The following is a 126,882-nucleotide window of genomic DNA, read 5'->3' as shown; positions in this document are numbered from 1 at the left end:
AATATGCCTCAGCTTCTAGCTATCTCAGTATATGCTAAGGAAATATACCTTTCCACACTATACTAATCCATTTACCTTACATACCCCCTTTCATCTCTGCCTATTCAGTCACACCCATCTTTAAAGACATAGATTGAAATCTACATTCTTCTTAAAAAGACAAATACTGTACAACCCCACTTATATGAGGGATCTGAAGTAGTCAAATTCACAGATTCAGAAAGTAAAATGGTGGTTACCAGGAACTAGGAGGAAGGGAAAAATGGGGAGTTGTTTAATAATTATAGGAGTTTCTGTTTTGCATGACAAAACAGTCCTAGAGATCTGTTACACAGTAATGTGAATATACTTTTTTTTCTTTTTTTAAGATTTTATTTATTTATTTGACACAGAGAGAGACAGCTAGAGAGGGAACACAAGCAGGGGGAGTGGGAGAGGGAGAAGCAGGCTCCTGGTTGAGCAGGGAGCCCAATGCAGGGCTCGATGCCAGGACCCTGGGATCATGACCTGAGCCGAAGGCAGATGCCCAATGACTGAGCCACCCAGGTGCCCCAGTAATGTGAATATACTTAACACTATTAAGTATATTTTAAGTGTATTGACCATACACTTAAAAATGGTTAAGATAGCAAATTATATGTTATTTTTTACAATTCCAGACTTCAACTTATATTACAAAGCTGTAGTGATCAAAACAGTATGGTACTGGCACAAAAATAGACACATAGATTAATAGAACAGAATAGAAAACCCAGAAATGAGCCCACAACTATATGGTCAATGAATCTTCCACAAAGCAGGAATGGCTATCCAATGGGGAAAAAGACAGTCTCTTCAGCAAATGGTGTTGGAAAAACTGGATAGCTACATGCAAAAGAATTAAACTGGACCACTTTCTTACATCAAACACAAAAATAAATTCAAAATGGATTAAAGACTTAAATGTGAGACCTGAAACCATAAAAATCCTAGAAGAGAACACAGACAGTAACCTCTTTGACATCAGCCATAGCAACTTCTTTCTAGATATGTTTCCAAGGCACAGGAAAGAAAAGCAAAAATAAACATTGGGACTTCATCAAAATAAAAACCTTCTGCACAGCAAAGGAAACAGTCAACAAAACTAAAAGTCAACCTACAGAATGGGAGAAGATATTTGTAAATGACATATCTGATAAAGGGTTAGTTAGTATCCAAAATAACTAAAGAACTTATAAAAACCCAAAAATGAATAATCTGATTAAAAATGGACAGAAGACATGAATATTTATCCAAAGAAGACACATAGATGGTCAACAGACACCTAAGAAGATGCCCAACATCACTGATCATCGGGGAAATGCAAATCAAAACTACAATGAGATCTGGGAGCCTGGGTGGCTCAGTTGGTTAAGCGACTGCCTTCGGCTCAGGTCATGATCCTGGAGTCCCGGGATCGAGTCCCACATCGGGCTCCCTGCTCGGCGGGGAGTCTGCTTCTCCCTCTGACCTTCCCCCCTCTCATGCTCTCTCTCTCTCTAATTAAAAAAAAAAAATCTTAAAAAAAAAAACTACAATGAGATCACTTCACACCTGTCAGAGTGGCTAAAATCAACAACACAAGAAACAACAGGTGCTGGCAAGGATGTGGAGAAAGGGGAACCCTCTTGAACTGTTCATGGGAATGCAGACTGGTACAGCCACTCTGGAAATCAGTATGGAGGTTCCTCAAAAAGTTAAAAATAGAACTACTCTATGATCCAGCAATTGCACTACTAGGTATTTACCCAAAGAATAAAAAAATACAGAATTTAAGAAACCAAACAGATGATCATAGGGGAAGAGAGGAAAAAATAAAACACGACAAAATCAGAGAGGGAGACAAACCATAAGAGCCTCTTAACCATAGGAAACAAAGTGAGGGTTGCTGGAGGGGAGGAGGGTGGGGAGATGGGGTAACTGGGTGATGGACATTAAGGAGGGTACGTGATGTAATGAGCACTGGGTGTTATATAAGTCTGAGGAGTCACTGACCTCTACCTCTGAAACCAACAATACATTATATGTTAACTTAAAAAATAAATATAATTAATTTAAAAGTAAAAAAAAAAAGAATACAAAAATACTAATTCAAAGGGATACACGTACTCTGATGTTTATAGCAGCATTATCTAAAATGGCCAAATTAGGGAAACAGCCCAAGTGTCCATTGACTGATGAATGAATAAAGATGTGGGACTGATGAATGAATAAAGATATATATATCTATATATCTATATATCTCCCACATCTTTATTCATTCATATATATATATATATATATATATATATATATATATCTCCCACATCTTTATTCATTCATCCTTCCATTATATATTCCATTATATATATATATATATATATATATATATTCCATTATATATAATATATATATTCCATTATATATATATAAAATGGCAAGATGTGGTGTGTATATGTATGTGTATATATACACATACATACATATATACACACACACATATACATATAATGGAATATTACTCAGCCATAAAAAAGAATGAAATCTTGTCATTTGCAATGACATGGATGGAGCTAGAGAGTATTATGCTAAGCAAAATAAGTCAGAGAAAGACAAATACCATATGACTTTACTCATATGTGGAATCTAAGCAACAAAATAAATGAACATGGGGGAGGAAAGAGAGAGGCAAACCATAAAACAGAATCTTAACTATAAAGAACAAGTGAGGGTTGCTGGAGGGAAGGTGGGTGGAGAGATGGGTTAAATGGATGATGGGGATTAAGAGGACACTTGTGATGAACACGGGGTGTTATATATAAGTGATGAATCACTAAATCCTGCACCTGAAACTAATATTACACTGTATATTAACTAACTGGAATTTAAGAAAAAACTTTAAAAAAAGAAAAAAATAAATTTTTAAAATTCTACCTTCTTCTGAAATCCTTTGTTAGCCATCTCTGCCTGAAATGACCCTGTCCTTTTCCCCAAAATTATTGTCTGTCCTGTTACTTGTTGTTTAGTCATGTATCTACTTGTAATAACTACATTCATCTGAAACTGTATTTTTAATATAACAAGTTTTTATACGTCCGAGCCTTTATGAGACAATGACAATGAAATTATTTTAAAATCAGTGTCTGCATCTTACGTTATATCCTCTCTGTGCCCAATAAGCACCTGCTGTTTTAACTCAACTGAGTCACAGCAGGACCCACAAGATTTGGAGAACCAAGGTTGAATCAGGATTCAACATAAAGAATAGTGTGAGAAACAGGTAAGAGTAAAAATCATCGGAGAAGGCATTACTAGCAGTCAAGGACAATAAGTAGATGGTGGCCACTTCCATTTGCTCATCCTTTTATTCAATAAAAGATTATTGAGTTCCTATGTGGAAGACACCATATTTGCTCTGTAAGATACAGGCTGATAAAATCTCTGCCCTTAGGAATTTATAATCCAGCAGTTTCTGATTCCTTCTCCCAAGAAAAGCTGGGGGAGGAATACCAGCCATGTTGGCCCTGGATCTCAGGGCTGAAAGCCAGATGTAGCAGAAACCCAAGGAGCACAGAAACACATGCAAGGGAAACAAAGAGAAAAATGAGATGTACATTGGTCATCAGGTACAAGAATAGAGTACAAATGCCAGTATATGAGACAAAGACAAAGGTAAAGTAAATGTAGTAATGGGGTAAGAATTAAGGACCAAGGCTAGACTAGGATAAAAATTAGAAGGACTTTGGCCATTGTCAGAAACAGGATACCCAGATTTCTCTCTTAATGCATGCATTTCCGATTATAGTAGGTGGGTTCCCAAGGGTTAAAGGCCCAGGGTCAGGCAAAGTGGACAAACACAGTAAATCTACAAGCAATCAAATTAAAAATATTAAGTGCCATAGGCACACGCCAACTATTATAAGATGGTGCAAGAGGCCATATAATAACATAGCAGTTAGCACAACTCTTGATGTCAGAGTACCTTGGTTCAAATCACCACTATGCCAGTTATTTGCTATGTAATGTTGGGCAAGATAAGGATATGCCTCAGTTTTCTCATCTGCAAAATAGGAACGGTAATTATACCTGCTTTACAGGTGGTGTTACAAGGATGAAAGGAGTTAATTCATGTAAAAGGTTGAAGAGAGTGCCTAGCACATAGTAAGCCATCTAAAAGTGTTACCTATTATGAGTTAAAAGCATGAATGATCCCTTCCAGATGTAAGGGCCAGAGAAGACTTTGTATAAGAACTGGCATTTGAATTCACTCTTGAATGATAGGTACAACTGGAATGCATGGGAAGGGAGCTCAGGGGCGGGTCAAAGTGGCCCAAACTGTGTTTAGAGAAGAGAGAGAGGAAGAGAGAGAGAGAAAGGGAAGGAAGGAGAAAAAGAGAGAGAATGGTTGAAATATAGGGCATACGTCAGAGAATAATAGGAGATAGAACTGGAAAGGTGATTTTCAGCCAGGTAAGATGAATGCCAGGCAAAGCAGTCCAAAGCTTATTAAGAACGCAATGCAGAATCACTGTGGGATTCTGAACAGGGGAGGGGTAGAGTAAGAGCAATGACATGAATTTGGAAGCCCTTGACTGCATGGGCTGTGAAGAGACTAAAAGCCACGTGCCCAGGCAAGAAGTACAAGTGCCCAGGAAAGGTATGAAGGGTCGGAGAAGAGTTAGATACAAAAGGCATCGTTCAAGCCCCGCAAAATGTACAGCTGTAGGAAAGTATCTAGAAAAGAGAAATAAATCCCATCTATAAAACACACAATCTACTAACATACCAATCACATGTGGTATGCATGTTCCACAGTGACAACAGAGAATTGGAATCCCTGTTCACAACATTTTTTTTATCTATGTGGATTGTTCATTTCTATGCATATTCCTTAAGAAAGAATTCAAATTTCTCCAAAATATTACCTCAACCTGGATCCTCAAGCTTATCTCTCTCCAGCCTCAAAAGCACACTACAGCCAAATTGCATGGTATTCCTAACCAGTAAACAAAACAAAACAAAACAAAACAAAACAAAACAAAACAAAAAAACACATTGTAAATCACAAAGCACCATGAAAATCTTAGGATTTATTTATTATTTTCATGTCTTTTGTTTTCTTCATTTTAGCCTTTGCTCACCCAGTTTTCTCCCCCTGGAAGAGTCTTTTTATTTCCAACTACCAAATTCCTATCTAACTTTGAGGCCCAGCTGAAACACTGCTTTCCTCATGAAGCCGTCCTCTGTCTCTCCAGCAGGAAATGATCTCCCTCTTGTCTGTTCTCTCAGCACTTGATATATTACTCTTGTATCACTATGATTTCATGCAAAATGCAATATATGCTATTTGTGAACATGTCATAACTATGTCATTACTAATCAATTTTTTTTTAGAGAGAGAGTATGTGTGAGAGCGGGGGCAGAGTGGGGTAGAGGGAGAGAGAGAACCTTAAGCAGGCTCCATGCTGAGCATGGAGCCCAACATGGGGCTCGATCTCACGACCCTGAGATCATGACCTGAGCCGAAATCAAGAGTCGGAGACTTTACCCACTGAGCCACCCAGGCGCACCCATTACTAATCAATTTTTAAAAATTGTAACAGTGCTTGAGATTTTACAAACATGTCTCATCTATATATGTACAGAATAAACCAATCCTTTTAACCACTTGTTATAAAAAAAAAAAACAGGAAAATTATTATTATTCTCATTCTTTCCTGTTGATGAAAGAATAAATGAATAACCAAAGGTCACACCACACCAAGGCTTGAGCCCAGACCCAGGGAATTTGCTACCACGTGTTCTCTCACCCACTAAGCTGCTCTTATACCCTCCCTCCAGGAACCCTTGCCCCCCCCAGGCTGTGCTCATGATTGCCAGCACCACACCAATGAGTAGGATCTCCACTGTGGGCCATCCTCAAAGGCAGAGGCTCCGTCATCTTTACTTTTTTAGTTTCCAGGTAATCATTACTCCACCTGCCATGGCAGATATTTCTGCTTTCCCAATACTCTCAGCCTCCAGCCCATTCGTTACAGAGCTCCCAGCAGCCAGGACCATCTGATCAGAGCTGCATTCAAAATGAAGCCCCCTATTTCCTGGATACAGGAAACATGGAGGAATCATGTTGTCCATCTCAGAAGAGCAGACTGGATCAGACTGCACCAACCACTACTGATGTTATACAGTTTTCTTAGTACAATGCTCAGCAATACAATAGATATCCTGCCCCACGTCCATCCAGGGCAGGAAGGACGAAAGAGGAGTCCTCAGAATTTTACATGAATTTATAATATTCTGTGACTTTCACTTAAGCATCTTGCTTTCCCCATCACTCAGTTATAATAGATAGTTTTTCATTTTTCATTTGCTAGCTTCGGAGCTAGACCAAAAGGGACAATCTAGCAAAAGGGGAAAATGATTGAGTGGTACAAGGCGCTAATTCATGAAGTATAACGTTTCTCTCTGCCAAATCCTTTCCCTTGTCAAATTTTTGCCAGAATCAATAGGTTATTTTTGGAATTGTTAAACATAGTACTGAATCAAGCAAATTATGCTACAAATAATATCTCAAGTACTATTCAGAGAAAGAAAATAATAGATGATTAAATGCCTCTAAGCAGTCTTCCTAGGATAATGTTTGCTAATGAATTATATGACGTGTATATTTAGGAAACAATTTTTCCCTTCAGAGGAATGCTCCTTTATTGATTCAGGAAAAAATCCAAATGATGCCCCCACAAATAGTCAAGTTCTTGGTTTTCAAGTAAGTGTTTTCATTTAAATAACAAAGGTACAAGGAGAATAATATTCAATAATCTAATTTCATATTTTGAGGACCTTCCTCACTGATTTTCTTAGATCTTTATGGAAATCCAATGCTTCATTGCATCTTTATTTTAATCTTTATTGCTTTTTAATAACAATAATGCATGTTACCATAAAAATTCAAATATTTCAGAAAAGCATTACAGAGAAAGCGAAGAATCCTGCAATTACTCAGAATTGTTACACTTCTAAAGTCTCTAACTATAGTTCCAAATTTTCTCAATCTGTAACCCTCTCCTGACCTCTCGAGATCAGCCCAGTTCCTCCTTGCATGTTATATATAGCCCTTCCCTCTCCAGTTCATGTGCAAACATCCCCCATAATTAAAAAAAATATATCCTTTCATGCTTCAGTATCTTTTAGCCTTACAATTGTCTCTCACTTCTTTCTCATCTGAACATCACAAGAGTAAGTTTTATTCATTTCTCAGATCACTATGATCTGGTTTCTTTCCCTTCTAGTCAACTAAAGCCATGAGGTTCTAATGTCCAGGTATAATAAACACATTTTTTATCTCAGAAATCCCCTCTCCAACTTCAACACTGCTAATCTCTCCCTCCTTAAAATACGTATCTCATTGGTTTGATTACATTTCTCTGTCCTGATTCTCTTTCTGCTTCTCTGGTAATGCTTATTTGACCTGCTTTATTTTTCCATCTTCCTCTGCTTGTCATTCTAATGGTGATGCTTTGTCTTTGGTCCATTTTCCTTCTGGCTCTACATGAGTTGTCTCATCTGAGTTATCTAATTGATCTTAAGGTTTTTACAACTACCTATTACAGACCGCTAACTCCCAAATCTTATTCATCTCCAGCCCCTCACAGTATCTTCAGGTTCCATACTCATGTATGTACCCGTGTTTCCCAAAGGCACCTTTAAATTGACATTGTCCAGAGTGGATTCCTCATTGCCTCCCCCTTTTACCAATGCAAGAGACCCCCACCTGCTGTTATCCATGTGTCAGCTGTTGACACCATCATCCACCTGCTCACCCAAGCAAGACCCTGGGCAGTCATTTCTTACTTTTTCTTCATTTTCCTTACAGACTTAACCATCCAAACATATTTTGAGTCTGTTCCCTTTTCTCTAATTTAGGCTCTATCTTTCTTTTATACCATTTCACAATACTAATCTAGATCCCAGTCTTGGCCCCTCAGGTACATTCCATACAGCTTTCAATATAAATTTTAGAAAATTAAAATCTGATCCTATTACTTCCTAGACTAAATGACCAATGATTCCCCTCAGGTTTCAGATAAAAATCCAAGCTCTTTAGTATTGCATTAAGGTCTTTTATAACATGGCTTCTATAACTTTTCTACTACCATCTCACAATTTATGATCCAACAACACTAAACTACTTATGATTGCCTGCATACATTATGCCCTTGTCTTTATGTATGCTATTCCCTCTTGTTTTTCTGTTTATACTCACTTGCCTTTTAATTCTTACTCATTCATTTCTTTCTTTAGGAGAACAAAAATAAAAGCTAGCGTTTACTGTTTCTGAGGCTCAAAGGACATGCAGACTGGTTTTCTGTTCTGAGTAATAGTCAATTCAACTTCTACAGAGCAACCTCCTGCTGGGACAGAGGAGAACTAAGAAAGGTAGACAAAATATTTTTAAAGATTTGATTGATGGCATATGAGAGATTCCAAAACAGTGAGAGTTTAAGGGACAAATATCCAAGAAAGAAGGGAAGTATGGAAACGCAAGCTCAGTTTTCCCCTCAATGCATTTTCTGGCAGGAATATAAGTTAGTACAGCCACTTTAGAAAACCATTTGGGAGTATCTACTAAAGCTGAACTGCTCATACCCTATAGCCAAGCAATTCTACCCTTAGGTACCTGCCTCACAGAAATGTGGAGTAAAAGCCATGTAGAAGAATGTGCATAGCAACATTTTCCATGATAGCTCCAAACTGGAAACTGATATTTCCACCAAATATTAGAATGAATGATTTACATTATACTTATACAATGGAATGCTATACAGCACTGAAAATTAATGAACAATTTTTGTTATACACAGCAACATGAATGCATTTTCTAAACATACTTTGTATGAAAATGTCACATACAAGAGGACATACTATAAGAGTTCATCTATATGAAGTACAAAAATAGATAAAACAAATGCATGATGTTAGAAATCCAGATAGTGGTTTTCTTTGTGGAGAAAGATTGGACCCTGGTAATATTCTAATACTTGATCTGATTAGTACTTACCTGGGGGTATTCACTGTATAATCATTTGTCCAGGTGTACATTTGTAATTCATGCAAAGTTTGGTGTATATGTTATACTTCAATAAAACAAAATGCCTTTTAAAAAAAGGAAAATAGGACACCTGTATCTAAATTGAAAATAGTATTATGTACAATTGAAAAGGGGATAGAAATATAAAGCTATGTTTTAGAGAAGCAATTTTGAGAAATTGTGTATCTCACCGTTAAAGCCTATTACCAATAAATTACTGGAGAACTATCAACCACAGGTAAGTATCCAAGACATACATATTATTTACTGCCACAAAGAACTCATGCAGAAATTTTATTCAGACACAATAAGAATACTTCTCTTTCCATAAAATATGCTTCATTTTTCAAAGAAAGCCAAAATCAAAAATAGTTCTCAATTTTTTTCCAGCTGACATCACCTGGGAGTTGCAATTCAATTTCATTTGTTTTAGTGTCTGGTGAATGGTTTGGACTGAGGCTGCTAGAAGGCTTTTCCTGGATTTTGTAATAGCTAACTCTGTCTCTTTACAAAATGCTTCACTGTGTATGAGTACTTAGAAGACATTCCAGGTTTTTCACCTTCATGTTCTGATCCAGAGAGGGACTACATAGAGAATTCTGTGCTTTTCAAAGTGCCAGAAAATATTTCAACAGCTTCCAAGTCTTGGAGGTCAGGAAAGAGTTATACTGAAAGACTTTTGTTTTTAAAAAATAGGAACCAGATCAATTATCAATGTTAGATCAGTGCATTGAGATGGTAAAAACTGGTGTGCAAATGAGCCACTTTCAGCTGGTGGTCCAGCAGGAATAGCAGAAGGGATAGGAGTTGAGAAGATGTAGAATTAGGCACCCACTTTCTGGCTACCTGTTGCCTCCACCCGGAGTTCGACAGTGCAGCTGACAGTTGCTCTCATTTCTGACCACCATGCTTCCTCACACCCAGGTACCACACGGGTTCCTTGGGCAGCCATGGCAGGGTGGCCTCAGCCAGTGGCAACAAGCAGAGAGCCCATAGGTGCTTCCCCTCCCAGAAAGGAGCAAGCTTCCCACTCTCTCAGTTCCTACAATCAAAATCAACATACTTATTGATAAATCCATAGATATATTCTCCCTGATTTCACAGATATTTAAGCCTAGGTGAGAACTTAGATATTTTTAAAGTCCTTTACTCTATAATTCTGGCAAATGGGCCCTTGCTTTGTCCCCCAGACATAAGTCTACTTCAATAAACTACTCAGATCCATGGTTCCTATAAAATTGTGGTTTACTCTGGCTTACTCTTGTCAGTGTCCCTCCAGAAACTCCCAGAACCAACATCTAGACCTTATCTTTTTTCAGGTGTTACTGAAACATTTCCTTGAAATGAACTGCTTTCTGGCTACCTATCTGCCTGACCACCTAGAATTCAAATGAATTGTACATTTTCCACTATTGTGTTTCATCTATCAGTTCAGAATTGTTTGTCATCCTGGATTGGACCCCCACTCCCACTTATATATCAAATGCTTTCTGTCACAGAGACTATGATCAGGAAGAGAAGACTTAGCCTAAGCTCTGGTAATTCCATCTAATGTTTCTGTGATGGACAGACATTAAGATGGCCCCAAATTAGCCCTGTCTTCTGGTATTCATAACTTTGTGTAAGTCCCTCCCTTCAGTGTGAGTGGAAACTGTGACTTGCTTTCAACCAGCAGTATTCAACAAAGGAGATGCTCTGTCATGTCTATGATTTTATTACCTAAGATTGTAACTTCCATCTTGCTAGCAGACTCTCTCCATTGACTCTCTCCCTTGCTAGCTTTGATGAAGCAAGCTTCCATAAGGAGAGACCCACATAGCTAGGAACAAAGGGTAGCCTCCAGCAAATAGTCAACTAGAAATTGGAACTTTCAGTCCAACAGCCCACAAGGAACTTAATCCTGGCAACCAACAATCATGTGAATTTGGAAGAGGCTCCTTCCTCAGTCCAGCCTCAGATGAGACCCCATCCCTGACCAACAATCTTGATTGCAGTCTTGTGAGAGAACCTGAACCAAAAAACCCAGCTAAGCCATGCCTAGACTCCTGAGTCAAAGAAACCATGAGACAATAAATGTATGTTTTTTGAAGTCACTAAGTTTGTAGTAATCTGTTACATGGCAATAGATCATTAATACACTTTCCAATATCTACTTCACTCCCAAAAGGTCACTGAAATTAAGTGGGTTAGTCCCAGAGCAGTCCCAAATTATCATATTTTTAGTAATAAGCCCCAACTTGATAGGTTTTTAAATGTGAGAAAAGAGCAACATATTTATAGAGATCAATTTTAATGCTATTAAATTCTGCCATTTTTGAGTGTCTGAGGCGAGCTGATGAACAGTTAGTGAACTTCTAAACATTTCTTTTATTCCAATTGGCAAAGACTTGTACATTTTCATATCCTGTGGCAGACAATATTTTCCAAAGATGGCTGCAACAATATCTTCCATCCTATGTGCTCTCATGCAATGTGACCTCACCACTCCTCCATCAAAGGTAGAGTCTAGTTCCCTCCTCTTGGGTCAGACTTTGTGGCATGTTTGTAATCAATAAAATGCAGAAGTGAGGCTTCAGGATTTTTGAGGCTAGGTCAGTAAAGACCATGCAGCTTCTGCCTGTTCTCTTTGCAGTTTTCCTTCACGGCACTTCCTTTCAGCTTGTTCCTTCCCAGAACCCAGCTACCATGTTGTGAGAAGCCAAAGACAAATGAAGGGGCCATGACGAGGAGCTCCAAATGACAGGGTCAGCTGAGCTTAGCCTTTAAGTCCAGCACCAGAACCATGAGTGAAGAATCTTCTCATGGTTACCCAGCATTTTGGACCACCCCAGCCATGTGAGTCTTCCCAGATGAATTCCCAGACATTGTGGAGCAGAGACAAACTGTGATGGTCAGTTTTATATGTCAAACTTGGCTAGGCTATAGTACCCAGTTATTCAGTCAAACAGAAATTGAGGTGTTGCTATGAAGGTAATTTTGTAGTCATGATTAACATCTACAATCAGTTGGCTTTATGTAAAAGACATTATCCGGGGTAATCTGGGTTAGCCTGATCCAATCAGTTGAAAGGCTTTAAGAACAGAACTGATTCCCTGAGGAAGAAGAAATCCCACCTGTGGATGGCAGTAGCAGCCCCTGTCCAAGATTTTCAAGCTTGCCCTTCTTGAGAGCCTGCCCTGCAGATTTCAGACTAGCCTAATTAGCCCCCACAATGATGTAAGCCAATTCTTTGCAATAAGTTTCTTAATACACATATATCCTGCTCGTGCTGTTTCTCTAGTGGAGTTCTGATACATAAACCATCTGGTTATGCCCTTTTATTATGCCCTGTCTTAATTCTTTACCCATAGGAAACATAGCTTAATAAAATGGTTGCCTTTTTACACCACTAAGATTTAATTATTTTTTATGCAGCAATAGACAACCAGAACTCTTCCTGTTACTTAACCAACTTCTATAGAATTCCCTAAATCACAAGAAAAGGCTGATTGTATGTACCTTGCAGCTCTCTCATGTTAGGCAAAATATAGAGAAAGTAGACTACTGTTCTTGAATCTGAACACATTATTGTTCATTATATCATTGCGATTGAAATTTAAAAGACATCTTTCTATCTTTAGTCAAGACTATATTAAAAATATACAAGACAGGGTGCCTGGGTGGCTCAGTTGGTTAAGCAACTGCCTTCGGCTCAGGTCATGATCCTGGAGTCCTGGGATCGAGTCCCACATCGGGCTCCCTGCTCAGCGGGGGGTCTGCTTCTCCCTCTGACCTTCTTCCCTCTCGTGCTCTCTGTCTCTCATTCTCTCTCTCTCAAATAAATAAATAAAATCTTTAAAAAAATAAAAAATAAAAAATAAAAATAAAAATATACAAGACAAAAACTATTCTTAGAGAAAGCAACTAAATTTGTAACCTGGATTTTGCCTTGTTGTATCAATGTGCCAGTCACATAAATAATAATGATATAACATTGATAGTGATGAACAGTATTTCTTTAACTGTAGCTCTACCTTGTTTTACAGAACGATTCGTAAAACCTTCCCTTCCTTATCCCCAACTTTTCTGAGAATGCCTTAAATCTTTCAATCAAATGAGCATAAACATGTTTTTTTTTTCTACTTCCACCCGGTGCCCACCAGATTTCCCCACGCATTAGCACCTTTCGAGGGTGGTGCCCCAGCACACAGCCAGCACCTGCTGTCCATGGTGCTGATTTCTGTGCCAGCAGCACTGCCTCCTAATGACACAAAGCACCGCCTCATGCCACTGATGAATTCATTGAGCCCATATACAAAGCGAGAGACTCACACTTGGATTTTGCCAGGTGCTGCCATGAAAGGTTGTGAGTGTTCCCATGGTGTTAGGGGCAGGGTGTGGCTGAAACTTCAAGTGTTACCAATGTATCAGTGCCCTAAATGTATTAAAGTTTCATATTCTCTGTACCCACCTTATTCATCCCTCCATTTTTTGTACCATGCTCTTTTTTAACGGGCACCAATGCAATGCTGCTTACTCTCTTGACATAGAAATCACCAAGTTTTTTTGTGAAAATGGATTTTTCCATTTTTATCTTTGGCCCTCAGTTTCCTAGAGATAAATTGATAAGCATCACACTGAAAAGCAAATTTCAAAAGCAGAGAGCATGGTGTACTCAAAATTGATCCTCATTTCTGATTACCAAGCTTGCTTGTTAATTCTCTTTCCTCTTAGAATAAGCTCATTCTAAAAAAAATATTTTTTTAGAACTTCTTTCAAACAGACCTTGAGTGAACCTGCCCTAATGTGTTTAATTCTAAGGTAAATAGCACTCAGGTTTTAGCTGGAAATGCCTGTGATATCACATTTCTTTAAGAATTTAGTTTAGTTGAAGGAAAGTTACGTGAGTTCTTTTTTCATTTTGACAACTGAAAAACCCAGAACCCCAATTTTAATTAAAACATCTTATTTGGGTGTGTTGGCTTATTTGAATTTACTGATTCTAATCTTGCGAAGAGTATAGTAGTTAAGGGATGGGCTTTGGAACAAGACTCTCTGAGTTCATCCCCACTCTGTCAATTACTGGCAGTGAGACCTTGGAAAAGTTACTTAATCACTGTCCGTGCCTCAGTGTTCCTAGCTATAAGATGAAGATATTGATAGTGCATACTCCACAGGATTTTAGTGGAAATTAGTTCACATTAATAACCAGCACTGGCAAAAATGGTGATTGACATATAGTAAGCACTATATATAGATTTGTTAATATTATTTTTTATTTATTTAAATTCAATTTAAGGGGCGCCTGGGTGGCTCAGTCGTTAAGCGTCTGCCTTCGGCTCAGGTCATGATCCCAGGGTCCTGGGATCGAGCCCCACATCAGGCTCCCTGCTCCGCGGGAGGCCTGCTTCTCCCTCTCCCACTCCCCCTGCTTGTGTTCCCTCTTCTCGCGGTCTCTCTCTCTGTCAAATAAATAAATAAAATCTTTAAAATAAATAAATAAATAAATAAATTCAATTTAATTAATACAGACTGTAGTATTAGTTTCAGAGGTAGAATTTAGTGATTCATCAGTTGCATACAACACCAACTGCTCATTACTTCAAGTGTCCTCCTTAATGTCCACTGCCCAATTACCCCTGTTAATATTATTAAACAATTGCTTAGCTGCTGTAACTTTACCAATCACCCAGGCAAAGGGCTTCTCATTTAGTGACATTAGATGAGTAAGAATTGATGTGGTCTGGGAATGTGCCAAGGATTTTACTTATTTTAACACTTCTGTGCATTCTGCACAAAGGGAAGTGAGACACATAGAGGAAATTGTGCAAATGTTTGTACTTATTTGTAGTAAGACATTAAACTCTAGTACATGTCACAATTAAAAGAGTGTTTTGCTTGGGAGACAGTTTACAAGCAAATGTGTTTTACTGGCATATAAACATCTTTACTCTGTAAGTATAGACATGCATTTTCACCAGCAGCTGGCATAGTCATATGATGCTAATACATTAGATATATATGTAGCCAACATGTGAGCTCCTATGTGTCAGGCTATATTACTTAATTATAGTCCATTGACATAAATGTCAGAATGATCCCTATTTTGACCAAGAGGAATACCTCCAACAAAGACAATCTCTATTCACTGCTAATTTGTGTATTTTCCTTATCTATTAGTTAAAAATACTGAGTTAATGAATTTAATGAATTAACAAAACAAAACAAAAAAGGTATAAATGAAAACTTGGATTCTCGCACGCACACACGCGCACACACACACACACAAATATGTACACAAATATTCATAGAAGCTTTATTTCTAATAGCCAAAAACTGGAAACAACCAAATTCTCTTTCAGTGACTGAAAAGGTAAACACACTATGGTACATCCAAATCATTAAACACGACTCAGCAATAAAAAGGAATGAACTATTGATACACGCAACAACTTGGATGACTCTCAAGAGAATTGTGCTGAGTGAAAAAGTCAATCTCAAAAAAGATTATATATGATATGATTCCAATAATTATATAAATCTCTTGAAATGAGAAAATTCTAGAAATGGAGAATGGATTAGTAGTTTAGGAAGGAATTTAAGTGGATGTAGCTATAAAATGGTAGCACAAGGAATCTCTGAGATGAAACTGCTTTGTCTCTTGGCTGTGCTGGTTTCAGACGAATCTACACAGAGGATAAAATTGCATAAAACTAAGTACACACATATACAAAGGAGTGCATGTAAAGCTGACAGCAAAATATGAATAAGATTGATGTATATTATCAGTAGCAATCTCCTGCTTGCGATATTGCATTTTAGTTACATAAGGTGTTACCATTAGGAGCAACAGGGTCAAAGGCATATAGGATCTCTATTACTTCTTTTTTTTTTTTGGATCTCTATTACTTCTTACAATTACATGTGAATCTATAATTATTTCAGAATAAAAGTTTTACAAAAAAAGAAGAAACACTTAAGAACTTTCATAAGGTATTATAAATACCAATTTTTTTAAAGATTTATTTTTTTAAAGATTTTATTCATTTATTCGTCAGATAGAGAGAGAGAACAAGCAAGGGAGCAAGGGGAGTGGCAGGCAGAGGGAGAAGCAGGCTCCCCACCGAGCAAGGAGCCCGATGTGGAACTTGATCCCAGGACCCAGGGATCATGACCTAAGCCAAAGGCAGATGTACGTAACCGACTGAGCCACCCAGGTGTCCCTATCTATTTATTTTAGAGAGAGGGAGAGTGCGAGCATGCTCCCACATGAGTGGGGGAAGGGACAGAGAGAGGGGGAGACAAGCAGACTTTCCCTGAGTGGAGAGCCTGATGCAGGGCTTGATCCCAGGACCCTGAGATCATGACCTGAGCCAAAACCCAGAGTTGGACACTTAAATTACTGAGCCATGCAGGTGCCCTTAAAATACCAATTTAAAAATGAAAAATCTAAATCTAAAAGTAATATGATTTCATTACCAGAAATTTACAATATCTGTTATTTTTAAAGGAGCAATTACATGATTCTGCTTCAATAAATATTTATTGACAGCCTACTGAGTTCCAGGCACAATAGCAGGCATTTCAGAAAAGAAAATATTATTTGACCTCCAGGGATACTCTTGTGGTAGGTACTACAGTTCCTATTTTACAATGAAGAAACAGACAGAGTAATGTTAAGGAACTTGCCCAAAGCCCCACATTGAGTATACAGCAGGTCTGGCACTTGCGCCCAGCCCAGGGCTTTTCCTAGCACTATATCAGATCAGCCTCTGTCATACAGGAATGTCCTAACACTACAAAACAACAGCTATTTAGAATAAATTTAGCAACTTGCATGGTGCATTTTGTCTTTAGGGTTTTTTCACAAGAAAGAAGTAACTAACCTCTTGTTGCTACAATCCCTAAATTTTTTTAATTTACTTAAATTTAATTAATTAACATATAGTGTATTATTAGTTTCAAAGGTAGAGTTCAGTGATTCATCAGTCTTATATAACACCCAGTGCTCATTACATCACGTCCTTCCTTAATGTCCATCACCCAGTTACCCCATCTCCCTTCCAGCAACCCTCAGTTTGTTTCCTATGCTAATCCCTAAATTTTACTTTATTTTTCTTTTGTCCTCAGCCACAAGAAAAACCTGATCACTCCCCCATCCACATCTACAAAGAGCATCCTGGTTCTTTCCCTACACTCATTCCATAAAAATACCAAACCTGACTCAACCACTAAATCCTCTTTGCCCACCCCAGCTACTGAGCTGCTGAAGATAGGAAAACAATAATAGTTTTCTTCAAGGAAAGAGGAAGATGATCCCTCAGGGAGCTTTATAGGCCAATCTATTTATATCTCAAGTCTGGATCTGATTTCCTGGGTCTAAAATTGCAACTTATGTATCATATTCTTTCAATGTTTGCTACATACCACTTCAAGTTTTTTTCCTTAAATTTGCCATTTTTCTCACAATGCAGCAGCATGTATTGTTTAATATTCATATTTTCCCAAGATATTGCTTCCTAGTAAAAAAAAGAAAGGAATCCATTATCTGAATTTTTTTCAAGGTTGCCCTTGAAATATATTTTATTTTGCTGAACCAGAATATAATTTCTATAATTAGCTTCTGTTTATATATCAATCAACCCCAGGAAATATATAGACCTTTCCAGAGGCAGTTTCAAAGCAGCACAGAGGTACAAGCATTATCATTATTCCCAGCCTTCCCCACCTCAATAAGATTCCCTCGGTCTACCAGTTACTCAAACCAGAAACCTGGGAGTCATTCTGGACACTTCTTTTTCCTTCATCCCCACAGTCCATTTATTAATGACATTTGTCCATTCTGTCTGTAATACATGCTGGTTCTTTCCCCTTCTGCCCATTTGCATCATCAAACCCAAAGGAAAGTCTAACGCCATCATTGTCAAGGGGACAAAGTATTAAGTCTCTTAACCGATCTTCTTCCTTCCTCTTACCTCCCTTCAGTCCATTCTCCACATGAGGCCTGAAAGCTTATGTCACTCATCTAAAACTGCTCAAAGACTTCCCACGTCACTTACAATAAAATCCAATGCCCTGAACATGACTGAGGTTTGAGGCTGATCTCAGCTTCTCAAACTCAGCCCAATGTATGGCCGACCACTCTCCTCTTATTTCTTCAGCTACAACCACATCAGCTTCCTCTAGGTTCCTCAAACAAGCCGCGTTCTTCCTCACCAGGCTCTTACCAGTGTTGTTTCCTTGTCCTGGCACAGCCTTTCCCCTTTCTTCTCTCAAAACTGGTCTTTGAGTTTTGGTCCTTCAAGTCTCTGCTCAAATGTCACTTTCCCAGAGCGTCTTTTGTCACCAGCAAACTTAAAAATGGTTTGCCATCAGCCCCTCGGTTCTTCCTCACAGCATCCTATTATTTTTCCTTAAAGACCTTTCACAATCTGAAACTATATTCTTATTTGTGTTTATATTTTCTCTCCTATTATATACATTATAATAAGGCAAAGAATGTTTCTGATTTGATCACTTTATAACCATGCCTATCACACTGTAGGCCTTCATAAAAATTGTTGAATGAATCAAAGTACAAATGAAGAAATTGAGGCTCAAACATATACAATATTTGCTCAAAGTAGGAGTTAATAATCTTCTAAGCCAGAAATAGAACCATAATTCCCTCTGTTTTCACCCAGTACTTGAGCCACTGTATTATACTTTTCTTTCTTTTTTTTTTAGGGGGGGAGGGGCAGAAGGAGAAGGAGAGATAGAATCTTAAGCGGGCCCCACGCCCAGCAAAGTCCAACATCGGACTCGATCTCACGACCCTGAGATCATGACCAGAGCCGAAATCAAGAGCCTGACACTTAACTGACTGAGCCACCGAGACACCTCTATCATACTTTTCTTAAAGGAGTATAAAGTATTGTGGTTTTTCATGGTATGGAAGTATAGAAACTAAAGACATTCAGAATTCAAAACCCAAACTCCAAAGCTGCTGCATTCCATAACTAATATGAACCATATACCATCACTACTACTGATTCAGCTCTTTTGAATGTAACTATTAATTCTTAATCAGTAATTGTTTACAGTTATTTTCAAATTGCAAAAGACCCAGAGAACAGTTGCCGCTTCAATGTATCTTTCACTGTTGTGTAACATCAATACGATGCCTTATTTTACTGTTAAATTCAAAATAATGAATGTTCTAAATGAGGAGTTAATATGAGCAACTTTTATCATAATATCATAAATATTTTTTCTGATCATTCTGTGTACTGTTTCATTTGTACTTAGTAGGCTTCTGGTTATCTTTGTATTTAAATTTGAGCAACTCTGAAAAGGAATGAATTTTATATGCTTCAAAAAAATGTCAAAGATTCTGTGCTAAATTGGTTTGAATTGAAGTTTTTCAATTTTATATCACCTATTAATCACAGACTATACAACTTGGAAAAACTAAAAGCCATAATGTTTGCAAGTCATAAAAATGTCTAATGAGCATTTGAATATGACAGACTTATTTGATTTACAATTTTATAAAATTTCTTGAAAACTGTTCTCTCTACTTTATCATATTGTCTATGGAGAACACTTCCACTTAATTCTGGCTATTTTTACGGTCTCTAGATGTGTATCTATCATTGTTATAATCATTGTTTTACAGTGATGCATAAGTGATCTCTAGTAATAGTTATATATATATACTTTTGTTCTCCTCTATTCTTATATATTTGATTCATCTTCTTCATTAGATCATAACCCTCTTGTGATGGAAATCACATCTACAGCTATTTCTTTTGACACTTTTCACAAAGCCTCACCAAACACTATGCCCACTGAAGCTACTTAATAAACATTAGCTCATTGCCTGAAGGAAGCAATTGACAACTCAGTCATAAAGAATTCACAGCAGTGCATAAATTTATCAATTTAATTTTTATGTTCCTGTGAGAGGTGATGTACCAAAATATTTTCTAATCTTAGGTGAGATCCTCTTGGCAATCAGACAAGAAAAGGGAAAAAAATGTCACATATTTGTGGCTGGCTAATTTCGTGATAACAGGCTTTTCAGTATGTAAAAATTAAACTGCATGAATGAAAGTGGAAAAGGATGTGTCTGTTGGTGTGGGTTTCTTTAATTTGCTCCTTAACTTATTACCCAGATTTGGAATATTTGATGTCAACTTGGGAGACATATATTAATAATCATACTCCATAAGAGGAGAAAAACATTTCCTCAAATAATACAAAAATGCAAAACAGCATTTGTCTGAAGACGAATGGGTTTTGAATCTGGATATTCCTGGGTTCAGATCTTGGATCTGCCACTTACTCGTTATGTGACCTTGCATAGGTCACTTACCCTCAGAGACCTGACTACCTCAACTGCAAAATAGGAATAAAAAAAACTACCATGGAGCATTCTTATGAGGATTAAATGAGTTAGAACCTGTACAATGTCAAGTGCTGCTAGCATGAGCAAATGCCTACCTCATGTTTTTCTTAAATGTTCTTCCATAAGATCTCCCCTTTTGTTACAAATAATGGGTGCTGGCAAGGGAGCTGGTGAGATGAAGAAATATGTAAATCTTTTAGATGATCAGATAGTCGCTGCAACAGGTAGCAATCCTCCCCACACCAATTTCTCCTCTCCTGCCACTCCACCTCCTCACTACAAGCAAGGTTCATTAGCAACAGCAGTATCCTCAAAAAATCAAACTGTAGGGCGCCTGGGTGGCTCAGTTGGTTAAGCAACTGCCTTTGGCTCAGGTCATGATCCTGGAGTCCCGGGATCGAGTCCCGCATCGGGCTCCCTGCTTGGCAGGGAGTCTGCTTCTCCCTCTGACCCTCCTCCCTCTCATGCTCTCTGTCTCTCATTCTCTCTCAAATAAATAAATAAAATCTTAAAAAAAAAAAAAATCAAACCGTAGAGTGCCCTGCACAACATTTATCTGCCTCGTTTTCCTCTTTCCCCATAATACTTTCATTCTCAAATGGAAAATAAGGTTATGACATCTGAGAACTGCCCACCAAAATCTTCAATAACTATTAGAGACTTGTCAGTCACAAATCTGGTCAACACAGCCCACCAGTCTCTCCCCAGTCCAGTCCAGTCCTCACACAGGTCACCAGAACTCTTACCTTACAGTTTAGCTTTGGTGCTGTCTTTCCATGCTGAAGAACATTCTGGCACTCCCCATTTCCTAAAGTTGAACTACTTACTATGGTTCTCATGGCCTTCCATAATTAAAACCCACCTGCCTATCTACTCTTTTCTCTCAATACATCTTGTCATGAGATCAAGGAGTTGTTGGTAAGTCCCAAACACATCCTAAACCACATGCCTTAATTATTACTGTTCTTTCCACCTGATATGCCCACTTTCCACTTATAACTATTAAAATCTTATCCTTTCTGTAAAATACAATGAACATAGCTTACCTTCTTTAGTTTAACCTATCTTAAACTCTCTCATCCCTTCTTCCTTATCTAAACACCTTCTCACCATTCAACTTCCAAATGTGGGAACTATTCCCTCTTTGAAGCCCTCTACAACCTCCCCACCTCCCTAACCTCAGGTAGAACTGATTACCTGACACATATTCCCCCCAGGGTCTCTCTCTATCACACTGCTGGTCTTACTTATTCATGTTTCCCCCCTTAGACTCTAGGTCCCTCTGAAATCCCTGATCAAAATAACATCAAGGTTGGAAACTGCTGCTCTAGATAGGAAAATAGACTAAAATTACTCATGTTTGCTATATGCCCTATGAAAATCCTACCTTCAGGTTACAACTATTAGTTTTTCAAAAGGCTGCCCATCATAAATACTGAATAGAAAAAAAATCTTAAATATCTTCATCAAAATAGGAGATTGAGGCTAGGAAGAATATAGACAAGCAGGGCAGAAGGCAAGAAAGAGGCCACACACATTTGGAAAAGATTAAAGCTAATACATACTGCACTCAGCAAACTTTTTTGAGTATAGACTATATTCAAAGCTCTGTGCAAAAAGTTATTTTAAGAGCCTAGAGATTATGATGATGTCAGATTTGAGAGACTTTTTTTTTTAAATAAAGGCAGACTGCCACATCCAGCACCTCATCTGGATGTGTCTGGAGTTTTGGAAGCTTCACTACCGTACCTTCCCCTACAAGTGGACCTTGAGAGCTTTTTCAGAGGTTCTAGCAAGGAGGCACAGCTACTCCTATACCCTCCACTGGAGAACAGTCCTCTTTCGGGGAAGGTTGTCCTCTTTGACCGATTGTGCAGCTTTGGGAAGGATGCACACAGAGCAGTGATGGAGGAAGGGGACAACCACCTAGCCAGTCAGATGGGCCAAATCAACCCTGGTGATCGATGGAGTGACAGACATCACAGCCAGACTGCTCTCACACCAGAGAGACAATTTTTGTGGGGTTTTTTGTTTTGTTTTGTTTTGTTTTTGTTATTTTTGTGTTTTGGGTTTTTTTTTTTTTTTTGAGAGAGAGAGAGAGTGAGAGCGTGACAGGGGGCAGGAGGGAGAGGCAGAGGGAGAGAAAGAATTTTAAGCAGGCTCCACACCCAGCATAGAGCCCCGTGCAGGGCTCCATCTCACGCCCTGAGATCATGACCTGAGCCAAAATCAAGAGTCTGGCGCTTAACTGACTGAGCCACCCAGGTGCCCCCTGAGAGATATTTTTAAACCTAAAATCAATAGGAATTGGTGACTGAATATGAAGTGCAGGGTATGTGAGAGGGAGTAGTCAGAGATGATGACTCAGAAAGCAGGAGGAGGAGAACAGTGGAGTCATTAACCGAGATAAAGGAACAGAGAGGAAAAAGAAAAACATGGCATGGGATGGAGTATGTTGACAGGAGAAGCGGTGTTCCAGACGCCACAGTGGATAGATGGGCAATCAGTAAGATAAGAGCCAGGCAGGGTGAGGCTGGCCTCGATAGAGATGATATGGCGGTGAGAGTCTGGGAGAGACGGCAGGCCAGGCATCCTTGCCTTCTGGCTAATAATCCTGACTCACAAGGAGAAGAGTCAGAAATTTACCACATGGCCTGGAGGGACATAGTAATGATGGAATAGGACAATGCAATGCCAAAGAGTCTGGTTGCAACACTCCAAATGGTACTCTGATGTCACAGTGCAGTAGCGTCCTCCTAAAAACACTTTCCTAGATGCTTTCTCCTGGATGAACTCTCACTGTGGTTCAACTTCATGGAATCACTGCTTGGAGCTTAGGGTATAATCAAAGGCATTGGGTTTTCACCAAATTGTGCCCTGCAAAGCCCTAAGGACTTCGTGGAGGTGCTACAGGGTCCAAAGAACACTGAAGGGATTGAGTTCTGAGTCCCAACCTTAATTCAATCAGTGAGATTCCCTCTGAATTTCTTTTACATGTTGGGCTTCTCAAAAACAGGGCCCTACTAAAAAGAATTTCACTGTTAAGAAAAACTTTTTTTAAAAAAAGGAAAAAGACTTAGAATTCACTTAAGTGTCTCAATCAATAATGAAGTGTAACTTAAGTAATTGCTATATATCATAAAGTAATGTGGTTTATAAATTCTCCATAAATTACAGTGGATTTTAAAGTATCCCATTAATAATGTCACTCTCACGAACACTTCCACCTGCGTTCTTGAGCAAGAGAAAAAAATAATGATATTACTAGTGTGGTAGGAATTCCACAAAATCCAGCTACGCTCATGGGAATGTGTTATTGATATGAAAGTTATCCTTTGTAAGTGTTGATGGAAATAAATGTTGACAACTGGTGATCTCCGTGATAGCCAAAGTCCTTAATACTTGTAGAATGTTCAATTCACCCACTCTCAATCCAGAACAAGGGGAGAACAGATGGCTCACTGAAGGCTCAGAGTGGGGTCCTTTCTAAGGGCCACAAGTCAGACCTGTGGACACCCTTATACAAAGGAGGTTCATGTAAAGGTTTCATAGTGATAATGAGTCAAACAAGGCTAAAACCTATCCAGAAAAGCCAAACCAGAGCAAGAGCATCACATCACATTCTCCCTCTCCCCTCTGCTGCTCCGCCTGCTTGTGCTCTCTCTCTGTCAAATAAATAAATAAAATCTTAAAAAAAAAAAAAAAAAACTATGCCTCAACTTACATAAGAATTCATGGAAAGCTTTGAATAAGCATGAATAAGAGAGAAATACATTTTATAAGATTTGATTGACAGTCTGATTTCACTGTACCCTCAGCCACAACCGTCTGTGAAAATCACAAAATATTTACTGGTTGTGTTTTCACATGTACTATCTCAGCCCATCTTCTAGGCATGATGAAATATGCAAAGTAAATAAAGACTTGAAGCAGGCAACAATCTAGGGGGGGAAAAAAAGGATGCCTGGCCACTGGGAGTTGAAACTGAACTTTGCTGATAAGACACAAATTTAAAAATCAGAAGCAGCATCTTTGGGGAGCAAGTCATTGCATACAATATAAAGAGAGTTCCCTGGCAGTGCAACTGTAAGAGGGCATAATGCAGTGATAAAGCAAAGATGGAGCGGGCAGACAGTTTCAACCACAGGCAGTAACCATAGGAGAGAAGTTCTCGAGAGTACTAAAGAGATAGAACTGGACACAACAGATAGACCAACACTCATTTAATTCCAGGTTTAGAGTAGAGGTTTATTAAGCCTGTTGGTAAGATTCAATGTAGAGATACCAGGACCTGCCTGTCACTTCAAGAAACTCTTGTTCCTCTCTGTCATATCTCCTTCATTCATATGCCTGACAATAAAAATATTATAACTTAATGCTATCATTAATAATGTATAGAATATTTATTACCAGGCATTATGTTAAGCTTCTAAAAGAAATCATTTCATTTAACCCTCATAATAAACCAACTAGTGTCATTAGGAATGATGGTGCCAATGGGTATCTTTAACTCATTCTCTCTTTCTCTCTATCAGCCAATCTCCATGTTTGATAGGAAAGTTCACTTTTTTGAAATGTCCTAGGCAAACTCACGGTATAGTCCCTTTCCAATCAGCTTGCCAGCACAAGCCACTTCTAAAAAGAAATTCTGAAACTATCTCTAATTATTACCCCCACAGATGAGAAATTAAGACTGAGAAGTTCAGTGATATGCCCAAGGTCACACAACCAGGGTTCAAATCCAGGTGCTCTGACCACAGAGCACACACTCCTGGTCTCTATATGCCTTGCTGGCCTATACAATCAGGCCAGTAGCCCCATTTGTTAGGCTAAAAGCTTCACATGTATAACCTGCAGATTTTACACTTTATATTAATTGCTTCTGCTAATTAAACCTTCTATTATGTGTATCTGCTAAGGCCCTTTAAAGCTACAATATATAAGCACTCTCAGTTGAACCTGGGAGTGGGAGTTGGTTGTAAAGATGCACAAGGAACTGAAAGACCCAGAAAGGTCTTTCAGTAGCCATTTGGTTTGCCCTCATGAACCTGGTAAGTCATTCATCCCCACTCAGACAACAGGCATCCCCTGAAATGCAGTCATAAGCTGTTACTCATTCTTGTGACTCAGCTTCCCTTTGTTTCAGCACCTGTTCAATTGTGTTCTCCCTCCACCAGTGCTACTGTTCTTGCTGTGTCTCATTTTAAAAATTCCCAAAAAAGGGAGGATCCAATCTGGTTGGTAGGTCATGATCCAAAATGGAACCCCCTTATGGTATGTTACAAAACACTTGAGGAAAGCCTCTGATGTGAAAGAGATAAAACAAACAGATGGAGGAAAGCAAATTGGAAAAAAGTATGCAGGGAGAAGAAAACCTCAAAGGTATCACTATAGTCACAGAGATAAAGAAAAAAAAAATACATCCATGAACCAATAGGGTGATTTTTTAAAAAGGCTATTTGGAAATAAAAGAGTCCTTGAAAAAAAATTTCAAGATGATAGTAGAGTTAGAGTGAATAAGCCAACAGTGGAAATAAAATGAAATACTAAAAAAACATTCAATTAATTCAAAAGAAGGCAGAAAAATATGAAAAATAACCAATGATTAAATGGGATAAATAGAAAGCAAGTGGTATAATGGTCAATTAAACCCAACCAGAAAGATAAGTACATTCAATGAAAATGGTCTAAACACTCCAATTAAAAGGCAAAGATTATCAACCTGTATTGGGGGAAAAAAGACCCAAACATCTGCTATGTACAAGAAGCCACTTTAAATGTAAAAACAGGTTATAAGTAAAAGGATGAAAAAGATGGATGATGAAACCCTGCCAAGAATACAAGAAAATACTTTGGTATAATTGAAATGGTTCATATATTGATTAAATATACATTGTCAAAATTGACTAAACTGTACATTTGAATGGGTGTGCTTTGTTGTCTATAAATTATATCACCATAAAGTTGATGTTTAAAAATTTAAAAATGATTGTAGAAACTAAAAACACAACAGAAATCCTGAATAAATAATAAGGAAATCCCTCAGAAAGTAGAAAAATAACAGAAGTGGTCTATAGTAGAAAAATGATAGGAAAATCAGAGAATCAATTCACGAGATCCAACTTTATTTTAATAGGTGTGTTCCAGAAGAAAATGCAGAAAGAGGAAATAAAAATCAACTTCAAAAAATGTTAACTGAACTGAAGGATGTGAGTTTCCAGACTGAATGCCCAACACAAGGCTGAAAATAGACCCACATTAAGGTGCATTCTTGTAAAATTTCAGGCCACTAGGAAGAAGAGCAAATATAAAAAATCTTTCAGAGACAACAGGTCTTACACACAAACCATCAAAAATAATGATGGCATTTCGGCTTCTCATTAACAACAGCAGAAGCTACTAAACAACAGAGCAATGCCTTTAAAATTGCACAGGAAAATGGCTTGCCTCCTAGAATTTTGTATCCAACAAACTATCACTCCAAACTATATAATTAAGTCTGAAGGTGGAATAAATACATTTTAGAATACGCAAGTCTCAAAAACTTTGCCGCCCATCCTTTCTTTCTCAGGAAGCTACTGAAGGATGTTATCCAATAAAATGGGGGAGCAGATGAAGAAAACAACTCAGAAGTGAAGAACCAGAGGCTCCCACACAGGAAGAGAGAGATGAAGGAAATCACAGGATAAGATCCTAGGACAGCCGGGCAGCAGGGCTTGAAAGCAAGTCTTGAAAGCCACTTCCTAATTTTAAGTGGGTTAGAAGTTCCTGGGGAAGTTATTTCCAAAAGATGAAACTGACAGAATATCTGATGTGTTAATAGGAGATTTAGACAATTGGGTGAGAATTTGGGCTTAAATTTGTGATAAACACATTAAAAGACTGATCATCAACAAAGAAGATAATTATCAATTCCAGGAAAAACCCAATGCTGTCTATGAAAAATAATTACAGTATACTACGTTACTCAAGTGTAACCAGCATTTGCATAGTTAGAGTTATTTAAATGCAGAATATAGATCCAATGAAATTTTTTAGTACTATAAAACTTTACTGAGAGAATGGGAGAATGGATGGATGGATGGGAAGTGTGTGTGTGTGTGTGTCTCTGTGTGTGTGTCTCTGTGTGTGTGTGTGTGTGTGTGTGTGTGTGTGTGAGAGTGATTGGGATGGGCAAGGAGGGGAGGGAAAGAGAGCTAAATCTTCACCTTCCATAGTCGGAAAAGGGGTGGATAACATCTAAAACTGAAAAATTAAGAAGTAGCAATCCATTAAAGTTATTGGTGCTTTTCATAATGAGCCTTATAGAACTATTAGACTCTCCACACAATCTCAATGTAGTACTTCAATATAAGAAAATTTTTATTTTAAAAAACATGGAAAAGCCTAAAAGTATTTTTTAACAAAGTTAAAGCAAACTGGGAGAGCGGTAGGTGAAAAGATTTACAGAAGTGGAAATCACATTGATTCTCCCTGAATCCTTCCTCATTTCTCTGGCTGAGTGGACGCATCACATAAAAATATGACTAGCAGTAGTAAAGGGAGGCCCTCACATAACTTGTTATATTATTTGTGAGATTGACATAGTCTTTTCTCTAAAGAGCTCTGCTGCTGTACTGAGAATATTAAGCATGGAACATTTTAACACTACGAAATTAAAAACAAGGGAAGAGTATGGAAAGAGAAATAAGAATGAGAGATTACAAAGAGCAAATGAAATCAAATCTTCATTAGAAGATAATTAAGACCAAGCCCCTGAATTTCTGTAGCTTCCCCAGGACATTAATGATAGAAATTGGTAGAGTTATTAGTTTTCTCATGAACCATTCCCATAATAGGTCACTATCCCCACTTCTATCTTTTGTTGTCCTGAAAACACTCAAATATGCTTTGACCATCTGAAATGATCAAAAACTAATTTACACCACTTTATTTTACTAAGATTGCCTGAGCCTAGTTTGGGGAAATATATTATCAGAACTGCCTGTGGTTTAATCTCTCTGTTACTGCTGCTTTGCTCTGCCCTTTGGAAGGCCAAATAATAAATTAAAATAGTCTGTCCTGGCTCAGTCCTACATTCCTGGAACTTTTCTTTCTGATTTGGCCTCTACTGGACATTCGGTCATAAACTTGGGAAAAACGGGGAGTACCTGGTTATAACATTAACTCTTTGGGCTCTAAGTTTGTCTACTACTGAACAGAACTGGCTAAAAATCATTAGCCAGAGTCAAGAACATGTCCTCCTTCTCATTATGAGCTGGTCTGTTGATCTCCTGCTTTAGGACTCCCTTTGAGAATTTAAAAAATAGAAAAAAATTTTAAAGTAGGGCTTGAAAAAGAAAATAGTGTTAATTAATTTTATCCTGACTTTAAAATACAAGAACAAAAAGAGTTTAATCAAAGAGGACCTGACAATAATTCCCTTTTATTGCCCACTTTTTCCATGTTAACCACCATGTTATATAATATTATTTCTCATCATCAATATAATTCTTTATAATAGCTATTATATCTGCAAATTACAGGTTGAGCACACCAAGGCTTTAAGCAACACAGTCTTCCCTAGAGCACCTGATGGGCCACAGAAGCAGTGTGATCAGCTGGAATCCCATCTTCCCATATTTATGATCTTCCACTGTAAGGTGTGTCCTGGTCACAAAATTATACCTATCCCAAAGTTGTTGCAAGGATTAAATAAATAAAAAATAACAATATGACTAAAGCTCTGAGACCAGTGCCCTAAACACAGTGTTTAATACATGTTAGCTCTTAATGCAATTATTAATGTCATTAAAGATTTAATAAGATAGTAACATTACCTTCCTTTTCTTTTTCTTTCCTCTTGCCCCTTGGCCAAAAGGAAGTAAGAAATGCAATATGCCTTTAAGTAGAAAGGGGTAGGTGGCTTCATGACTTAAATAGACTTAAGTCAATGCTCTTCCTCCAGGAGGTCTTCTCTGTTGATCTGTACACAGGTCCTATAGGACAGAGCCTGTTCTGAAAGTCATAATCTGGCTCTTTAACCAGAGTTAGTACCCAGTACAAAACCTATCGTCCCGTCTAGTTTAGTCCTTCGGTCAGACCGCTATTGAAGGAGTCATACGGCTTCCTGTGAGTTCCAGGGCCACCGTCATAAATAAAGTGATGCTTATTGCTCATTCCCTTCTCTCACCCACGGAGAGTAGTGGCGAGCCCAAGATGAAGTTTGCATGGATTTCTAACACCCTTCGATTAGCTAACTCATAGCACTGTTCTACTTGGATAAAACAGCCACCCTACTTCTAGAAGCTGTAGCTATCGACTGCGTTAGTGCAATTACTCCCATCAAGAGCCTCTCCTAACTTTGCCTCAACCCTCAACCAATCACGCTTCATGCACTTACCTCACACTTTTCCCTAAGGGCTCCCTCCCATGTTGCTACATATTCGTAACATTCATATAAATCTCTTCCCTTCATCCTCTCCCAACAAACACCAGCCAGTTACAGGTGAGTTGTCTTTGTTCTCCTCACATGAGCCTGGGTGTTTAATTAAATCTTAACTGCTTTTCTCAGTCAATCCCTTACGTCCCACCTCCAGGCTGTTGGTAGATTCACAGCGGCTGTAAGGCTGCTCATCTCCACCTCCTTCTCCTTCTCACCTCTTTAGACCTCTCTTGGAGTTTCTTCTAACAATAATGTGAGAAGTGAGTTCTTCGGTCTCCTCCTCAAGTGTCTGCCCATAGGAAAGATTGAAAAAAAAAAAAGGCTCAGAATCTGAGAAACAACATTTCGTTAGTTACTACTCTACGCAAATACTTGCCTTAATCCTGACAACGCATAAATGAATATAGATATAATTCTTCTGTTATTAGAAAGGAGCATTACAATAGTGCCTCTCATAAGACCCATATGTGTGTACAATCGTTCGTCCATATGTGAATCCATCTAATACAAATACCTTACTTGCCTGCCATGTGCTAATCACTGTGGTAATGCCAGAGAGACAAAAGGGAATCAGATGGAAACTGGATCAGAGGAGGGAGGGCCAGACTAGGACCAAGGAAGCCAGTTAAGACAATAGCGCAATGGGGTAGGAGTTCAGGCAAATAATGATAAGTTCCCAAAAGAACCCAAACAGGGGCAATGGAGTTAGGAAGCAGGACAGAGACACAAGATACAAGGAGGGTGTATCAGAAGGATCGCGGGCACTTTTTTTTCTTTTCTTTTTTTTATTAACATATAATGTATTATTTGTTTCAGAGGTACAGGTCTGTGATTCATCAGTCTTACACAATTCGCAGCGCTCACCATAGCACATACCCTCCCCAGTGTCCATCACCCAGCCACCCCAACCCTCCCACCCCCTCCACTCCAGCAACCCTCAGTTTGTTTCCTGAGAGGATGTGGGTATTTTGTGTGTGTGTGAAGAACGAGGGGGAAAAGAAACAAAAGTCTAGGATGCCTTCAAGATTTCTGGATGAGACTGGGTGCATGATGTTCTCATTCCCTGTGAGAGAGCTAGGAAAAATCAATTTGGAGGGAAATAATGGGTGCAGTTTTGGACACTAAGATACCTGTGGCATATCAAGGTGCAGATAACTAAGTATTTAGACTAAAGCTAGAAATATAAGTTTGTTGGATTAAATACTTGCGACAAAGTAGAATTTCGTGCTCAATGTCCTCAGTGGGTATCAAAAGCTGTTTAATGAGAATATTAGGAAGAAAGGCTTGCAAGACAAAATTATCTTCATTTCAAGATACACTAAAACATTTCCTTAGGAACATAAACCATATTATATTGGCCTGTCACAGAACTGCTTTCACTAAATTGAATCTTAATCTGATGCCATTGTCTAAATGGAAGGTGTTTATAAGACACAGACCTTGGGAACTCATGAGTTTATCTTCTGGAATGATGACATTGAGGATCTGATTCATGTCCTTTGCAGGCCTCCTCACCCACCTCTGAGACAAACTCTTGTTCCACCCAGTTCCACCAAGAGAAACTCTTGTTCCACAGTATTTACCATGATATGCAGCAATGGCAGGATTTCTAAACAATTGGTACCTTCTAGGCATTTTGGATTGCATAACCATGATGAGATTTCAGCCTCTTCTCATTGGTTTCTCAAAAGCTTAAGACTAAATTTGGGACTTAAAGCATATTTAACCTCCTTCCTCCTGGGTGATATTTTTTCTCCCTTATTTTTATTTGTTCCTTCTGTCTTATACTGATTTTTGTGCTACTCAGTTGGATTTTCTTATATCTTTATTAGCAGTTTTAAATCATTCCTGAGACAAGATATATTTTTTAGAAAGTATTTATTCATTCATTTCCCTTTAGAGTTCATGAATTCTCATAGATGGAAGTCACAGAAGAGAATGAGACGTCCAGAGAGCACACAAAAAGAAGAGAAAAATGGATTAGTCACATTTTAGGGTGGAAACAAGAGGAGGAATTGGCAAAGGAGACTGGAAAGAAATCATGAAATGACTCTGAGAGAACTGTGCCAGAAAATCCAGAGAAGGAAAACCAACTGCAGAGAGTCAAAAGCTGCAGAGAGATGAACTATAATGAAGTCTGAAAACAGTCCATTGGATTGGATAATTAGATGATGGCCAGAAATGGCAATTTCACTGACTTGGTGGAATCAGTTGCCTGACTCCCAAAGAATGAGTCAAAGCAGAAAATAAGGACAATCCTCCAGTTATGGAATGAATAAGACACAGAAATAAAGGGCACAGCTATAAGGAATATAGATGATGATATTGTAACTGCGTTGTGTAGTGACAGATGGTAGCTACACTTGCCATGACCATAGCACAATGAATAGAGATGTTGAACACTATGTTGCACACCTGAAACTGATGTGACATTGCATGTCAACTATACATACTCAAATTTTAAAAAATTTTTTAAAGATAATTCTCATGAGGCATTTGACTCAGAAGGGAATAGGAGATATTAAGAGACAGCTAGAGGTTGACTTGTGACCAGGGATGAAGTCGTTTTCTATATAGAAAATATTTGGGCATATTAAGACTGCAAGGAAGAACTGAATTAAGGGAATAGGAAAGTATGGGAAAGAGCAATACAAAGCAGTGGGCCAGGTTTGGGTGACTGAAGTTTATGGGCAAAGATGACGTTAAAGATTTCAGGGTCCAGCAGGTAGCCATGAAGGTAATTGGAATACAGGACATTCAAGAAGATTTAAGTCTAAGTATTGAATTTATCATCCATGTAGATACTAAAATCACCCAGGATCATGGCATGACTTGAAAGACTGTGATCCAGTTGCCAAACCCTCAACAAATTTGGAATGACCTCAACTGGATGACAGCCAGAACAAGCTAGATGGTAGCATGGACAGAAGGCAGTGTCCAAAATGGAAGGGTTTTGCTTAAAGGTAAAAAAGACATGGTGTGCCAGGGGTAAAGGCAATACTGGGAATAGTCCAATGCTGCCTTGGAACCCATGGGCTCTGGACAATGGGAGGCAGTTTTAAGCAGTCTCCTGTGAGACCTCTGTAGGCAAGGCATTGGAAGAGAGATCCAGAGAAGGGACTTCTGGTAGGGCAAGAAGGTAGGAGATGAACTGCCACTCTGTTTATTGTTTGAGAAAGACTAAAGATGAAGGTTAGAAGAAAATCACATCCACCCCTTCCCCATTTCCTTGAAAAAGTGGAGATGACTATAACACACACATGCCTCCAAATGATTACCTACATGCCTGTTTAAGGATGTCCAGTGTGGAAAGCAGATCTGAAATGTTGAAGAAATTGAAGCTTCTCTTAACACAAAACAGTAGGTAGCAGTGGCCATAATGTTTACCATGATGTGACCCATTCCATGAAACTTCTATTTATGTGGAAGAGGAAGGAGGGAGAAGAGTAAATAAGATTACCACATCACCAGTGAGTGTCTAATTTGTTGGGGGGTGGGGGGCAGTGGGGAAAACAATGCTTTTAAGGCATTAATAAATTAACAGCTCTAATTAGAGACACAGGGCACCCAATCGTTTCCCTTTAGAACTCACAGGGAATGAACTGTTCTTGAGCTCTACTATCATCCTGGGGGAAGAAACCCTGAACTTGTTTGTATCCTTTCATAAATCAAAGGATATCATATATACTTGACTGTCTTGCTTATAACTTTTGTTTTAAAAAATTAGTTTCTTTCATGTGTACAGCTAAAGAAAATACCTATTAGTAGCTACAGTCACTTTGATGCTCTAATAATTCTCAGTGAGAATTTTTAAGTGAAATTAGAAGTCCATTAATGTTTCACATGGAGTTCAAACTCTTGGGCTTGGGAAGGGGGGATCCAAGTAATCAGATTTTTTCTGTAAAGATCATTTTGTATTGCATGTTATCACACTTAAATCTTACAGAGTTTTGACTTAGAGCTTTGAACACTGCACAATCCGGGGAGCAGCCAGATTGACACAATAAATCTTAATGTTTCTAAATTAAAAAGTCAGTAGCTATTTGCCGACTAAATTTTCAATCTGCTACATCAATTCTTGCATAAAAACTATACCCTCTGGACTTCTCCATTTTTATAGCTCTCTTCCTCATAATGAATAATGTATGTTTGATACAGTATCAAGCTCTGCCCTTTTTGCTTCAATTTTTTACATTTATGTAATTTTCTAAGTATATAATTTTCTATAAAGCTAAAAAAGGACTGTTGCAGTGGTTATTTCCATCAGATTAAATGTGCATTATAAAAATAATTATAATATTAAAAATATTGCTGTCTTCCTTTCACCAAAACAACCCACATCCAATTTAGAATCTGGAGCAGCCAAACTATTCTAATATTGCTATCTTACACATTTGATTTAAAATAGTTATGTTTTAGCCATCATTATCATCTGATTTTTGAAACTATAAGCATCTATTGAATACCCGGTTCAAAGTAGAAGCAACCATTTAAAATGAACTTGCTTCAGGTAGATATTCCTGAAAGTTAAAAAGTGAAAGCTATTGTTCATTGACATTTTCTGCTACCAAAGTGCAGCACTTCAAAACAGAAAACCAAACCATAGAAATAGCACAGTTTACAGAAGAAATTGGACATAAAAGTTTTTATTGTATTTAAATAAGCTTTTTCAGATCCACCATCTCTCCCCTGACCAGCCAGTGACTCATACCACCATCACCCCACCCAGCACCTTATCTCAACTTCCTTTTAGATTGGCAGTAAAATGGCTTATTGCATCGCTATGGTGCTAAAAATAAGAATCCACACTCCAAGAATGCTTTTACAATTCTTCCTCATTTTTCTAATACTTTCATGGGAATTTTTATAATTATTTAACCCATACCATTTAACTTAGAATGAATGTGAACTAGAGTTCTAATATCCTTCCTTCTTTCCCTCCTTACATCCTTTCCTTCTTTCCTTTCTTCTTTCTTTCCAAATATAAGCCAATTACTCTAACACTTTGTATTAAATAATACATTCTCAGGGAGCCTGGGTGGCAACAGTTGGTTAAGCAGCCAGCTCTTGGTTTCAGCTCAGGTCATGATCTCACAGTTGTGAGATCGAGCCCGGCCTGAGGCTCTGTGCTCAGCACGGAGCCTGCTCAAGTTTCTCTCCCTCGGCCCCTCCTCCCACCTCTCTAAAATAAATAAATAAATCTTTAAAAATAATAATACACTCTTTCCCCATTGATTTTAATGGCAACTTTACCATATACTAAATGCTGGCATTAATAATCGTTTACACTTTCATAGTGCTTATGACTTATTCTAAGTACTTTACACATATTGCCCTTATAGCAACTCTATGTAGTATGGACTAGTTTATCCCCGTTTGGTGGATATGAAATATGAAATATGGAAGGTTTAAGAATTTGCCCAAGGTCACACACTACAGTGCTGTCTTCTGCTGCGTACACCTTGTCCTGAACTCTGTTCTGTCCCATTATCAATCCCTCAGCTGGTAACACACTTATATTTACTGTAGCTTTACAGTACATTGTGACATCTAGGGAATATACCCTTCATTATTCCTTTTCTGTTTTCTTGCTGTTCTCAGTCAATCTTTAACATAAATTTCATCATTACCTTGAGAAGTTAAAAAATATACTTTGAACGGAACTGTAAGAAATTTACAAATTTGAGGGAGAACTGATAGCTTTAGAACTGTATCATTCCATCCAGGAACATGCGAAGACTCCTCATTTACCTGGATCTTCTTTTTATGCCCTGCAATAAAATGTTATGGTTTTCTTCATGTAAGTTTCATATACTTATTGCTAAATTTATTCACAGGCATTATATTTTTTCCATAGTTTTTCATGATATTCCCCATCTCTTTCAAGTAAAACATCAGTCAGAAAGTTCCTGATTCATGCATATTTCTCCCATCTTACTGAACTCTTATTCGTTTCTAAAAGATTTTCAGTTAACTCAGTTGGATTTTGAGACAGTTATCTTCTGAAGAGAAAAATAATTGTGCCCATTTCTTTCCACTTCTTTTGTTTTCCTGTTGCATTACTTTGATTACGACCTCCAGAACAATATTAAATAAGGTGTACGGTAAGGCAGAAAGTATTAGTTGCCCCCAGTATCTATTCTCTTCATCATCCACAGGAAACCCTAATTTTTACATGAACACATGACTACTCAGAATAAAGGCTACGGTTTCCAGCATTCCTTGCAACAAAGTGTGGCCATGGAACCAATTACGAGTCAATGTCAGCAGAATTATCATGTGGCAACATCCATGAGCATTCTTTAAAAACAGCAAATACCACATTTGTCTCCTTTCTTCTTTACTCATTGTCCTTTTCTCCATCCTCTGCCTTAAATACAAATATGCTATCTGGAACTTGAGTTGTATTCTTAAAATATGAGAATGAAGACCACACCCTAGAAGTGATAGAATAAATCCGGGGACCCAAAGAGGCCATGGAGCATACCCACTTTGCCATCCTTAACTGCCCCCTCCCCTGCTCGGACACACTCTCTCTCTCTTTCTGTCTCTCTGTCTCTCTCTCAAATAAATAAATAAAATCTTTTAAAAAATAATAGAAATACTATTTGTGTTTCACTGCTTAGTATGGTACTTACCATTGGGTTCTTATGTATATTGTTTCTCAATTTTACAAAGTTTCCTTCTAACTCTAATTTATGAAGATTTTAAAATCAGAAATGACTATTACTTTTATCAAATGACTCTTCAGCATTTATTTGGATCAGTACTGTTCAACAGAACTTTCCACAATGATGGAAATGTTCCCTTCTGTGATAATTCCACAGCCCCTAGCCATATGTGGCTACTGAGCACTTAAAATGTGGCTAGTGGGAATGAGGAACCAAATATTTAAAATAATATAATTTCAGTTATTCAAATTTCAATTGGAGTAGTTATATGTGGCTAATGCATACCATGTTGGACAGAGCAAAGCCAGATGATCATATAGATATTCTCTTTTAATTAATATAAGATACTGAAATAATAGGTATAGTAATACTAAACCATCCCTTATTTCTGGAACAAAATCTACTTGGTAATGCTAGATTTGACTTGCTAATATATTATTAATGTAATAATATGGAGAAAACTGCATTCACTAGGATTCCTAGGGAAAGCACTATATTTGTTCAGAAGAAATGCTTCATAAGTCTCTTGGGGTGGCACATAAGACCTTGAGGGAATGTGCAAATAACAAGGATAATAGAATTTGCTCTCCATAATGAAAGGGTATGGAATTTTGATTCCCAAACAGAAAAACTGAGAGGGACAGAGTGGAGCCTGACAGGCTGAGTATTGCATGAGGGAAGAAGGAAAGAAAAATAAAACTAGTGACACTATAGAAAAGGAACTGGGAAGAAGAGAAATTTCAGGTAGAAATTTTTCTGCAAGATTCTATATACCATGCGATATAATTCCTGCTTTGGTCTCCACAAATTTTCAGTAAAGGCCATAAAGATCATTAATGTTGTGAGGTGTGTGTGTGTTTTATTTATTGGATGACTTCACAGATACTCTATTTCTCTGCCCTTCCAGACATGTGGTAGGATTTAATTTCCTCGACCTCTTAAAATTACTTGTGACTTGCATTGACCAATAAATGTGAGTGGAAGTAACATGGGTCATTTCTAGACAGAAGCTTTTAGTGCCTATACATGGTTTTCCACATTCCCTTTTCTCTGCCATGGCTATTGGTCGTGTTCCAGAAAATGGAATGTCTGGCATGTATGACCTCGAATGAGGACTATATTCAGCATTCATTCTACCTGTGGTAGACATGGTGTGAATGGGAAACAGATCTCTGTTGTCTTAGACCACTAAAATTTTTACATTGTTACTGCAACATAACCCAGTCTATCCTAACCAATGGAAACTGATAGTATGGAGTGGAGTGTTGCTGTATTAAAAACAACAACTGGGGCACCTGGGTGGCTCAGTCGTTAAGCGTCTGCCTTCAGCTCAGGTCATGATCCCAGGGTGCTGGGATTGAGCCCCGCGTCAGTCTCCCTGCTCAGCAGGGAGCTGGCTTCTCCCTCTCCCACTCCCTCTGCTTGTATTCCCTCTCTTGTTGTCCTTCTCGTTTTGGCAGCAAATGGTCAGACTCTTCAGACCTGACCCCTCCATATCTGACCACTTAAAAAAGGCAACTACTGGGGCCCCTGGGTGGCTCAGTCGTTAAGCATCTGCCTTCACCTCAGGTCATGATCCCAGGGTCCTGGGATTGAGCCCCACGTCGGGCTCCCTGCTCAGTGGGAAGCCTACTTCTCCCTCTCCCACTCCCCCTGCTTGTGTTCCCTCTCTCGCTGTCTCTCTGTCAAATAAATAAATAAAATATTTAAAAAAAACCAACAACAACACTAAAATATTTGGCACTGGATTAAGGAATGGGAGATAGATGGTGAAGAAAACACTATTATAGCATGAAAACATGAAAATCTATTTTATACAGTGAGAAATCACTTGATGCAAAGTAAAGAAAACAAAGACATATAGCAAATATGAGAATTATGTCCAGAAAAGAATTGTGGTTATACTTGTACATGAAGCTGACTGAAATCAAATAGGTAAGAAGTCATCAATGTTTCTGAGGGATTTGTACTGCAAAAGTACCACCAACCTAGACTAAAAACAGTTATGGCTGTTCTAAACTTAAGACAACCATAGGTCTCAGTCTTCTATGGAACAGAAAGTGGGCCAATAAAGCTGCTTGCCCCAATCAAGGACATAGTCCTTGATGCACACTTCAGATATAATGAAAGGGAATAAGAGAAGAATCTCTTAGAGGTGGAAGCTAGGAACAATGACAAAGAATGGATGGTCAAGCGAGCCAACTCAGGGCTAGCTCAAGGAAAAATCCCTACATCCATAAAAGGGGCACTTTCCTGTTACCCAATCCCTGTATATATTGAATGTATGAGGGGCAGGTAACATTTTAGTACAGAAGTCTCCGGAAGCTACATCCAGGCTTGACACAGTCTATTAGGCACTATCTCTTCTTGACGAAGAGATTATCACACATTACCCAGAGATCCTGAACTTTGACACCGGTTTTGTCAGGCTACTGAAATTTTGAGTAGTCTCCCTTGGGTAGGAAAAAAATGGACTTTGAATGTAGAAAGGAGAGTAAACCAAATAATTGGCGACCAGAAAGGGGTTCTCTAGTAATCGTTAGGACTATTTGCAAATATTGCATCTCTTTCTACTTCCAAGATGAAGGTAGGATTGTTCTTACTCGGCTTGTAAAAGTTAGATGCAGACATGTGACTTGCCTTAGTCAATGATATCTAAGTAGAAATTATATATATACAATCTCTTATATATAAAATATATTTTTTTAAAATAAAAATATATATAAAAAATCTCTTACAATGCATTAAGAGCCAGAATATGATTCCCCATGTTTCCTCCCTCTGCTAGCAGTCACTAAATAATTTCCAAATGGTCGACACTCTGAAAGCCTGTATGCTTGTGTGAAGAAGTCCCCAGCTGACCCTCAGTAGAGGAAGCAAGAAATAAGCTTTCATTTTATTTATTATTTATTTATTTATTTATTTATTTATTTATTTATTTTTAAAGATTTTATTTATTTATTTGACAGAGAGAGACACAAAGAGAGAGGGAACACAAGCAGGGGGGAGTGGGAGAGGGAGAAGCAGGCTCCCCACTGAGCAGGGAGCCCAATGCAGGGCTCGATCCCAGGACCCTGGGATCATGACCTGAGCCGAAGGCAGACGCTTAATGACTGAGCCACCCAGGCATCCCAAGCTTTCATTTTTTTAAACCACTATGAATTTGAGTTATTTGTTACCACAGCAAAACCTGTGTATCCTGACAGATATAATGTGATTGGGTTTTCTGAGTAAACCAGAGAAGGGGGTGAGTTCTGTACTCAATGATGCAGGACCAAATGGAGCCATCCTGTGGAGACAAGGAGACAGGTGTCTTCTGGACTTTATTCAGGATGTAGGCACCTATATTCATGTATATTCATTGTTTTCTTTTTGTGCTATGATTTTTCAGTTTTTGTATTAGTTATGCTGCCTTAAAAATGGGTAGACAAATTTTATGGGTTTTTTTTTCCCCCTATGATTTGGAATAGTGAGAGGAACAAAGGAATTATCTGTCCCTTAATTATTCTTTTAAGTTCACCTATAAAACCCTTATGATCAAAAGTATTTCACTTGTAGGTGAAAGATAGATACCCAAATTAAACTAGCTTTAGCAAAGAAGGAGAAGAAAAAGAAAAAAAAAAAGAAATTTATTACTTTACATGTAAGAAATACAGCAGTGGTAGCACCAGGGACTCAAGCAATGTTGGGATCTTTCTCTTTTCTTTTTCTTTCTTTCTTTTTCTTTTCTTTTCTTTTCTTTTCTTTTCTTTTTTCTTTTCCTTCCTTCCTTCCTTCCTTCCTTCCTTCCTTCCTTTCCTTTTCCTTCATTGCCCTATCTGTATCTGAGTTTTATATCTGTATGGGGGGCCCACATGTCTTAGTCTCCATCTCTCAGTCAGAGAGTTTCTGACCATGTGTCTGTCCTTTGTCACCATGTCCCTGCCCACATCCCTTTCTCTTCCTCTCCCTCTCTCTCGTCTCTCATTGTAGATGGGCTTAATTTGTGTGGGAAGGGGTAGTTGTGACCCTTCCCAGTTATAGATCCACATGATCCCCGTTAGCAATCCAGAAGAGAACTTTTTCCACAGATGCAAATACAAAATTATAGGAAAGAACTCCAATTAACTCTATTTGGGTCACATGCCCCACTTCGAATCAATATATACAAAGATACTTGCAAATATGGTTCAACATGATGGATTAGTTTCTGTGGCCAGAAATCAGTGTACTGTGATTTCCCACTATCATAGTATCATATAATGGAGGTGGGGGAGGATTCATCCCCAAAAGAAGGAGTCGTACTGACCAATATAGGAAAAAAAGAGAGAGAAAGATACAGGCAGAGACATAGTTGTTTGGTAAATAAACTCCGTAGATATCTGCTCCCAAAAATATGGGCTTAGCTCTGGAGCGGAATAAATCTTTGGCAATGTTTTTCAATTCCTTCCACAATCATCAGTCTGCCCAGGTTTTCTTAACTGTGCTTGAGTCAATTTTGATAATTTATATATTTTTTAAAAATGTAGATTTTCAACTTTATTGGCAAAAAGTTGAACAGGCTTTTCCTTATAATGTCCATCAAAATGTAAGCTAATGGCATAATGCCAAGAGCAAATCTGTAAAAGCTATTCTCTGGAGGACTAAAACAAAAGTATTTCAGGCTGCAGCTCTCTCTTGGTTTGGCTTAATCCAGGACTAAAATTGAGTGTCTAGAGAATGGATGGACTGCATATCCTTCAGGCAATTCTCCATATATATTACTTTTCACAATTGAGCTTTTGATAGGTACTGGGCAGCAGAGATTTCTAGGTTATAACCTCTGACAAGAACTTGGAGCGCAAATTATTTTACAATGCTCAATTTCATAAGTTTCATTGGTCAGTCAAAATGGAGAGAGTTGACAGTCTCGTATGAAAGTTGAGACATCTAAATAGGATATATGTCTGAAGAGAAAACACAGTGTCGGTCCACAGAATAAGTACTTATGGATAGGGCCAAGCTTTTCTCGGAACAAAACTGCTGAACAAAACACAAGACAGAATGACAAATAACATTCTGTGAGAGCTGAGAGAAGCTACCATGCTGCTGTCAGAGGTACAGATAAAGCCGGTGGAAAAGTGTCATTCGGGTTTCATCAAGAAAGTTGTAGTGGAGATGGGCTTTGTGAGACGAGAAGGACTTCAGTAGGCAGAAGGGACGCAGATGAGCAAGAGAGAACTTCATGAGCATGTCTGTGAAATACATTTCTTTATAGAGTTTAGGGAATAGCTGAAGGGACAAAACAAAGGTTGGATGAAAAGAGGAACCAAACTATTGTCCAGCCACTGTAGTGTAAGGAAGTCCAAGCCAAACACTGAATGATGTGGCGAGCGGCCTGAGGTACAAAAGGCCCGACAGGTCCCAGCCCCCGTGGAGCTTCCAGTGGGATTCCGCTACACAAATGACCCTAACTACAGTCCCATGAAGCAGAAGAAGAGTACAGCTAAGCCCTGACTGAATTCAAACCAACCCTGAGAAATATTATAATGCTGTCGTTTTAAGCCACTGCATCTGGGTGGGGCCTGTCCCACTAGGGATGTACTCAGGTCTGGAACTGCTTGCTTAGCCTTGTGCTACCCTTATACTAATGGGAGCGAAGTAATGGGCCGCAGCCTGACTTTCAACCATCCTTCACAAAGGATATGAATTTTTTTCTTCTTTCAGAAGAAGAACCTCATAAGTGGGGGTATGGAAGAGAAGAAGTTAATCCAGTGCCAATGTTGTTAACTATACTGTGCCTATTAACATTCACCTTGTATGCAATTTCTTCCATTTTCCCTACATTATAAAATGCTTTCCTTCATTATGATTTCAATGATGCTTGGAATTACTAGATGTTCTAAATCCAAGGTTCTACATTTTTCCCATTAAGATGTACATGATGGCTGACATCTACATGAGTGAACCCTTACATGGGCTGATCTCATGGGCTCCGAAAGCCCACTGCACTAGCTGTACAAGGCTCTTGCCTTCGTTCTTTAGTGCAGCCCAGTTTGGAGGTGTTGACTTTGTGAATATTTGTGAAAATCTAGAATGCAATTTAAAAATATCATGTAGGGCACCTGGGTGGCTCAGTCAGCTAAGCCTCCGACTCTTGATTTCGGCTCAGGTCATGATCTCAGGGTTCTGAGATGGAGCCCTGTGTCGGGCTCCACTTTCAGAGGGGAGTCTGCTTGAGATTTTCTCTCTCCTTCTGCCCTTCCCCCCACTCGCACTCTCTCTTTCTCTCTCTCAAATAAATAAATCTTTAAAAAATAATAATAAAAAAATATGGGAAGTTTGTTGGAATAATTTGTTCCTTGATTCAACTTTACCAGACAATAGGAGAAAAAATACCCTAATTCTTTTTTTTCAAATTTTATTTTATTATGTTATATTAGTCACCATACATTACATCATTATTTTTTGCTGTAGTGTTCCATGATTCATTGTTTGTGCATAACACCCAGTGCTCCATGCAGAACGTGCCCTCTTTAATACCCATCACCAGGCTAACCCATCCCCCCACCCCCCTCCCCTCTAAAACCCTGTTTGTTTCTCAGAGTCCACAGTCTCTCATGGTTCGTCTCTCCCTCCGAAAAATACCTTAATTCTTTACTTAACTCCATTCCCCTCTGCATAAACTGCCCTTCCTTCTTTCACCTCTAGATAATTTAGCTTTTGATAGCTACTTGCTCTCTCAAATTCTCTCTCAAAAGGCAGCATCAATTTTCTTTCAACTGATTTTGATAGCCTTTTAAATGTCCTTCTTGAATGAAGACTGCATTTTATCAAATTACTTCTTTCTATGTCTCTCTGGCTCTGGCTCTGAGGACAGGTCCAGTTACCAACTTTACTCTTCCAGTTCCAGAATCAGTACACAGCAAATAGCAGGCACTTTGTAATTCTTGGCAGAACTAAAATTAAATATGAAAACTAAAAATGTTACCTGTCTCAGAAACTGTAAGCAAGGGACTCATGGGTGGCTCAGTCGGTTAAGCATCTGCCTTCGGCTCAGGTCATGATCTCAGGGTCCTGAGATCGAGTCCCGCATAGGGCTCCCTGCTCAGTAGGGAGCCTGCTTCTCCCTCTGCCTTCTGCTCCCCCTGCCTATACTCTCTCTCTGACAAATAAATAAAATCTTAAAAAAAAAAAAAAGATTTAGGGCGTCTGGGTGGCTCAGTTGGTTAAGTGACTGCCTTTGGCTCAGGTCATGATCCTGGAGTCCTGGGATCAAGTCCCACATCAGGCTCTCTGCTCAGCAGGGGGTCTGCTTCTCCCTCTGACCCTCTTCCCTCTCATGTTCTCTGTCTCTCATTCTCTCTCTCTCAAATAAATAAAATCTTTAAAAAAAAAAAAGATTTAAAAAAACAAAAAAAGAAACTGTAAGCAAACTTAAGTGGAAGAAAATATTCTCATGATTAATTTTCACAGGACCTTTTAAAGAAAGAAATGAACTGTGAATATAATTAATTATAAATTAATTGTAAAAGCAATGGTGGAGAATAATAGAAAAATGAGAACCAGAAACAGTTCAAATAAAAATGTAAGAATCCTGGGCGCCTGGGTGGCTCAGTTGGTTAAGCGACTGCCTTCAGCTCAGGTCATGATCCTGGAGTCCCGGGATCGAGTCCCGCATCGGGTTCCCTGCTCAGCAGGGAGTCTGCTTCTCCCTCTCCTGCTCCCCCCTCTTGTGCTCTCTCTCTCAAATAAATAAATAAAATCTTAAAAAAAAAAAAAGTAAGAATCGTGATTAATTCTCAAACATAATTAATAATGCAGTGACCAATGGATTGCTTTTTTTAGCTTTCTAATATCCTCTATTCTTTCTAGAACTTGAAATCTAGTTTGTAATTTGACCCGAGAAGCAAATACTATATTCCAGGTCAGTATATTATCTATTAGGGGATCCTTCATCACTAATTTCAAGGCAAGGTCTTAAGTGGCAAGAAAATGGAGAAAAGGAAAACAAAATAACTGACCAGTTAGGACTTTCCTCCTTTTATCTATCCTTACAGCCACAGAGGAAATAGAGATAAATCAGAGATTGGAGACAAACAACGATTATAAAATTCCAGTTAGTATCTTCAGCTAACTCGGGAGCTATCATAGTCACTGAAACAAAAATGGATGTTAATGAAAAGAATAATCCATGGAATTTCTGAAAGGGAGTACCTCTACCAGTAATCCCAAAGCCTGCCTGACCATAGCACCCAAATTAGTAGCCATATTTCCAGAAAGACGCACCAGTGGTAAAGCAGAACTGCAGTGTTAGACTAAGCTGAGATCTGACATGGATTTTGTCATCCATCTTTTTAATGGCCCTTATTAAAGTATAATTTACATATGATAAACTACACTTATTTTAAGTAGACCATTAAAAGAGTTTGACAATTGATAACTACCACAATTTGTAATCATCATCACTATCCAGATATAGAACATTTCCTCACCCACAAATGTTCAGTGGCTCTTTGCAGTCAATCCCCCCTCATTCCTGGATCTAGGAAACCATTTACCTGCTCTCTCTCCCAGTAGTTTAGTTTTATATTTTCTAGAATGTCAAGTAAATAGAATCACACAGTACGTACGCTTCTTTGGCTTCTTTGCTGCACATATTTTTGAGAGTCTTCCATGTTGTTGTGTGTTCTTTTCTCTTTATTATTGAGCAATATTCCACTGTATGGCTATACCAGAGTTTGTTTATTCACTCACTTACTGATGGACTCTTGAGATGTTTTCAGTTTTGTGCTATTGTGAATAAATTTGCTATGAATTTCTTGAGCAAGGCTTTGTGTTGACATATATTTCTATTTATCTTAGGTAAATACCTATGCATGGAATTATTTTTTTTCCTATGCATGGAATTATTAAATAATATGATAACTCTATGCTTAAACTGCAAAACTATTTTCCAAAGTGTGTGTACCATTTGACACTCCTTCCAGCAATGTATGAGTTACAGATGCTTCACATCTTTGTGGAGCATCTTCAACACTTGATATTGTTAATCTTCCTCATTTTTTTTTTAGGCATTCTAGGGGGTGAGTAGTCGTATATCACTGTAGTTTTAGTTTGCATTTTCCTGATGACTAATAATCCTGAGCATCTTCTTGTGTTTCTTATTGACCATTTGTATATCTTTTTTTTTTTTTTTTTTTTGCCAATTATCTGTTCAAATCCTTTGCTCATTTTATTATTGGACTGTTTGTCTTCCTATTTTTGAGTTGTAAGAGTTTTTTATATGTTCTGGATTCAGGTACCTCTTTCATAAATATTGAAAAAAATTTCTCCCAGTCTATGGTATGCCTTTCATTTCTTCAGTGGTTTCTTTCAAACAATAAAAGGTTTTAATTTGGGTGAAGTCCAATTTATCTTTTTAAAAAGAATTTACGGTTTGTACTATCAAAGAAACTATTGCCTACTCCAAGGTCATACAGATTGTCTCCTATACTTTCTCTGAGTTTTATAGTTTTGGCTTTTACATTTAAGGCTGTGATCCATTTCAAGACAATCTTTTTTTTTTTTTTTTAAGGTTTTATTTATTTGTCAGAGAGAGAGAGAGCACAAGCAAGGGGAGTGGCAGAGTGAGAGGGAGAAGCAGGCTCCCCACTGAGCAGGGAGCCCAATGCGGGACTTGATCTCAGGACCCAAAGGTAGACGCTTAACCGACTGAGCCACCCAGGAGTCCGCAAGATAATCTTCGTATATAATGCAAAGTACATGCTGAGATTCATTTTATTCCTGTGGATGTCCTGTTATTTCAACACCACTTGTTGAAAACATTAGCAACGGACCCACTGAATTACCTTGAAGTCATAATCAAAAATCAGTTTCTATTCAATTTGTGTGTATATTATAATTATATATCTATATAATTACACAATTATATATGTCTGTCTAATTATATATTACTATATAATTATATATTTCTATATAATTATAATTAATTTGTGTACATATATCCAGACTCTCTATTCTATTCTATTGACTATTATTATGCTAATATTCATTATCTTAAGTTCTGTAACTTTATAGCATCTTGAAATTAGTGTAAGTTTTTAATGTGATTCTTATTTTTCAAGATTGTATTCAATATGCTAGATTTTCTGCATTCCATAGAAATTTGATAATAAGTTTGCCAATATCTACAAAAGAAAGGCTACAGTAATTTTGATTGGGATTAAAACTGAATCAATAGAACAATTTGGGAAATTTTGAAATTTTAATAGCTCTGATTCCTCCAATCCATGAACCTGATATACATCCCCATTTGTTCAGATCTTCTTTAATTTTTCTTACCAATAAATGGTAATGTTCTAGGTGCAAATATTAAATAAATTTTGTTAAATTTATTTTTACATACTTTATTTTTGTGCTATGTACATAGTATTTGTTTTTTTTTTCCCAATTGTTCATTGCTCATATAAAAAATTCAATAGAGTTTTGTATATTGAATTTGTATCATGCCATCTGGCTAAATTCACATATTCTAGTAGCTTTTTTGCAGATTCATTAGGATTTTTAAAATATACTATCACAGGGGTGCCTGGGTGGCTCATTCGTTAAGCGTCTGCCTTCGGCTCAGGTCATGATCCCAGGGCCCCGCATGGGGCTCCCTGCTCAGCAGGAAACTTCTTCCTCTCCCACTCCCCCTGCTTGTGTTCCCTCTCTCGCTGTCTCTCTCTCTTTCAAATAAATAAATAAAATCTTTAAAAATATATATATATATACTATCATATCTTCAGCAAATAGAAAGTTTTGCTTCTTTTTCTCCAATCTATATACCTGTTATTTGTTTTTCTTGCCTGTTGCAACAGTGACGATCTCCAGGAAAATGGTGAATAAGGTGGTAAAAGCCTACTCCCAATCTTAGAGGGAAGGCATCTAGTCTTTCACTGGTAAACATGATGTTAGTGGCAGGTTTTTCAGTCTCCCTTTATCAGGATGAAGAAGTGTTCTAGTTCGAGTTTCCCCAGGATTTTTAAAAATAATTAAGTGTTGAATTTTATAAGTACTTCTACTGTACCTATGGCAATAATAACCTCATTTTCTACCCTTATTATTCTTTTAATATGGTGAATTACATTAATTGATTGTTGAAGGCTAAACCAATCCTGCATGTCTGGGATAAATCTACTTTGGTCATGAGGTGTTTTATTATTTATATATTGCTGGGTTGGATTTGCTAACATTTTGTTACGAATTGTTCTGTCTGTGTTCCTGAGGGATTTGGGCCTTTAATTTCATTATCTTTTGATACCTTTGTTTTCAGGGGAATTCTGGCCTCATAAAATGACATGGGAAGCCTCCCTTTCTCTTCTATTTTCTGGAAGCTTTTATGTATGACTGGTATTATTCTTTCTTAAATTTTTGGTAGAATTCACTAGGAAGTCCATCTGAGACTAGAGTTTTCTTTGTGGGAAGGCTTTTAATTATAAATTCAAATTGTTTAAAAAATACAATGCTACTCAGATTTTATCTTCCTTTTATTATTTGTGACTTCCACTTGTCTGTTTTTGTTCATTTCCATTTTAGTAATGCATTTCTGTCACTTAAGTCTATTTTATCTGGTGCACCTCTGTCAGAACTTGTGTAGGATATATACTTAGGCATGAAACTGGAGGCTTTATTTATCCTAGTGTATCTTTATTTTCTTTTACATGAATCTCTGCTTTTATTGTACTTTTATACTTTATTTTCTTTGGTTTCTTTGGTTTTATTGCATTTATTTTTTCTAACTGTATGCTTTCCTTCTTGATTTTCAACCTTTTTCTTTAAAAAGCATTTATTACTATAAATTTCCCTCTAAATGCCTTTCTTGCCCATCCCTCAAGTTTTATTCATTAGTATTTTCATTACCATTGAGTTCTAAGTCTATTTAATCATCATTATTTCTTTTTGACTTAGAGTTACTTAGAAGTCCTCACCGCTTTCTATTCCCTGTGTAACACGCAGCTGTTGCGTTTGAAATATAAAGGAAGAAGACTGAGATTGTAAATACTTTGTAAACATACCCATTTGTACTTGAATAGTAGGGTTTTAAAAAGGGCACTGATATCCCGCCAAACTAAAGGTATAATAAAATGACCTTTTTCTAAAAAAAAAAAAAAGAAAGAAATACATATTTTTAAATGTTTAAATGCATTACGTTTGCTTTTTTTACATTGTTGTTATTGATTTTATACTAGATTGCGTTGTTGACAGGAAATATGAGTTGTATGATACCTGCCTTTGTAATTTGTTGAGGCTTGCTTTATGGCCTAGCCCATAATCAGGTTGGTTGGTTTGTTCCTTATGTTCTCAAGAAGAATATGCATTCTTTAATCATTGGTTCTAAAAATCAACAGTTTTCTCTGTATCTATTAATCAAGGCTGCTAAATGTGTGATTCAAGTCTTCCATATATTCATTAAACTTTTGGTCTACAATTCAAATATTGCATTTGTCCACTTCTTGTGTTATTACATCAATTTGGCTCTCTATATTTTGAGTCTTTATAAATTTGATACTGTATTTTATATATTTTAGTGAGTTCTGTAAAGTTAGAATTTCCCGTTGAAATAAGCCTTTTATCATTACTGTGTGACTCTATCTTTAACACTAATTTTTGTCTTATATTCTACTTTAATATTAACACAAACTCCAACATTTTTTGGCCAGTATACCTTTTTATATTATTTTATTTTAAAAAATAGAAAATTTTATTCTTTTACTTTCAACCTTTCTTAGTCTTTACGTTCTAGGTGCATCTCTTATAAACATGCAAATGGGTTTTGCATGTTTATATCTAACAGTATCTGTCTTTCAGCTGATGAGTCCAGATTTTCTATAAATCTATAAAATCTATAAATCTATAAATTGTTACCTGGACTTGTTTCTGTCATCCTGCTTGTGCTTTTTCCTTTGTTGTATTTTTGTATGTTTCTTTATTCTTTCTTCAGGCAAATTATTGGTTTACTTTCATTTTTAAGAAATATTAGGGTAAAAAATATATAACACAAATTTGACTCTTAAATCACTTTTAAGTGTACAATTCAGTGGCATTAATTACATTCACAGTGTTGTGCAACCACCACCACTATCTATTTCCAGAACTTTTTCATCACTTGAAACAGAAACTCTGTAACTGTTAGCAATAACTCCCTCACTCCTCCTTTGCTCTAGCCCCTGGTAACCTTAATCTATTTTCTGTGTCTATGAATTTGCCTATTCTTGACATTTCACATAAGTGGAATCATACCATCTTCGTCCTTCTGTGTCTGGTTCATTTCACTCAGCAAAAAGTCTTCCAGGTTCATCCATGCTACAGCATGAGCAGAACTACATTCTTTTTCATGGCTTAATAATATTCCAATGTATATATATATATATATATATATATATATATATATATATATACACACACACTGTGTTTTATTTATCCATTCATTGGTTTATGAACATTTGGGTTGTTTCCACCATCTGGCTATTCTGAATAATGTTGCAATGAGCCTAGGTGTACAAATAACTATTTGAGTCCCTGCTTTTAATTATTTGGGCTATATGCCTAGGAATGGGATTGCAGTTTGCTTTCTTATTTGGTTGTTTCCTTCTACTGATTAAAGATTACGGACTCCGTATCTACTCTTTATTGATTAACTTTTAAGCAATATTTTGCATTCATAATAACTAACCAAGTCTACAGTCAGTATTTTAACCCCCTCCAAATAACACAAGGAATTTAGAAACTTAACTCATAGCCTCCTTCCTGACTTACATAGATTTATTGTCCAGAATTAGTTTCTGTGTTCTTTTTAACCCCACAAAGTATTTATTATTATTATAATTATTATTACTGGTATGCTGAGATGATACAAATTAAATAACAACCACTGAAAGAGTATAAATAGAGTACATAACTTAAAAAACAGGAGATTAAAAAAGTGAAATCTTGATGTAAATCTTTCAATGTAAAAATATTCTGATTTTTTTAAGTTAGCCACTACATAAAGATAAAGAAATAAAAATGCAAAATTCTCAAAAAAACCCACACAAACTGTCAGTACTGTGCAGAGCAAACAAAGTACCAGGGTAACAAATGTCAGCTCAAGTTTAAAATCTATGATGTAAGTTGACGTTGCCATAATGTCTAACTCTGGTTTGTTCATACCTGTGTACTGATAAAAAATGATGTATCATTGACCTTGACTATACTAATCAGTTTCTGAACTATGCCAACTGAAGTACCCTAAATTCTTTCCTCGATGCTTTACTTGTGGCTCAGCAGACCAATATGGCTCAACCATTTCACTGGTCAGCACTGGTCCTCAAGTGCCTAACACACACCAGCCCAGTTCCAGTCACTGGGGACACAGCATTGAACATACAGACAAAAATGAATGCTGTCATATTTGAACAGACATCTCCAAAGAGACATACAAATAGCCAATAAGCACATGAAAAAATGCTCAATATACTAATCATTAGGGAAATGCAAATCAAAACCACAAAATACCACCTCACACTCATCAGGATGGCTATAATTTAAAAAAAAAAAAAAAGAAAATAACAAGTGTTGATAAGAATGTAGAGAAATGGGAACCCCTGTGCACTGTAAGTAGGAATGTAAAATTGTGCAACCACTGTGGAATACAGTATGGTGGTTCCTCAAAAATTAAAAATAGAACTACCATAAAAAAAATAGAACTACCATATGATCCACCAACTCCACTTTTGGGTACATCCTCAAGAGAAATGAAATCAGAGTCTTGAAGAGATATGTGTGCACCCATGTTTATAGCAGCATTATTTAAATTAGCAACATGTAGCTAGATGAGTGGATAAGCAAAATGTGATATATACATACATTGGATTATTATTCAGCCTTCAAAAGGAATGAAATTCTGACACATGCTACAACACAGATAAAACTTTAGGACATTATGCTAAGTGAAATAAGCCAGTCACAAAAAGAAACAAAGACTATATGACTCTCCTCGTAAGAGGTCCTTAAAGTGGTCAAAATCATAGAGACAGAAAATCTGGTGGTTGCCAGGGACTGGGAGAAGGGGCAGAATGGGGAGTTAGTGTTTAATGGGCATAGAGTTTCAATTTTACAGGATGAAGAAGATGGAGATGGATGGTAGTGATGGTTGCACAACAATATGAATGTTCTTAATACCATTGAACAGTACACTTAAAAATGGTTAAGAAAACGATAGAGTTAAGATAATAAATTTTATGTGTATTTTTTACCACAATAAAAAAATTGAAAAAAAATAATTCCTTGAAGGAGTTTACATATGGTCAGAAAGAAAGGAAATGAATAAATAAAACATGTACTAGGCCAAATGGTGAAAGTGTTCTAGAGGAAAGCAAAACAGGGGAAGAAGACAGGGAATGCTAGGGAAAGGGGCTGGGGGTGGTTGCAGCGGTCAGGGAAGACTTTACCCAAGGAGGTGATGTTTGAGCAAACACCTCCCCTAGCTCTGCACTCCCCTTATTAGAGAAGAATTCCTGCGAAGAGGGGGGCCTCTAAGCCAGGACTATATTTCCCAGCCCTCCCGCATCTTGACGTAGCCGCATAAGTGATTCTCTCCAATGGAATTTGAGCAGACAGGTTTTCTCTTACCTCTATGCCAGGGTTTTTATGAATCTGAGATGGCTCTTCCACTGGCCCACCCCTTTTCTGCCAATGGAAGCAGAAGACTCTGAGGCTTCAAACAGTGCTGCCCAAGAGAAATATAATGTGAACTATATATGTTATTTTTAATTTTCCAATAGCCATAATAATACATGTTTTAAAAAATGGGTGAATTCATTTTAATGATGCATTTTGAACCCAATATTTCCAAAAATTATTTCAACATATATCCAAGATAAAAAATAATGAGATACTCTATATTCTCTTTTTTTTTTTTTTTTCAAAATCCAGTATGTTTTACACTTACGGCGCTATTAGCCATTTTTCAAGTCCTCAGTAGCCACACGCAGCACCACATTGGACAGCGGAAGTCTAGAATATGGTGAAGCCATAAGATGTCTCCATATGGGGGACAGCCACCCATCAACCAGGAATACCCACATCGTATCATTACATGAGAGAAAAATAAACTTCCTTTGTGTTCACCTTCCAAAGGTTTGAGATTCATTGGTTACAGAAACGGATTCCTTGAAGTGGTACAGAAAATAAAAAACTAAAATATTAGAGCATTGGCTTAGCAGTCAAGTAAGAGGTACCACAAAAGAGACATTAGAAGCTGGAAATCAGAGACTCATGTCATATGCTTATAAAACTACCAACTGAGTGCTTGTAAGACAGACCAGGAACACAGTGACCCTGTAGCATTATAATAATTTAAAACAACAAGAATGCCAACAACGCTGTAGTAGTCTGCCTAGGCTGCCATAACAAAATACCACAGACAGGGTGGCTCACACAACAGAGATTGATTTTCTCACAGTTCTGGAGGCTGGAAGTCCAAGATCAACCCTAGTCGGGTTGGTTTCTGGTAAGAACTTGCTCCTTGGCTTTCAGAGCTGCCTTTTTTGTGTCCTCACAAGGTCTTCTCTCTATGCGTGTGTACTCCTGGTGTCTCTTCCTCTTCTTATAAGGACCCTAGTCCTACTGGATTGGGTTCCCACCATTATTATCTCATTTTACCTTAATTACCTCCTTACAGCCCCTATCTCCAAATACTGTCACATTGAGGGTTAGGGCTTCCACATATGAATTTGGAGAGACACAATTCAGTTTATCAATGATGCTACATGCTCCTCTCTGCACTGAACAGAGTGCAAGTAAGAAATGTGTTCAGGAAAGAATCAGCTAGTTTGCAAGCAAAAATGAAAGAGAATGAAGAGAATCTAGAAATCAAGGTGAGTTTGGAGCCTTGTGGGTTTGGAAAGCAGACTGCTTCTAGATACCAACCAGTAGGAGATAACACCTGAAATGAGCAAAAGTGCCCATTAGAGGGTTCTGGAGGGGAGGGGGGTGGGAGGATGGGTTAGCCTGGTGATGGGTATTAAAGAGGGCACGTTCTGCATGGAGCACTGGGTGTTATCATGGAACACTACATCAAAATCATGGAACACTACATCAAAAACTAATGATGTAATGTATGGTGATTAACATAACATAATAAAAATTTTTTTTTTAAAAGTGCCCATTAGATTGTTCTGGTTAAGCAGAGGTTTGCGAGGCTAAAACACAAATCATGGTAACGTATTCTCTTCCCACCAAGCCTCTTGCTTCAAGGGGCCTCAAGTTAGCCCCATTAAGTTAAGAGAGAAATATGTATAGGGACAAAGAGGGGAAGAAATAGAGCAGGCTTACGAATAATTTTTAAGAAAGAACTTTGGATGTGGTTACTGGCAGATGGAACGGCCTAGAAATCATGGCAATAATGTTTCCAAAGAAATCAAGGGAATAACGTTTCCAAAGCACAGTGATCTGAGCCTTAAAAAGCCTGTGACTAAAACGTCCTCCTAGGGACCTCAAATATCCAACAGCAGGATGCAGGCTGTGAAAGCTGTGCACGCTCCAAGGAAGTCAGATTCCTTACTGCTGAACTCAGACAGCACCAGAAAGGATAATGGACAAGAAAGAACACCCCAGGGGGCAGAGCCAAGGACCACAGCAAACAGTGAACAAGCAAGTTCCTCCCATGAAGCAGAACCACAGTCTAATGAAGGAACCTTCTCCACCTCCCGGGCAGGGAGCCTTCATAATGCCCGCCCAGTCGGATTCCCCATTGCTATGGACCAGTTACTGCTATGGATCTCCCAGTCTGCCCTTTTCCAAATAAGAGTCTCTATTGTTATCCTCTTCTTGACAAACCTCAAGGTTTATCGCGGGGGAGGTGGGCAGACAATTTGCTTTTGAATTCCCAGGTCTCTGAGCCAAAGGAACACAGGACCCAGAGTGCCTAGGCTTGGGTGGAACTTTGGGTTGTCTCCTTTAGGAAGGATCCACACAGATACTTGGTGGCCAAGGGGCAGCCTGTGGCAGAAATAGCTAGCTGCCTCACGAGTTTGTACTCCCTTCCATGGTGTTTGGTTCTCACTGGGATGTGCTGCAGAACCAGTGATTACGATCACAGCTCCCCTTAAATCCAGTGTATCCATGTAACTAGCTGTTCTTAAGAGAACGTGAGTAGAAGTGCTATATGCTTTGTCTACTGTCTGTTTCTCCTTCCGACAGCTAGAAACAGAGGTCTCAGGGGACTGTCTAAAGAGAGTGCACACAAATGGAAGGAGCCTATTGCCACAGACAGGAAATCTACCTGGCATCCAGGAACACCATTATCAGACTGTTCCGTGAGTGAGAGATTGACTTCTGTTTTAATACATCACTGAAATTGTAAAGTTTCTTTGCTATAGAAGCTCAAATTAGCTTAATTAACGTGCCCCTAAAAGAGGTGAAGGAGAGCGTGATACATCTCTAGATGAAAAGCATCCCAGGCAGAGGGAAACAGGTCAGTAAATGCATGGCCCTTAGGCAGGAGAATACCAAATGTGTTCAAGGATTAGCAAGGAGCTGAGTGTGGCTGAAGCAAAGGAAACAAGGGGAAAATTGAAGGTGATAAGATCAGAGTTGTAAAAAGAGTCCAGATCCTTAAAACCTTGTAGGCCACTGTGAGGACTTTAGCTTTTACTCTGAATGGGTTGGAAAGCCATTATAAGTATTGGGAGAGGAAGGAGGACACGATCTGACATTTTCATTTGGATCACTACAGCTGGTGCTTAGGAACAAATCACAGGGCAACAACAGAGAAATCAGCTTTGAGACTATGAAAACAATCCGGGGGAGAGCTAGAGGTGGTTTGGAATTGGGAGGTGGTGGTGGTGGTGGTAATCAGTGTTTAGATTCTGGATATATCTTTAGGCTATATGTCTGAAATTCAGGCATAAATAATATTTATGCTTCTGGGTGGCTCAGATTAGAGAACTACATGTGCATCAAGAGTAGAAATTGGTTCCCAGCAGCTCATAAAGTGCTTGGTGTCCTCTGGAGTGAAAAGGGAACAGCACTATTGGAGTGAAAAGGGTACAGGTATTAATAACTAATGTGTAAAACATAAACGAAACTAACTGAAGGTCTTAGGAATGCCTTCTGAGTCCCCAGCCCACAAGGAACTCCTCACTGAGATTTAATGCTATTGAAATATATGCATCTTCGGTGCCACCTTTTATATTAACCACGAGATTGTCACTGGCCTCAGAGACAATGTTGCTTTGGCTTCTTTCTAACAGCCAACTGTGATTGTTCTAAAGCAAACAAACAAAAATCAGCTACCTCTTTAAACAGGAAAACTACAAAGATGTCAGTTTTATAGCCATGAAATTCAGTGAAGCTTCCTCGCAGGCTGTATGGAGGCTTCTTTCTCTTACTTTCTCATTGCATGTTTAACCAGAGAATCATTAGAGAATAGCGAAAGTGAGATTATTCTTACTAGTGTGCAAATGTTAATTCATCTCTTTCTTTTACATGTTTAATTTTAGCCCTATAGTTGCAACATGTGGTATCCCCCACCAGCAATATTGTCTGCTTTTCCTCTCTTCACATGTCCCCTTTAGGCTTCAGCTGAGCTTGTAATTGTTTTCCTCCTTTAGAGGAGTCACTGGGAAAAAAAAAGGTAAATCATTTATATAACTGTATTTTTCCTCAACTAGCAACTTTGCTTGGCTTATGTTGACACTGACTAAGGTGAAATCTTTTTGAAAATTTTCATTATTAAAAAAAAAAAATCACAAGATTACAAAAAGTTGAGGGAAAGAGCAAACAGCAGTTACCCTAAGTGGATATTCCAGCATTATGTCCCTGTAATTGCAAACATCAATAAAATATTTAACAACCATGAGACAAGTAAAGAAATCATTAAAATGGAAAAACACATTTCCAGAGTAAATTTCAGCAAGCTTAAGAAAACAAGTGGTCACATGGGAACATAATTAAACAATAAGAAACCCAGTAAAACTAGGTGTGAAAATAGGAAGGAATCCTCCTTGAGTCAAAAGGATAGACGAAATATAATTTCATCAGCCAAAAAAATGTTGAATAACTGAAATAAAGAGGAATTATAGACAGACACACACACACACACACACACACACAGAGGATATTGGACCATTTTACTATGCTGGTGTAGGCCTAAGGGGGAAAAATAAATGCAATAAAATATTAGATATTATTTGCAAAAAAAACAAAACACATAAGGATAGAAAAATATTGTCATGTTGCTTACTTAAACTTAAAAAAGGAAATCATGCTCCCTTGTGGATAAGGACCTACAACTTTTAAAAATAACATTAAACAGAAGAAACATAATTTTTTTGGCATTCTTTTGGCCAAAACACAATCAGTTTTGATGGTACTTTTATAACAGACAACATCTGGAGAAGAGAGAAAGAACACTTAATTAAAGTATGTCTTTAAAATGTAGACCAAAAGAGTATGTCCTAATTCGTAGGGCCTTATAAGTTCCTGTGCCATCTGGTATCATTCTTCACACGTGTGTGCAGCTGAATAGAAGAACAAGACAAAAGTCTCTGTCCTGCCATCTCAGAAGCTACAATTTATTTGATAGGCGTGCTCTAGATAACCAGTGAATATTTTATTCATATCTTTAAATCTTTGACAATAATAATAATCTAGGCATCCCAAGAAATTCTATTAAATTGGTCAGGAAAGCTGCTGTTTTCTACACCATCTTCTGAATCCTTCTCCTTTTATGAGGAGACTCTCTCCTCCTACCTTGTTAGGAATGCAGGGTCACCTCCCACTCAAGCCTTCCGGGAAGAAGGACCAACTCCTGCCCCAGTCTTACCCGATTCCGCTCACATCTGCACCACTCAACTATGGCAGCCCTGAGCTCTTTCTCCTTGGGGCCGATGACTTCAGGGTCCTATTCTCTACAGCCACACTGATATACTTATCTGAGAGCTGAGAGGCCATTAGTGAATATGCCCAAGAAGTGGTCATGTTAGTTTGTGACCAAAGGAGTAGAGAGGAGCATCTTGGGAAATATTCATGGAAAGAGACCAAACATTGGTCGAATCACGATGTCTCTGCTATTGTGAGAGGGAAGGAATTATAAGAACATGGTGTCTACAAGGATAAGAAGGTAGAAAAACAATGACCAACAGAGATTGTTCTCAGACTCCCTATTTCGGCCTGACGTGACTTTGCTGGGAGGCGGGAGGAGGGTGCGAGCGGGCCCCAAGGCCGTCGTCTCCCATACTCCACAGCAGTAGCACCCCACAGAAGCAGCAAGGCCTGTCCTAAAAGCAGTGAAGACCCAGGGCTGGTTTCATGAGATGACAGCAGTGGCACCTGGCACCTGTGATGGGGGCACAATGGCATCACAGAGTCTCCCTGACCTGAGCTCCAACAGCTCTGCTGCCCAGGGGTGGCCAAGCTCCCTGGAGACACCTGCTGTCATGCATCACTTGTAGGGGCAAGAAGAAACCAACGTATGGCCGTGGAGGCCCTGGGTATCAGACAAGATGGGAAGGACCTGTTTGAGGGTATGTAGGACTGGGGACTCCCAGAATTCACTGGGGAGGCAGGGGTGAGTCTCTGAACAAGGCTAGAAAGTCCAGTGTATTATATGAAATATTACAGAGAAATTACCCCCATTTTCATCCCCAGGTGTGGGCTGAGGAAAGATGTCTTAATGGGCTACGTGGGCGATGTTGGTTAAATGATTACTCTTTCCAGGAACAGTTTACATTTTAACAGGGACTTCCTGTAGACCATACATTAACCCCTGTACATGAACATTTCCCCCTGGTTGTTTAGAGGAGGCCTGGGCTAATACATCTCCATTTGGGCCCCCATTGGGCTCTACTTCTCTAGTTTTTCCAGGGTGGAAGGCCCTGCATGTGGTAAGGTGGCTCTGGGTTAGGAAAGGTAGTATCTATAGTATTTAAACATACGTTTCTAGTCCTGAGCTGCTAACCCCAAAGTCGTCTTTCCACCCACTTCAACACCAACCTCCCCCCTCTAGTGCACAATGGGAACATCTTCACGTGGTCCTGCAAAGGATTACAATGAATAAATGCTATGAATATAATGCCATTAGGTAGGTATAAAAAGTACATCCAGCCATTTAATTTTAAGCTTAGAAGGATAAAGGTCACAAAGGTCAGTCTTTGGCCTGATATTTGCTAACATTCTCCTTATTAATGTATGTACATCACATAATGTAATAAGCAGAGATGTGTTCAGTTTCACCAAATATGGAAATAAAAAATGATTTCAGCAATATCCTTATATACTCATACTAAGTGATAAGGACTTATTACCGAATGGTTTTAAGATGATAACCTAAGTGTCAAATAAGTATTTAGAATGAATTGGCAGGTTCAGAGGACTTCCAAATCAGCCCTACCACTTTATTTATTTTTTTTTTTAAGATTTATTTATTTGAGAGAGAGAGGGAGAGCACGCATGAGCAGAGTGGCAGAGGGAGAGAGAATCCTCAAGCAGACTCCTCATTGAGCACAGAGCCTGACACAGGGCTCGATCCCAGGACTCTGAGGTCATGCTTTGGGCCGAAATCAAGAGTTGAAATCAATAGCCCCAGCCCTACCACTTCAAAGAGAAAGCTGGGGCCTAGGTAGGCAAAATTTTTGTTCCAGGTTACCCAGCAAGTGCTGGCCAACCTTGGTCTAGAACCTGTCTCTCTACTCCTCAAAGTGAAGTCCTTCCCTTCTATAAGGCTCTGGAAATTAAGGTGAAGCTTGTCCCTCATTTTCTCCAGAATCTCAATTCCAGGGCAGTGGTCAATTCCCATTTTTACTGTCCCACCCACCGCGATCCCTCCAAACTACCACATCCAAGCCTGCAGCATAAATGGGGCACCATGTAAAGGGGCACCCCATTATATACTCTCCACCGTCACATTCCCAGAAACACCTTACCCAGCTCAAAATCCACCCTATCTGTTATGGTCTGGAATATTTGTTACAGCACAAGCCCCCTCTCCACATCCTGGCCTTCAAGATGCACACACAACAACACATGTACACACACATGCACACCAAGTAGCTTTCCATTTAGTGAGAGCACAAATTACACGATCACTAAGGAAAATGACCTTGCTCCACAGTGCTAAAGATGACAAGGAGTCTGTAAAGATAAAGAATGAATTCCTCTGTTCCCTACGGGACATGTAATCGCAGCTTAGGCACCTCTCTTAGAACAGCTGGACATCTGGATGCAATTTCAGATGGGAGCCATATAACTGCCCTTTGGTACTAATATGATCTTTTTTTTTTATTATTGTTGCTAAGGCTATGAGCAGGAACCAGTCATGGACTTATTCTCCTGACATTGCTTATAGTCAGCCAAGAATAAATCTTCTGCCTTCTCTGAACTTGCTAGCAGTTAGAGAAACAAATGTATCATATTCCCAGGCCCCTGAATGGCTGAAGACAAAGGCCATTTTAAATGAGAGCCCTCCTTTTAAGAACTATTAAACTGAACCACTCCAAGAGACTTGAGAATTGCCAGGATGTGAAGCCAAGGTCCCTCTGTTGCCTCTATGGAGAAAAATTGGGTTCTAACTCCCTCTGTGACTGCACTTTGGAGAACAGATGCTCCACCCAGATGATGGTGTTTGCAGGAGTGGAAGAAAAGGACAACATCCGAGGAAGCTGAAATAGTAACGGGACAGTTACTGTCCAACAAGGTGAATGAAGTGTAATAAATCTTGGGATATGGAACCCCAAAAGGATAAGACTATTTGCGAGTTTGAGAGGCTACACAGTAAGTCTTTTGCACAGAAGAATGTCACCTGTCATCTGTGTATATTTTCTAGATCACAGCCCTTGCTGCCATTCTTCTGTTAAACCTCTATCTCACCCGTGGGTTCTCATTGACCACCTCAACCCTTTCCAAAAACCAGTGACATAACCACAAACGAGCAAGAGCCAGCCCTCTGCAACTCTGCACCTACTCCAGAGGGTGACACATCTGCCCAAATCTTCATTGATGGCACCAGAGGATCTATTTCTGAAACCATGGATTCAGAAGCATTCAAAAATATTGATGAATAAACATACAACCAGCATGATGGTAACGAACAAGACACTAGGCATTGGGGAAAAAATACCCAACCCCAACTCCAGAGCAGGTAAACTAGAAGTCTCTGGGTGTGGGATTCAGGTACTGGTATTTTTAAAAATCTCCCCAAGGGATTCTAAAGCACAGACAGTGTTGAGAACCACAGGCCTAGCACAATATGGAGCCCTGAGGACTACGGCCATGTGGGTAGTACAATACTGTTCCAAAGTCAATGACCTTCCAGGCAGAGCTTATAAAGGTAGAATTGCAAAATCAGCATGAAACCTGGTGTTTTTTATTTTAAAATATGGCCCCAAAGTGTTTGACATTTCTTCCATCAAAAGGTAGGGTGCATCAAAAATAAATTCAAAATGGATGAAAGACCTAATGTGAGACAGGAAACCATCAAAATCCTAGAGGAGAACACAGGCAGCAACCTCTCTGATCTCACAATAGCAACTTCTTACCAGACACACCTCACCAGAAGCAAGGGAAACAAAAGCAAAAATAAACTATTGGGACTTCATCAAGATAAAAAGCTTCTGCACAGCAAAGGAAACCATCAACAAAACTAAAGGCAACTTACAGAATGGGAGAAGATATTTGCAAATGACATATCTGATAAAGGGTTAGTATCCAAAATCTATAAAGAGCTTATCAAACTCGATACCCAAAAATAGATAATCCAGTTAAGAAAGGGGCAGAAGACATGAACAGACATTTTTCTAAAGAAGACATCCAGATGGCAACAGACACATGAAAAGATGCTCAACATCACTCATCATCAGGGAAATATGAATCAAAACCACAATGAGATACCACCTCACACCTGTCAGAATGGCTAAAATTAACAACACAGGAAACAACAGATGTTAGCAAGGATGCAGAGAAAGGGGAACCCTCTTAAACTGTTGGTGGGAATGCAAACTGGTGCAGCCACTCTGGAACACAGTATGGGGGTCCCGCAAAAAGTTAAAAATAGACCTATCCTATGACCCAGCAAATGCACTACTAGGTATTTACCCAAAGGATACAAAAATACAGATTCGAAGGGGTACATGCATCCCAATGTTTATAGCAGCATTATCAACAATAGCCAAACTATGGAAATAGCCCAAATGTCCATCTGCTGATGAATGGATTCTTTTTGGTATATATATAGGATAGAATATTACTCACCCATCAAAAAGAATGCTATCTCACCATTTACAACATTTTGGAGGAAGCTAGAGTGTGTTATGTTAAGCAAAATAAGACAGAAAAAGATAAATACCATGATTTCACTCATCTGGAATTTAAGAAACAAAACAGATGAACACAGAGGAAGGAAGAAAAAAAAAAGAGAGAAGGAGGACACTATAAGAGACTATTAACTACAGAGAACAAACTGAGGGTTGCTAGAGGGGAGGTGGGCAGGTGATGGGCTAAATGGGTGATGGGGATTAAGGAGGGCACTTGTGATGAGCTGGGTGTTATATGTAAGTGATGAATCACTAAATTCTGCCCCTGAAACCAATATTACCATATATGTTAACTAACTAGAATTTAAATAAAAACTTGAAACCAAAAGAAAAAAAACAAAGGTAGGGTGTGTGTCCTTTTCTCTCAAATATGGGTGGATCTTTGACTGTTTCATCAAAAAAATATACCAGAATCGATGCTATCTTTGTTCTAAGGCTACATCATAAAAGGCAATATGATTTCCACCTTGTGGGCTTGGATACTCATTTTGGAGCCCTGAGTCCCCAAAGAAGTCCAACCGCCTTAGCCACCATGTCATAAGGAAGATCAGGCTACACTGAGAAGCCACCTGCTGGGACTCTTCTTGATGCTCCACCCAAGTTCCCAGTCACCATCAGTGTCAACTAAATAACTGAGAGATTGACAGATCGTCTACAAAATCTGGGACTCGAAAGCATCAAAGTAAATAAGTGTACTGGAGTAATGTCTCTGAATTTTCCCATCAAACACTCATTTTCCAGTTTTCCTCCAAATTTAAGATCACTCTTACTTTAAGCAATCAATGAAATTACAAGAGTCTGAAGCTACATCACGAGCTTTTCTTGTTCTGAATAGTGGCTACATTTGAAATGAAATAGAAAAAATACTCTGAAAATGCAAGGAAAAGGTCTGTAACAAAACCCAAAAAGGAATATCCATGTCCTAATCCCTGGAACCCATGGATGTCACCTTATTTGGAAAAAAGGTCTTTGCAGATGTAATTGAGTTAACGATCTTAAGATGAAACATTCCAGAATTATACAAGTGGGAACTATATTCAGTAACAAATGTCCTTGTAAGAGATACACAAGAGAGTTAACAGACAGAAGGGGAGCAGGCAATGTGACCGATGAGGCAGAGATCTGAGTGAGGCAGCCATACATCAGGGATTGCTTACAGCCACCAGAAGCGGAAGAGGCAAAAACAAATTCTCCTCTAGAGCCCCAGAGGGAATGTGGCTCAGTCAACACCTTGATTTCGACTTCTGGCCTCCAGAACCGTGAGAGAGTAAATCTCTATTATTCTAAATCAAAGTTTGTGGTGATTTGTCATAGCAGCCACAGGAAATTAATATAGTTGGGAGAAAAAAAAATTCCTAATCAAAATGTTCTGCTTCTACAGAAGGACAAAATTTAATAAATTGCAGTTTTATTCTTTATTACTTGTCTCCTCATGCTTCTAGATTTCAGTTCAAAATATCATTTCTAATATAAAAATGTCAAATTACTATTGTTATTTTTCTATATGTTTAATGTTTCCATGCTTGTCTTTTAAATATGATCTCACAGTGATTTTTTAGGCTGTATTTATCAGCAACCTAAATAGAGTACAAAGTAAAGGGCTTGACTGAGCATTCTAAATTCTGCAGATGTTGCACTTAAATGCTGTGAGGTGAGGAGTGGAGAGCAGCGCACTATACAGAAAGGATAAGAAGAATGATAACCTTTCTGTAAAGTATATGACTCATAGGGCAATGTCTGTAGACATGCTTTAAAAAGGCTGTCTCAAATCCCAATAGCAGGACATCCTACAAAATGACTTACCAGTATTCCTCAAAACCATGGAGGCCAGCAAAAACGAGGAAAGTATGAGAAATTGTCACAGCCAAGAGGAGCCTAGGGAGACATGAACACTAAATGTAATGTAGTATCCTGGAACAGAAAAACATTAGGAAAAATGTAAGGAAATCTGAATAATGACTTCAGTTCAAGAATAACATATCATTATTGGTTCATTAATTCCAACAAAAGTCCCATACAAACATAAGGTATTAATAAACAGCTAAAAATGGGTGCTGGACAGAGGGGCACTCTGTGTCCTCCTATCTTCTCAATTTTCCTGTAAATGTAAAACTGCTCTAAGCAATAGTCTACTAAAATACCGCACGCGGCGCGCGCGCGCACACACACACACACACACACCTGTCTCTATCAATATTCATATTTCAAATAAGAAACTAAAGTTGAAGGAAGTGAAACATTTAATACAAATCAGTAATGTTGAGGAAATTTTCTCGACTACTTCCCAGAATGCTGGTGCACGTTGCAAAGAATTATTTAATAAGGCTTTTTGCCCTTAATTATTGGCGATGTTCTTAAAAAGGAACACCACCAAAAAACTTTTCCGGAATTACAAAAAAAATAAAAGGAAAGAAAGAAAAGGAAAAAACAGCTGGTTCTGCTTGCAGTCTAGTTTCCAGGACTAACTGGCGTGCCATCTGCTCGCAGCACAGAGTGGTAACCATGGTTCACGTGTCACACCAGCGTGCGGTGTTAGGAAGTTTGCCCCAACACGCCTGGACAACTTAGCTTCCGCGCAGGTTGCAGGGGGAGGGGGTGGCGGCAGCGGCGTCCAGAGTCTGTATATCGTTTTTTCCAAACTCCATCTGCTTTCCCCTCCCCTGGCTGTGCCCGCGGTCTCCCAGCGCGGCAAGCTGAGGGGACCGGAGCGGGCCTTTTATGCATAACAAAAGAGCCCTCCTCCTCCTTCTCCCGCCGCCCCGCGCCGCCCCCACCTTGGCTTCCCGCGGCCTCCCGGGCCCGCGTCCCCGGCAGGAATTGGCTCCCGGGCTCGAGGTTTCCAGGTACCCGGAAGGGGGAGGGGGCTGAGGCGGCAACAATTGGGCGGGTGAGGGCCAAACGCGCGGCCGGGAGCGCCAAGACTCCGAGGGGCGGTGAGCCCGGGCCGTGCCGCCACGGGATTGGCCGGGACCGCCCCGCCGGCCGCCGCTGATTGGTGGATTCTCAAATTCGGTCTCAAGGCGCCAGAGGAGGTGTTTTAGCGGGGACTGTGATCCAGGGCTGGAGCGCTGGCGCTGCCCGGACGCCGCGGGGTCCCGGCCAGCTCAGGGCAGTCGGAGCGGGGATCTGCGCGCCTCACTTTCCCCGCCCGATGTCGCCGCCCGTCTGCTGATCGCCTCGCCCCGCTGGTCCCGCGCCGGTGTGGGGTCGTGGAGGTCCCCAGAGGCAGGAAGCCTCCTTCTCAAAGTGGGAGTAAGTAGCGTGCGGCCCTAAGCTCTGCAAGGAGGCGGGAATTGGGGGGAAAGGGGACACCCCCGCCCAGGCTGCCAGCCTGCCACCGCTCTCCCCTGCTGGCGGGGATCGAGGCATTTCTGCGGCCGGACCAGGCGTGCGTGGGGTGTCCTGGTTCCAGCTCTCCCTCCCGTGGAGCAGTAGAAGGGACTTGTCTTTCCTTCGAAATCTGGGGGATTCATTGGGAGAGTTTATCCTTGGGGTCCGCTTGGAGGCCTGGGAAGGGGCTGCGCTAAAAGCTGAGTGGGTTTGGTCTGGCGATCAGGTTTCCTTCCCCCCTGATTCAAAACCCCCTCAAAGCCGAATTCCTCCCAGTTCTTTGCGCCAAAATTAACTGACCCAGGAGACCCTGTACTTTCTGACAGATTTGCCCTACACTCTCCTGACTTGGTAACTTTGTCTGGTGCTGTTGCTTTTCATAAAAAATTACCATTTTTGTGGATTTTTGTTTTCTTCCCAGGTTTTTAGTAATTTCCAAGCACACTTTAAGGGCTCGTGTTCATTCAAGTGCATTTTAGAGTTGGGGGATGGCTACACTCCTGGAAATTCCTAGGATGAGTTTAGGTCGGGGAAGTTCATGTTCATGAGCAGGTAATAAATAGATATTTTTGTTGGAGGAGAAAACATCCAACTGTAAAATCACTTTCTAATGTAATTGTGCATTACAGATGGAGGTAAATTGTTTAACACTAAAAGACCTGATCAACCCCAGGCAGTCCAGACTAGATTTTGCAATTGAAGATGGGGAAAATGCGCAAAAGGTAAGTGCACTTAAATACCTTAAAGCGCTAACATATTTAGGATGGTGATGTCTAATTCAATGAACTGTTCCAACATAACACTTGTACTTGTCTTATAAACGTAATAATTAATTTTGATTAACATTACAGAAATATACTTTCTTTACAATGAAGGCATTCAAACCATTATTGTTGAGTTTCCCACTCAACAATTGTGCAGTGGAAAGAGGCTAAGTTAGATGTAATGTTGGAACCAATTTACATGAATCAAAGATGTGCTGGACACTGCAATCAAAAGTTTATAATACTTATAGTTGTCAAGAGTGGAATTAGCTAATGCTGCACAGGAACGTGAAGCCTTAGTTCCCAAGAAATAAGGTCTATACCTTATACTGTAATGCTGGATTATTAAAGAGCTATGAAATGTTCTTCGTACCAATGATCCAGCTCCTAGTGGCTGTTCCATTCACCCAAAATTATGACCTGTGTCTCCCATATATAGGGAGATAAAATGACTTAGCCCACTAAGCATACTCTAAATAATTTGACAGTGCTACTGCTGGTTTTGTACTAAGCCTTTCCCTCCCTTTTTCCACCCCTTGTGATTTTTAAGACCTTGGTTGAGTCTTCAAGAAACATAATGAAATAAAGTGGCCATAGTAATGTCTAAACTATCACCATACCCTCATCAGCACAACCACACTCACCAGCCAGTGCCCTACTGAAATGGTACAATAGCTCGTTAGTGAATGTCTAAGCATTTTTAGGCAGAAGCCAAATAGATAGAGCAAACCCAGATATAGAAGCTTTGCATGCAAATCTGAGCATAGCAACTTTCTTGGGCATTGAACTTCTCTAGGTTCCTAGTCTTATTTTTAGGCTTCGCATCAACAGTGAAACTGCCTGGTTGCAAAGCACCTGTTATGTGAACCTTTGAAGAATACTTGACAACTGTTCATTTTGGATAGGTGTGCAATTGTATATTTTTTGTAGATTGTTGTTCCTAGCATTCAAAAATTTTTTGTTAGGAAAAGAAGTATACCAAAACATTATTGGTTCCAAGAGGACTTTCTAAAAATTACCTAAGCCATATGAGGGTGGAAATGCCCAGACTTTAAAATGTATATTGAGGGTTTTGGCTTTGAGAGTTTCGGAGCAAAACTTTTTGTTTTCCTTTATAATTCAGATGGAATAGCCTTGAAAGATTGTGTATACACTTATATAAAGCCTGAGTCAGGGTCCACTTCTTTCCTTCTGGGTCAGTGGTTTTTTTATCAAGTGCCTTCCACAAGGGCACTCTACTCTAGTTAGCATCAGTGAGTGCTGTGTCCAGTTGATCTTTCCCATTTTAATGCATGCTGAGAAAAACTCAAATCACTCAAAAGAGACAGGAAAAGCAGTTAAAATGTTTGAAATGGAATGTATGAGCAGAGATGATTTTACGTCTCAAAGAGAAGGAAAGGAATGAGAACAGTGCTTCTGCCCAGATACTGGAGGGGTTTTGTCTTTTTCACCTTGCAATGTAGTAAAAGAAGGAGGGTTTCTAGGGATGGCGAGAACATGGGATTTGCAGTAACAGAGATCTGGGTTTGATTTCCTGCTCTGCCATTTATTAGCTCCGTAACCTTGAACTAATATATTTATAGTCACTCAATAAATATTATGTTCCAGGTGCTGGGACACAGCGGTTTAGGTTTCCTCACCTCTCTCAACCTGTTTTTTTCCTCCGTAAATTGGAGCTAATAAATAGCACCTCCCTCTTTAGGTGTTTGTAACCCAGTAACACATACTGTTTACACTGTCCTCAGTGGAACTGACAACCCAAAGCCAAACATGTTGGCCCTGCCCTCACTTACCTGAGAGACTTTCAGGGTCTCAGATGCAAAACTAACCAACTGTACTGTGATTTGGTAAGTGCCATTGTAGGACCAGGGACAAAATGTTTGGCAAAATAAAGGAGGAAGAAATAAATTCACAGGGAATTCTGGGAGATTTGGGAAGCTTCACAGAGGAGGTAACATTTGGGCTAAGCCTCAATGGCTGAGGACATTCAACCTACAAAAAAACAAGAGTGAGCGAGAAGGACATTGTAGGCAGAAGAAACAACATGAGGTGTAGGCATTCGAGTAATGTTCAAGATATTCACAGCTAGTGGTGCTGCATTGTTGCTTGAAACCCTCTGAGGGATGCCTGGTACAGTGTTTTGTGGGTCATCTGGAGTTGAGAGGATTTCTCTTTTTTTACTTTCTGCACATTTGTCAACAGTTATAAGTACTGTATTATGCACACACCTTCTTGCTACTTACGGAGAAATTTTTTTAAATATATAAGAGTTTTCTATTTCATTACCCAAGTTTACCGAGTCCAGTTATGAGATAATAAACAAGTTGTTTACAGTGCATTTGGGGAGGACAAAAGAAAATGGATGGTTTGGCACACAGGGGTGAGCAGTAAGAATTGAGCTGTCAGAGTGCTTTGTGAAGGAGATAATGCCTCACAAGGGCTTGAAGGAATGAATGCTAACTTAAGCAAGTGGAGAGGAAGGGAACTGGTAAGGAGTAGAAATAAGCAGGTACATTTGGAGACAATGCCCAGACTTAGTGGGCACAGGTTTTCTTTAAATGTCACCCATGACTTTTAGGAGTGATGAAGAAAAAAGGTAAGTTAGGTTTGGACTAAATCTTTGTTCCTGTATGAGTATAGGTAGATAAATATGTGCAGGAGGCACGGGTTGCATGATTTTGGAATTCATGAAAAGTCCTAGCCAGATACAACTTGGGAACTGTCAGCATACAGGTTGGTTTTAAAGCCATGGACATGAGATTGGGCGAACTATCCCAGAGAGAGCGAACAGAGAGGAGTGGAGGGTGGAGGTTTTAAGAGCAGAAAAAGAGGAACCAAGGAAGGAGACTGAGAAGAAATAGTCCAAGAAGTAGGAAGAGAACCAAGAGAGAAAGTGTGCTATTTCAGAAGGGCTGCGTGTTTCGTAGAGCAAAGAACAGTCAACAGTCTCAACCACGGCAGTGAGGTCAAATAAGGTGTTTTGCTATTGATCTGGCAAATGAGAGGTGACCTAGGTGAAAGCAGTGGATCAGAACAGCCTGGTGGTTTGAGGAACCCTTGGGAGATGGGCAGGGGAAAGCCGTTGGTATGGATTACTCATTCTAGAAAGTGTGCTCTGAAGGGAAAGAGAGTTGTTGGTCGATCGCTAGGAGACACTTCCTAACATGTCATCTTTGCAGTGAGCTAGGCCTAAAGCATAGGTAGGGTCTCAAAGGGCGAAGCTTCACTGATAGCGTTAAAGACAAAGTCATGGTGTAGGGCAAGTTTGAAGAAAAGCAAGTGTACTGTTTGGGCAAAATGTGGAATAGGCATGAGATGGAACTGGAAAAGCAGTTGGCAAAATATTGCCAAGGGCCTGGACAAGGCTGATCATTGTATATGTTATTTGAGGGAACACGATCAAAGCTGTATCTGAGACACAAGCGGGACTTGAACCAAGATCTAACTACAAAGCCTCTCTGGCAGTATACAGGAGAGTTGACGTGCTGGTGTAGTTCATGATCACACACATCCATGTAGCACTCACAAGTTACAGACTGCCTTCACCTTCCCCATCTGATCCCACCTTCCCAGCACTTCTATGGCAAGTAAGCCAGGCAATGTGGTCTCCATTTGCATATGAGAACTGGAGAGCCTGTTTCCTGGGTTACATCTCCCCAGGCCCTCTCTGACCGAGGAGGTGACGTCCTGGGCTTTGCAGCTTAGATTTCTTGGCAGGCAGATCCGACATGGAGTCAGTGCACAGGAGGTTTGTTAGGGGGGGCTCTGGGGATCCGGGCCTGTGGGTGGGAGGGGAAGGCAGCAAAACTGGACAGAGGGAGAAGCAGATCTGCAACACGGTCTCAGGGAAGGTCTGGACTTTACCCAATTGGAAGTTCTAGGATGACCCCTCAGAGCCATCCTGAGTCATTCGTTCCTGAAGAGATCTCGGTGCAGCCCTGTGGCCACCACACAGCTGGGAAGCCTTGCTGGAAAGCCTCAGAGGTAGTTAACTTTAGTTGGAACCCCTTATTTTTTTGATAAGGAAACTTGAGCCCAGACGGAACAAGCAATTTGTCCAGGATCAAAAAGATACAGAGCTGAGACAAAAACCACGTTTCCAAATTCTAACTCCCCTTCCACTTGCACGGTGTCAGGACTGCAGGCTAGACAGACAGATGAAGCAGGGTCCGGTTAGAGTACTGTTGACTTTCTGCCCATCTGAGACCTCAGAATGCAAATTTGCATGGCATTTTTTTTTCCTTTTCGTGGAGGTATGCTACGGTCATAACCTAGCAGGTAACTAACTCCCCTCCGGCTTTAAGTTTTACTTAAACTGTAGTGTTGGAGGAAATAACGCATCTAAATTGTTCCTCCATAGGGAAAAAGTAGGAGCTCATCATTCCTGCGAGAATAGGTAGGTACCCTAGAGACAGTACGGAAGGAGGGTGGATCTCTGGCCACCTCAGCGCGCCTGGGCCACACCCTCTGCCACAGGGATGCTTTTTGGAAAACTAGATAATCAAGGCACCGTGTTCTTTCAGCATCTGTAAGGGAAAGGCATTGTGCCAAAAATTGTGAGGACGGAGACATGTGGAACTTCCTCCCTGACCTCCGGAAGTGCACACTCTCATTAATGAGTCAAGATACGCACCTGATAAAACTAATGATGTAATGTATGGGGATTAACATAACAATAAAAAAATTTAAAAAAAAAAAAAAAAGATACGCACCTGAGAAGTTAGATAGCAATATGACGTGCTATATCATATTAGCTCTGAGTGCCCAGAATGAACAGTAAGAAAGAATGGGACAGAGGGGAACAGGTAACAGCTAAGTTTTATTGAGAGCTTGCTATGTGCCAGGAACTATTCTAATAGTCCTTGCGGTTGGTATGTTTATGAACTTCATTTTCAGTGGAGAGAATTAAAATACGGTGAAGACAAGCAGCTTGCTCCCACTCAGGCTGCTGCAAAGTAGCCGAGGCAGGTAAGCGGGCCTAGAGCCTGCCTGCAGAGCTCCTTCCCCTTCCTGCCTCTCCGTAGGTGCCAGTGGGGATCAGTGGCCTGCTGGGTACCTTTTGTGGGAGCTGTGGTAAAGATAACTTCCTCCTGGTTTGCACCCAGGACAAGCTCATTTCTAGATGCAGGATTTCAGAAACGTCTCCTGGCCGCTGTTTCTTGCATACCAATGACTTTTATACTGACTGAAGGGCGTATGTGACCTCAGGCAAGTTATTTAACCTCTCTGTGCCTCAGTTTCTTCATCTGTAGACTGGAAAAATACTAGCACCTAGGTCACAGGATTGGATGAGTTAACAGACATAAAGTACATAAAATGGGGTGTGGACCATAGTAAATACTCAATACTTTCCCTTCAGAGTTCCCTTGTAGAAGACTTCATCAGAATTGCACACTAGTAGGGACGTGTCAAGAGATGTGCGTAGATGAAGTTTCCAGGCTGGCAGCTTATTGCCGCTGTGGTGGGAAATTGTCACCCCCGTCCCCACCTCCCTTCCTTCCAGTGACACTGGGGCAGAGCCTCACCATGGCCAGCTGGCAGCTTCTGCTGATCCAAGGAACAAGAGTTGGCCCTGCTAACACAAACTCCAGTTGCTCCCAATCTTTTTTGCCTCTCTTCATATGTTGCTCATTTATAGGAAAGCACCTTTTTTAAACCACTGCCCAGCCAAAATGCAAGCATGCAGTTGCTACAGAGTGATACGTGTATAGGAAAAGGAATGACAAATGTTTAACGCATCCGCCTTCATCATTATGTAAGTTACGATTGCCTGGAGGTGAATTCTGCTGCAGAAAGAGCAGAATCTTTCCGTTTTCAGACGGCAAATCCTTACTTCCGGGGAAAGAAACTTGTTTTCATTACTTGGTAGTTCCAAATGTGGCTTTCATATACTTAGTCCCTCTTCATAGTGGACTAAGGAACATAATGGATCCATCATTGATCTTTTCTTATAATTATCTGAGATGGTCTACTCAAAGTGTGGTCTGGGGGCATGGGCTAGTCTACAAATTATTACTAAACTGCAAAAAATTAAGAACAGAACTTGAGAGTCAAGCACTTGGAAAGCTCTGTAGCAATTTGATCTAAGCCTATGATCAGAGGTCTCTTCCTGTTGAACGGACTGTAGGTTGTTTGAGTGACAAACGCAAATGGAGAGCCACAGGTGGTGGAAGTTGCATGTGAGTCCTATGAAGTAAAACCACGTATCAGTATATGGGGGTTTGGAAATAAAAAACCCTGGCCCTTCACCACGGATAGTTTGAGAAGCACTGCTCTAGGGGAATTACAGCCCTCCAGGTTGGTTTGAAATGCGGCATTTTGTTGGATACTTTTCCATTGGTCCTACTACTAATTGCTATATTAGCACTGGTGAACACTGAACGAAAAAAGCGAAATTGTGCTGCACTAGTTAGTACAAACCTGTAAATAAAGAAGCAGTATGGACTCAACCCACAGTTGCCCTTATCATCCCCAACTATTACAAGCATCTACCAGTGACAGATACACTCATGACTTTGTCCACAGAGATGCATGAGAAGTATGTTTAAAATAGGTAAATGAGGGACACCTGGGTGGCTCTGTCAGTTAAGCATCTGGCTCTTGATTTCGGCTCAGGTCATGATCTTAGGGTCCTGGAACCAAGCCCCACCTCAGGCTCCACACTTGGCAGGGAGTCTACTTGAGACTCTCTCTCTCCCCCTCTTCCTTTACCCCTCCCCCTGCTCGCTCGCTCGCTCTCTCTCTCAAATAAATAAATTAAATTAAATTAAATTTTTAAAAAAGTAGTAGATGATGATCATTTTCTCGCTGAACCACTCTTGGATTCCACAAATCCCTCTGTCTATTTTCATTAGTCCTAGCCTGATATTTTTCAGCCCTGAACATATGGTCTCTTTGTATCTTCATGTCTTGGTGAATCATGTGAACAAAATGCTCTTAGCTTATACCTGCCCTTTCTCTTTCTTGCTAAAAGGTCTCTCTTTTTTTTTTTAAATAGGAAAATATATTTGTTGATCGCTCAAGGATGGCCCCGAAGACTCCAATAAAAAATGAACCAATTGATTTATCAAAGCAAAAAATCTTCACTCCAGAAAGAAATCCCATTACTCCAGTTAAGCTTGTTGACAGACAGCAGGCAGAACCATGGACCCCCACAGCTAACCTGAAGATGCTCATTAGCGCCGCCAGCCCGGACATAAGAGACCGGGAGAAGAAAAAGGGACTGTTCAGACCCATTGAAAACAAGGATGATGCCTTTGCAGACTCTCTGCAGGTAAACAGGCTGTACTCCTCAGGCTTTATAGAACTTTTAAATTTTTACTTGATTATTTAAGTCATAGAATTCTCAATTCTTCAGTTACTACTGAGCCAAAAGCAGTATTAAACTTCATGTCTTCTTTTTTTTTTTTTTTTTTTTGCTATTGGGGTGATTTAATGGCATATCAAACGTCTGTAATGGTAAAATACCTTTAGGTAAGCAGTATCTTTCATCCACAAATCCCTGCTATTTATAGATATCAAAATATATCAAAACTTAATATCTTATTTATAGCTGAAATGGAATTCTTACTCTGTCTCATTTTTTTCATAATGAATGCTTTTTTCTCTTCTGTATGCTACTCCCTTGACTATTCCCAGTACACATTTTAAAAATGACAATTATTGGGATGCCTGGGTGCCTCAGTCAGTTAAGCGTCTGCCTTCGGCTCAGGTCATGATCCCAGGGTCCTGGGATCGAGTCCCGCATCGGGGCTCTCTGCTCTGCGGAGAGCCTGCTTCTCCCTCTGCCTCTCTCTCTCTCTGTCTCTCATGAATAAATAAATAAAATCTTAAAAAAAAAAAAAAAGAACTTGCAGTGTTCTTTAAAAAAATGACAATTATTTAAGCAAAACTATTTAATAATTTTGATTTAATGAAAAAGATTGGACTTTTTTTATGCTGCTGCAAATTGTAATTTTGCTCCGATTTTGAGGGCAATAGTTTATTTTAAACTTGGGAAATTTCCTTATTTTTATAGATGTTCAATTCTTTGGTTTGGGGCCTTAAAGTTAAATCATCTTTAAATTTTCTGTCCTCTGGGGAACCAGAGCTATTGAATAAACAGCATATCTATACTTTAAAAAAAAAAAAATCAGTGGCCAATAATTTTCACTCTCCCATCAAACTTCTTCCCAGATTTGCTAAGAAAAGTCAGTTATTTCTCCATTTTTCCTCCTCTTGGGGATTTTTTATGCTATAAAAATTACCAAAATGAAGAAATTGGGACAGGAGAAGAGAAAAAGATGTCCTGAATCTGGTTTTGGGTGCTAAAAATATTATGTACATGGTAAGTATATTTTATATGATCAGATATTCTTTTTTTTTTTTTTTTAAAGATTTTATTTATTTATTTGACAGAGAGAGACACAGCAAGAGAGGGAACACAAGCAGGGGGAGTGGGAGAGGGAGAAGCAGGCTTCCCGCGGAGCAGGGAGCCCGATGTGGGGCTCGATCCCAGGATCCTGGGACCATGACCTGAGCCGAAGGCAGACGCTTAACGACTGAGCCACCCAGGCGCCCCGATGATCAGATATTCTATCCAAAGGTAGTAAGGACTCAGTTTAAGGAAGATACTCCTCAGTAATTTTTAAGAATATAAAGGGACTCTATGACCCAAAAGTTTGAGGACTACTGTTCTAGGGTATACATCTAGTAGTGAAATTATTAAGTCATTGGATATGCAAATATTCACAAAGTAATTGCTTTCGCAAGTGCTATTTTCACCCACCAATAATGTATGAACATTTATTGATCCACATCTTCTCTGACATTTGACGCTGTCAAATTTATTAATTTCTGCCAATCTAATGGGTATGCAGTTGTGTATTTTTGTGATATTCATTTGTTTTTCCTTGATTGCTAATGAGGCTAAGCCTCTTTCACATGTTTATTGGCCATCACATTTTTTTCCCTCTTCTGTGAAGTGTCTCTTCATGTTCTTTGCTGATTTTTATTAGGTTCTTTTTCTCCATGCTGATATGTAAGAGTTTATTTTATAGTCTTAAAAATAAACCTTTATCAGTTCAATGTGTTACATTTCAATCTGGTGCTTATCTTTTTTTAAGTTGCTTGTTGTAATCAATTGTCCTTGAGCTATTTATTCAGTCCTTCTTGTTCTCCCAAGTTGGCAGGGCTATCTCTGTCATCTCTTTCTAGGCTCTCTTTTTGTTCCATTGGCCAATCTGTGTATCCCTACATCAATACCAGATTGTAATAAGCCTTGATTTCAGGTAAAGCAAGACTCAACTTATTTTGCTTCAGAGTATGTGGGCTATTCTTTGCCTTTTGTTTTTCCTTATATACTTCAGATTGGATTTTAATTGGAATTGCATTACATGTAGATTAATTTGAGAAGAATAAACCTGTTTATGGTACTGAGCTCTCCTATCCATGAAGACAGTATATTTCTCTAAGTTTTAAGTGCATTTCTCTAAGATCTAAGTTTTAATATTTTATGCAAATAGATTTTTGCTAGATTTGTTCCTAAAAACATTTGTTATATCTTTATTGCTATTGTAAATAATGTCTTTTCATTTCATTTATCTGTTACTACTGTATGACAATGCAAGTGATTTTTGAGATATATTGTTTTGCCTTTACAGCTACCTTGCAAATTCGCTTATTATTTTTAATAATTTGTCTGAGATACTTTTGAGTTTTATATATAAACAATCGTATCTTCTGCAGAATGAAAGTCTTGCTTATTCTTTTCTAATCCCTTGCCTCACTTTCTTTTTCTTGTCCTCATGCACTGGCTAGGATCTTCAATATGGTGTTGAAGAGGAACAGTGATAATGGGCATCCTTATCATTTTCCAGATTTTAAGGGAATGCTTCCAAGATTTTCCCATTAAGACATGTGTTTGCTGTTGGGTTTTTATAGATACACTTTTTATTAAAGAAGTTCTCCATTTCTAGTTTTCTAAGGGCATTTTTGAAAATCATGAATGAGTGTTAAATTTAGCAAAGGCTTTTTCTGAAAGCCATTGAGATAATCATATCACTTTTCTCCTTGAATCTGTTCATTGAAAAGCCTTTTACCTTCTTGGGCTTGAATTGAGCATTTTTCAAAATGGGTTGATGAGACAAGGATACTACTTTAGCGTACTTGCAATAAGAAAGAATAAGGAGGAGTAAGACTTAACTGCCCTTGTTCAGTTCCATCTACCCTTGGTCAGTTGTAAAAAATAAAACACTGGTGACACAATGCAGGCCAGTGGATCTCAGACTTCTATGTCAGTAGCAATCACCCAAGATCTAGGTTCTGATACATCAGGTCTGGGATACAGCCTGAGACTCTATGTCTCTAACAAGCTCCTGGTGATGCTGATCTAGTGAGCACATTAGTAGCAAGGGTGTAACAAGCCATTAACAACTTCATTTTTCATTTTTTAAGCTTTTAACCAAAAGACTCACCCTCAAGTTTCAAAGGAGAAAAAATTCAGTCCAAAGAAAACAATCAGTAAAACATTAAGAAAATTGGATTAGGAAATATATTTTAACCAGAATCTAGCATGATACGGACTGGGATGTCCCCCTCACTTTGCCAATAACTCTCATTTCTCTATGCATTTCTCTGGCATTTTTCATGTAATTTCTCTATTAGGATGTTAACTATGACATCTCTCCCCTCCCTTTTGTCTGCCCTTTGTAGCTTGATGTGGTCGGGGACAGTGCTGTGGACGAATTTGAAAAGCAAAGGCCAAGCAGAAAACAGAAAAGTCTAGGACTCCTGTGCCAGAAGTTTCTAGCTCGCTATCCAAGTTATCCCTTGTCAACTGAGAAAACAACCATCTCCCTAGATGAAGTTGCTGTCAGTCTTGGTATGTATCATCAGATTACCTGCAGGCCTATCTCTAGTCACAGTGGGAAACCGGTTTCCTCCGGCAGGCCCAAGTCTTCAGATAGCTTCTCATTAAGTAAAGGGTGGGCTCTGAATGGTAAGAACAGAGGAGCAAGTCGAGCTTCCTCCTGTCATCAAATTTCTCATCCTTATGCATAGGATTCCAGGGAGTCTTCTGGGCCTGAGGGTCAAACAGAAATTTTTTCTTTGACCTTATAAAATATTTGTATAAAAAGACTCATTAAAAATTAATATCTCATTTTTAATTTCAGATTATTTCAGACAGACAAAAAACATTTAAAAATGCCTTGCTGTTTATTTTTAATAATGCTTCTAGAGTTCAGACCTGGTGTTATTTCTGTGATCAAACAGGATTTGAGAGCAAGAGCATTATGTTTGAAGCCATATACTGTGATATCCACAGCAAGCCTGCCAAACGAGGAGAAGCACATCTGGACATAACTCAAACAGCGAAACCTTATAACAAAGAGGAGTGCGTGTGTTCACATGGCTTGGGTGTGTGTAATGTGCGGTGGTGTATGGGCTGTAAACACGCACAGTGGCCTCAGAATAGAGACCCCTAGTGGACATGGATTGCAGTTCGTCTCAGGGTAAACATACTGCTGACAATCTTTAATAAGCAGAAATCACAGAGATTTGAAGGTAGAGGGTGTCCCCTTAAAAAATAAGGAGGTTGTACATACAGAAAAAAAGAAATAATCAACTAAACAGGCTGTATGATAGATTATATTTTTAATTTATTTTTTTGGTTCTCTTTCTTCCCATAGCCCTGAGAGATGTGCCCCAGTAGATGATTGTCAATCTGAATTATTCAAACTGATGGCTAAAAATATTTTCAGCAAAAATGGAGATAATGAGGAAGCAATGGGTTGTGATAGAAAGACCATGGGCTGGGCTTTGGGTCAGATGGGGTTGGATTTGAAGCCCAGCTCTCCAATTTACAGACCGTGAGAGTTTTAAAAAGTTAATTAACCTTTTCCTGTCTATAACACAAGGATCATAGCACCTACCTTGCAGAAACTTAGCAAAGTTGGGGATAATCTCAGTGACATGCCTAACTCAGGGCCTAGCATGGGTAACTGTTACTGTTATGTGGAATAGTTTCTACTCAGCTCTTACTAGACCTCTCTCCGCCCTCCCCAAATTGTCCTCTCCACCTTTAGGAAGAGGAAGTATGGTGCCTTGGCTGGGGAGCCCAGAAGTAGAATACAGTATTTGGCATCAGTGCCAATGAAACAAGAAGGGGAAGGTGACACAGTTGGATAGAGGCTTAGGATACACCCATTCGAGGCACAGGGTCCTAGAAACTAGTCTTACAGAGGATGAGGATAAAACAATAGCACACAGTGTCCTTCTCGCTGGGGTTCATGAAGCCAGCTTTCTCCGTGTACCAACTTCCATCCAGGGACCTTGCACTGATGTCAGTGTGAAGACAAAAGATTAGATGTCAGAAGGCTGTGTTACAGATCTGGGGGTTGGGGGTTCAGAAAGGAAGCTGGGCTCCTACTCTCATGTGAGCTACAGATGCCCATGTTATGGCTGGTTGGAGCAGAATTCCAGAGATTTTTGCAAACAGCTTCCTAATGCCTCATCATCACCCAGACCTGCAAAATGAACTTATCATCTCTCTTCCTGTGAGGTTCAAAAACAGGGTCTCTTCTTGGAAGCTATTTCAGGGGTAACTATTTCTTGGGGTTGAGTCTAAATTCCCTACTGTATCCCAGGTCACAAGCTATAAGAACATATGTTAACCTAGAATGTTCAGAGCATTTCAATCGCATTATTTCCCAGATTGTGGTCCCATGTAGCTTTGACCATGGGTATTACAGGTAAGAAATTAAAGAACTAGGGGCGCGTACGTGGCTCAGTCAGTTAAGCATCCAACTCTTGATTTCGGCTCAGGTCATAATCTCGGGGTTGTGGGATTGAGACCTGGGTCGGGCTCAGCGCTCAGCGGGGAGTCTGCTTGGGATTCTCTCCCTCTGCCCCCCACCCCCTGCTCGAGCACACTTTCTCTTAATAAATAAATAAATAAAATCTTTTTTTAGAAGAAGTTAAAGAACCAGGAGTGACTTTAGTAAATGGACAATAGCACAGATTTAGAAATGAGTTTATTGGGCTGAGAGATGTTCTCGATAAGCTCCATCAAGGACTAAGGAAAGCATGGTAATGACTGCTAAATCCTTGGGGGGACATAACTAATGCTATGACTAGGATTAATAGGATTGTGTTGATCCCAAAGAAAAAGAAGACTGGGTGCCAGGAAAAACCTTCCGGACAGAGCAAGCCCCAGAGTAACCCGAAGATCTGGAGACCTATGAAATGGAACTTTTTAGTGCACCAGCCGGTAGACAGTTAAACACAGTCCAGATTGAAAAGATGATTATCTAGGCAGGCAGCTGCCACATTGGCTTTTATCAGCACCACCTATTAAACACCCATTGTGCATATTAAACATTCATCTTACCTCCAAGTGGTCAGAATCTTCCTTTATTTTCCCTTCTTAGGATCTCTCTCCACTAGATGGAGATTTAACAGTTTGTATCTAATACAAAATAACAAAACAGCCCAGCATATGGCTGGCCCTGGGGTGTCTCAGTTGCATTCACATGACATTTCTAATGGGAAGGTTTATAGAATGTTACACTCTAAACAAGATGCGTTAATATATGAAAACAGACTGGAATAAAAAGCCAGGCAGATCTGGACAAGGGGCTGCACCATCCAGCAGGCATCTGAGGGTGAAGAACCTTTCAGGGTCAGGAGCCGATATGTTCTGATTGACTGTGAAATGCGTCTTCATGCATAGGAAAGAACTTTACTTCACCTCCAAAGTTTTCATCGTAATTTGGTCATTTTTTTCTATTAAATCTTGGAAGGGTCAGAAGCTACGCTCACTGTCTGCTCTGATTATATAACAGCTCCTGGCAAGTGAGCAGAAAGAGGGCATCTTTGTAGCTGGACCAGTTTTCTGGGAGCTGCCTGGAGGCTTTTGCTATGGGGACTTAGATGAGAGCAAAAGAGCCAGTGGGTTCCAAAAGCCTAAGGGCCTGTTGCACAACAGGATGAGTCAGAGGAAAGTTTTAAAATCTGTTTCTACTGTGACCTCTCATGCTAGCAGGGATTTTGGGTATTTCCAATGCTGTGCAGGAAGTATTTAAGAATAATATACAAACAGTAGATAAAAGTGACACCCTATTGTAGACCCTGTACGTTTATGGCCACATTTAATCCTCATCACCTTATGAGATAAATACTAAGGCACAGAAAGATGAAGTAACTTCCGAGGATCACACAACTAGTAAGGGATAGAGCAGGGTTGATTCAAATCCAGGCAGCCTGACCTCCAAGCCCCCGGGCTTAACTGCTGTACATATTTTTGGTAAATATGATAGACCGCTCATAATCCTGGCTATTTTGAGAGTGTTGGGAAAGTGGGTAGACAATCGATGAACTCCGTGGCCAGCCTGTATCGGACACGAAGAGTCTCTGTGCTTTATCGCTGGGCTGTTTGGGCCAAACGCCTGTGAATGGGAACAGAGGGACAGTTATCGGTGGCCAAGAGGAGCAAAAGGAAACTCATATGTTGTTCAGCCGTGGCTGTAGCTTCCTCCAGCAACTTGAGAAGGGTGCCCAAGCTTTTGACACCTGAGTTTCCAGTGCAAAATAGGAAACAAAATATTTGCCATCTGCTTTCCTAACTGGGCCATTAAGAGAGTTAACAAGATAATTATTTCACATCATTCAAACTCCAGGAAAGGATAGAATTGTCCAAATGAGGTATCATACATTGGACAGAGTTTATTTTATAGTCTGCATAATTAGGAATACAAGTCCAAATCAACCAAACAGTGTTCATCAGGCGTCCGTTAGACACACTAGTACATGTGATGCTCAATCCCACCCGCTTTAACATGCTGAAATGTTTGCGTGGCTTACCCAACAGGTCCCAAGAAAAGTATACTATTGTTTATGTAAGAGAGATGGAACTATCATCCATGTCTGGGTGGATGTTTTATCCTAGCTCTTGTTAAGGGTTGGATCCCAAGAATAAGAAAGAAAAATAATTTCTGTTGCTTGCATCCTTATAGGTTGAACTTTTAGAGCATCTGCACTTACTGGCCATTATAATGGGCATCATGTAAAGTAGTTTACAGACACGGTCCAGACCCTCAAGGAATTTTTACTCAAAAATGTTTGCCTGGATGACGGTCAACTTCTATTTTCCAAACAGGCGTTGAAAGGAGACGTATCTATGACATTGTAAATGTGCTGGAATCGCTGCATCTGGTCAGCCGGGTGGCCAAGAATCAATATGGCTGGCATGGCCGGCACAGCCTGCCAAAAACCCTGAGGAGCCTCCAGAGACTGGGAGAGGAGCAGAAATATGAAGAGCAGATGGCACATCTCCAGCAGAAGGAGCTAGATCTGATGGATTATAAACTTGGAGAACGTAAAAAAGACAGCTATCCAGATTCTCAAGATCCACAGTTACTGGATTTCTCGGAACCCGACTATCCCTCTTGTGAGTGCACAGTAACCACACAAGTAATGGCAGAGAGGGAGGGATGGTCTCTTCCGTAGAAATTCACCGCTAAGGTGGGAAGTGCAGATTGACAGCCCTGGAGGGAGATGCCCTCCTATTGGATCTACTGAAGAAAGGGAGACAGATGGCTCCCCGACTGGGCTTCCCCCTCAGCCTCACCTCAAGCCTGTCTAGTGGCAGTTCACTTGGTATTTGGTATGTTTGGACCATAGATCGCGGACAGTGCTCTCGTTTCAGACTGATGGCCCCAGGCTGACATCTATTTGTGAGCCTTTAAGGAAATTTTACTCTGAAAAAAGTTATCTTTTCAGAGAATTCAATGGTTTTTTTTTTAAAGATCTTATTTATTTATTTGACAGAGAGAGACACAGCGAGAGAGGGAACACAAGCAGGGGGAGTGGGAGAGGGAGAAGGAGGCTTCCCGCTGAGCAGGGAGCCCGACGCTGGGCTCCATCCCAGGATCCTGGGATCATGACCTGAGCCGAAGGCAGATGCCCAATGAATGAGCCACCCAGGCCCCCTGGGGAATTCAATTTTTTAAATTACATTAGAGTAGATTACTTAGAAAAGAACCCCGTTCAGAGAACATGTTGATAAGAAAGATAGATAACCCCTCCCGTCATTTGATGCAGCATTTTTTAAATATATATCTACATTGTTCTTCCCCGCTCAGCTCCTATGTATCCTCTTTCTGTTTTAACCGTTGATCTCCATCATTCTCACCCTAATCCCCATTGCTAAGACAATAAAGTACAAGTATCACTCACATTTCACTTGCAAATATAATAGGAATAGAAATGTGGGCCTGGTTTTCATTAGATTTACTGCCTCATGCCTTTTAGCGCCCCCCCATGAGCCAGTTCTTATCCTAATAACCAGAGGAGACAGCCGTCTGTCGGGGATGGTTCGCCTGCCGTCCATAGCAGCACACATCTGATCAGTGTCTCCTATTCATGTCTGGCTTATTTCTTCACTTCCTTCTGAAACGCGATGGAAGGGGCAAGCGCCTACTACGTTTCACATATTCGAGATATTGTGGGCACAGAGAAATAAAAACAAGAGTTCTTGCCCTTTGGGAAGAGTTGATGTTCTGAAAACAATCCCTGAAGTCTACCCTCTCCTTTTTTTTCTTCTACATTGATCTTTTCAAAAAGTTGCTTCAGGAAAACTACCTCATGGATTGTACCCTATGAAGTAGGAGTATAAAGCATTACGAGTGGTTTCAAAGATGCCTATTGGAGAGGAGTTGTACAAGCCATAAGAAAGTCCGTCTCCTTTCTTGGGGCACCTGGCTGGCTCAGTCGGTAGAACTTGCAGCTCTTAATCTCAGGGTCATGAGTTGGAGCCCCACAATGGACGTAGAGATTACTTAAAAAAAAGAAAGAAAAGGAAATCCATCTCATTTCTTTATGAGCCATCTCTTGGTGATGTGTGTCTAGTAGGCTCTGCCTATAACCAGAGTGATCTTTGCATCTGCTGTTAGAGTTCGTAGTTCTGGCAAACCCCAAGTACCGTCTTTCATGTAGTAAATCACATGTTGTGATGCTTTCATCTCATTCCCTTTGTAGCATCTGCAAACAGTAGAAAAGACAAGTCTCTGAGAATTATGAGCCAGAAGTTTGTCATGCTGTTCCTCGTCTCCAAAACCAAGATTGTTACTCTTGATGTGGCTGCCAAAATACTGATAGAAGAAAGCCAGGATACCCCGGACCATAGTAAATTTAAAAGTAAGTATCTTCACCGGAACCCACTTATCAGTACAAAAAGGATGGGATTTCGTGTGTTGATGTTTTCTGCCTCTGAGATTGAAAAAAAAAAATTGTTTTTTTCTTAAGAAGTGCAGTCTTTCCTGCACTCATAAAGGTTCTTGGTGCCATGAGAGGTAAGTTAGTAAATACTAGAATTCCCATGAAAGTTCTGTCAGATGCCTTTTCCTCAGCAGTTAGAGGGGATGGTGGAAGAGGAATGCCATCCCACAAATGTAGGTCAGGGAGGCTGTAAGATACTTTGCATTTCTGTTTAGTAGCGCTGCATCCAAGACGGAATGTCTGAGTTTTCTTTCCCCTTCTTTCCTCACCCCCTGCCTACTGTCCTGATGGGTGGAGATGAAAGGTGTCTGCAGGTAAGAACCAGAGGAATGGCCAGGGCAGGGCAGGGTAGGGGTGGTGGGACAGGGCTGCTGGGCAGGGAGAGAGGTTCCGAGTTGCACACCCAGGGCCTCTTCTTTTTCTGTCAAGCCTGGGTGAAGCCAAATACCCTTAGCTGCCAGTAGCCCTTTCAAGCCCTGGGAAGCCACGAGCCCAACTTTCTCTGCTTTTTCTGTTTCCACTGGAATTATAGCCACCCTGTGGGAGAAGTGACTAGATGAAATTCAGCTCTATCAGGATTGGGAAGAAGATTGCATCTGGGGTGAATGTTTGATGTTTCTGGACCATAATCACAGCTCCTTTGCTTGATCATAGCCCCAAGGTCAAGTGGGTTTCCTACCTATAAATCGATTTCTTGAATAGAAATTACTTTGCGGGTATTGCCCTGCCTGTTGAATGCCTTACCACCCCTTCCGAATTTCTCCTCTAGTACCTGCATTTTCAAATGTCTCTTCCCAAACCTTGTAAGACTCAGGGAATGCCCGTCCCAGCCCTCCACCACTAGGCGGCCAAACACCAGGATTCGGATGAGGAACTGCCTGTCTTGTTGTCAGCACAGCTGAACCTCATAACCTTGAGCCCCAAACCCTCTTGTGTGCCCAGGAGCGCAGCCTCACAGGAACCTCTGGGGGATCCCTGTCATTTTCACAGGCCAGCTGCCTGCTCGAGCTGGTATCATCACCTCCTGCTGAGAGAAACCCAGAGCAAGCTTTTGATGTGCCACATAGCAGAATTACATTCACTAAGCCTTTAATTACAGCCCCTGTCCCTCCCTTGGTCTTTTTGCCATCTCAGCACTCCCCGCTTGTCACCAGGTGCCTCTTACAAGGGGTGTGAAGTTGTGGAAGAGGAAAGACACACTGACCTTCCCTTAGAAAGTGTCTTCAGACACATCAGATACATAAATCCCAGGTGATTGCATGACAGAGCCGTCGGCCTCTGCTGCACCCCATGGCTTTCTGCTGGAGGTTTATGTGGTGGCCGAGAAAAGTGACCTGTCACGTCAACTAAAATGTAATGGTGTCACAGACGGCGTGACCATAATTGTGTTTTATATCTTTAAGCAAAGGTACGACGCCTCTATGACATAGCCAATGTTCTGACCAGCTTGGCTCTAATAAAGAAAGTGCATGTAACAGAAGAGAGAGGCCGTAAACCAGCCTTCAAATGGATCGGGCCTGTGGACTTCAGTTCCAGTGGTAAGGTCGCATGGTTTTGCTAGGCATCTATTTTATTTACGATCCCCAATTCCTGTTGCAACTCATGTATATTCTACACAGTGAGATTGATCTTCATTTCCCATAACCCATGTCACATTCAAAATTAGACTAGTGGTATCCCTCGGAACAATGAGCGTTAGTCTGTAAGTGGTGTGTGCGGCAGCTCACCGCAGGAAGGGAAATCCTGAGAGCTTATAACGTGGGAGTTTCTGTAACTATTAAATTATAGCTCATTAGCTTTTTTCATTTTATTCCAAAGTTCCTGGAAGTTTGGGCTTGAGGATTAAAAATAACCATTCTTATGAACTCTGGTGGTTTCTGCATTAGCAGAATAAAGCATTGTTTTTCTTTGAAATTCCAGGTAATGTAAAAATTATATCAATTACTATCACAAAACTAATATGTGGTAAAGAGGGCTTCTACATATGGTATGGGTGTAATGAACACCTTTTTGGTAATTTATTTAACAGGTTACAAATGTCATAGTTTTACTGAACTAGAGCAAAAAGGGTATTATATTCTTATTTGACAGGGAATATCTGAGCAATTGAGGACTGGATCCTACTGTACCAGCTACTTTACATATAGCTATGCTGCCTGGGAAAAAAAGCCATTAAAGTTATTTTTAAATTACCCTTCCAATTTTGGTATTAGTGGCATAAATTTCTGCCACTTAACCCAGGCTTATAAAAGATATAGCTCTCTACCTCACTTAGAACACATTATTCACTTAGGATCTAGATGAAGCCACTTAAAATCAAGTAAAACTAATTCAACCCAGCACGTACTTACTGCACGTGGACCGTGCACAGTTACTATACTAAATGCCATGAGACGTTTAAAGACGTGTATGACACCGTCCCCGCCTGCATGAATTCTGCACCTTTGCCATTTTCCACTCCTCCGCCTTTGGCTTCCAGCCTTTTCACCTGTGAAGCCCTCTTCTTTTTTGACATGCAAATATTCTACTCAACTTCCAAGATCTGGCTCAAATGTCAACTCCTCCATGCAGTTGTCCCTGGTCACCCAGAGCAAAGACTGTCTCTTTGGAGCTACTGCAATTTACTATTGTCCTGTTGTACTTGGTGAGGTTGATACGTCATGCCATCATTGCCCCAGCTCTATGCATTTGAAGCCAGACTCGGTCTTTTTTTTTTTTTTTTAATTTTTAACAACTGTATGAAGATATAATTCACATAAGATATAATTCACATAATTCATCAATTTGAATTTAGGACAGTCAGAGTGCAACCATCACCGCAACTACTTGGAAAACAAAGTCACCGTCCCCAAAAGGAGCCTTATACACATTAGCACTTACTTCCCACTTCTCCCCAACCTCTCCTTTCTAGCACCAGGAAAACAAATTAATATATTTCCATCTCTATAGATTTACCTATTTTAGAGATTCCCTGTAAATGAAATCATACAATATATGGTCATTTGTGACCGACTTCTTTCACTGAGCACAATGTTGTTAAGGTCCTTCAACCTTAGAGTGTGTCTCAGTACCTCCTTGCTTTCCATTGTGAAATAACACGCCGTCGTGGCTCAGTCGTTAAGCGTCTGCCTTCGCCTCAGGTCATGATCCCAGGGTCCTGGGATCGAGCCCCGCATCGGGCTCCCTGCTCCGCGGGAAGCCTGCTTCTCCCTCTCCCACTCCCCCTGCTTTTGTTCCCTCTCTCGCTGTGTCTCTCTCTGTCAAATAAATAAATAAAATCTTTAAAAAAAAAAAAAAAAGAAATACCACGCCGTCGTATGGATATGCCATCTTTTAGTTCTTCATTCGGCAGTTGATGGACATTTGGGTTTTTTCTACTTTTTGGCTATTATGAATAATGCTGCTTTGAACATTGAGGTAGAAGCTTTGATATGGACATCTGTTTGCATTTGTCATGGGCATATCTAGGGGTGGAATCGATGGTTCATATGGTAGCACTATGTTTAACATTTAAGGAATGGTCTAGCTGTTTTCTGAAGAGGTGGATTCCTAGTGACTTAAAAGTAGACTCGGTCTTTATTCATCCATGATTACCCGATAGTACCCACATCCAGTGCCTTTACTCACTTTTGCTGGTTAGTGAGCTTCTATTAAAGGTATACTTAGCATACATTTGAAAATTAGAGAACAATTAAGCAGGATACACGGTGGTCCTGACTCTTTGGGAACTCCGAGAGGATATGGGTTACATTCTGACGGACAAGACTTAGGTTTTGGAGGGAAGGAGACTTGCTTTTTAGTTCAAGGAACAGATACCTAAAAACAAATCTGGTGTGCGTTTAGAGAACAATCACCCTGATTGAAGTGGAGGGCATGCGATAGGGAGTAATGAGACATAAAATGTGATCGGTTGGGACCACATTTTGAAAGCCTTCAAAATAAACCCAGAAATCTGACCTAAATGTTATAGGCAGAAGTGATATGGGAGCTTTAGATAGATTGAAAGAGAAGAGAGACTCAAAGGGGGTAGTGTCATTGAAGTGTGAACTCACTTTCTCTACCCGATAGAAACTTCATCTTTCTGTATATCTAGTTTCATTACTGACAATATTACTGTCATCCTCAACCCAGCCATCAAATCTGGAACTTCAGGTTACCTTTGATTTCCTTAATTCACTCTCCTTCACTCCTCCAGTAGCAATTCCTCACAGGTAAATTTAATAAATGTGTCTTTTCCTCTTCTTCCCACCATCATGGCCTTTTCATCCTTTCACAGCTTTTTTGTGATCTTATGACATAGAATAAATGGCACATCGTTAAAATTACAACTTGGTAAGTTTTGCATTGTGTGCACCTGTGAAGTAATCACCACAGTCGAGATAATGAACCCATCACCCTCCAGAGTCTCCTGTCCCTTTGTAATTCCTCCCTCCTTGTCCCCCCACCCATCCCCAGGGCAACCACTGATTTGCTTTCTTTCCCTGAAGATTTGTACATATTTTCTAAAAAATTTTATAAGGGAATTATATACAGTTGATGCTCATTATTCAAAGTGCATATTTGCAAATTTACATACTAAAATTATTTGATAATTCCAGAATCAATACTCACAGAATTTTCTTAGTCATTCGCAGACATGCAAAATGGCAAAAAAATTTGGTTGACGGCGCACCCGTGTTCCCAGCTGAGGTTGAACAAGGCAACACCCTGCCCTCTTATTTCTCATACTTGTTTCTACATGACTCTCATACTCTAAACAATTGTCCTTTTCGTGGTCTTTTTAGGGCCATGTTTTCACATTTTTGTGCTTTGTGTTGGGGATTTTGCTGTTAAAATGGTTCCCAAGCGTTGTACTGAAGTGCTAATGATTCCGAGTGCAAGAAGGCTGTGGTGTGCATTACAGAGGAAATAATGTATGTTAGAGGAGCTCCATTCAGGCATGCGTTATAGTGCTGTTGGCTAAGAGTTCAATGCTAATGGATCAACTATATATATTAAATAAGGCATCTTTAAACAGAAACACATATAAAACAGGGTTATGTGTTGATCATTTGACAAAAATGTGACCAGAGACTGCAGGAACCTAACCCTATATTCCTCTAAGAGCAATGGTCCAGTATGTACTAATTCAGTGTTCATGGTAACTTCATAGAACATAATTGCCATGAATAACAAGAACTGACTGGTAGTGTGTATACTCTTTTTATCAAACTTCCTTTGCTTGGCATATTTTCAGATTAATAATATTGTAGCATGTATCAATAGTTTATTCCTTTATATTGCTGAGTATCCCATTGTATGGATATATCATTCTTTATTCATTTACTTGTCAGTGGACAAGTGGATTATTTCCAGTTTTGGGGTGTTAGAAATAAAGCTAAATGAATATTCACGTACATGCCTTTATATGGTAGAATTCACCAGTGAAGCCATGTGGGCACCTTCAAATGATATTATACCACTTATATTGTATAAGAACCTTACAATAGCATACTTTTATTTCTTCCTGCCTGGCCTGTGTGCTGTTGTTGCCAAACATTTTACTGCTCTGTATGTTAAAAACTCCGCAATGCATTGTTATCGTTTTTGCTTTAAACAGTCTATTGTCTTTTAAAGACATTAAATAAGGGGAAAAAATTGATATCTACCCATGTAGGCACCATTTCTGGTGCTTGTCATTCCGTTTTGTGGATGTAGGTTTCTTTCCATCTGGTATCATTTTTCTTGGCTAAATGGCCTTTCTTTAACATTTCTTATAGTGCAGATCTGCCAGTGATGAATTCTTCCAGCTCTTCTATGTCTAAAAGCATCTTTATTTTGCCTTTTTTCCAGCTTTATTGAGGTATACTTGACATATATCATTTATAAGTTTAAGGTTTACAGCATAATGATTTGACATATATTGTGAATTGATTACTGCAATAAGTTCAGTTAGCACCTATTATCTCATATTAATACAATGAAGAGAAGAAAATTTTTTTCCTTGTGATGAGAACTCTTAGGATTTACTCTCTTTACAACTTTCATGTATAACATACAGCAGCTTTAGCTACAGCCATCGTGCTGGCCATTACATCCCCAGTACTTATCATGTAACTGGAAATGTGCACCCTTCTCCTTTGTTTTTGAAAGATATTTTCACTGGGTAAAGGATTCTAGGTTGAAGGTTTTTTCTTTCAGTATTTTAAAGAAGTCGCTCCACTGTCTTCTAACTGATTGTTTCTGGTTAGAAATCTATCATCATCTTGTTCTTCCATATGTAATATGTCTTTTTCTCTGGTTGCTTTTAAGATTTTCCTTCTGACTGGTTTTAAACAATTTGATATGTGTGCTTTGATGTACTTTTCTTCATGTCTCATACTTGGGTTTGTTGGGCTTCTTGGATCTATGGGTTGAAATTGTTTATCAACTTTGGCAAATTTTCAGCCCTTATTTTTTTGAATATTTTTTTCTGTCCCCTCCTCTGTTCTTTGGAGACTCCAGGTGTGCTAATATTTGGCTGCTTGAAATTGTCCCACAGTTCACTGATGTTTAGTTTCTTTCATTCTCTTTTCTGTGTTTCATTTTGGATGGGTTCTATTGCTATGTCTTCAAGTTCACTTTTTTTTTCCTGCAGTGTCTAATCTGCCATTAATCTGTATTTTCTTCTCCAGCATTACAATTTTTGCCCCCAGAAGTTTGACTTGACTTGAGTTTTAATATTTTCATTGTCTCTACTTAATATGCTTAGTCTTTCCTCTGGTTTCCTGAATTCACGGAGTACAATTATAATACCTGTTTAAATGTGCCTGTCCACTAATTCTATCATCTGTGTCACTTTTGAATCCATCTCAGTTGATTTATGTCCTCACTGTGGGTTATATTTCCCTGCTTCTTTGTATACCTGATAATTTTTAATTGTATGCCAGACACTGAGATTTACATATTGTTGGGTGCTAGATATTTCAGTATTTCTAAAAATGTTTTTCAGCTTTGTTCTGCGATGCAGTGAAGTTACTTGGAGACAGTGAACCTTTCAGGTCTTGTTTTTAAGCTTTGGTAGACAGGATCATCAGCAGTTAGTCTTTAATGCATTATCCCCACTACTGAGGCAATAATACCCTTTATAATATTCTAACCAATAATCCATGAATTAGGAGATTTTTCCATCCTGGCTATTGGCAATAGGCACTATTCCCAGCCCTGGATGAGCTGCAGACACTATTCCTTTTGCTCCTTTTAAGTGGTTCCTTTCCTGACCGTGGGTAGTCTCCTCACATGCATGAGTACTCCACTAGATACTTAAGGGGTGGGGGTGGGGGGGAACCTTCTGCAGATCTCCAGCGTTCTTTTTGTATGGCTCTCCTCTCTGGAGTTTTGCCCTGCAAACTCTAGCGGCCCTGGCTTGCCTTGGCTTCCAGCTCCACCCTCAACTTGGGGAGACTTCCAGTCCCTGTCCAGGTTCCCTTCCCTATACTCTAACCTGGAAATATTCTCTGGGCAGTAAGTGAGAGCAATCATAGGTCTCACCTCATGTGATTCCTGTCTCTAAGGATCACTGCCCTTTGTCTCCTGCTGTCCAGTATCTTGAAAGCCATTGTTTTATAATGTTTTGTCTGATACTGTGTTTAAGGAAGGAGGGTAAATTTGTTCCCTGTTACTGTCTTGACCCATTTTCTTTTTGATTTTCTAAAAAGACCATTTGGGGGGGTTTTGTTATGAGAAAAAGAAAACTGTAAAGGTGATTTTTAAAAAATTTTTGTGTGTTTTAGAAAATGTAAGTCTAGCTGAGCCTTTCCATTTATTAAATTAGTCTTATAATTAAAACGTGCATGCTTTGAACTTAGAAAAATCACACAGATGAACAGGGTAGGAATGACTGAGCAACAGGGACTATTTCTCTGTAGAAATACAGGCCTGGTTCTATCTAAAAAATTCTGTCCTGATTTCACACAGGCTCCTTTAAGCATAAAATGGGCCTCCAAGGTGCTCCTATTCTCACTGTTCTGCAACATTTCAACCATGAGGTTTTTGCTGACCTTATTCCCTTGGTCACTTGGTAACTGAGCCTCCTACTGCATAAGAAAGACATAATAAAGCATAATAGATTCTTATACTCATTGCCGTAGAGCTGTGGCCTAAGAGGCCAATCTCCGTTAATGTTAAAATCTCTAAATGTGCGTGTTGGGCTGAGCATGGTTGTGTTTTCCTTTGATATCTCTGCACAAAGAAAGCATCTGAAATGTCAGGTCCGTTCTAATTTGGGTTGGAGAACATCTTGCTCTACTTTTGTTGCAGTTTAGATAATTTTAGAATATATATGGATTCAGTTTCACTTTACAGTCTTTTACTAACTCTTAAAAAAAATTAGTACATCAGAAGAAATTGGGGTTTGAGACAAGGCTCCTAAAATTCCTTTGATTGTCTTAGTTTTTAATTTATAGGGTAGCTCCATTACAATTACAGGCTCTCCAAGCTCTATCTTTAAAAGGCTAAAATTATCCTGAATTATAGCTATGTAACAACACTACCAATTCTCTCATTTATTTAGATGAAGAACTAGTGGATGTTTCTGCATCTGTCTTACCAGAATTGAAAAGAGAAACATATGGCCAGATTCAAGTCTGTGCAAAACAGAGGCTGGCTCGACATGGTTCTTTCAGCACAGTTCAGACTTCTGAGAGGATCCAGAGGAAAGTGAACTCAGAACCCAGCAGCCCTTATAAAGAAGAACAAGGTATCTGCCTTTCCATATTCTGGGGAATCCGTCAGCCGTCCTATAACAGTCACCCTACTCAGGCATTTTAAAATAAGGTGACTCTAGGCCCTGCCTGTTTTTTCCATTGACCTGAAGTGAAATGATGGTTGGGGGTAAAAGAGTTGCAGGCTTCCCAGGGAACGAACATGGCCCCATGCCTGAAATTCATCCTAGTCCACCAGTGAAGATCACCCGGTTTGCCAAGGTTGGTCTGTTTGATGCATGTCAGACATTCATCAGATTTACAAAGCAACACTTGTTTTGTTTTCTAATTATTGATGAGACCTGAATTCCCCATTAAGAGCTAGCTTCTGGAAATTTCTCTCTTTGAATCAAAACCAGAATGGATTTGAAATAATCTTATAATCCCTGAGCAGTGAATAATGAATCCATCTGTATATAATTGGTGTGTATAAGTCCCCTGCCATATTTTGTTAGAGTTTTATTTTCCTTTATAGGATCAAGTGGCTACTCCTTCGAAATTGGAAGTCTGGCAGCTGTTTACCAACAGAAGATAGAAGACAGTTCACAGTAAGTAGTCTTCAAAAACTGACTGTATTCTTTTTTTTTTTTTTAAGATTTTATTTATTTGAGAGACAGTGAGAGAGAGAGACAGAGAGAGCACGAGCAAGGGGAGGGACAGAGGGAGAAGGAGAAGCAGGCTTCCCGCTGAGCAGGGAGCCCGATGTGGGGCTCGATCCCAGGACCCTGAGATCATGACCTGAGCCGAAGGCAGACGCTTAATGACTGAGCCACCCAGGCGCCCCGAGTGTATTCTTTTCTATTTTCTGGTGTTAACTTTGACTCCATTGAAATGCCACCCATCAAAAGGTAAATTTTAGCAGTCATGCTCCTAAATTAGCCATTTGTTTATTAAGAACTTTCTAAGTGTCCCCTTTGTGCCCATCATTGTGCTGGATGTACCATCAGGGACACAAAAGTATGAAAAATGTATCACCTAAGCTAATGAAAGCTTATAGGGGAAAAAGTAAAAACAAATACATTGAAAAAAGACATTTCAGTACTAACACGGCCCTGAGAACTGATGATTGTAGTTCCTGGAATCACTTATCATCACTGTAGCTAATTTTGTTTATGAGCCACCAGGTCCCGTTCTGAAAGTTTTATGTGTATTAACTCATCTCATCACAACAACAGTCACTTGGGTTTGGTACTCTTATCTTCATTTTACAGAAAGGAAACAGAAACCCGAAGAGGTTAAATAACTTGCCCAAGGTCACAGGGCTAAGAAGTGACAGAGCCAAGATTCAAACCCAGGCCATCAGACTTAAATTTTGGGTCTGATTTTGAAGGAAATCAAATATTATGGGAAGAAGCAGAGGAAATGCTAATGTGGAAACAAGAGAGGTTTTTTGTTTGTTTGGTTGGTTGGTTGGTTTTTTTTTTTTTTAGATTTTATTTATTTATTTGACAGACAGAGACACAGCAAGAGAGGGAACACAAGTTGGGGAGTGGGAGAGGGAGAAGCAGGCTTCCCGCCGAGCAGGGAGCCCGATGTGGGGCTCGATCCCAGGATTCTGGGATCATGACCTGAGCCGAAGGCAGACGCTTAATGACTGAGCCACCCAGGCGCCCCACAAGAGAGCTTTTATTTTTTTTTAATTTTTTTATTGTTATGTTAATCCCCATACATTACATCATTAGTTTTAGATGTAGTGTTCCATGATTCATTGTTTGTGCATAACACCCAGTGCTCCATGCAGAACGTGCCCTCTTTAATACCCATCACCAGGCTAACCCATCCTCCCACCCCCCTCCCCTCTAGAACCGTCAGTTTGTTTTTCAGAGTCCATCGTCTCTCATGGTTCATCTACACAAGAGAGCTTTTTAATGACAGATTTGGGAAGAAACAGATTGTGAGGCAGGGTGAAGGGAGTATGGGGACCATACACTGATTAGTTTAGCCATAACGATTTGTACAAATAGGATAGCAAATGGAAACCTCATTCATAAAAAGAATTTGGGGTGTTAGAGGTGAATAGGTCAAATTGGGGGAAAAAAAAGAACCCTTTGGAAGCCAGGTAGAAGAAGAGTTTGGGTTTATGAGACAGACAATAAAGACCTACAGCAGACTCACTGGAGAAGAACACTCTTGGGGCTTGAAGCAGGTGGGATGGCGCATCTGCAGCCGTTCTGGTGCGTCGTGGTGCAGGTCTGAGTCATGTCAGCTGCAGATGGAAAGGAGTGGAAATCAGTGTAAGATAGAAAGAGACCTCACAAAGGACACCTGGGTCTCAGATGATGGTGCTACTATTGGTGGAGATGGGGAGGTTGAAGGTGGATGACTGGAGATAGGACGGTGGGGGATATACTCAGTGTGGGCATTTTGAGCTTCACAGAGCTGAGTAGTAGTGATTTCTCATTCAGAGGGACTGTGGTTGGAGAGATTTACTCATCTCTGCAGCCCAAGGCCTTCCATTTGATTCCCAGCAGCACGTGGACAAAGAGACGGGGCAAAATAGATCTTACTGATTCCATCAAAAAGGTTCAAAGAAATCCCTGTCCTCTGTTTACTAGTTCTTAAAGGAGTCTTAAACAGGTTTTCCTCATCTGTTTCCAAAAATACACTGAAAACATAAATGTTTTTTAATATTTAGAAGTCTTTCTGTATAAAAGGCCCAGACATTGTTTATAATCTCATATATTAAATGGAGCTTAATTTTGAATGTGTTGTGCCTAAAAATTGGAATACTGAGCAGAATGGGACAAGAATGACAGAAAATAATTTAGTAGGTAACTTTATTTCCACTCCATTTATCTCACAGTGGAGATAAATGCCCCGTTCAAGCGGGGCAGCTAAACTTCAGAAGGCTGATTAGTCTCTGAGCCTCACTTTTCCTCCCTCATCAACTGGCAGGGGTAACTATCATAATTATGTAAAGTTATGATTATGTTAGTCATCAGGCATCTGCGGGCCTGCTACTATCAGTCACTATCAGTCACTATCAGTATGTGACTGATAACTATTAGATGTAGAGGAGGCAGGGGAGAGCCCGCGTGAGCTCTAACCTGAGAGCCCCCCAAGCATCCGTCCAGGTTATATGGTTATCGGCCTCTGGAGTTAGCTAATAGGTGCTCAGGGGGCACACTTTAGTATCAGCTCGAGCAGCATTATCTCATTTCTGCTTTGGTACATCTCTTTAGGAAGGCAGAGAATCAGGAGCTGGTGGAATGTGATAACTTGATGGGACCCATTATGTTCCTTTTTACTGCAGGAGGAAAGCCTTTGCCAGTAAGAGAGCGATGCCGCCGTCAAGCAGCCTGGACCCTGCTGCTCCTTTCCCTGGCCTGTCTGTTGACTCAGAATATTGTGCTACTCCTTTAGCACACCAAGTCTTTTCTGCGGCCCAAACGGACCTGCATGCCTTCCCCGTGCAGAACAGTCTGACTGGACAAGTGGGTGTCTCACCAGCTTCTGCAGCCTCGGACGTGGAGAGCCTGAAACCAGCCCTGCTGGCCAGCCAGCCCGTGGTGTACGTGCCCTCCACCTCACTGTTCATGCTGTATGGAAGCCTGCAGGAGGGACCGTCCCCGGGGTCCGAGAGGGACAGCAGAAGCGCGGAAGTCTCAGCAGCAAAGCAGCCGTCCACACCCTCAGTTCAGAAGCGCCTCGGGGAGGAGAGGAAGCCTCAGGAGGAGGAGCCAGCCACTAAAAGACAGAGCAGGGACTACGAAGACAGCCCTCTAGCTCTTGTCATGCCCAAGGTAAGGGAGTTCGGGTGGGCTTGCTTCGTGACAGCCCGTTAACCCAGAGTTCCTTCCCAGTAAAGATGCACAGCTGCTAATAAGCTATTGAGTCTGGAATGTGACATATTTCAGGTATCACTTGTATAATTAAGCCCGGGACTGGCTCTGCCGTAAAATCTTGCCATAAAGTAGTACCGTAAGGAAAGAGACTTTTATAAAACTCCTACTTTGCATAAAATGCTAAAAGGTGTAAAAAAAAAAAAAAAAAAAAGACCCATAATCCCACCACATAGAGTCAGTCACTGTTAACATGTTTGTATATTTCCTCCCCGTCTTTTGGCTCTCCTTTTTTTTCTTTAACCAGTTGAGATCACTGACATAACCATCTGAATCCAGGATGCACCTGAGCTCCAGAGTCGGCAGTGTGGGTGCTGCTGGTCTTGAGGTGTCTGTGTCCGTTATCACGGCTCAGAGATCCTGTTTCCCCAGCTACAAAACGAAAGCAACAAAAATATGAGCTGTTCACATCTCCCACTTAGTAGCCATTCAGAGGTGAATGAGATCTGACCAGTCAAACTCTCAGGAAGCAGAAGCACCATCATGACAGCAGTCTGTGCTGGGTTCGCTCAGCACACTCATGGAAATCAGTATATTATTGAGGACCCTTTCTCTTCTGTTCCTTTCTCTTGCCAGAGCGAATCTTTGTAATTTTGTGTATAGCCTGGGGTTGCAGAACAGCAGTGAAGGACTGACTGGTATATATCGGTCTTAGATAACCAAGACTGGCTTTGGGCCAGTCCCGCAGTCCTTACTGGGCCACTCAAAGACTGGCATCCACACCCCTTTATGTGTTAGCAGCTCCGAAATTTACCTCATCATCCAAACACCACGGCCAGTCTGTCATTGTTAAAACTCCATCATTTCTGGGGCGCCTGGGTGGCTCAGTCGTTAAGCATCTGCCTTCAACTCAGATCATGATCCCGGGGTCCTGGGATCGAGCCCCGCTTCGGGCTCTTGCTTGGCAGGAAGCCTGCTTCTCCCTCTCCCACTCCCCCTGCTGGTGTTCCCTCTCTCCCTGTGTCTCTCTCTGTCAAATAAATAAAATCTTAGAGAAAAAAAAACCTCCATCATTTCTATGCTTAAGAATCCTAAGCCTATGGAAACACGTGACAGGACGCTGATTTTCAGACATACACAATTCAGTGTGGCACGCAGCGGTCTTTGACCTATTTGTTTATGTGTTAGCTATGTTGAGAAAGCTGCTATTGAGATTTACCGCTGGGATTTTTACTTGCTTTTCTGGTTCCTGGTTGGCTCTGCTTAGAAACCCTCAGAGTCCACAGACGTTGCCTCCCCCAAGACCCCGGGTAACAGCGGCTCAGTGCCCCTCGAAGACATTCACAGGGAGGCCCAAGTCTCGGCTGCAGAGGAGGCTTCAGGAAAGGCCACGGTCAACTGCTTCATTTCTTCTGAGTGGGGAAATCCTTCGAGAGACACAGAGATAGAAAAGTCTTCAAAAGAAAATGAAAGCACCAAAGAGCCCTCTTTGCTGCAGTACCTTTATGTGCAGTCGCCAGCTGGTAAGGGGTGTCATCGTGTCTTAGGGCCCCTCGGGGTGGTCAGATCATAAATTAGATTTCTACATTTCTGTCCATGTCACCCGACTGAAGTGGTTCGTCAGTGAGCTCCTGTCTACACAGCCTCTGAACCGTTTTACTCTCAGCCCTTTTCTCCCATCTATGAAATGAAGGTAGAGGCTGCTTTCACTTCGGCCACCTCGAAGGACACTATGAAAATAATTAGGGCAAGTGATTTTTTTTAAATGCATTAAACTTTATTTGCTAAAAAAGCACAATTCAAAAGATCATTCTATTATTATAATTCAGCTGAATCTGGCATTGGTTCAGTTTACTGAACAGTACGAACCTATTGGCCTCCATGGACAGCTAGCGTGGTGTCCTGAATATCCAGAGGGACTGAGCGTGTCACTGTGGTCGAGGGCCAGGTCTGGAGAGGGCTGGACGTTAGGGCCCCTTATTACCTGCATGAACGTAAATATTCAGCCATCCTCACTGGTAAAGCAGGACTGACAATGGCACCTGTGTCACGGGGGTGCTTTCAAAATTGAAATACATCTTTCATAAATTTTATAAGGTAATACATCTAAAGCACTTCGGATAATAGTGCCTGACAGTAAGACTCAAACGCTGTCAGTATTTTGAAATAAAGCTGAAATATAATAGATCCCTAATTTCTAAGACACACATTGTGTACATAAAGCTGCTCTCGATGCAGAGAGACTTAAATTGATTTTCCTGAATTTTCCATTCACTTACAGGTTAGGTAGGTGTTATTATTCAGTTATCTACAAAACATTCTTTATTCCATTAGCAAATACTTTTTGCGGATTTAATGTAAGCATGACAGTGGTGCAGATACACTGATAAACAAGAAACAGGCTCAGTCCCGACTGAATGAAAATGACAGCCCAGCACAGGGAGTATTAGCTTTTTCTGGGCCAAAGACCTATTGACACTATGGTAAAACCCATGGATTCCTCCTCAGAATGTTTAAAAAAAAAATGCATAGAATTAAATACATAGGATAATAAGGGAAGCCAATTATATTGAAATACCGTTAGAAAAAATTTTTTTAAATTATAGTAATAAAAAGATCTGACAGTAGTTCCAGTGTTCTCATAATTTCAAAGTCATAATGCGCTTCACAATCTAATAAGAATCTGCTATAGCTATAATGTTATATGAATATATATGTGCTTTTTACTAGTGACAAAGTCAAGGTACTATTAATACTGTTGGATTTGTTGCCTGTGATCCAAGTTGAGGGAAATATAAATTTGTTAGAAGTTTATAAAAATAAAAGATAAAATCTTTCCAATCCAAGTTCACTTTCCTCCTCAATTTGCATTCAGTGGAACACACATTAATTGACCCTCTCAGGAGACACAGGCATCCACCACATTATCACACAAGTGGACGTGGGACTTCACTGGTGGCCACTGCTGGGGAGAAGCAGTGCAGAGCGGGGAGAGCGTGGGAAGGGGGTTGGCCTGGTCAGGTGGAATCCATTCATTGTGGGTTCCCACTTGGAAGGGCGGCAGGGGAATGTGACACTGTTACGGTACCTACTGCTGTGTTGACTTTCACCTTGGTCTGCTTCTGTTTCAGGATTAAATGGTTTCAATGTGCTCTTATCTGGCAGTCAGAACCCCCATGCCGTGGGACCCCCTTCAGGTCAGCTGCCATCCCTCAGCATTCCTTGCATGGTCTTACCATCTCCGACGCTGGGCCCTTTCCCCGTTCTCTATTCTCCCACTATGCCCAGGCCGCTTTCCTCTGCCCCTGGTGCTCTCCCAAATGCGGGACCTGTGAATTTTGGCTTGCCTGGCCTTGGATCAACAGCTCATCTTCTCATCGGCCCTACAAACATGGTTAATCCAAAATCATCAGCACTCCCCTCCGCAGACCCTCAGCTTCAGGGTGCCCACTCACTCAATCTGAGTCCAGAGATGCCAAGATCACACAACATCATCCAGCCTGAATCCCCTGCGTACGCGGGGCATCCTGTCTCCGTAGTAAAATTACAACAGGTGAGTCCTGCTGTGAGCCCAGGAAGATCATCATTCTGTGATGGAGTCAGTATGCATTTCATGAGCTTTGCTTTTAGTCCCATGACTGCAGGACAGAAGCTCCAGGTCAGCGTCTATCCAGCTTCTGTTGTAGACCCAGAAGTTATCTGCTTACTTTATAAGGCATGGAGGCTGGAGACAGGAGATGCTGTGCTTTAAAGACAAAAATATTTTTTAGTTGTCAATCTGTTCCTTAAAATTAGAGGGACTTATTTTAAGGATAGCTCAAGGGACTATTGATGAATGCAGAATATTCAGATGATTTCTTCAGGTTTTCATTTCATTAGATGAATAAAAGGAGAGCACCCTGAATTTTCATTGTACAGCTATAGAAACAATTTGGGGAAACAGAAGTCTGGATACTAACGCAAAGATTCCTAGCATCTGTCATTTCTCAAAATGCAATGTTTAGGAGAGTATATATATATATATATATATATATATATATACACACACACACACACACACATACATACTCAAACACACAAATGTACATATATGAATTTTATAATCAATATTAACTAATCAGTACTATATTTCCCCCAAACTCCCATCTGTAGTTCAGTCAGTAAGCATGTGTTGATTTCCTCTTATGCCTCAGGCATTGTTCAGAGTGGTTACTTTCTCTGATGGAGAAAGAGTTTTGCGTTGTGGCCAAAAATATTTTAGACAAGTTAGTCAGAGGCTTACAAGTTTGCTAGATGATGAAATTAAACATGTTAGTTTTTAAACAAGGTGATGATAATGTGACATGCTTTCCATTCACCAGTTATGTGCCAGGCACTCATGCAGGCAGTGAAGATAGGACAATAAACAGAATAATGGTCCCTGCTCTTTTAGGGCACATTAAGGAGATCAATATGCAACATTTAACACAAGAAGATACATAGTTGCAAGTAAACAAAAGAGCCAGGACGCACATACTTACTGCTTGCGTAGTCCAACGTGCTTTATAAATACTACCTTTTCTAATTCGTGCAGCCCTGTGAAAGTCGTCACTTTGTCACCCGCATTGTGTGGATGAAAACACTGAGGGACAGCGTGGTTAAGTAGCTTGCCCAAGGTCACCCAGCTAGTTGTGCCGGTGCCATGCTCCCAACCTCTTCACTAGGCTGCCTTTCTGCACACAAAACAAAGAAGTGCATTTCCAGTTGTGAGAATTGTTGGGGAGGAGATAAAGCAGATGCGTGGGACGGAAAAGCGAAAAGAAGGAGAACGCCTGCATGAAGATCATACTGACACAGGTCAAGAAAGGGCTTAGTTCGGAGACCGAGAACAGTTTGACTTCACTTCTGTTTTTACTTGCTCTTTTAGTCCCCCGTTCCTGGGACCCCCAAGAGCATCCGATGCACACATCGTGAGACATTTTTCAAGACACCTGGCAGCCTCGGAGACCCCGTCCTTAGGAGAAGAGAAAGGAATCCAACACGAAACACCAGCTCAGCGCAGAGGAGACTGGAAATCCCCAGCAGCGAGGCTGACTAACCTGCCGCCATGCCAGGCCGGGGTGGGGGGCCACCCACCTGACTTTCCCCGTCCCAGGTGATGCCCTGATGCTGAATGCAAAGCGGGACGCAGACCATCATCTGCACACATCGTCCTCTCTCTTTCACCTACCGGTTCTAATGTTAACTTCCCATCATCATGAATCATCTATTTTCCTGAAAGCAATTGTTATTAATTGTGCATTTAATATCAGTTAGAGTCCAGACTCTGTGCGTGGTGTCACAGTGAAAGCACCGACTGACTTGTGGTTTTGATTCAAGAATCCTCTTATTGCTGGAAGTCGATCTGAACAGGCTACTGGAGCCTTGTGGTTTTTCTACTGGGGGAGCTGTCTAGCACTTAACTAGGGTGAGCATTCTTGGCAGGTTTTTCCCCCTCGCCCTGAGTCTAGATCTGTGGTGAGAGAAACTTCTTTTCTGCAGTTTAAAAAAGCTACTGCTTCCTTAGGCTTCATCAGGAAGCCGACTCCAGTTGTGAATCCTATGGTATTATTTATTTTGTTCCTGAAATGGGATTTAGTGCAAAAAGTTTACAACTACAGCAAAATACATGTTTTTCAGGGTATGACGACTTGAATGTTTGTGCTTTTTTCCTCTAATTTGCCCTGCACTTACTTTACAACCTACTAATAATGTGGATAAATGTGTATGCATGACCGAATGTTACGACCAAAATAACTGTGAATGGCCCACTTGCTATAATGAACTGTGCTGAGCCTGTCTGGGCATGAGAAGCAAGATGCATGCTAGCTGCCTAAGAGCTGACCTGTGTGAACAATAAGGTTTTACTGTTCATTTGTAAAAATCCTACCTTGTGCAGTTTCCTTCACTATGTGCCCCGTGGGTTTTTTAATTTAAACGTTAACTGTAGAGTATCAGGTATGGATGCCTTCGAAGAATTGCTGTCTATTGAATAAATCAGGATGGTAGCAAGTGATTGATTATATGGAAAATTGGAACCTGGATGGGACCTTTTGGTAGAATTCTGAAGAGTAATGATGTAGAAATTGATATAGTTCTGATAGGTGATCATTTTATTTTTTTCTTTGGCTTTTTTCTTTATTTGTGGAAGGGTAAGAGGGAAAACGGACACATTATGTTCAGTATCCAAGAGTATTCAAACCAGTTATTTTTCGGAGCGTTTCTGAAAAATAAGAACGGTGAGTGCAGGGATTCATTGTTCTAGCATGAGTACAATTCTGGAAACTATTATGCAATACCCCTTTGTTAAACCATATTGCTTTAGGATTTCTGTAAGTAGCCAAACTAGCTCTTTGTATTCCTAGATTTATTGATGTACCTCATTCTTGTCTCTTCCAGCAAATGCCTTCCTCTCTCCCTTTTTTCCTTCCCTCCTTCCTTTCTTCATTCCTTTCTTTTTTAAGCTTCTGTCTTAGATCTGGAATCTTGGTGTACGATTCTATTTTATTTTTATTTTTGGACCCAATAAAATGTTATATGAAATAAAAATATTAATTTAAGAGACTCTGGGAGTCTGAGTAAAGTAGCTTTATATTAACTACAGGATACTATTAGCCTTATTACCCCCACAAGATTTTTGAAAACTTGAGGTAGGTAGCCAGATTAAATAAATTTGTTATTATATAAAATTTTTATCAACACTAAACTTTTAAAGTTTACAAGATGGCATTTTTTCTTTTATTTTTTTTTACAATCTTTTCTAGTGTTAAACAGATAAAATTATGGTTCTAATCATCAACAACCTCCCAGTAATGGTTACCCAGAGTTAATATGAGGAGTTCACCTTGAAACAAAAATATGCCTTTTTCAGTGAACGTACAGGACACACAGCATCCTTATCCGCACAGGGTACGTGCATGTTTAAATCCACCATGCCTAAAAACTTCCACAAAATATTTTCACTTGAGAGGTCTACATTTAGATGAAATCACAATCTGATTTTCCCCACACTGTTTTTGGATGCTCGCCACTTACTACTTTAACTTCTTTGCTATCCTTTTTTTTTTTTTTACTCTGTTCATGATATGACCATATAAACCTCAGAGAATCCACAGTTCTTGAGGGGTGTTAAGAAGCAACCCCATAAATCAGAATTTTATGACTCTGTGACCATACTCAGCAACAGAAAAGAAAACGGAGAACAAATTCCTTTTGTATTCAGTACCCACTTTTTAATGTGGCTTTGTGATGTGTAAAAAGATAAAAACAAAATAATGCAGGGGCTGTTTCTGTCAGGAAAACCGTATGCTTCTGATAGAGCAACTGATGGTAGTGAAGCTGCTAAGCTAGACTTGGGTATTCGGGGTAGTGAAGAAGTAATGGCAATCTTGAGTCTATCATTGTATAACTTAGTAACAGACAAAAATAATTGTTGGGGATCCTGCTAAGGAAATTCAGCTTTGCGTTGGCACTGAGGGACGTGTGTGTGCCCTACACTGTCCAGGGTTTGTGAAACCCTTTCATTCTGGTACAAGAGTTGGGAGTATAACTTTTATACTTGAATCTACCTACCAAGTTTACATATTTCTCAATTCTTTTTTGTAAGGTGCTATTTCTGTATTTAAATAACTTTTTTTTTTCAATGTAAAGCTGCTTTCAGCTAATCTTATTGCACTGCTAGTTTTTTGTAGGTATTAATTTTATTGCTGCTTACTGCTTTTGTCTTCATACTATTTAGCTCTGCCCTTTTTTCTCATGGCTATATTATCTATAGCTATCTACTTGTAACTTTACTACATGTAAACTGATTTTTTTTTCTTTTAGAAAGATATTAAGCTTTATAAAATAGCAATAAAAATTAATTCATTTCACAAGAGATGTTGGTTGTATTTGTTGGTAGGCCGTGTGTACCAATTTCAGCAAAACCTTTAACAGTTGCAGCATAGCAAACCAGGCCCTCATAAACCCAAACCAGATCTTTTTATTGAGACCTCCCGGTAGTTCCCAAACACCAAAACTTAATGTGTCAGAATTACACAGGAGCTTGAAAGGGTAGGAGGATGATGCTCTGGAGCTTCTGATTTCTACTGAGTCAGCATCTCAGGTTCGGAGCTTCCGGATGATTCTGAGGCTTATCCACTTCGAAGAATCACAGGTGAATGGAGACCACTTCCCCAACTTTTCATGACATCTGCAAGGTTAAATGCTTCTCATTCTAGCAAATGCCTACCCTTAGTTCAGAGCCAAATTCTATCATTAACACTCACTTTCAAATTAACCTCCGAACAGACGTCATCTGATTTTCCCTACTTTGTTATACTTGCAGAGTCATTTAGGTTACGTTGGTGTTGGTTCCTCCTGCTAAATTGTGAGGTGCTAGGGAAAGCACTAGCTTTGAAATCCAGCATCAAACCCAGTCTGGGAACTCAGCAGCCCCCAAAACGGTGAACGGAGGAACTATAGGACCCCATACAACAGGGCTTGCCCTTTTGCTAGGGCTGTTCAATTCAGCTCTCGCCAATCATTTTACCGTGACCTCTTCCTTCCGACACATCACTTCCTGTCCCAGTCCATAGCTTCCCTTCTCACAAGGCATATACAGTTGACCTTTGAACACCACGGGGCTTAAGGGGCGCCGACCCCTGTGCAGGAAAAGTCCAGCATAACTGACTCCCCAAAAACATAACTTCTAATAGCCTACTGCTGACCAGAAGCTCTACCAATAAGAACGCATTTCATATAAGTACTGTATATTGTATTCTTACAATAAAGCTAAAGAAAATGTTAAGAAAATCATAAGAGAAAATACATTTACAGTACTGTATATATCGAAAAAAGTCCATGTAAGTGGACCTGCACCGTCCAAACCCATGTCATTCAAGGGCCAGCTGTATGAGATAACAGGATAAATCTGCTTCTACACAAACACCAGTATTAGGATCTCACTAGCATGCCTTTAGCGGTATATTATAATATGGGGTCGTGCTATTATTACAGGCATCTACCAATATCTTCTCCCATCCGCCCCTCCTTGTCGGTCTTTAATGGTGTAAGTACACTGAACAAGCAGGACTCATGAGGTAATCATGAAAGCAATTTTGTCTCCTGGTGTTCCTTTTAGGCCTGGTCAACAGGGGTAACCCATTCGCCCCTGTATGAACTTTAGGTCAGGCGCTGTGACTTCTCTAGTTACTGTCAATAACAGAAATTCTACATTTTAAGTTACAAAGACAGTCTCAATTTATTATGCAAATGAGCATTTAAAACTTCTGCACCTGGGGCTCAAGATGAGCAAGGAGGGCAGGGATGGATCTTTGTTTCTACTGAGCATTTCCCCTTCCTCGGCGCGCTTGCCTAGATTTCTAACCCCAGCAAGGTCAAAGCGTGGAGACATTTGCCTGAACGTCCTGTGATGCAGGCAATACATTTTCCTCCAGCTACTATTCTCCTTCTGTCTCTGGCTTTCCTGCAGTCCATTCCACACAGGCTCTTGGCCGGGATTTACAACAGTCCCAGGCTGGCTCTGTCCGCCATTAGCCCACCTGCTGTGTCTTTTGCCCTGATTCTTGGAGAAGCCCCAGCCAAACTCATAGCAGCATCTCCCTCTTGCTGCCGGAGCCGCTGGCTCACCCGCAACCCCTACATCAGCCAGAGTCAGACCCCAGAGTCAGACCCCAGAAAAGAGTGAAAGGCAAGCAACAACACTCCCCACCTTCCCTTCATGGTTCTAGGGAGGCAGAGGTGTGGAGCCACAGCATAATCCTCCAAAGAAATCACAAAATCCATTTTTAGTTCCATTTGCTCCACCCTTCGAGGCTTATGGTGAAGGGATTCAATAGTTGTGTAACTTATTTGCAAAACCTGCTCTATCGATTCTTTGGAATTTGGTGCTACAGCCAAGCTATTTAACATCCTGTCACAATAGTTATAAACTTCCATTGTCCAAGATTTGCATTTTCCTAGATGATTGTTAAGCACTTACTATCTCATAAAAGTAATTTCTGACAGCTATTATTTGTGTTTAGATCAGTTTGATTAGGTCAATGTACTTTCAGACCTGAAAATGCTGAAGAAATTAAGAAATAATAAAGCTAAAATAGTTTTCTTCTTTCCATCCCATTTTGTAAATAGCCTGCTGGTAGTCTTCCGTTGAACTGGCTCTTCAGTACAAGCATCCAGTCTTTCCCCAACTATGCCCTGAAGAACTCAACTGTTAATAGATATTGAGTCAAATAAAAGTGGGTAGTCCCAATTAAACAAAATTAAACCGTTAACTTATTTTTACTACAGGATTTATTAGACTTAAATTTGCAAGAAGAAATAGAATATATAGGGGCGCCCAGGTGGCTCAGTCGTTAAGCGTCTCCCTTCGGCTCAGGTCATGATCCCAGGGTCCCGGGATCGAGCCCTGCATCGGGCTCCCTGCTCAGCGGGAAGCCTGCTTCTCCCTCTCCCACTCCCCCTGCTTGTGTTCCCTCTCTCGCTGTGTCTCTCTCTGTCAAATAAATAAATAAAATCTTTAAAAAAAAAAAAGAAATAGAGTATATATACAAAACTTTTAAACTGGTTTGATAGTGGGACCGTTTTTTGTTTTTGTTTTTCTCTTAGAGTAATGTACAAAACTATAGTTTGGCAAAAGTTACTTTGAGAAGCAATAATCTACCAAACTCTCTAAAACTTTCTTAGTCTTCACTGAAAAGAGAAGGGATCAATATTAGCTTCTTAAAGTCAGAGACCATAGATTATTTACATCTGTATTCAGTGTCTTCCACAAAATGTGCAACCAATAAAAAATGGGAAAGAGCATTGGAGGATGAGTTACCACAAATTATTAAAAAGAAAAAAAAAATACCTTTGAAGGCTTTTTCATTGCATGGTTCTAGGTACCGAAGAGTTGTTGAGTACATAATTGTAGTATAGCTTGTTGTGTTTTTTCTTTTTTTAGTTTATTATTTATTTTTTAGATTTTATTTATTTGAGAGAGAGAGAGAAAGAACACGCAGGGGGAGTGACAGAGGGGGGGTTAAAGGGGGAGGGGGAGAATCCCAAGCAGACTCTGAGCCAAGCATGGGGCACAATGCGGGTCTCGATCTCACAACCCTGAGACCATGACCTGAGCGAAATCAGTAGTCAGATACTCAACTAACTGAGCCACCCAGGGGCCCCTCTTTTTTAGTTTAAAAGAATGGCCTCTACCATGCCACCAATGCTTATAAAATAAATTGAATTGTTGTAACTCTGCTTCTGAGCTTTCAGGAGCATCCCATGCAGCATTTTCCTGACCCTTTTAGGGTGGCTTTCTAGTCCCTTCACAGTCTGGCCCCAGCTTGCCCACACAGCTATGCTAGAAATGGTCTATTGACCCTCACGTTCACTTCTACTCCTCTTCCAGGTTCTTTATCACAGGTTCTGAAAGTCTGGGAACTACATTTCTCAGATCCGCTTGCTACCAGGTTCCAGCTGTGATTCTGTCAGTTATAAATACTCTCATGCAGGACTTGGTAGAGAGCAGAGCAGCTGGGGCTATTCTTCCTCAAGCACAGATTCTGCAGCAACCATACTTGATGCTCCTGTCTAGTCCAAGACCATGTGCCAGCTGTAATACTGGCCATGGTTTCATGTTCCCAACCATGGGGGGAAACAGCGTCCCCCCAACCTCTGGGTAGCAGCCATGGTGACATAATCTGAACACTTCTGTTTTCCCTGATTTCCAGTGATTTTATAAGCACCAAATTCCCTGTATTAAAAACTTTCTGCTGGAAATACCTAGAATGTTTCCTAATTTCTACACAAAATCCAGCAGTCTTGTTTCCACCATTCCTCCCTCCTTCTCTTCCACCCACCTCTATCCATCATGTCACTCTCTGTGCCCACTTTCCTCATATTCCTTTTTGCATCCATGCCTTTGCCCCAGCCGTCCTCTTTTCCTAAAAGACCCAACTCCCATTCTCACTTCTCTTTCTCTATTGGGCTGTTGCACATGCATCTTCCAAAATCCAGTTCAAATGTCCCTCAGGAAGAATGAGTCGGTTTCCTCCACCACACTGTGAGACCCTCCAAAGCAGAAATTAAGTTTTTCCTATCTATAGCCTAGCATCATGCTCAATGAGCAGGTGAATCAAGCTTAAGCATACATAATAGGACACCCTGTGATCGGGGTAGCTTCAAGTGCAACCGCAACAAGAAAATGGTGAGTACAAGAAACAAAAGTTTGTTGTTTTTTTTTTTTAAAGATTTTATTTGCTTATTTGAGAGAGAGAGAGTGCACACAAGCAGGGGGAGTGGCAGGCAGAGGGAGAATCAGACTCCCCACTGAGCAGGGAGCCTGATGCGGGGCTCGATCCCAGGACCCTGGGATCATGACCTGAACTGAAGGCAGACGCTTAACGACTGAGCCACCCAAGTTCCCCCTTTGTACTTTTAATTCCATAAAATATCTCCAAGAGTTCATTTAATGTAAAGTTTTTGCAGGCAGCACTTTATCTGGACCATCTTCAGCCTTTTCACCATAATCATCACTAATGCTGATGAGCTCACCTTCATTAAGTGCCTCTAACTGCATACCCAGCGTCTCTCAGTTGGTGGCAGCGTCCACATCAACACTGCCCACTATTTCTTCCGAACTATGTGGACGTCCGATTCAAATTTCAGTTCAAGCATTATCACTTTTTGTTTCTTTGCCTCACTTTCATCTTTGCTGACAAACTCTCTGTTTTGAGTATTCATTTTATTAAAATGTCATGTGTTCTATAATGGGAAAAAGACACACTATGACTACGCTTTGCTGTCTGCGTGAACAGAGAGACTCTGGGTGAACAACAAACTTTGAAAGGACTGACACTAGACATTGGGCATCTGGTTTTTATGTAGTGATTTGTGGGCTGAAGCGGCCAAGTTTGTACTTTATGCAATTACTCAAGGTTAATATATCATATTATAGTAACTGAAATTTGAGCCATGCTATTGGGCAGGGGGACCGGTGTTATTTAACTAAACCATGGTAACTGACATGTGTGCATATCAGAACTGTGCAAAGCAAGGACTGCTTGTATAAATTCTGTGGCTGAAATTAATTTCTATTTTAGGCCTTCATTCTTTGTGGCACAAATTAATTTCAGTGAATTTCAGAATAATATCAGTCAATTCAGTCCCCTTCCCCCACCACACACTTCCTGCCACTCTCTAGAAGCAGTACTTTCAGTGGCAAGTATTTAAAAACATATTTCAGGGATGCCTGGGTGGCTCAGTCGGTTAAGTGTCTGCCTTCACCTCAGGTCATGATCTCAGGGTCCTGGGATCGAGTCCCGCGTCAGGCTCCCTGCTCAGCGGGGAGCCTGCTTCTCCTTCTGCCCCTCCCCCTACTTGTGCTCTCTCTCTCTCTCTCTCTCTGACAAATAAATAAATAAAATGTTTAAAAAAACAAAACACATATTTCAGACTGGCTTCAACAACAAGGGGCCCTGGTGCTTACATCCGTGGAAGTATAGAGGCAGGACAACTCCAGCTCATTTTCACTCTGATCCCTTTTGTTCTTTATTCCATATGCCAGTTTTATCAGACTATAGCAATTACAGTTCCACACAGACCAAGTTCAGAGGAAGAGAAGAAACAAATCTTTGAAATGCCTTCCAGAGGAGTAAGAAAGAAATTTTGCAGAGTTCCTCCAGAAAATCCCTCCTCATTATTGGCCCAAATTGCCTAACATGTCCATTTCTAGACCAATTATTAGCACAGGGTGCAGGATTACCTTTATTCCGTTTAGACCTATCCCTGCAACTGAAGCACATGGGCTTGGCAGGGGCAGGGTTGACACTTGAACAAAATTGGACTTCTGCTAGAATGCAACAAGCAGGAAGTAGATGCAGCCTGCAAGAGCAATTTCACCACGGTCCTCCCTGTCTCCCTGCAGCCACATGGCATCACGGCTTGGGGAAGGACAAACTGCTTCTCAGTCCTCATCTGTTCAAACTGACATCAGCGGAGATGTACATTTTTCCTTCTGCTCTCTGGTCCCTTCTATCACTGTTGACATCCACTGTGACTTCCTTAGACCCACTTCTACCTCCCTGGTATCTCCTACTGGATCTTCCTCATCCAACCACACCCATCCAACCAACCCTGGTTCTCAGGCCGACGTTCAACACACCACTTGCAACCCCAAGGAAAACTGCTAGTTTTCTAGGGCGATGGTCTTCCGCTGCTTTGTGCATGTCTCAGAGGCCCAGAAAAGTCTTGTCAGGCTGTCTCTGACTCTCTGCCCAGATGGTTTCAGGTAACACTGGGCCTCATGTCGTGTTAAGTCTGTCCTTCGGAGCTGCCATCCATAAAGCTTCAACTTGGTATGCAAAAGCAATTAGCTCTTTCAACCCTGCAAGGTCACTCTAGTGAAGTGTTTCAATCATTTTGAGGACATAAATCTTAGAGAAACTTTTCTCTTATACAAAGAAACACACATAAAGGTATTTCTCGTTCCATTTTTGTAACAACAAAAAGCTATAAGCAAAGTTCCAACAACGTGGATAGTAATCTATTCATATCACATACACTACTGGATACTTTCAATGAAATAACTAGATCTGCACACATCAACAGGGATACATCTAAAATATATAATATTGAGTGGAAAAAGTAAAATGTAAAAGACATGTACATTTTACATTATGTATATATATATATTTTTTTAAAGATTTTATTTATTTTATTTGAGAGAGAGATAGCAAGGGCAGGAACACAAGCAGGGGGAGTGGGAGAGGGAGAAACAGGCTTCCCGCCAAGCAGGGAGCCCGATGCGGGGCTTGATCCCAGGACCCCGGGATTATGACCTGAGCCGAAGGCAGACGCTCAACGACTGAGCCACCCAGGCGCCTCTCATTATGTATATTTTTAAAGCACTTTTATAATAAATATATAAAAGAATAGACACAAAGAATATACTCTTGCATCAGGATAGTTACTTCTTAGAAGGTAGGGGTTTAAAAGGGGAATGATATGGGGTTGGTGGTGTACTTCAACTTCATCTACAATGTTTCGTTTCTTCTTTTAAAAAAGATTCTAGGGGTGTCTCATTGGATCAGTCGGTTAAGCGTCTGCCTTCGGCTCAGGTCATGATCCCAGGGTCCTGAGATCAAGTCCGGCATGGGGTTCCTTGCTCAGCAGGGAGCCTGCTTCTCCCTCTCCCTCTGCCTGCCTCTCCCCCTGCTTGTGCTCTCTGTCAAATAAATACATAAAATCTTTAAAAAAGATTCTATTTATTTATTTATTTTAGAGACAGAGCAAGAGAGCGTGCATGCGAGGTGGGGAGTAGCAGAGGGAGAGGGAGAGAATCTCAAGCAGATTCCATACCAAGAGTTGGGCCCAACGCAGGGCTCCATCTCACAACCCTGAGATCATGACCTGAGTCTAAACCAAAAGTCAGTACTTAACCAACTGAGCCACCAGGCACCCCTATTTCTTTTTTAACAAGGGGATCTGAAGTCAATACGGCAAATGTTAACAGTTGGTAATTTTAGAATAGAAGTACTCCTGTTTTTACTATGTTAATATCTACTTTTCTGTGTGTTGGAAATATTTTATAATTTTAAAACTAAAATAAGTATTTTTATATTTTATATATTTATATTTTAATATAATAATTTTAGAAAATGATCACCATCTCTTTACTATAAGTCAGTGGTTCTTGGATTTGGGGTTTTCACAGGTGCAGGAGGTGATAACACCAGTCAGGATATCTGCTGCCCCTTCCTGGAGGAAGTTTGTATATCCTTACCGTGTTGGACTCAGCAGAGGTTATACACTTACTTTTCCAAAGAAATATAGAAGGAAGTGATGGGGGTCCCTTTGGAGCAGAAGTTTTAAGAGACTGCTCATGGTTTTCTAGGTCTGTTTTTCCCTCTGCCAAGAAACCACATGTCTCAAGGAGGAGTTGCGCTGTCACAGTTTAAGCAAGGAGCAGAGCTATAGCCAACCTGCAATGACCATGTTGCATGAGCATAAATAAAACTTGTACCCATATCGCTGAGATTTGGGGTTAATTAGCTTAATTTAGGCTATCCTAACTGTCACAATTTAAAAAAACATAATAAATGAGGAATCGCCATAGCATGGGCTTTCAAAATCACTATTAACATCTCACAACACCATTTCTCTCTCTTTCTTTTTAATGCAGAAGACTAAACAAAATAAGAAAGAGTTATTTAAACTCTATTAATTCAGCACTTTGAAAACTTAACTATGCCCACCTCAGCCCCTACTGCCACAGCCCAATTTGGTATCAGACTTCAGGCAAGCATCATCACAGAGTGGATTTTGGGATAAACCAGTGATTTCAAACTGGGATGTGTAATGAGTTTTCAAAGGATAGGAATATATGCAAATAATTTTTAAGGGAGTCAACTTCCCTTCCATCTTCAAATTCCATTTGTATTCATTTTTAAATCATCATAACTGATAATCTTGGTAATTTCTAAAATTGATAAACTTGATAGCCTTGGTAATCTCTGGCCAACTGTTACTCTGGTATGAAGCGTTATGTTGTGTTGTCTTTTTATAATACTCTGTTCCCATCTCCTCTTTCTAAGCCTTTTCTCCCATTAAAGAAGAAGAGTTAACGTTCCACCTAAAGATTACAAAGGTGCACTGGTTGAAGTATAAAATCTATAGGAAGTTCATCACAGAGATTATTTTAAATATTGGTATCTGTGCTGAGAAAGTAAATAATTCTAATGACTGGGTACCAAATCCTTTTTCAGGTCAGGGAGCTTCCAATTCTTTCATTGTCAACACCACTGAAGCAAAACTAAGCCAGTTGTCACTGATTCTAAATAGATAGATAGATGGATAGATAGATAGATAGATGATAGATAGATGATAGATAGATAGATGATGATAGATAGATAGATAGATAGATAGATAGATAGATAGATAGATAGAACAAACTATGTCATTTGGCAAGTAACTCAGAAATCAGTTAAAGAATTGGGTTACAATGCCTAATAAAACTTCTTCCAGCCTCATTACTTATTTCTGTGAATGAAGTTTCTTGAGGCTTACAACTGGAAAAAAAAAAAATGATAAATACCTGTAGTATTGATGCTGATCATTTTATAATTCTAGCAATAATGAATTTTCATCATAAATAAGTGAACTAATTTTTTAAAGCCCCATCTAAGATGCAGATTTCCAAATAAAGCACTACTTTATAATGTTTAATAATTATTGATGAACATTTGTAATATATTTGTGTTTTTTAATCAATTGTGTACTAAAAAGCATAGATAACTAAAGCCTTATAGTCACAGAAAAATGTTATAATTTAAATTCTAATTTATAGACTTGGAGGAAGATGGTGGAGGTGGAGGGGACCCTAGTTTCATCTGGTCCCTGGAATTCAGTTATATAGCTATCAAATCAATTTGAACACTTGTGAGCTCAACCTGAGATCTAAGAAAAGAATTGCTGCAATTCTACAAATAGAAAAGTGACTTTTTTTTTTTTCAAGGTAGGAGGTGTAGAGAAATGAATCTGAGGCAATATATTGGAAGATAAACCGTGGCGGGGCAGGGGGGGGCTTCCATCAGCCAGCTACCGGAAAGTGATAGAGCAGTGGAGCACAAAATCAGAATGTTTAGAAGTCTGCTCGGGTGAGGGACATTCCTGCTTGAAAGGTGCTCAGGTGGTGAAGGAGGGCAGAATCCTAGGTGGGACAGTGTGGTCTCAGGATCCCCAGAGTCACAGAAAGAACGGGGGTGTCTGAGTGCCGCAGAGCTCCCAAGATTCAGAGTGGGGAAGCCAGCTGTAGTCAATGAGCCAAGGAGTGAGCTTTCAGCTCGGTGTTGCCATAAACCATGAACTGCTGCAAAATCAGGTGACCACTCCCAGCAGGGGCCCAGCAAGCAGGGGTGAGACCCTCCTCCATCCGCCTGGGCGGAGCAGCTTAGGTGCGCACTGCAGGAGTCTGCAGAGTTTGGAGACTCAAATCGGGGTCATATGCCTAAGATAAAAACACTTGGTCACAGGCTGGGTGATCACAGAGTGTGGACAGAAAACAGGGAGAAAAAAAGTGATTCACTGCTTTTCCCTGATGGCACACTGAATGGTGGGGGCCGCTATCTTTCAGCTCTGGGGCTGGAGAATAGGGAGGCACAATTTTCATTCTCATCCTATAAAGCGGCAGAAACCCTTCAGGGAACAAAAGCCACAGAGAGCAATCTGGAGCAGCTTACTTAGCCTGACCCCTCTAGCAAGGGCCGTGCAATTCTGCTCAGGCAAAGAAACTTGAGAATCAACACAACAGGCCCCTCCCCCAGAAGATCAGCAAGAACATCCAGCTAAGGGGGTGCCTGGGTGGCTCAGTCATTAAGCATCTGCTTTCGGCTCAGGTCATGGTCCCAGGGTCCTTGGATCAAGCCCCGCATCGGGCTCCCTGCTCCACGGGAGGCCTGCTTCTCCCTCTTCCACTCCCCCTGCTTGTGTTCCCTCTCTCGCTGTGTCTCTCTCTGTCAAACAAATAAATAAAATCTTTAAAAAAAAAAGAAAAGAACAGCCAGCTAAGACCAAGTTTACCGATCACACAGACCTACAAAACTCTAGTGCCAGGGGAAAATAGTATATAGAATTCAAGGTTTTTTCTCATGATTCTTTAGTCTTTCACTTAAAATTTCTTCTTTCTTTTTTTCCATTTCAACTAGTTTATTTTATCAACTCCTTTTTTTAAAGATTTTATTTATTTATTTGACAGAGAGAGCACAAGCAGAGGGGGCAGCAGGCAGAGGGAGAGGGAGAATCAGGCTCCCCACTGAGCAGGGACCCTAACACAGGGCTTGATTCCAGAACCCTGAGATCATGACCTGAGCCAAAGGCAGTTGCTTAACCCACTGAGCCACCCAGGTGCCCCTTATCAATTCTTTTTTTAAGTCTTTTTTAATTTTCATTTTTACATTTACATTATATATATATTTTTTTTCCTTCATTTTTGGCTTTCTTTCATTGTATTCAATTTTGGTTTTGTATATAGATAAGTTTTTCTTTCTTTATAATTTTCGGATCTAGTTTCTTCTAAAAAACAGACCAAAATACACCCAAGACCTAGTGTATTATATTACCCTATTCTGTCCACCTGTTTGATTATATTCTCGCTTTTTTTCATTTTTGGTTTCTGATCTCTTCCGGTTTGTTTAGAATATATTTTGCTGGGGTCATGGTTAATATTTTTGTATTTTGTTCTCTTGTTCATCTATTCTTCTCTGGACAAAATGACAAGATGGAAAAACTCACCCCAGAAAGAAGAACAAGAGGCAGTACTAACTGCCAGAGACTTAATAAACAGGGATACTAGTAAAATGTCAGAGCTAGAATTCAGAATAACAATTATAAAGATATTAGCTGGGCTTGAAAAAAGCATAGAAGACACTAGAGAATCCCTTTCTGGAGAAATAAAAGAACGAAAATCTAATTAGGCCAAAATCAAAAAGGGTATTACTGAGATGCAATAAAAAATGGAGGCTCTAACTGCTAGTATAACTGCTAGGCAGAAGAGAGGATCAGTGACATGGAAGATAAAGTGATGGAGAATAACAAAACTGAGAAAAAGAGAGATAAACAGCTACTAGATCACAAGGGGAGGATTCAAGAGATCAGCGATACCATAAAGCAAAATAATATTAGAATAATTGGGATCCCAGAGGAAGAGGAAAGGGGGGGTACAGAAGGTATATTGGAGCAAATTACAGCTGAGAACTTCCCTCATCTGGAGAAGGAAACAGGCATTCAAGTCCAGGAGGCAAAGAGAACCCCCCCTCAAAATCAATAAAAATAGGTAAACACCTCAACATACAATAGGGAAGCTTGCAAATTTCAGAGACAGAGAAAATCCTGAAAGCAGCTTGGGACAAGAGATCCTTAACCTACAAATGTAGAAACATAAGGCTGTCAGCAGACCTGTCCACAGAGACCTGGCAGGTCAGAAAGGATTGGCATGATATATTCAAGGTGCTAAATGAGAAAAATATGCAGCCAAGAATACATTATCCAACAAGGATGTCATTCAGAATAGAAGGAGAGATAAAGAGCTTCTGGGACAAACAGAAACTAAAAGAATTTCTGATCACCAAATCAGCCTGCAAGAAATATTAAAGGGGATCCTTTAAGCAAAGAGAGAGCCCAAAAGTAACACAGACCAGAAAGGAACAGAGACAATCTACAGAAACAGTGACTTTACAGGTAATACAATGGCACTAAATCCATATCTTTCAATAGTTACTCTGAATGTAAAAGGGCTAAATGCCCCCAATCAAAAGACACAGGGTAGTAGATTGGATAAAAAAGCAAGACCCATTGATATGCTGTCTGCAAGAGACTCATTCTAGACCCAAAGACACCTCCAGATTGAAAGTGAGGGGGTGGAAAACCATTTATCATGTTAACAGACATCGAAAGAAAGCTGAGATAACAATCCTTATATCAGACAAATTAGATTTTAAACCAAAGACCATAGGGACACCTGGGTGGCTAAGTCAGCTAAGCGTCTGCCTTCAGCTCAGGTCATGATCTCAGGGTCCTGGGATTGATTCCACATCGGGCTCCCTGCTCAGTGGGGAGTCTGCTTCTCCTACCCAACCCCCCCCCGCTTGTGTGCAGTTGCTCTAATAATTAAATAAAATTTTTAAAAAAACACAACAAACAAACCAAAGACTCTAAAGAGAAATGAAGAGGGACACTATATCATACTTAAGGGGTCTATCCAACAAGAAGATTTAAAAATTGTAAATATTTATGCTCCTAATTTGGGACAGTTATCTAAACTAATTAATAACAAAATTAAAGAAACACATTGCTAATACTACAATAATCATAGGGGACTTCAACACCCCACTTACTGCAATGGACAGATCTTCTAAGTAGAAGATCAACAAGGAAACAAGGTCTTTGAATGACACACTGAACCAGAGGGATTACACAGATATATTCAGAGCATTTCATCTTAAAGCAACAGAATACACATTTTTCTCGAGTGGACATGGAACATTCTCCAGGATAGATCATATACTGGGTCACAAATCAGGTCTCAACTGGTACCAAAAGATTGGGAGTATTCCCTGCATATTTTCAGACCGCAATGCTTTGAAGCTTGAACTCATTCACAAGAGGAAATTTGGAAGGAACACAAATGCATGGAGGTTAAAGAGCATCCTACTGAAGAATGAATGGGTCAACCAGGAAATTAAGGAAGAATTTTAAAAATTCATGGAAACAAATGAAAATGAAAGCAAAACTGTTCAAAACTTTGGGATGCAACAAAGGCGGTCCTAAGAGGGAAATATATAGCAATACAAGCCTTTCTCAAGAAACAAAAAAAGTCTCAAATATACAACCTAACCATACACCTAAAGGAGCTGGAGAAAGAACAGCAAATAAAGCCTAAACCAAGCAGGAGACAAGAGTTAATAAAGATTATACAATGCCTGGGTGGCTCAGTCAGTTAAGCATCTGCCATCGGCTCAGGTCATGATCCCAGGGTCCTGGGATCAAGTCCCACATTGGGCTCCTTGCTCAGCAGGAAGCCTGCTTCTCCCTCTGCCTGCTGCTTCCCCTGCTTGTGCTCTCTCCCTCTCTCTGACAAATAAATAAATAAAAGCTTTAAAAAAGAATTAATAAAGATTAGAGCAGAAATCAATGAAATAGAAACCAAAAGAATAGTAGAACAGATCAACGAAACTAGGACCTTGTTCTTCAAAAGAATAAGATTGATAAACCCCTAGCCAGACTTATAAAGAAAAGAGAAAGGACCCAAATTAATAAAATCATGAATAAAAGAGGAGAGATCACAACCAGCACCAAAGAAATACAAACAATTATAAGAACATATTATGAGCAACTACATGCCAACGAATTAGGATGCATTCCTAGAAACATATAAACTACAAAAAGTGAAACAGAAAAAAAATAGAAAACCTGAACAGACCCAAAACCAGCAAGGAAATTAGAGCAGTAATCAAAAATCTCCCAACAAAGAAAGAGTCCAGGGCTGGATGGAATTCTACCAAACATGTGAGACAGGAATCCATCAAAATCCTGAGGAGAACACAGGCAGCCACCTCTTCAACCTCAGCTGCAGAAACTTCTTGCTGGACACCTCTCCAAAGGCAAGAGAAGCAAGGGCAAATATGAACTATTGGGACTTCATCAAGATAAAAAGTTTTTGCACAGCAAAGGAAACAGTCCATAAAACCAAAAGACAACTGACAGAATGGGAGAAGATATTTGCAAATGACATATCAGATAAAGGGCTAGTATCCAAAATCTATAAAGAACTCATCAAACTCAACACCCAAAGAACAAATAACCCAGTCAAGAAATGGGCAGAAGACTCAAAAAGACATTTCTCCAAAGAAGACATCCAAATGGCCAACAGACACATGAAAAAATGCTCTATATCACTCAGCATGAGGGAAATATAAATAAAAACCTCAATGAGATACCACCTCACACCAGTCAGAATGGCTAAAATTAACAAGCCAGGAAACAACAAATGTTGGCGAGGATGTGGAGAAAGGGGAGCCCTCCTACAGTGTTGGTGGGAATGCAAGCTGGTGCAGCCACTCTGGAAAACATTATGTAGGTTCCTCAAAAAGTTGAAAATAGAGCTACCCTATGACCCAGCAATTGTACTACTAGGTATCTACCCCAAAGATCCAAATGTAGTGATCTGAAGGAGCACCTGCACCCCAATGTTTATAGCAATAATGTCCACAATAGCCAAACTATGGAAAGAGTCCAGATGTCCATTGACAGATGAATGGATAAAGAAGAGGTGGTATATATATACAATGGAATATTATGCAGCCATCAAAACAAATGAAATCTTGCCATATACAACAACGTGGATGGAACTAGGGATATTATGCTAAGCGAAATAAGCCAGAGGAAGACAATTATCATATGATTTCACTCATATGTGGAATTTAAGAAGCAAAACGGAGGAGCATAGAGGAAGGGAGGGAAAATAAAACAAGATGTAATCAGAGAGGGAGACAAACCATAAGAGACTTTTAACCATAGGAAACAAACTGAGGGTTGCTGGAGGGGAGGGGAGTAGAAGGATGGGGTAACTGGGTGATGGGCATTAAGGAGGGTACATGATGTAATGAACACTGGGTGTTATATACAACTGATGAACCACTGACCTCTACCTCTGAAACTAATACACTATATATTAATTAATTAAATTTAAATTAAAAAAAAGAGTTGCATGCTCTACCGACTGAGCCAGCCGGGGGCCAAAAATCTGAAAATAAATAAATAAATTCTAATTTATATACTTAGTTTTGTTAAGAAAAACATATGGGGCACCTGGGTGGCTCAGTCGGTTAAGCATCTGCCTTCAGCTCAGGTTATAATCTCGGGGTCCTGGGATCGAGCCCCGCGTTGGGCTCCCTACTCAGCAGGGAGTCTGCTTCTCCCTCTCCCTCTGCTGCTCCCCCTGCTTGTGCTCTCTCTCTCTCTCTCAAATAAATCTTTTTTTAAAAAGAAGAAAAATATATATAAAATATATGTACATTATATGCCTAATGTTATATACTTATATATAACATATATCTGTATGAAACATTAGGACATAAGTCTGCTGGGGAAGTGGAATTCAAATGTAAGTTTAAGGGAGAAAAGGAATCATGTGAATGTTACTCATTTAAAAGAACTTGTTCATGTAATTTTTAAAATATTATCTATGTGTTTATATATATACACATAGCATATGTGCATATCTATATACATATATATACATATATATATCCAATCCCTATGGCATTTAGAGTCCACTGTATACATTTAAAGGAGTGATAATGGCAGTTTTATTTTAAAATGGTGATATTCACAACCATAGGAGATTATATTCCTAACAACCATTTCAACTTATAATTAAAATTTTTACATACCAACCTAAAAATAGACCAGAATTTTTCAAAATTATTCTAAGGGGTACATGAGCAAACCGCCTGCAGACCACTACCACGTTCCCCAGGGATGGACCCTCTCAGCCTGTCCCTCACCGTTCGGCTCCCAGTAGGCTCCCAGCATTGTCCACACGGTGGCAGTAGTGTCTGTTTAGAAGGACAAATTTCCAAATCTAGATGACATCTAAATCATTCCCGTATTCCATTCGTATCAACATGCTAAATAAACAGTTTACATATTGCACTGGAACAATAAATGTCCACTGTAACTTACCACTGCTGAATTTAAAAATATTTCATTAAATTTTCCAGTCATGTAACAAATAACCTACAGCTATAAATACCAGAGCTATAAGCATACATCTCTTTTCACCCACCTGGGAATGACCTGTACATTAAATTCACTTTTTATACTCCTCTGTTTTTCTCTCTCCCTCTGCTTCCATACACTCTGCCCACACACCCCGCCCCCCAGCTTCAGTTGCTAAGCAACTAAAAGAGCTTTGTTGTTCTGAACACTAACCATTAACTGCCTTCATTTTCTCTAATGAGAACATGGCCACAGCCCAAATTACCCCCTTTTCCTGAAAAACAGTGCAGGATGCTTATGACTTACGCTAATAGTAAGGCAAATCACATCCCAATAGATAAATTCAGGAAAAGGAAACCCGGAACGCTCAAGCAACTCTGAACACAGAGCCAAACACCGTACTATTAAGGATTCATTTTTGCCTTATTAAAAGGATATTACTGAGCACCTATTATATGCTAGGCCTTGTGCTAGGTATTTCCTGTCTATTATTTCTTTTAATCTTCAAAATATTATTTCTTTTAATACTCAACCCTATTTTTTGAAGGTTTTTACACCCCAGGAGAGAGCAACTTTACAGGATTCAGTTGGATAGAGGGTAGTTATTTTTTTTGAGAAAGGGCTATTGATAAAAGAGAAGTGGGAACAGAAAACTTTAATAGATAGCCATTCATCAATGGTTCTTGGGCAAATTTTTTTTTAATTTAAATTTTTAATTTTCCAGATAGGAAAGCTGTGACCCAAAGAAGTTAAATGATTTGCCTATAGAGGTAGCAAATGGCAGATTTAGATCATGTCAGACTAACACCATTATGGCACATTGCCTCTTGTTTGTCTTGAGTTCAGAATGTCATAGGAATTACTATCTTAGCTCATTAATTCATAAAAAGATGTCCTTTGTCCAACCTGTAGAAATATGAAGAGAATTTCCACTGTAAAATTCTGGTAGGCTTTTCTCTCTGCCTGAACGGAACGTTTGGAGTCTTCTGTGTAAAACTAGAGTTTAAACCTTGCTTTGCCACTTATATAACCCAAGAAAGTTACCTCCTCACTTTGTGCCTGTTTCTCTTCTATAAAAATAAAAATAGTCTCCACCTCATAGAGATGGTTTGAAATTTAATGTTATCTATTGGCAAGGAGATGTTAAACTGTTGCAACAAATGGACTCCCAAATGTACAATGCCTCAAAGATTCTGGGTAAGAGGTTGATAGCAGTTCTGCTATCTTCAACAAATGACTTTCAAGATCACCATGAGCATCATTTCCATCTAAGTAAGCTGGAAGTGGGCAAAAGTGGGAGAAGTATGTTTGCAAGGCTTTTTTCAAGTCAGACCTGAAGGCGGAACATATCACTTCCACTCACATTCTGTCAAGTGGCACTCAGGCACATAGACACGCCACCTGCAGGAGGCTGGGCCATATAACCAGGCTGAGGGCCCAGAAGAGAAGGACCTAGAACTTGAAGAACACCTAGCCATCTCTACCAAGGATCATGTGTATGTAACTGTTTCTCACCACACATGCAGTAAGAGTTCAGTAAGTATCAGTTTCTTCCCTTCCTTCTTCTCTCCTTACTTTTTTTTCTTCCTCGGCATCCACCCCTCTATATAGAAAACATTTCTCAGATATAACCATTGTCTTATGACAGTGTGACAACTCTTCAATTGACATGGAACTGTAAAACAAAGATGAGAAGATTTTTATAGCAACGTCTTGTCGAGCAAGAATCTAAGCCTACTCAATAAATACTAGTTATTTTAGTTATGATTATGAGTTCCTCTTTTCTAAGTCATCACTGGCTAGAGAATACTTGATTTACTAAACCACAAAATAAAGAAATATTCAAAACAATACTGGATTCTCCACATTTTACTTTATAAATATTCTAGAATATCTTAAGTTCTGAGTTGTAAGGGCCTCTCAAGGTCAATGTGTCAAATTTCCTCAGTTTAGAGGTGAGAAAAATAAAACATAAGGAAATGCTGTACCCAAAATCACACAGCTAGTCATGGCAGGGTTGAACTCTTGACATCTAGTCAATATGAGGAGGAAAAATGTATCCAAAGCCCTTATCAGTGTTCAAGAAACAGTTGTAATTACTGAAGAAGTGCAGGCAAAGTGCTTTGAGAACCCAGCAGAGCTTAACAGAAGTGTGGAAATAGTTCTGTTCTCCTGAGAAGGCTGATGTTAAAATGGTAATTTTATCTAGAATCAATACCATTTTTGGTTGAAGTCATTTATCCATTTCAAGCTAAACAATTTCAAGGCAAGAAAAAGACATTAGGAGGGTTGACTTTAATGGAGGCATAAAGTCAGAATTGGGGCAGGTCCAGAACAGGGTGGGAGGAGGGGTTTGGAAAGACAAACCTAAGTAGAGCAAAGATATTTGCATGGAGTGGGAACAGGGTGAGGGGGGGAGTAGGGGAGGGGCTTCAGAGGCTAAGAACCAACATAAAGGCTTTGAACATCTAAGAGAAAGGGTCCCTTTTTAACCTTACTTGTTACATACATGAGGGTATATAACATATACATAACATTATATATGTATACATATATAATATATACAAATATATGTGTATAACATAAAAAATAACATAAACAAAAAAACATATATAACATAAACAAAACAAACCCAGAAAGCAGGTGGACTGATGTCATCATAGCATTTTAAAGATAAACAAATCAATGCTCAGAGAGCAGAATGACTTGTGAAAAGAAATGGCAGAGCTCAAACTTGAGTCTGGTCTTGGACTTCAAATCTGCTAAGCTTTCAACTAACATATGCTATAGGAATGGGAACAGTGAGTTACCAAAGACAAACTTCATTCACTTTATATTACTGTTATAGGTCATGGTAGATGGACTGTAAGTATAGCCCCAATTCTCCATCCACCCTTATATATCCATGCTCATTGCCATGTGACTTTGCAGTTCTTCATATCATCTGGGAAAGTCCATTTCCCAATCCCTTAAATCTGTGACTTAGTCTGGCTAAAAGAATGAAGTAGAAGGGGTGACATGTCAAGCAATATCATAGGAGACTGTGTATGTGTGATCTTTTTCTACTTTGGACTTCTGTTCCCACCATGAGAAAAAATCTGGGCTACTCAGGTATAAGATGAGAGACCATTTGGTGAAGAGTTGATTCATGCAGAGACCTTTCTAAACCAGGAAGCTCCCAACCAACCTACCAGCTCAAAGGAAACACATAAACAAGCCCAGCCAGTATCAGTCAAGCCCAGCCCAGGTCAGCCAATATGCCCATTGGACCCATAGACTAGTGAGTAAAAACAAATGGTTGTTTTTAATCCATTATATTCAGGGATGATTTGTTACTCAGCAAGTGCTAACTGATACAAGGGAAGGCTAGTATTCAGAACGAGATTGAGGATCAGGCTAGCCCAACAACCCATAAAGATTCATCCAACACATTATAAATATGTGCCAACTACCTCTAGTTTTCACAGCCTTGTTACATAATCAGCAAAATGTATGTTGCTCCTCCTTATGCCAAAGTAGAAAATACCCTTAAGTGAAAAAAATAAAAATTACTTTTCTCAGTCACAACCACATCCTCATTAAACAAATGATGAATAGGGCACCTGGGTGGCTCAGTCATTAAGTGTCTGCCTTTGGCTCAGGTCATGATCCCAGGGTCCTGGGATCGAGTCCCACATCAGGCTCCCTGCTCGGCAGGAAGCCTGCTTCTCCCTCTCCCACTCCCCCTGCTTGTGTTCCTGCTCTCGCTATCTCTCTCTCTGTCAAATAAATAAATAAAATCTTTAAAAAAAAACAAAAACAAATGATGAATAACTTAAAAAATATTAATCCAAAAGACATTTAATAAATAGATGGCCAGGGAGCCTCTATCTGTCATACAACTTTGCTTGCTTTGCATATAGATCATGGCATAAAAATGCTCTTAGGGCAGTGTACTAATTGTCCTCATTCCTTGGAAATGTCAAAAGTTAGTCACAAGCAGAGTACTTTTTTAGTCCAGAAACAGAAAAGTTATTAGGGCTTTGAGAGGTAAGATCAGGTCAAAACTTGATAGCTGAAAAAGATGTCCCATTCCCTGCAATCTATAAGCCTTCCTTCCTTCCTGAACAATTCATCCTGTATCACAAGCTAGCCTTTGGAATATCAGTTCCAGACACCAACTCATCCTCAAACTTTGCTGAGTTTGGAGTTTGGAGGATCAAGTTTCAAGAAAACCAGGCAAAGTCATTTATGAGCTATGTGAAAGTGGAAATTCCATATGGTTTCTAACTTGTAAAAAGTAAAATAATATTAAAAAAAAAAAAATTCTATCCTCGCCATCCAAACTTGTTTTCTTAAAGTATGACCTTTTCTGGTAGTTACTTTCTAAAAGGAAACATTTTAAATGGTCTCTTTTGGAAATGAAACAGAAGTTATTCAAGTTCACTTTTGGTCTGCGTCAGCAAGCATTTCCACATGCTGGTCGCTGGCAGGCCGTTGATGCCATACAATTTACTGAAGGCAGCCTGCCTTTCTTCAGACCTAGGGTAGATGGGAAAAGGAGAGTGATCTGCCAGTTCTGTTCTAGATCTAGTTAATATTGAAAACATTTAAAAAGAGCGAAAGGAACTCAGTTCTCTCCTGCCGGAGGCCAGTTATTCCCTCACTTATGAGAAAGTATTGTTCAGTGGTTAGGAACCTGTGTTTTAGATTATAGTCCCAACTCTGCCATTTACCTGCTGTGTGACCTCAGTTTCCTCCTCTGTAAAATGGGGATAATGCTAATTTCGCAGAGTGGTTTTTAGGAAAGTATGCCAGGTACCTAATAATAAATAACTACTACTTATTGAGCTGAGCACGGTACTCAATATGTGACACCTCATTTAACCCTCAGATGAGGAACTGAGGCTCAGAGGGCTCACGCTTAGGCTATAGCTTGCAAATGGCAGAGTTCATATTTGAACTCAACTGTGTCTGATCCAAAACCTCTTCCATCTCTTCGTGTCTCCTTTTGCCAGCTTGTTACGAGTGAAAAGAAGACTGGAAGGGGGCTGGTCAAGACATAAGAGGGAAGGAACTTGACTTGCTGGCTCTCCACGCAGAGGAGATCCACTTGCTAACCTTGTTTCAGTTGTTGACTGAGAGAGAAATAAACTTCTACTATGCTTGAGCCACTGTAGTTTGGTCTACCCCAACCAGTATAGTTGACAACTCAGAAAGATTCGAGCTATATTTGCCACCTGGGGCAAGAGGACCTGGATGAGCTTTCCCAGGTCTGGGTATCAGGAGCCGGGAGGTGCTCCAGCCCTATACAGGGCCCAAGCTGGAAGCAACTTCAGATTCTGCTTCTAAGTGATTGTTTTAGAAGCTTACTGTACTTTGTCTGCCCTGGAGGAAGTCACCTCTCAGCTGTATGAAGAGTGGGATTAAGTTGACCTCAAGACCAAAGAGTGAAGTAGGCGAGGCTGGGTCAGGGCTGACAGGCCACAGTGCTACCCCTACCAACATCCTTGTAAGCCATGTCATCCTAGTTGTTAAGTATTTTTACTGTCACACTTAAAAAGAAACACCGTTGGACTAGGCTCCCTTAAGATACGTACCTGTATGTTCTTTGCCATCGAGTTATTTCTCATAATAATCCCTTAATTTCCAACACTTTTTTACCAACTTCCCATGCTTGGGAGGGACGCTCAGTGGACACATAGTAACTGGGGGTGAGAATCTGAGAAACAAGACTACTTCCGCTGTCTGCGGCAGAACACAACAGAGCAGGATCTTGGCCAGCTTCTGCCTTAAAGGAAATCTTTATTAATTATGTATGGTTCACAAATGTTCTTTAAAAAAAAAAACCCAACTTTCTAGAGAAGCACAACCCTCATGAGTGGCTTCAGCTTTGAATCATGAGTCTTGTATTAAAAGAAAACCCAAGTGGTACAATTTGTTTACACTATGATACTTTCTAAATAAACTCTTTTTTAAAAAATGAGTATGTTAGTTAAATGATTTTGAAGGTCAGTGGGATCAGTGTGTGGTGGCCTAATCTCCCCCACCCCCAGGTGGGGGAAACACACATGCATATGTGAGAAGCACTAGAGCAGGGAATTAAGAGTCTGGTCTTCCATTTCAGACAGTCTGGGCTCAAGTTCCAGCTCGGCCACAAACTAGCTGTGAGATATGGAATAAATTATTTAGCCTCTCTCAGCCTTGGTGAACCCAGGCCTAAGTGGGGGTAATGATAATCACCTACGGTTTTACTGGGATTGAATGATGTTATGACAAAGCACTCAGCACAACGAATAAACTCTATGACAATAATCACATCAATGTAATAGCCAATTGGGTGGGAATTTTTGTATTAGCTGGTCAGAGCATCCTTGCTGAAGGGCAGAGCTGGTGACACACAGACAATTCTTACTCTTCAGGATGTCTTTCTTGTCTCCAGCTTAACTCCCCCATCCTCCTTGTTCCCAGAGAAGTCCTTCACATATAACAGTAACATTAGGGTACCACTTTCTCTCACAGTCCATCTGGATTTGATTTAATTTCCAGTCCTTGCCATTCCTCCTTTTGACCTTCGACACATCTGGGTTTTTTTAAGGTATTCATCCATCATGTGTTATTTGTGTTAACTCCAAGAGAGCAAAAGTATTTCTCTGTTTCCAAGTTCTAATGCACATTTTACTGTCAGTCCCAAGTACTAACCACAAATATTAAATTCTAGGCTCATACTGCCCAGTCATCAGGGAGAGGAAACCCAGATAAAGAAAAAAATATCTCCATAGATCAGCTTGGATATTCCATAGAGTGAAAAGAACTTAGATTCTGGACACTACTTGTCAGTTGTAACATCACTGAGAGATAGCATCATTCCAATTATTTCTGTCGGCCAAAGCAATGACGCCGTCTATGTGGTCCTGGATCATGTGAAGTTAACA

At 39.9% G+C, this 126,882-nt stretch overlaps 1 protein-coding gene and 1 long non-coding RNA gene across 2 annotated transcripts; one reads left to right on the top strand and one right to left on the bottom strand.

The window, feature by feature from the left end:
- Positions 1-29,355: 29,355 nt before the first annotated feature.
- Positions 29,356-64,697, bottom strand: LOC118544319 (uncharacterized). Its single transcript, XR_013448582.1, has 4 exons — positions 64,615-64,697; positions 63,644-63,751; positions 30,093-30,166; positions 29,356-29,431 (listed from the first exon to the last, which is right to left on the bottom strand). It is a non-coding gene; the product is annotated as an uncharacterized LOC118544319 (long non-coding RNA).
- A 236-nt stretch (positions 64,698-64,933) lies between these two features.
- Positions 64,934-103,555, top strand: E2F7 (E2F transcription factor 7). Its single transcript, XM_036106094.2, has 13 exons — positions 64,934-65,092; positions 65,800-65,892; positions 72,932-73,207; positions 76,627-76,795; positions 81,071-81,361; positions 82,951-83,109; positions 84,594-84,728; positions 91,721-91,906; positions 92,386-92,458; positions 95,164-95,653; positions 96,960-97,215; positions 98,824-99,245; positions 100,599-103,555. Exons 2-13 carry the CDS (start codon positions 65,800-65,802, stop codon positions 100,767-100,769), a joined length of 2,721 nt encoding a protein of 906 aa, XP_035961987.2. The 5' UTR covers positions 64,934-65,092; the 3' UTR covers positions 100,770-103,555.
- The last annotated feature ends 23,327 nt before the right edge of the window (positions 103,556-126,882 follow it).

The sequence above is a fragment of the Halichoerus grypus genome, chromosome 6, assembly GCF_964656455.1.
Source record: "Halichoerus grypus chromosome 6, mHalGry1.hap1.1, whole genome shotgun sequence".
Lineage (NCBI taxonomy): Eukaryota > Metazoa > Chordata > Mammalia > Carnivora > Phocidae > Halichoerus > Halichoerus grypus.
This window is presented reverse-complemented; position numbering and strand designations above follow the sequence as displayed.

Excerpts from the sequence above, each read along its gene's own strand:
- E2F7 (XM_036106094.2), top strand. The coding sequence starts at position 65,800 with ATGGAGGTAAATTGTTTAACACTAAAAGACCTGATCAACCCCAGGCAG. Across the intron at positions 83,110-84,593 it reads GGACCATAGTAAATTTAAAA|CAAAGGTACGACGCCTCTAT; the intron begins GTAAGTATCTTC and ends TATATCTTTAAG. Across the intron at positions 97,216-98,823 it reads TTATGTGCAGTCGCCAGCTG|GATTAAATGGTTTCAATGTG; the intron begins GTAAGGGGTGTC and ends CTTCTGTTTCAG.